The sequence below is a fragment of the Somniosus microcephalus genome, chromosome 9 (assembly GCF_052327205.1).
Source record: "Somniosus microcephalus isolate GS21.2 chromosome 9, FLI_Smic_1.0, whole genome shotgun sequence".
Classification (NCBI taxonomy): Eukaryota; Metazoa; Chordata; class Chondrichthyes; order Squaliformes; family Somniosidae; genus Somniosus; species Somniosus microcephalus.
Genome location: NC_140995.1, coordinates 99,068,141 through 99,212,319, shown reverse-complemented (window position 1 = coordinate 99,212,319; position 144,179 = coordinate 99,068,141).

Genomic DNA, 144,179 nt, shown 5'->3' with positions numbered 1-144,179 from the left:
CCATGTGATTGCTTGGTGCATCTATTGATGTCATATCTAAAAAGTCTTCTGTTTGTATCTTTTTACAACATGTAAATTAAAAACACTTCAACCGAGTACCTGATTGTTTTCCTAGCCATCTCAATTGGTTGTATTAAGAATTCTGTCTCCTGTATTTCATTTGATGTCATATTTATGAAGGCATATATTTCTGTTTCCCGACGTCTTGGTTTATAACACCTTAACATTATACCATTGTGCTCTTTCATGTGCCTGTTTACTAAGTGTTGATTAAAACAATTTAATTGGGTAAATTAGGGATAGCATAAGATCCAAGGAGAGGACATATAAATTGGCCAGAAAAAGCAGCAAACCTGAGGATTGGGAACAGTTTAAGATTCAGCAAAGGAGGACAAAGGGATTAATTAAGAGGGGGGAAATAGAGTATGAGAGTAAGCATGCAGGTAACATAAAAACTGACTGTAAAAGCTTCTATACATATGTGAAGAGAAAAAGATTGGTGAAGTCAAGCGTAGGTCCCTTGCAGTCAGAATCAGGGGAATTTATAATGGAGAACGAAGAAATGGCTGACCAATTAAATACATACTTTGGTTCTGTCTTCACAAAGGAGGACACAAATAACCTCCCAGAGATGTCGGGGAACATAGGGTCTAATGAGAGGGAGGAACTGAATGAAGTCAGCATTTGTAGGGAAATGTTGTTAGGGAAATTGACGGGATTGAAGGCCGATAAATCCCCAGGGCCTGATAATCTACATCCTAGGGTACTTAAGGAAGTGGCCCTAGAAATAATAGATGCATTGCTGGTCATCTTCCAAAATTCTATAGACTCTGGAACAGTTCCCATGGATTGGAGGGTAGCTAATGTAACCCCACTATTTAAAAAAGGTGGTAGAGTGAAAACGGGGAATTATAGACCAGTAAGCCTGACATCGGTAGTGGGGAAAATGCTGGAGTCCATTATAAAAGATGTAATAGCAGAGCACTTGGGAAACAGTGACAGGATCAGACAAAGTCAACATGGATTTACAAAAGGTAAATCATGCTTGACTAATCTACTGGAATTTTTTGAGGATGTAACTGGTAGAATAGATAAGGGAGAACCAGTGGATGTGGTGTATTTGGACTTTCAGAAGGCTTTCGATAAGGTCCCGCATAAGAGATTAGCATGCAAAGTTAAAGCACATGGGATTGGGGGTAAGGTGCTGACTTGGATAGAGAACTGGTTGGCAGACAGGAAGCAAAGAGTTGGAATAAACGGGTCTTTTTCCGAGTGGCAGGCAGTGACTGGTGGGGTACCGCAGGGATCGGTGCCAAGACCCCAGCTATTCACAATATTTATTAATGATCTAGGCGAGGGAACTAGATGTAATATCTCCAAGTTTGCAGATGACACAAAGCTGGGTGGGCGTGTGTGCTGTGAGGAGGATGCAGAGAAACTCCAGTATGATTTGGACAGGTTGGGTAATTGGGCAGATGCATGGCAGATGCAGTATAATGTGGATAAATGTGAGGTTATCCACTTCGGTGGCAAAAACAGGAAGGCAGATTATTATCTGAACGGCAATAGATTGGGAGAAGGGGAAGTGCAACGAGACCTGGGTGTCCTTGTGCACCAGTCGCTGAAGGTAAGCATGCAGGTACAGCAGGCGTTTAAGAAGGCAAATGGTATGTTGGCCTTCATAGCGAGAGGATTCGAGTACAGGAGCAAGGATGTCTTGCTGCAGTTGTACAGGGCCTTGGTGAGACCACACCTTGAGTATTTTGTGCAGTTTTATTCGCCTTATCTGAGGAAGGATGTTCTTGCCATGGAGGTAGTGCAGTGAAGACTGATACCTGGGATGGCAGGAATGACATATGAAGTGAGATTGGGTCAATTTGGCTTGTATTCGCTAGAGTTTAGAAGAATGAGGGGGATCTCATTGAAATTTATAAAATTCTAACAGGACTAGACAGACTAGATGCACGAAGGGGTCACATTCTAAGGATAAGGAGTAAGCTATTTAGGACTGAGATGAGGAGGAATTTCTTCACCCAGAGAGCGGTGAACCTGTGGAATTCTCCACCACAGAAGGCCGTTGAGGCCAATTCATTAAATATATTCAAGAAGGAATTGGATATATTTCTTGAGGCTAAAGGGATCAAGGGATATGGGGAGAAAGCAGGGATAGGGTACTGAATTTAGATGATCAGTCATGATTTCATTAAATGGCGGAACAGGCTCGAGGGGCCAAATGGCCTACTCCTGCTCCTATCTTCTATGTTTCTATGTAAATCTTATTATGTTCTTTCCAAAGCTCAGACTTTCTGGAAACTCCAGCCCTTCTCCAATAGGGCCGTTGTTTCAGTGTCAACAACCAATTCCCATTTCAAAAGCTTGTATTGTGTTTACAGCTTTGTGTTAACAACTTATCTTATCTCAAAAGCCTGTATTCTGTTTACAGCCTGTTTCATTGAGGCTTTTAAGATTTTTAAACCCAGTTTGTCATGTTTTAATAAAATCAGAATTCCGTTCATAGGATGGTGTATCTCTTGCAATATGGCTATTCCTTTACAACCTGGGCAAAAGATTCACAAGTTGCAGTGCAGGCAGACAACTTGGCACACATACATACAGCTCTGGGGTGCAGGAGCACAGATGGGGACTGTTTCTGCACACAACTTGGATCAGTATACAACAACAAAAGCTTGGTGTTGGCATTGAACATTATCAAATGAAGCTTTAATAAGAACAGGCACACTGTTACTGCACCAGACATTTGTGGTGTTCACTTGCCAGCAAAGACGGCGCAGGTGCACCAGATTGCATTGTTTTCTGTGCGGTACATAGATATTGTGGGTTCGGGTCTTCTCTTCACAGATTATGAACTCTGCATTGAGGAAAGGATATATCAGTATTGACTATGGGAGCTATGATATGCCGTATCCATCAGCAAATAACTGGGGAACTAATGCCTAAGCTGGTGGGAGAGATCATTGCAACCAATACTGTAAAAATAACGCTTGTAGCACAAATAGTTTTGTGCTTTTGTGCTCAGTGTAAAGGTTAGAGTTACTAATGACATGATGGAACCTATTGAAGAATTCTTTGGTAATATAATTTATGATTAAATCATTTATGCATTTCTAAAGTAAAAATAGGGAGGAACATGAATTCAGTCCATGAATGGAAAGCTTGAGACTCTTTAGAAGATTGTGATAGCAGGAGGAAGCAAACAACATTGGCAGATTCTAAAGCCATGGGATCATTTTTGCATCATTCAGCAAATCTTCCTGCACATGATTTAGCCACCATGGCTGAAGGTTTATGGTACCTGTGGTAAACCACTGTTTGTATTCCACTGTGTACATGCCTGGACATGCCTCGGCTGACTCCTCCCACAAGTCCTAGTATAAAGGTGACTGCTCCCCAGCCCTTTGTATTTCTGGACCGGTCGACCACTCGAGGCAGACCTTCATTCTTTTGTTAATAAAAGCCTTTAGTTACTCTCTTAACTCTCAGCCTTTTATGAGTAATTGATAGCGCATCAATTTTATTAACAAAATTTTTATAATGGAGAAGATCCTCACACCAGCATGCCTGGACTTAGATCATCGGGAGGCGGACTCATCCATCAAGTTTACTCACTGGCTTAAGTGTTTCGAAAAATTCCTGACCGCCTCCGCAGCAATCAAATCGGACGAGGACAAACTGGATGTCCTGACCTCCAAAGTGAACCACCGAGTGTACTCAGTCATCCAAGACGCGACCTCGTACGCGGACGCTATCAAGCTCCTCAAGGACCAGTACACGCGCCCAGTGAACGAAGTGTACGCCAGGCACCTTCTGGGGAGTCGTAAACAACAACCTGGGGAATCGACCGTGGAATACCTTCAGGCACTGTCTGTGCTTGGCCGGGCCTGTGGTTGTAAGGGTGTAAAGGCCGCCGTGTACACAGAGGAACTTATCCGGGACGCTTTTGTAGCGGGCCACAGATCCAATTATACCCGACAGCGACTGTTGGAGCAGAGTGACCTCGACCTCAACAAGGCCTCTGAACTTGCACTATCATTGGATGCAGCCTACCGGGGCATGGATGCCTACTCCTCTGCACCGTGGACGCCGCGGGGAATGACAGCCTGGGACACGGTAGGACCGCCTCATAGCGCCGTGCCACCCCAGCCACACCCCAGCAATGGCCCAACTACCGCAGCAGTGTCCCAAGGCCAGATAGCAGTGCCCCAAGGCCAGAAATGCTACTTCTGTGGCCAGGCAAAACACCCCAGAGCGCGCTGCCCGGCGAAAAACGCGATCTGCTCAGGCTGCGGGAAGAAGGGACACTACGCTAACGTCTGCAGGGCGAAAGCCACCCCGAACCCCAGCAGCGCCGCGTGTGGGCCATGCGGGCCGCCATCTTGGGCCTCCCCGGCCATGTGCGAACCACCGGTACAGCAGCCATTTTGGACGACTCCAGCCACATGGGGATCATGGACGCCGCCATCTTGGATGACAGCTGGAACGCAGCAGGCCCCCAACACCGCCTCATCTGATACCCGCAGCGACACACCGACCCCTACGCTGGCATCCGTTACACTGGACCAAGCGAGACCGCACTAGCTGGCCAGTTCCACAATGGACATTAAGGTAAATGGCCACGATACAATCTGCCTTTTTGACTCTGGGAGCACGGAGAGCTTCATCCACCCCGACACGGTGCGGCGTTGCTCTCTCCCAGTCCTGCCTGTGCACCAGCAGATTTCTATGGCCTCCGAGTCCCAGTCGGCGGACATCGGCGGCTACTGCGTAGTGACACTCGTAGTAGACGGGACCGTGTACGATCATTTTAAACTTCTGGTCCTGCCCGACCTCTGCGCTGCCGTCCTGCTGGGGTTAGATTTTCAGTGCCACCTTAAAAGTGTTACGATGGCGTACGGTGGACCCCTACCCCCACTCACAGTCCGCAGCCAGCAGCTCCCAAATTGCCCGCCGCGCACCAGGTGCAACCTCTCCACACTCAGAGTCACCCCCCCCCCACTGTTTGCTAACCTCACCCCCGACTGTAAGCCCATCGCCACAAAGAGCAGGCGATACAGTGCCGGGGACAGGGTTTTCATTAAAACCGAAGTGGAGCGGCTCCTGAAGGAAGGGATTATTGAGGGCAGCACCAGCCCCTGGCGAGCCCAGGTTGTGGTCGTTAAGACCAGTGAGAAGCAGCGCCTGGTCATCGACTACAGCCAGACAATAAATCGCTACACCCTGCTGGACGCCTACCCACTCCCCCGCATAGCTGATATGGTCAACCAGATCACGCAGTACCGCGTCTTCTCGACCATTGACCTGAAATCAGCGTACCACCAGCTCCCTATCCGCCCTGAGGACCGCCAGTATACTGCCTTTGAGGCAAACGGCCGCCTCTACCACTTCCTTAGGGTTCCCTTTGGCGTCACCAACGGGGTCTCCGTCTTCCAAAGGGAGATGGACCGGATGGTAGATCAAAATGCGTTGCAGGCCACTTTCCCATATCTGGACAATGTGACCATCTGCGGCCGTGACTTGCAGGACCATGACGCAAACCTCGAAAAATTCCTCCGCACCGCCCAACTCCTGATCCTGACATATAACAAGGAGAAGTGCATATTCCGCACAAACCGCCTCGCCATCCTTGGCTGTGTTGTGGAACACGGAGTCATCGGCCCCGACCCCGACCCCGACCGGATGCGTCCCCTTATGGAACTCCCACTGCCCCACTGCCTCAAGGCCCTGAAGAGGTGCCTAGGGTTTTTCTCCTATTATGCCCAGTGGGTCCCCTACTATGCGGACAAGGCCCATCTGCTGATCAAGTCCACCTCTTTTCCCTTGACGGCAGAGGCCCGCTTAGCCTTCCACCGTATCAAGGAAGACATTGCCAAAGCCACCATGCACGCAGTGGACGAATCCATCCCCTTCCAGGTGGAAAGCGACGCGTCCGACTTTGCCCTGGCCGCTACCCTCAATCAGGCGGGGAGACCCGTGGCCTTCTTTCCACGAACCCTCCAAGGCCCGGAGACCAGACACTCCGCTGTTGAGAAGGAGGCCCAGGCAATTGTGGAGGCTGTGTGTCATTGGAGGCACTACCTGGCCGGAAAACGATTTACCCTGCTCACTGACCAACGTTCAGTTGCTTTCGTGTTTAACAACAAGCAGAGGGGCAAAATCAAAAATGACAAGATCTTGAGGTGGAGAATCGAACTTTCCACCTACAATTACGAGATCTTGTACCGGCCCGGGAAGCTCAATGAACCCCCGGATGCGCTATCGCGTGGCACCTGCGCCAGCGCGCAGATTGATAGACTGCGGGCCCTCCACAATGACCTCTGCCACCCGGGGGTCACCAGGTTCTTCCACTTCATCAAGGCCCGCAACCTGCCTTACTCTATTGAGGAGGTCAGGACCATGACCAGGAACTGCCAAGTCTGCGCTGAGTGCAAACCGCACTTTTATAGACCAGACAGGGCCCACCTGATAAAAGCCACTCACCCCTTCGAGCGCCTGAGCGTTGATTTTAAAGGGCCTCTCCCCTCCTCCGACCGCAATGTGTACTTCCTCAATATTATTGATGAGTACTCCAGTTTCCCGTTCGCCATCCCCTGCCCGGACATGACCAGTGCCACGGTCATTAAATGTCTGAACGACCTCTTCACCCTGTTCGGTTTCCCCAGCTATATCCATAGCGACCGGGGCTCATCGTTTATGAGCGACGAACTCCGTCAGTACCTGCTAACTAGGGGTATTGCCACAAGCAGGACCACCAGTTACAACCCCCGGGGGAACGGACAGGTGGAAAGAGAAAATGCGACAGTTTGGAAGGCCGCCCTGCTAGCCTTAAAGTCTAGGGGCCTTCCAACCTCCCGCTGGCAGGATGTGCTCCCCGATGCGCTTCACTCTATTCGGTCGCTGCTCTGCACTGCCACTAACGCCACCCCTCATGAGAAAATGTTTGTCTTCCCAAGGAAGTCCACATCGGGGACATCGCTACCGCCATGGCTGACGTCCCCAGGGCCGGTCCTACTGAGAAGGCACGTGAGGACCCATAAAACGGACCCCCTGGTCGAGAGGGTCGACCTCCTCCACGCCAACCCCCAGTATGCTTACATTGCATACCCGGACGGGCGGGAGGACACAGTCTCCATAAGAGACCTTGCACCCTCGGGGGCCGCAGTAACCCACTACTCACTACCACCCCCCCCCCACGATCCGATATCCAGCCCCAGCAGACGGCAGGCCTGGGCCCCACGACCCGCTCGACATCTACGAGGACAACACGCCTGTGCCACAGCCCACGCAGGACTCGACGCCGGAAGCTCCACTACCCCTGCCGTCGCCACGCCGATCACCGCGGCAGACAAGACCTCCGGAGAGACTCCAATACACTAACTTTTAATACACCTCACCCCGCCGGACTCAATTTTAAACAAGGGGTGAATGTGGTAAACCACTGTTTGTATTCCACTGTGTACATGCCTGGACATGCCTCGGCTGACTCCTCCCACAAGTCCTAGTATAAAGGTGACTGCTCCCCAGCCCTTTGTATTTCTGGACCGGTCGACCACTCGAGGCAGACCTTCATTCTTTTGTTAATAAAAGCCTTTAGTTACTCTCTTAACTCTCAGTCTTTTATGAGTAATTGATAGCGCATCAGTACCGTTGGGATGTCTAATGAAGTTATGTAAGTCTGCATCATGGTAATGAATGCTGACAGATGGGTTGCTGTCTCTTGAATTAAGACCTCATTTTCATTAGCATAAAGTTAAATGGCTTTGTTTTCCATTCAGTGAGACAGCAGCCGCATGTGTTTTTTATTTACATTCATTATATCTTTGTTTAATGTACCTTTCAAATAATCCTTGCTGCTACATTGTTGCTTTTACAGCAAGCTTAATCCTGTCCTAATTGGCCCTTTTGTGAACCTTCATATAATATGTTAGTGTATGCTGTACAAAGTATGATGAAAGAATGAACAAATCAGTGGCAAAATCTACTGAGATTTGCTTCATTACAAGTAAAATTGTTCCCACATTTGAAATTACATACATACACTGCCTTCCAGGAACATGAGTATAAGAAACATTGTGAGGTCAGCCAAATCTATGTTCTCTTAAACTCAAAAATTTGTTTTCTTTCTGAACAATGTGTTTGTGGGATTAGGACTATAAAGGTTACTCCTCAAACACATTCTAATAGCTTTTGTTAAATATGTAGAGATGTGCAAATATTGAAATGCAGGGAATGCTTGTGGATCTAGTTAGAATTTGTTTTGCTGTATTCTACTTGGGTAGCTTACAACTTCTGATTTTTGGATTACTATTATCATTACATCTTTCTCTTACATAACATCTGCTCAGTCCAAGTTACTCTGTGCTGCCTTTCTCACTCTGTTGTACAATGTCATTTTCTGATTTTGACTCCGGTCCTTTGTTTGTCGAGTGTGACTGGAATCTAGATTAAGGGTGCTTGCGCCTTTGCCCTTTAATATTTAAAGCCCTGGGGGCTACCTGGTTATCACATGTCTAGTATGTGCAGTTGTTACGAAAGGGGAATGCACCAGCATGTTTGAAGCTCAGTAGCTCTATCATTAGACCAGACTGGCTACTAATGTAATTTTCTTGATTTCAAGCAAAAGAAATTGAAACAATAGGGGACACTTTCCTGGGTCTTTATCCGGGTGCACTGGATTGCAGTGAATATTGGAAAATTGGGCATTTCAGAGCACACTCCTGCAAAGAAGCCCTCTGGATTGTTCTCTATTTAAATAAATGGAGGAAAATCAGGCATGCGATTCAACCCACCAAATTTTCCCATATTTGCTGTGCCAAGGCAAAGTCCCAGGAAAATCTGCCCCAAGTGACGTCTGGCAATGTTAAAGTAACAAAACCTTTGCTTTGAGTCGCTGCCGTTTTTATGTGCCTTCTGATTGAATGGGCTTGATTTTAATTGCCGAGGCGGGTTGGAGTCGGGTTGCGTGGTGGGCAGGTTCGGGAGCCGCTATTGGCGGGAACAGCTGCAGAGTTGCGATTTTTATTCAAGTACCTTGTTAATTTCATGGAGGCGCGCTGGCCGGTCCAATGAGTGGGGTCGGGTCGGCTGGCTGCCTCTGATGACATCATTATAGCAGCTGCCTTTAATGCTGCCATCCAGCCTGAGCCTTTCCATTGTGGTTTCCTGTACTTCTTTTAAAATCTATGACTTCTTCCAGAGGCAAGGCAGCTCCTCGTTTTAATGATGAGTCCCTCCAAGTTCTTGTCGATGCTGTCAGAAGGTGCAGGGAGATTCTCTTCCCTCCTGATGGCCGGAGGAAGCCTCCTCAGCAGACCAAGGCAGCCTGGCTGCGCATTGCTCAGGAGGTGAGCGCAAGGTGCATTTATGCACGCTCATGGATCCAGTGCTGAAAAAGGTTTAATGATCTTGTGAGAACATCAAAAGTGTGTATCCCATCTCACTTGCCTTCACTCTGCTTTGGAAGCCTCCTCCTTTACATCCCACCTTATTCTTACTTCCCTTGCACTCTTTCCTATCCATCTCTGTCTCTGCACTGAATCACTTCAGCATCCTGCCTATGCACCCTTTAGACTCACTTTCATTGTCATGCAGTGACAACAACTAACAACGCACAGGGAGCTACCTTCCTCTTGTCACCTTACCCCATCTTGGTCTCACTCAAAGCTTCTATGGCAGGGATTAATCACACTCACTCCAACACTGTCGCTGAAACACCGCTTGTGTCCCTCCTTGCAGGAAAAGATAGCCCACAATAAGAGGGAGAGAGCAATGACTGGAGGAGGAACACCTACCCTAGCAACATTGACCAGTGCTGAAGAGGCAGCAAACGGGATTGTTGGAGGTGGCGAGGACCTGGAAGTGGGCGATGGAGAGGCAGGCACACTAAAGGAAGCTGGTGACATAATAGATTTTCATCCCTCTCATAAAGCAATGCAATATGATGTTCATAGAGAATCGCTTTGTATCATCTGTTCAAAAGGATGTGTCTGCTACATCAATATCAGATGTCCAATTCAAGCCTTTACTCTCCCACAGAACCATCGAGCGCCCCCTTCCCCACGATCCAGGATGAAGAGCCGGACGAATCCTCAGAGGAACCTGAAGCCTCTGAGGGAGCAGCGTCACCAGGACTCAGCGCATCCAGCACCAGCGCAGCAGCACACAGCTCGGTGCGACCCTCGTGAGTTAGAGTAGTGTTGCCACCTGGTCTATCACAGCGCGCAAGTGAGCATCAGCAGATGGTGGAGAAGGCGACAGCAGTGGAGAGTCCTTGGCGGAAGTCGCAGGACTCTCCTAGCTCTGCTGAGCTGCATGCAGACGTTGTGCCTCTGGGGCCATCCAGAAAAAGAGCAGTTCGTGAAATACAGTAACAAATGCAGGTGTCTCTGAAAGGGTTTGCCCCCAGGGTTAGTGCAAGCGTGGAGAGAATGGAGGAGTCCATCTGTAACATCAGCACTGCCGTGGTGGAGGCAATTGTGCATGAACGCACTACCATGGATAGGATGGCTACCTCAGTGGAAACGATGGCTACATCACTGGGGGGGGGGGTCTCGGACATCACTGGGGGGGTCGGACATAACTGGGTGTTGGACATCACTGGGGGGGTCAGACATCACCGGGGGGGTCGGACATCACTGGGGGGGTCGGACATCACTGGGGGGGTTGGACATCACGGGGGAGTCAGACATTACTGGGGGGCTCGGACATCACTGGGGGGTCAGACATCACCGGGGGGGTCGGACATCACAGGGGGGGTCGGACATCACGGGGGGGTCAGACATCACTGTGGGGGGTCGGACATCACCGGGGGGGTCGGACATCACTGTGGGGGGTCGGACATCACGGGGGGGTCAGACATCACTGTGGGGGGTCGGACATCACCGGGGGGGTCGGACATCACGGGGGAGTCAGACATTACTGGGGGGGTCGGACATCACTGTGGGGGGCGGACATCACTGGGGGGGTCAGACATCACTGGGGGGGTCAGACATCACTGGGGGGGTCAGACTTCACTGGGGGGGGTGTCAGACATCACTGGGGGGTCGGACATCACTGGGGGGCTCGGACATCACGGGGGGGGTGTCAGACATCACTGGGGGGGTCAGACATCACTGGGGGGGTCGGACATCACGGGGGGTGTGTCAGACATCACTGGGGGGCTCGGACATCACGGGGGGGGTGTCAGACATCACTGGGGGGGGTCAGACATCACTGGGGGGGTCAGACATCACTGGGGGGGTCGGACATCACTGGGGGGCTCGGACATCACGGGGGGGTGTCAGACATCACTGGGGGGGGTCAGACATCACTGGGGGGGTCGGACATCACGGGGGGTGTGTCAGACATCACTGGGGGGGGTCAGACATCACTGGGGGGGTCGGACATCACGGGGGGTGTGTCAGACATCACTGGGGGGCTCGGACATCACGGGGGGGGTGTCAGACATCACTGGGGGGGGTCAGACATCACTGGGGGGGTCGGACATCACGGGGGGTGTGTCAGACATCACTGGGGGGGGTCAGACATCACTGGGGGGGTCGGACATCACGGGGGGTGTGTCAGACATCACTGGGGGGGTCGGACATCACTGGGGGGGTCGGACATCACTGGGGGGTCGGACATCACTGGGGGGGGTCGGACATCACTGGGGGGGTCGGACATCACTGGGGGGGGTCAGACATCACTGGGGGGTCGGACATCACTGGGGGGGGTCGGACATCACTGGGGGGGTCGGACATCACTGGGGGGGTCGGACATCACTGGGGGGGTCGGACATCACTGGGGGGGTCGGACATCACTGGGGGGGTCGGACATCACTGGGGGGCTCGGACATCACTGGGGGGTCGGACATCACTGGGGGGGTCGGACATCACTGGGGGGTCGGACATCACTGGGGGGGTCAGACATCACTGGGGGGGTCAGACATCACTGGGGGGGTCAGACATCACTGGGGGGGTCGGACATTACTGGGGGGGTCAGACATCACTGGGGGGGTCAGACATCACTGGGGGGTCGGACATCACTGGGGGGGTCAGACATCACTGGGGGGGTCGGACATCACTGGGGGGGTCGGACATCACTGGGGGGTCGGACATCACTGGGGGGGTCAGACATCACTGGGGGGGTCAGACATCACTGGGGGGGTCAGACATCACTGGGGGGGTCGGACATTACTGGGGGGGTCAGACATCACTGGGGGGGTCAGACATCACTGGGGGGTCGGACATCACTGGGGGGGTCAGACATCACTGGGGGGGTCAGACATCACTGGGGGGGTCGGACATTACTGGGGGGGTCGGACATCACTGGGGGGGTCGGACATTACTGGGGGGGTCGGACATCACTGTGGGGGGTCGGACATCACTGGGGGGGTCAGACATCACTGGGGGGGTCGGACATTACTGGGGGGGTCGGACATCACTGTGGGGGGCGGACATCACTGGGGGGGTCAGACATCACTGGGGGGGCCAGACATCACTGGGGGGGTCGGACATTACTGGGGGGGTCGGACATCACTGTGGGGGGCGGACATCACTGGGGGGGTCAGACATCACTGGGGGGGTCAGACATCACTGGGGGGGTCGGACATCACGGGGGGGGTGTCAGACATCACTGGGGGGGGTCAGACATCACTGGGGGGGTCGGACATCACGGGGGGTGTGTCAGACATCACTGGGGGGGTCGGACATCACTGGGGGGTCGGACATCACTGGGGGGGGTCGGACATCACTGGGGGGGTCGGACATCACTGGGGGGGTCGGACATCACTGGGGGGGTCGGACATCACTGTGGGGGCTCGGACATCACTGGGGGGGTCAGACATCACTGGGGGGGTCGGACATCACGGGGGGTGTGTCAGACATCACAGGGGGGGGTCAGACATCACTGGGGGGGTCAGACATCACTGGGGGGGTCAGACATCACTGGGGGGGTCGGACATCACTGGGGGGGTCGGACATCACTGGGGGGGTCGGACATCACTGGGGGGGTCAGACATCACTGGGGGGGTCGGACATCACTCGGGGGGTCAGACATCACTGGGGGGGTCGGACATCACTGAGGGGTCGGACATCACTGGGGGGGTCAGACATCACTGGGGGGGTCAGACATCACTGGGGGGGTCAGACATCACGGGGGGGTCGGACATCACTGGGGGGGTCGGACATCACTGGGGGGGTCGGACATCACTGGGGGGGTCAGACATCACTGGGGGGGTCGGACTTCACGGGGGGGGTGTCAGACATCACTGGGGGGGGTCAGACATCACTGGGGGGGTCGGACATCACTGGGGGGGTCAGACATCACTGGGGGGGTCGGACATCACTCGGGGGGGTCAGACATCACTGGGGGGGTCGGACATCACTGGGGGGGTCGGACTTCACGGGGGGGGTGTCAGACATCACTGGGGGGGGTCAGACATCACTGGGGGGGTCGGACATCACTGGGGGGGTCAGACATCACTGGGGGGGTCGGACATCACTGGGGGGGTCAGACATCACTGGGGGGGTCGGACATCACTGGGGGGGTCAGACATCACTGGGGGGGTCGGACATCACTGGGGGGGTCAGACATCACTGGGGGGGTCGGACATCACTCGGGGGGTCAGACATCACTGGGGGGGTCGGACATCACTGAGGGGTCGGACATCACTGGGGGGGTCAGACATCACTGGGGGGGTCAGACATCACTGGGGGGGTCAGACATCACGGGGGGGTCGGACATCACTGGGGGGGTCGGACATCACTGGGGGGGTCGGACATCACTGGGGGGGTCAGACATCACTGGGGGGGTCGGACTTCACGGGGGGGGTGTCAGACATCACTGGGGGGGGTCAGACATCACTGGGGGAGTCGGACATCACTGGGGGGGGTCGGAAATCACTGGGGGGGTCGGACATCACTGGGGGGGTCGGACATCACTGTGGGGGTCAGACATCACTGGGGGGGTCAGACATCACTGGGGGGGGTCAGACATCACTGGGGGGTCGGACATCACTGGGGGGGTCGGACATCACGGGGGGGGTCGGACATCACTGGGGGGTCAGACATCACTGGGGGGGTCGGACATCACGGGGGGGGTCGGACATCACCGGGGGGGTCGCACATCACTGGGGGGGTCGGACATCACTGGGGGGTCAGACATCACAGGGGGGGTCGGACATCACGGGGGGGGTCGGACATCACTGGGGGGGTCGCACATCACTGGGGGGTCGGACATCACTGGGGGGGTCGGACATCACTGGGGGGGTCAGACATCACTGGGGGGGTCAGACATCACAGGGGGGGTCGGACATCACTGCGGGGGTCGGACATCACTGGGGGGGTCGGACATCACTGAGGGGTCGGACATCACTGGGGGGGTCGGACATCACTGAGGGGTCGGACATCACGGGGGGGTTCGGACATCACGGGGGGGTCGGACATCACGGGGGGGTCGGACATCACTGGGGGGTCGGACATCACTGGGGGAGTCGGACATCACTGGGGGAGTCGGACATCACTGGGGGAGTCGGACATCACTGGGGGGGTCGGACATCACTGAGGGGTCGGACATCACTGGGGGGGGTGTCAGACATCACTGAGGGGTCGGACATCACTGAGGGGTCAGACATCACGGGGGGGGTCGGACATCACTGGGGGGGTCGCACATCACTGGGGGGGTCGGACATCACTGGGGGGCTCGGACATCACGGGGGGGGTGTCAGACATCACTGCGGGGGTCGGACATCACAGGGGGGTCGGACATCACTGGGGGGGTCGGACATCACGGGGGGGTCGGACATCACGGGGGGGTCGGACATCACAGGGGGGTCGGACATCACTGCGGGGGTCGGACATCACTGGGGGGGGTCGGACATCATGGGGGGGTCGGACATCACGGGGGGGTCGGATATCACTGGGGGGTCGGGCGTCACGGGGGGGTCGCACATCACAGGGGGGTCGGACATCACGGGGGGGTCGGACATCACTGGGGGGGTCGGACATCACGGGGGGGTCGGACATCACTGGGGGGGTCGGACATCACTGGGGGGGGTCGGACATCACAGGGGGGTCGGACATCACTGGGGGGGTCGGGCATCACGGGGGGGGGTCGCACATCACGGGGGGTCGGACATCACGGGGTGGGTCGGACATCACGGGGGGGTCGGACATCACGGGGTGGATCGGACATCACGGGGGGGTCGGGCGTCACGGGGGGGCGGACATCACTGGGGGGGCGGACATCACAGGGGGGTCGGACATCACTGGGGGGGTCGGACATCACGGGGTGGTTCGGACATCACGGGGTGGTTCGGACATCACGGGGGGGTCGGACATCACGGGGTGGTTCGGACATCACGGGGGGGTCGGACGTCACGGGGGGGTCGGGCGTCACGGGGGGGCGGACATCACTGGGGGGGCGGACATCACGGGGTGGGTCGGACATCACGGGGTGGGTCGGACATCACTGGGGGGGTCGGACATCACGGGGGGGTCGGACATCACGGGGTGGGTCGGACATCACGGGGTGGGTCGGACATCACGGGGGGGTCGGGCGTCACGGGGGGGTCGGACATCACTGGGGGGGCGGACATCACGGGGTGGGTCGGACATCACGGGGTGGGTCGGACATCACGGGGTGGGTCGGACATCACGGGGTGGGTCGGACATCACTGGGGGGGTCGGACATCACGGGGGGGTCGGACATCACGGGGTGGGTCGGACATCACGGGGTGGGTCGGACATCACGGGGGGGTCGGGCGTCACGGGGGGGCGGACATCACTGGGGGGGCGGACATCACAGGGGGGTCGGACATCACTGGGGGGGTCGGACATCACGGGGTGGTTCGGACATCACGGGGGGGTCGGACGTCACGGGGGGGTCGGACATCACAGGGGGGTCGGACATCACTGGGGTGGTTCGGACATCACGGGGTGGTTCGGACATCACGGGGGGGTCGGACATCACGGGGTGGGTCGGACATCACAGGGGGGTCGGACATCACTGGGGTGGTTCGGACATCACGGGTGGTTCGGACATCACGGGGGGGTCGGACGTCACGGGGGGGTCGGGCGTCACGGGGGGGTCGGGCGTCACGGGGTGGTTCGGACATCACTGGGGGGGTCGGACATCACGGGGTGGTTCGGACATCACGGGGGGGTCGGACATCACGGGGTGGTTCGGACATCACGGGGGGGTCGGACGTCACGGGGGGGTCGGGCGTCACGGGGGGGCGGACATCACTGGGGGGGCGGGCATCACAGGGGGGTCGGACATCACGGGGGGGCGGACATCACGGGGGGGCGGACATCACGGGGGGGCGGACATCACGGGGGGGCGGACATCACGGGGGGGCGGACATCACGGGGGGGCGGACATCACTGGGGGGGTCGGACATCACGGGGGGGCGGACATCACTGGGGGGGCGGACATCACGGGGGGGCGGACATCACTGGGGGGGTCGGACATCACGGGGGGGCGGACATCACTGGGGGGGCGGACATCACGGGGGGGCGGACATCACTGGGGGGGCGGACATCACTGTGGGGGCTTGGACATCACTGCGGGGGGCGGGCATCACAGGGGGGTCGGACATCACTGGGGGGGTCGGACATCACGGGGGGGCGGACATCACTGGGGGGGCGGACATCACGGGGGGGCGGACATCACTGGGGGGGCGGACATCACTGTGGGGGCTTGGACATCACTGCAGGGGGCGGACATCACAGGGGGGTCGGACATCACGGGGGGGTCGGACATCATGGGGGTGCGGACATCACTGGGGGGGCGGACATCACTGTGGGGGCTCGGACATCACTGGGGGGGTCAGACATCACTGTGGGGGGCGGGCATCACAGGGGGGTCGGACATCACTGGGGGGGTCGGACATCACGGGGGGGTCGGACATCACGGGGTGGGTCGGACTTCACGGGGGGGCGGACATCACTGGGGGGGCGGACATCACTGGGGGGGTCGGACATCACTGGGGGGGTCAGACATCACTGTGGGGGGTCGGACATCACTGGGGGGGTCAGACATCACTGGGGGGGTCAGACATCACTGTGGGGGGTCGGACATCACTGGGGGGGTCAGACATCACTGGGGGGGTCAGACATCACTGTGGGGGGCGGACATCACTGGGGGGGTCAGACATCACTGTGGGGGGCGGACATCACTGGGGGGTTGGGCATCACTGGGGGGTTCGGACATCACGGTGGGGTCGGACATCACTGTGGGGGGCGGACATCACTGGGGGCGTCAGACATCACTGGGGGGGTCGCACATCACTGGGGGCATCAGACATCACGGGGGGGTCGGACATCACGGGGGGGCGGACATCACTGGGGGCGTCAGACATCACTGGGGGGGTCGCACATCACTGGGGGCATCAGACATCACGGGGGGGTCGGACATCACGGGGGGGCGGACATCACTGGGGGGGTCGGACATCACTGGGGGTGTCGGACATCACTGGGGGGTCGGACATCACTGTGGGGGGCGGACATCACTGGGGGGTTGGGCATCACTGGGGGGTCGGACATCACTGGGGGGGTCAGACATCACTGTGGGGGGCGGACATCACTGGGGGGTCAGACATCACAGGGGGGTCGGACATCACTGGGGGGGTCGGACATCACTGGGGGGGTCAGACATCACTGTGGGGGGCGGACATCACTGGGGGGTCAGACATCACAGGGGGGTCGGACATCACTGGGGGGGTCAGACATCACTGTGGGGGGTCGGACATCACTGGGGGGGTCAGACATCACAGGGGGGTCGGACATCACTGGGGGGGTCGGACATCACTGGGGGGGTCGGACATCACTGGGGGGTCGGACATCACTGCGGGGGTCGGACATCACTGGGGGGGTCGGACATCACTGGGGGGGTCGGACATCACTGGGGGGGTCAGACATCACTGTGGGGGGCGGACATCACTGGGGGGTCAGACATCACAGGGGGGTCAGACATCACAGGGGGGTCGGACATCACTGGGGGGGTCAGACATCACAGGGGGGTCGGACATCACTGGGGGGGTCAGACATCACTGGGGGGTCGGACATCACTGGGGGGGTCAGACATCACTGTGGGGGGTCGGACATCACTGGGGGGGTCAGACATCACAGGGGGGTCGGACATCACTGGGGGGGTCAGACATCACAGGGGGGTCGGACATCACTGGGGGGGTCAGACATCACTGGGGGGTCAGACATCACAGGGGGGGTCAGACATCACAGGGGGGTCGGACATCACTGGGGGGGTCAGACATCACTGGGGGGGTCAGACATCACAGGGGGGTCGGACATCACTGGGGGGGTCAGACATCACTGTGGGGGGCGGACATCACTGGGGGGTCGGGCATCACTGGGGGGTTCGGACATCACGGTGGGGTCGGACATCACTGTGGGGGGCGGACATCACTGGGGGGGGTCAGACATCACTGGGGGGGTCGCACATCACTGGGGGCGTCAGACATCACTGAGGGGGTCGGACATCACTGGGGGGGTCGGACATCACTGGGGGGGTCGCACATCACTGGGGGCGTCAGACATCACTGAGGGGGTCGGACATCACTGGGGGGGTCGGACATCACTGGGGGGGTCGGACATCACTGGGGGGGTCGGACATCACTGGGGGGTCGGACATCACTGGGGGGGTCGGACATCACTGGGGGGGTCGGACATCACTGGGGGGTCGGACATCACTGGGGGGGTCGGACATCACTGGGGGGGTCGGACATCACTGGGGGGGTCGGACATCACTGGGGGGGTCGGACATCACTGGGGGGGTCGGACATCACTGGGGGGTCGGACATCACTGGGGGGGTCGGACATCACTGGGGGGGTCGGACATCACTTGGGGGGGTCAGACATCACTGGGGGGGGTCAGACATCACTGGGGGGGGTCAGACATCACTGGGGGGGTCGGACATCACTGGGGGGGTCGGACATCACTGGGGGTGTCGGACATCACTGGGGGGGTCGGACATCACTGTGGGGGCTCGGACATCACTGGGGGGGTCAGACATCACAGGGGGGTCAGACATCACTGGGGGGGGTCAGACATCACTGGGGGGGTCGGACATCACTGGGGGGGTCAGACATCACTGGGGGTCAGACATCACTGGGGGGCTCGGACATCACTGGGGGGGTCGGACATCACTGGGGGCGTCGGACATCACTGGGGGTCAGACATCACTGGGGGGCTCGGACATCACTGGGGGGCTCGGACATCACTGGGGGGCTCGGACATCACTGGGGGGCTCGGACATCACAGGGGGGTCGGACATCACTGGGGGCGTCGGACATCACTGGGGGTGTCAGACATCACTGGGGGGGGTCAGACATCACAGGGGGGCTCGGACATCACAGGGGGGTCGGACATCACTGGGGGCGTCGGACATCACTGGGGGTGTCAGACATCACTGGGGGGGGTCAGACATCACAGGGGGGTCGGACATCACTGGGGGCGTCGGACATCACTGAGGGGTCGGACATCACGGGGGGGGTCGGACATCACTGGGGGGCTCGGACATCACAGGGGGGTCGGACATCACTGGGGGCGTCGGACATCACTGGGGGTGTCAGACATCACTGGGGGGGGTCAGACATCACAGGGGGGTCGGACATCACTGGGGGCGTCGGACATCACTGAGGGGTCGGACATCACGGGGGGGTCGGACATCACTGGGGGGGTCGCACATCACTGCGGGGGTCGGACATCACTGGGGGGTCAGACATCACAGGGGGGTCGGACATCACGGGGGGGTCGGACATCACGGGGGGGGTCGGACATCACGGGGGGGTCGGACATCACGGGGGGGTCGGACATCACGGGGGGGTCGCACATCACAGGGGGGGGTCGGACATCACTGGGGGGTCAGACATCACAGGGGGGTCGGACATCACGGGGGGGTCGGACATCACGGGGGGGTCGGACATCACGGGGGGGGTCGGACATCACGGGGGGGGTCGCACATCACAGGGGGGTCGGACATCACTGCGGGGGTCGGACATCACTGGGGGGGGTCGGACATCACGGGGGGGTCGGACATCACGGGGGGGTCGGACATCACTGGGGGGTCGGGCGTCACGGGGGGGTCGCACATCACAGGGGGTTCGGACATCACTGGGGGGGTCGGACATCACAGGGGGGTCGGACATCACTGGGGGGGTCGGACATCACAGGGGGGTCGGACATCACTGGGGGGGTCGGACATCACGGGGGGGTCGGACATCACGGGGGGGTCGGACATCACGGGGGGGTCGGACATCACGGGGGGGTCGGACATCACGGGGTGGTTCGGACATCACGGGGGGGTCGGACATCACTGCGGGGGTCGGACATCACTGCGGGGGTCGGACATCACTGGGGGGGGTCGGACATCACGGGGGGGTCGGACATCACTGGGGGGTCGGGCGTCACGGGGGGGCGGACATCACTGGGGGGGCGGACATCACAGGGGGGTCGGACATCACTGGGGGGGTCGGACATCACGGGGTGGTTCGGACATCACGGGGGGGTCGGACATCACGGGGTGGGTCGGACATCACGGGGTGGGTCGGACATCACTGGGGGGGTCGGACATCACGGGGGGGCGGACATCACTGGGGGGGCGGACATCACTGGGGGGGCGGACATCACAGGGGGGTCGGACATCACGGGGGGGTCAGACATCACTGTGGGGGGCGGACATCACTGGGGGGGTCGGACATCACGGTGGGGTCGGACATCACTGTGGGGGGCGGACATCACTGGGGGCGTCAGACATCACTGGGGGGGTCAGACATCACTGGGAGGGTCAGACATCACTGGGAGGGGGTGTCAGACATCACTGGGGGGGGGGTCAGACATCACTGAGAAGTACATCCTTCCCACCCGCCCTCAACCCACCTGTCCTTGGGGTTAAAATCTCCCCGCCATGAGTCTGAGAAAGAAAGAAAGACTTGCATTTATATAGCACTTTTACAACCTCAGGATGTCCCAAAGCGCTTTACAGCCAATGGAGTACTTTTTGAATGTGGTCACTGTTGTATTGTAGGAAGTGTGGCAGCCAATTTGTGCACAGCAATCTCCCACAAACAGCAATGTGATAATGACCAGATAATCTGCTTTTTAGTGATGTTGATAGCGATAACTCCCCTGCTCTTCTTTGAACAGCGTCCTGGGATCTTTTACGTCTACCTAAGAAGGCACACGGGGCCTCAGTTTAGCGTCACATCCAAAAGACATCACCTTCAACAGCGCAGCACTCCATCAGTACTGTACTGGGAGTGTCAGCATAGAATTTTGTGCTCAAGTCTCGAGCGTGAATTGAACCCACAACCTACCGACTCAGCCGAGAGTGCTACCAACTGAGCCACAACTGACACTCTTCTGATTACCACCTTCATTTATATGCAAATAGAAGGAGGGGCAGTGCTTAATTCTAAAGGTCAGTATCTCAAAGGGTAAAAGAAAAATCTTCGAACTTATACTATACATTATTATTCTGGTTTGGTTCTTTCCACAGTTCAAAACAAAGAACCTACTTCCATTAAACCACCAGGGACACCGACATATGTGCACATACCAGTCGATTGGCAATGCTCAGAAGTATAATGATTGGTAGACCACCAAGTGTTGGGCAACTTCGACTACTGGTAATTAAAATGAAACATTAAAAAAATGAAGAGAAAACAAATCTGATTAAGCACATATTTCACACGAGATCATCAGGAATCAAATGCCCCTAACTACAGTGCAGGCATGAAATGTTCAGAAGGAAATACAAATTCAAAGAAAGACTTGAATAATTGGAGCTGTTGTCATTAGAGTAAAGGAGGTGAAGGAGTAATTTGATATGAAGGCATATGATCGAGTAGAAACAAACTGTTTCCAGTGGTCTAGAATGAAGGACATAGTATAACATTAAATCTAAGAAATTTAGGACAAATAGCAGGAGAAATGTATTTAGACAGAGGGATGTGAGACTGGAATGCACTATTAGAGTTATGGAAGCAGAGACCATGTCAGCATTTAAGAATCCAATAGTTTAGATGAGTGGTTGAAGGAAAGGGGAATAAAGGGATATGAGAACAGGGCAGGTACATGGGATTAAGATTACTGCTTGTGTGGAAGATCAATATTAATATGGACTAGTTGGGTCTAGTGGCCTGTTTCCGTGTTGTAATTTCAAAGTAATTCAATGTAGCCACAAAATTAAATAACAAACACCCATCTTCTAGCTGCAGGCTCCAATTGCTTTACACTATTGGCAGGGAGCAAATACCAGGTGACAGAAGATGACGTTAATTGGCCCATAATTTGTGGCCCTTACAAGCTCGTAAACTTGCGAGAGACATAAAAACAGACTGTAAAAGCTTCTATAGGTATGTAAAAAAGAAAAGATTAGCGAAAGTAAATGTGGGTCCCTTACAGGCTGAGACAGGAGAAATTATAATGGGAAATAAGGAAATGGCAGAGAAAGTAAACAAATGTGTCTGTCTTCACGGAAGAAGATGCAAAAAACCTCCTGGAAATAATGGAGAACCAAGTTTCTAGTGAGAATGAGGAACTGAAAGAAATTAGTATTAGTAAAAAAATAGTACTGGAGAAATCAATGGGGCTGAAAGCTAATAAATCCCCTGGACCTGATGGGCTACATCCTAGGGTTTTAAAGAGGTGGCTATAGAGATAGTGGATGCTTTGGTTGTCATTTTCCAAAATTCCATAGATTTTAGAACTGTTCCCGCGGATTGGAAGGTAGCAAATGTAACCCCACTATTTAAGAAAGGAGGGAGAGAGAAAACGGGGAACTACAGACCAGTGAGCCTGACATCAATAGTAGGAAAAATGCTAGGCTCTATTGTTAAGGACGTGGTAACAGGGCACTTAGAAAATAATAATAGGATTGGGCAGAGTCAACACGGATTTATGAAAAGGAAATCATGTTTGATAAATCAGTTAGAGTTTTTTGAGGTTCTAACTAGCAGAATAGATTAGGGGGAACCAGTGGATGTTGTGTATTTGGATTTTCAGAATGCATTCGTTAAGGTGCCACACAAGAGGTTATTAAACAAAATAAGGGCTCATGGGATTGGGGGTAATATACTAGCATGGAGGATTGGTTAATGGACAGAAAACAGAGAGTGGGAATAAACGGGTCATTTTCAGGTTGGCAGGCTATAACTAATGGGGTACTTCAAGGACCAATGCTTGGGCCTCAGCTATTCACAATCTATATCAATGATTTGGATGAGGGGACCAAATGTAATATATCCAAGTTTACCGATGATACAAAGCTAGGTGGGAATGTAAATTGTGAGGAGGATGCAAAGAGGCTTCAAGGGGATATAGAGAGGTTAAGTGAGTGGGCAAGAACATGGCAAATGGAATATGATGTGGAGAAATGTGAAGTTATTCACTTTGGTAGGAAAAATAGGAAAGCAGAGTATTTTTTAAATGGTGAGAGATTGGGAAATGTTGGTGTTCAGAGGGACCTGGGTGTCCTTGTACACCAATCACTGAAAGTTAACATGCAGGTACAGCAAGCAATTAGGAAAACAAATGTTATGTTGGCCTTTATTACAAAAGGATTTGAGTATAAGAGTAAAGACATCTTACTGCAATTATATAGGGCCCTGGTGAGACCATACCTGGATATTGTGTACAGTTTTGGTCTCCTTACCTAAGGAAGGATATATTGGCCATAGAGGGAGTGCAACGAAGATTCACCAGACTGATTCCAGGGATGTGGGGCATTGTCCTATGAGAAGGGATTGAGTAGACTAGGCCTATATTCTCTAGAGTTTAGAAGAATGAGAGGTGATTGTAGTGTCCGAGTATAAATAATACACGGACTGCAGGAGAACAATAATAACAGGTATTTACTGAACAGAGGGTACTCTTTTATTTGGACCCAAAAAAAACCAATTCGACTGTAAATAAACAAAAGTTCAACTAAAGCTTAACAAATCAAATTAAAATTTGGTTTTCCGTGTTGATGATGCACTCCAGTCCCCGCGGCGCCCACCGGTCGCGGAAATACTCAAGCGCACTGGCGGACACCGCGTGCTCCATCTCCAGGGCCACCCGGGCGCGAACATGGCCGCGGAAGAGATGCAGGCAATCCGGCTGGACGACCCCCTCGACCGCCCGCTGCCTGGACCAATTGATGGCTCTTTTAGCCAGGCCCAGGAGCAGGCCCACAAGGAGGTCCTCCAACCTGTCCGCTCCCCTCCGCACCGGGTGACCGTAGATCAAGAGCGTGGGACTGAAGTGCAACCAAAAATCGAGGAGCAGCCCCTTCAAGTAGTGAAAGAGGGGCTGCAACCTCTCACAATCCATATAAACGTGAAACACGGACTCCTCCAGGCCGCAAAAAATGCAGGCGGCCTGGGAGTCCGTGAACCTACTTAAAACCTTATTGCACGGGACCGCGCCATGCAACACCCTCCAGGCCAAGTCCCCGATGGAACAAGGGAGGACTCCCGCATAGAGAGCCCTCCATTGGGGACCTCCGCTACCGCCGGTCGGCAAAACGCCACGCCAAGGCGTGTCCGGACGGTAGACGAAGATGGCAAAGTGGAGAGTGTGCAGGAGCAGCCCGTACAGGAAACCCCTCCGCGCGGAATGAAAAGGCACGGAGGGTATTTCCTCGAGACGGCTCAAGTTGTGAGGCGCCGGTTCCCGAGGGGAGTTTCGGGGCCGGGCGCCGATGAGGAATTCCGTCCGAACGGGGGTAAGCTCGGACGGGATCGCCCCACGTGCTTGAGCCGCCTCGATACACCTAGTGGAGTCGGGGCCCAGTGCCGCTTTTACCGATTCGATGGTTTCGACCGCGAGCTGGACGTTGGCCCAGGACAGGCGCCGCGCCAGCTCCTCCGGCGCCATCCAGCCCGCTCCTCCGCCATCGAGCAGGTCCCCGACTCTGGTCACCTTGCCAGCCACAGCCCTACCCTCCGCCAGCCGCCCGAACCCGTGTTCGTGGAGGTGCGGATTCCTGAGCAGCGGCTCCCGAAGGAGAGCCGCCGCTCCTGACGGGGGAGAGCTCCGCCTGGAAGCGACGTAGTTCCAAACCCATAGTAGTTCCTGGTAGAAGACAGGCAGCTCCCGCAGGCCGGCACGCCTGCTGCCCACTTTCGCAAACAGGAGCTGCGTGTCGTAATTGAGGCCATGCAGCTGGCGGAAGAAAAACGTCGCCAGCGCACACCATCTCGGAGGATTCTCGACGTACAGGTATCTCTGCAGCGTCTGAAGACGGAAAGTCGCAGCCTGGGTGCGAAGGCACACCAGCGCCTGACCGCCCTCCCTAAGCGGGAGACACAGAACCGCGGCAGAGACCCAGTGCTTCCTTTTGTCCCAGAAGAAGTCGATGAGCTTCTTCTGAATCTTGGCGACAAACGCAGGGGGAGGGATCAAAGTGACCAATCGGTACCACAACATGGCAGCCACCAGCTGGTTTATGACCAGCGCTCGACCCCTGTAGGACAACACTCGGAGCAGTCCTGTCCAGCGTCCTAGGCGAGCGGTGACTTTGGCCTCCAGCTCTTGCCAGTTCGCCGGCCAAGCGTCCTCGGCAGGGCTAAGGTAGACTCCCAAATAGAGGAGGTGCGTGGTGCTCCAGGCGAAAGGCCTGAACTCCTCCGGCAGGGAGTCCACCTGCCACTGACCCACCAGGAGTCCGGAACATTTCTCCCAGTTGATCTTGGCGGAGGATGCGTCCGAGTAAATCTGCTGGCATTCCCGCATCCTCCGCAAGTCAGCGGGATCCGTGACCGTGAGGAGCACGTCATCGGCGTAAGCCGAGAGGACCACCTCCACGCCCGGCCCTTGCAGAGCCAGTCCCGTCAACCTCTTCCGCAAGAGGCGCAGGAAAGGCTCCACGCAAATGGCATATAACTGACCGGACATGGGGCATCCCTGACGCACCCCCCTCCCGAAGCGAAGGGGCGCCGTCAAGGACCCGTTAACTTTAATCAGACACTCCGCGGCGGCGTACAGAAGTCGGATCCGGGCGACGAAATGCGTCCCGAACCCGAATGCGCGCAGAGTCCCGAAGAGATACTCGTGATCCACCCTGTCGAACGCCTTCTCCTGATCCAGGGAAAGGAAGGCGACCGACAGACCAGCCCTCTGGGAGTGGTGGACCAGGTCCCGGACCAGATGGATGTTATCGTGGATGGTCCGGCCCGGGACCGTGTAGGACTGGTCGGGGTGGATCATGTGGGCCAGCACGGTGCCAAGGCGAGCAGACATGGCCCTGGCAAAGATTTTATAGTCCGTGCTGAGGAGGGAGACCGGGCGCCAGTTCTTAAGGAGGCGGAGATCGCCCTTCTTAGGCAGCAGGACAATGACCGCCCTGCGCCAAGAGAGGGGCATCTCCCCGGTCGCCAAACTTTCCCCCAGGACCCGCGCGTAGTCGCCCCCCAAGACGTCCCAGAACGCCCTGTGGAACTCCACGGTCAGCCCGTCCAGCCCCGGGGACTTTCCCCTAGAGAGCTGGCGGAGGGCGCCGGTCAGCTCCGGCAGACTTAGCGGAGCGTCCAATTTTTCGGCGCCCTCCGGGCCAACCTTCGGCAGGTCCTCCCACAAAACTCTGCGCGCATCCTCGCTGGACGGATCCGGAGAGAACAGAGCCCCGTAATAGGCGCGGGTCTCCGCGCTGATTCCCTCCGGATCCGAGACCAGAGATCCGTCGTCGGCCAGCAGCCCCAAGAGCTGCTTACGGACCCCCCGTCTTTTTTCCAGCGAGTAGAAGAAGGGGGAGCCGCGGTCCAGGTCCCGCAGGAGCTGGATCCGCGACCTCACGTACGCGCCTCGGGACCCGACGAGCTGCAGGTCCTTCAGCGCGCCCTTCTTCTCTTCATACACCTTCCGCAGGGCCGGGTCCTCGACGACCTGACCGAGACGGGACTCCAGGTCGAGCACCTCCTTCTCCAACCGCCCGACCCGGGCCTCCCGCCTCTTGGTCGACCCCTTCGCGTACTCCTGACAGAAGAGACGGATGTGAGCCTTGCCCACATCCCACCATAGCCTCAAGGAGGGGAAGCCCCCCTGCTTCCTTCTCCAGTCGGCCCAGAATCGACGAAACGAATCCCGGAACCGTGCGTCCTCCAGCAGCAGGTTGTTAAAATGCCAGTACACGGACCCCCCCCGCGCGCGCAGCGGAGCGAGCTCCGCCCACACCAGGTGGTGGTCCGTGCACGGCACCGGCCGCATGGAAGCTGCCGGAACGCAGGAGACGAACGCCCGGGAAATGTAGAGGCGGTCGATTCTGGACCTTCCTCCCCCAGACCTCACGCTAGTGAAGGCGCTGGAGTCGGGGTGGAGATTTCGCCAGACGTCCACCAAGTCGAAGGACCCAACCAGGTCCCTCAACTTCTCCATCGCCGCCGGGCTTCGCGGGGGACCCGAACGGTCCCTCGCCTCGAGGGTGCAGTTAAAATCCCCCCCGAGGATGACGCACTCGCCCACGTCGATGGAGCCCAAGAGAGCGGACACTTCTTCGAAGAAGCGCACTTGCTGCGCACTGGTCTGAGGGGCGTACACATTCACTAGATGGAGCGGCACGCCCCCCAGGCGAACAGTGACATGGAGCAAGCGGCCCGGCACGTGCTCCTTGACCCCCAAGATCTCCGGCTGAAAATGCGGGGCCAGCAAGATAGCCACCCCGCTGGAATTGTTGGAGAGGTGACTCATGCTGACCCCTCCTTGCCACTCCAGGAGCCACGTGGCTTCGTCTCCCGGAACGGTGTGGGTTTCTTGCAGGAAGCACACCGCATACTTCCCGTCCCGAAGGACCGAGAAGTTATTGAATCTGCGGCGCGCCTCCCTGCTGCCGTTGATGTTGAGGCTGGCTATGGTTATCTTCATGTCAGAAGCATAGTGCAACCTCTACCTACACCTAACGGGGCGAGGAAGCGCAGCCGCTGGTCCGCCGCCACTTCCTCAGCAGCCCAGTGAGAAACGTTGTGAGCCGACGCAGCTCGAGCGGGTTCACACCCTCGTCCGCGCCCAAGATCTTAACGGCGGCGCGGACGGAATCGATGAGCAGCGCCAGCTCCGACCACCTGTCGAGGGCCAGCCGGACCTTATTGCGCTGACCCAGGCACGTGGCCATAAAATCCCGGAGTTCCCTTACGGAAATGAGGGGAGACTCGGCAAGGGGCACGAGGTCATCCATCGCCACGTCGGCGCTGGAGTCCGAATCGTCCTCCGTGCCCATCACCGAGTCCCCATCCTCCTCCAGGGGGTCGTCACCAGCGGCCGACCCGTCCGCCGCGCAGTGCGAAGCGAACGACTCGGCCGCGCCAGCCAGCCCCGCCTCCGCCCGGATCCCACCCCCAGGATCGGCGGCAGAGGATTTCTCCCTGGGCTCCTCTACGGGTGCCGGGCCAGAAGACGGCGGCGGTTCAGAGCTCCCCTCCGCCTCAGACGCCGGAACGACCGGAGAAACCGGGGAGAGAACAATTTCCAGCTCCTCCAGTACGTCCGGCACCAGAGACGCAACCAGGGGGCCATCCTCCTCCCCGCCACCAACCTCCGACCCAGCGGACGGGGGGTTTTGAATTAAAAGCTCTACCAGGACGAGCATCCCCTGGGAGACGTCCGGGTCGCATTGGGCGAGCTCATTATCCTCGAGCTCGCCCGACCCAACCCCCAGGCTGCCCGACCCGGCGAGGGGTAACGACACCGATAAAAGGTCAACTTCAATTACTGCCGCGGGTTGTTCCGCAACCCCCCCCACGGGCAGGGTCTCATCCCCATCCCCGGGAGGCACGTGCTGGACAGACACATCTGCCTCAGCCTCCCGAGGGACAGGCGACCCCTGCCGATCGCTGGTGATGACGACAGCGCTGGGGGGGCGGGGGGGCGCAGTACCCGCGGCGGGCGACGACTCCCCCTGCTCGGAGGGACCTTCCTCCTCCCGGTCCTCCTCCTCATCCAGGGGGTCGCGCCTTCTTTTTAGCACGGAGGGAGCGAGGGAGACCTCCATGTCTGCAAAGGCCTCCTCCTCGACTCCCTCCGGCGGAGCAGGTTTGTCGGGTACCTCGGGCCCGAGCCCGGCCGCAGGTATTGGCATTACCGCTGCGGCGGTTGCAGCCACAGGCTCGGGCACGGGGCCCCTCCCGCTCACATCTGCCCTGATCAACTCCGCGAGGAGCGCGGGTGTAAGGGGCTCAAGGGGCAAGGGCTCACCATCCACGGGGGGACCTGCCCTAAGGTGCTTCTTTTTTCCCCGCGCCTTCTTTCCGGCCGGACACGCTCCCTCCCCCCCGCTGGAGGCCTTGGTGGCATCGGCCCCCGACGTCAACCGCGCATCAGACGTACTTGACGCGTGGGCAGATCCGGGGGGAAGGGCGGCGGCGGCGGCGCCAGCCTCGGCCGCACGAGATGATCCGGCGGCCTTGGAGGCAGGGCAGTTCCTCCTGATGTGCCCCATCTCCCTGCAGGCATGGCACCTCACACCGTCCGACGTCCAAAAGGCGCGGTAGGCGGTCCCCTCGTGGAGGACGACGAACGCCCCTTCAGTGTCCTCCTCCCGCGCCAGCTGGATAAACAGCTGGCGCCGGAAGGAGAAGACGTGGCGAAGGCTGGCCTCCCGGAAGCCGAGCGGGATGGGCGTGATCCCCGACCTCACCTCCCCAAGTTGTCGCAAATGGGGAAGGAGGAGCTCACCAGGAACATAGGGCGGGACGTTGGAAATAATGATCCTCTGCGCGGTGGCCTCGAGAGGATCCACCGGCAGGAAGGTCCCGCCCACGGTGAGCCCCTTGGCGACAGCCAGGGACACCGCCCGCTCCGACCCCAGGAAGAACACAGCCTTCCCATACATTTTCGAGGCCGCGACGATGGCTGAGGGGCCGACAACCCCAGCCATGGCCTTGACGCAGGCCTCGATGGTCATAGTGGGGTGAGTGTAGCTCTTCACCCCAAGCTTTTTTGTTATTAATCGAAAAGGTGACGGGGCAGCAGGAACAGCGGGAGCAGCTGTGGCCGTGGCTACCACTCTCGCATAGGTCCCGGCTGGCCCCGCCACCGGCGAAGACGCAGTCGCCATTCTGGGGTGCTTTTTTTAAGGGCTACACTCACCCCAAGTCACAGGCCTGAAGGTGTTAATGGCCTCGGTGTATATATATTTTTTTTTTTTTTTTTTTTTTTTTTTTTTTTTTTTTTTTTTTTTTTGTCCTCTATTGAGCAGAGGGAGCTGATTAAAATGAGGACACACCTCTCTCCTTATTGATTTAAATTGGGAGAGTGGCCTCTCCCCTCTGCTCAATTGGCAATTAATAAAATAGATGAAACTAAGGTGCCTTAGAAAGACAGGCAGAGAGAGACAAAGAGAGAGAGAGAGAGAGAGGTGGTGGGGGGGGTGGGAAGGAGGGAGGCCGCAAAGGGCAGTGTTGCCACTCAGGATGGTGGGTGAGTGTTGGCAGGGTTGCACTCTCCGATGGAAAAAGTCTTTGGTGATGGTGGTCTTCTGGCAGGGGGAGAAGACGTCTTCACCTGGAAAAGCTGGAGAAGCCCAGGCTTAGTCCTGCAACAGGTCTTAACGATGTAATTAAATTAAATTAAGGACTTCACCTTGGGCAGCTCCAAGCTCTCCCAGGGCAGGCAATAGAAGGGATGCTAATTAGTGGTGTGTGTGGCCTAGCTTTTAACAAGAGCACACACACACACTACACCCCTTGATGATCCGGCCTTGCTTCTTCTTTTCTCCCCCCACCTAAAATACAAAGTCTTGGGAGAGTGCCCCAAATAACACCCACCTGTAGATGTTCCGGATGAAGTTTTCTTCCCTCCTTTCAAGCAGTTGGTTTCTCTCCCCTCTCTCCCTCTCCTGAAGTGGAGGCCAATTTGGGGAGGCAGTGATAGAAAGGCCTCTCCCCTGGTTGATGTTGATGTAGGCCTCCTTTCTCTTTCTCCTTCTCCTCCTCTGTCCTCTCTCTCCAGGCACCTCAGTTGATGTAATGATGGTGGAGTTGGTGGTGGTGGTCCAACGTTCTCCTCCTCTTCCTGGTCAGGGGACCACCACTTTAATCCACTCTCCAAAGTCTGGCTGCTCCCTCTGCTCGTGCTTGCAGCTGAACAGAGGGTAACTTAAGACTGAAGTACAGAAGCCTGCTATGGCTTTATATACAGGGGTGGTCACTGCCGGTACTGCAGTATAGAATCAGTTCTTCTCTTAAAGGTACATACACAACAATTCCTCCCCTTTTAGATAAACAGTACATAACACTCATTTAACAACTAAATAATAACTAATTACAATTACAATTTTCTCTGTACTATGTACATCAACTGAAATAATCATTTATAAGTTCAGTCTTTGAGGAGGCTCCCTGATCCTGACTGGATAGCGCCTTTCTCGAGTATCCTGTTCTTGTGGCGGAGTTGATTCTGGCTCATTGTCATTGGTTGGTTCGTCAGCTTCCAATACCACTGCTTCTGAGGTAGATGCAATCTGTACTTTGGGTTGATTACCAGGTACACATGCTCGTGGTATGGGTTTGGCTTGTTCCTGTGACTCTAGAATCTGGTCAGCATGGCATCTCACGATGCTCTCTCCAACGTCCACTGTGTACATTAGTGGTCCCTGCTGTGTGCATATCGTTCCTGGCTGCCATTTTTCTGTTCAGCAGTCGCGGGCCAAGACTGGTTGCCCTATCTTGAAGCTCCTGGTTGGCTTCTCATTTATGTGCTGGAATTGCTTATCCTCAACATCTCGTCTTATGTTTGGTTTGAGCAAATCCAGGCAACATCTTAGCCTTCGGTTGAAGAACATTACGGCTGGAGCTTGGTTGGTGACTGCATGTGTTGCATTCCGGTAAGCAAACAAGAAATTATCCACCTTGTGTTGCAGTGGTATGTCGTCATTATGCATTGCCTTTATTGCCTTTTTAAAGGTCTGAACAAACCTCTCAGCCAATCCATCTGTGGCTGGATGATATGGGGCAGACGTGTAATGTTTCACCCCATTATTCCTCAGAAACCTCCGGAAATCCTCGGACACAAACTGTGGCCCATTGTCGGAGCAAATCTGTTCTGGCAAGACATTCCTGGCGAAGATGGTCCGTAGGACTGCAATAGTTTTCTCCGTGGTGGTGGAGGACATTTTGATGACCTCTGGCCATTTCAAATGGGCGTCCACAGCGACTAGGAACATTGAGTCCATAAATAGACCAGCAAAATCAATGTGTACCCGTTGCCATGGAGAAGAGGGCCACTCCCATGGATGTAGTGGGGCCTGTGGTGGAGCGTTTTGGACCTTCTGGCATCCTGTGCATCTCTTGGTCATATCCTCGATTTCTTTATCGATTCCCGGCCACCACACAAACGCCCTGGCTAGGCTCTTCATTTTTACCCCTCCCAGATGACCCTCATGAAGCTCATTGAGCACTCTATCTCTCAACTTGGGTGGAATTACCACTCGGGATCCACACATCAAGGTCCCCCGGCACACTGACAGCTGTTCTCTCCTTGGCGAGAATGCTGGCAACAGTGAGTTGCCATGTGCTGGCCATCCCTTCACCGTCAAATCATAGACCCGAGAGAGTGTCGGGCCATTTCGGGTTTCCTTCTCTATACTTGAGTTTGTAACAGGTAGACATTCGACTATGGTCGCATGGAATATCTCAACAGGGTCCACTGCAGGTGCTTCCTCTACCATAGGCAACGGTAGGTGCGACAGCCCTTCAGCATTTCCATGCTGTTTCGTACCCTTGTACTCTATGTCGTACTGATGTGCCCCTAGAAAAAGTGACCATCTTTGCAGCCATTGCGCCGTCATCACCGGAACGCCCTTCTTTGGGTTAGAAATGGAGGCCAGGGGCTGATGATCAGTCAGTAGGGTGAATTTCTGCCCGTGCAGATAGTGATTGAACTTCTTCACCCCCACACCAGGCTGAGGGCCTCCCTGTCAATCTGGGCGTAGTTACTCTCGGCTGAGGTTAACGAGCGTGACGCAAAGGCTATTGGCCTCTCTGAACCATCAAGGAATTTGTGTGACAGCACCGCTCTGATGCCGTAGGGAGACGCATCACATGCTAACCGAATCGGTAGTGTTGGATTGTAGTGGGCCAATACTTCTTTTGAAGTGATTAGGCATTTACATTTCTGAAAGGCACGCTTACACTCATCACTCCATTTCCATGTTACTCCAGTTTGCAGTAGGGCGTTCAGTGGGTGCAGAATTGTAGATAAACTCGGCAAGAACTTATGGCAGTAGTTCACCAACCCGAGGAACGACCTCAGTTGCGACACATTTTCCAGTGCTGGAGCCTTGACTACAGCCTCAATCTTGTCTGGGGACTTATGCAACCCTTCCTCATCAATCATGTGGCCACAATACGAGATTTGTCTCCTGAAGAACTCGCATTTGGGGCGGTTGGCTCGTAGCCCATATTCCTGTAATCTCGTGAGCACCTGCTCCAGGTTGGCAAGGTGTTCACTGTCATTTTCGCCCGTAACCAGGATGTCGTCCAAATAACACTGGGTCCCCGGGATCCCTTGCAGGACTTGTTCCATCGCCCTCTGCCAAATAGCCGGGGCTGATGCTACCCCGAATACCAGTCGATTGTACTGGTAAAGGCCTTTGTGAGTGTTTATCGTGAGGTATTTCCTAGATGCTTCTTCCACCTCCATTTGTAGATACGCTTGGGCCAGATCAATCTTTGTAAAGCATTTCCCTCCAGATAGTGAGGCGAAAATATCTTCTATCCGTGGAAGTGGATATTGTACTGTGTGCAGGACTGGGTTCACAGTTACCTTGAAGTCCCCACAGATGCGAACCTTCTTCGGTTCCCCAGGCGTGCTGCTCAATGATTTCTTCATTACAGGAAAGATGGGTGTGGCCCACTCACTCCAGTCCACCTTGGACAGCACACCCGAACGCTCCAGACTCTCCAGCTCTGCTTCAACGGCTGGGCGGATCACGTAAGGTACCGGTCTGGCCTTAAAAAATTTTGGGTTTGCGTTATCTTCGATTTTTATCGTTGCCGTTACTCCTTTTAGAGTCCCAAGTCCTTGTTGGAACACCTCTTTCGCGTCAGTTAGAATTTTTGACAGTCGTCCAGGTGTGACGTCATCATCCTTTTTATCAGTCACAGTTAGCACCTGAATGGAATGCCAATCCAATTGTATTTTTCGGATCCATTCACGTCCCAATAATGGTGGTCCTCCATCTGGTAGTATATATAGGTACAGTTTCTGTGTTTCCTTGCCGTTGTATTCAACTGGCACCCTTATTTTTCCTCTGGGGTAGACATTTTGCCCCGTGTATGTCTTCAATACAATGGACGTGTCCTTCAAGGGTATGTGTGAGAATAGCCGCTCATAGTCTCGTCGATTCATGACAGTTAGGGCTGATCCTGTGTCCAATTCTATCTTTACTGGGGACCCTGCTATCATGAGGGTGACCCAAATGGTTCGGTGATCCTCCTTTGCGATCACGTTGTGTAACTTTAGACAACTTAGTCTCCTGCTCCCGGAGTCCTTATCACTCTCCTGATCTTCCGAACCACTGTCTGTCAATTTCTTTACTTTCTTGTACTTTTCCTTAGTAGTTCTTGTAGTGTTGGTTTTCTTTCCCGACCTGCAGACTCTTGCTATGTGTCCCATTTTCGCACATTGCCTGCATACTTTGTCCTTAAACCAGCAGTCCTTCTGATCATGGGTTGTTCTGCCGCAGCGATAGCACTTTTCTGCTCCATACGCCATTTCGTTAGCGCTGTATTCTTGTGGTTTCTGTTGTATTTCCGCAGCTGCCCGTGCTGCTGCTTCATAGGATACTGCCACGCTAAAAGCCTGTTCTAGCGTCAGGTCCTTTTCCGAATGTAGTCGTTTCTGGGTTCCTTCACTCTGGAGCCCGCAGACAAACTTATCCCATAAGGTGTCTGCCAGTCCTGCTCCGAACTGTCAGTGCTTCGATAACTTGCGTAGTTCCGTAAGATAGTCAGCATTGCTCTCATCTTTGTGCTGGTTTCTTTTATGGAACTTGAATCTTTCTACTATCAGCAGCGGTGTAGGGTTTAGGTGTTCCTGTAAGATATTAACAATCTCCTCAAAACTTTTCTCCATTGGTTTAGCTGGGGTAATTAAATTCCGCAATAGGCCGTACATTCTCACGCCCATCAAATTTAATAATACCGACGCCTTCTTTCCATCGGCCACCTCATTTGCCTCGCAGTACACTTCAATTCTTTCCACATACGTGGTCCAGTCTTCTACCTCGTTGTCGAAAGCAGTGACACTGCCACTTTTCGGCATCTTGGGTGATTTAAAATGGCGCCTCCCGCGCTTTTTCTTCTTCACCAATGGATTAAAATGGCGCCTCCCGCGCTTTTCCTTCTTCCCCAATGGGATAAAATGGCGCCTCCCACGCTTTTCCTTCTGCCCCTTGCTGCCACGCTGCTCGTAACGTTCTGCAGGGCAATGGCGGTGACCCGCGGCTTCGGCGCATCTCCCTTTTCCTTCCCCTTGTTTTATTTTCGCTACGCTGCCCGGTTCTTGAGCACCGACCGTGCCCTGTGCGCTCCACCCTCTCTCTCTCTCTTTTCCTCCCGACGACGCTGCACGGCCCCTTTGGAGAGCCGCTCGATCGAGCTCGAGCTCGCCGCAGTCCGGAAGGGTCAGCGCACTACCTGCTACCAGCACGATTTGCTGGAACACCTTGACTGGAGGGCCAAGCCCAGCTCTCCACTGCCTCTCCTGCAACTCTCCGAAATCCGATGGATCCTTGGGCAGTTGCCCGCGGTCGACGCCTGTTGTTCTGACTTCGACCTCCACGAAACTTCTTCTCCGGGAAAGATCCCCGTGAGGTGATGCAGTACTGCAGGTGAGTTCGAACCTGTTCGGCGCCAATGTAGTGTCCGAGTATAAATAATACACGGACTGCAGGAGAACAATAATAACAGGTATTTACTGAACAGAGGGTACTCTTTTATTTGGACCCAAAAATAACCAATTCAACTGTAAATAAACAAAAGTTCAACTAAAGCTTAACAAATCAAATAAAAATTTGGTTTACCGTGTTGATGATGCACTCCAGTCCCCGCGGCGCCCACCGGTCGCGGAAATACTCAAGCGCACCGGCAGACACCGCGTGCTCCATCTCCAGGGCCACCCGGGCGCGAACATGGCCGCGGAAGAGAGGCAGGCAATCCGGCTGGACGACCCCCTCGACCGCCCGCTGCCTGGACCAATTGATGGCTCTTTTAGCCAGGCCCAGGAGCATGCCCACAAGGAGGTCCTCCAACCTGTCCGCTCCCCTCCGCACCGGGTGACCGTAGATCAAGAGCGTGGGACTGAAGTGCAACCAAAAATCGAGGAGCAGCCCCTTCAAGTAGTGAAAGAGGGGCTGCAACCTCTCACAATCCATATAAACGTGAAACACGGACTCCTCCAGGCCGCAAAAAATGCAGGCGGCCTGGGAGTCCGTGAACCTACTTAAAACCTTATTGCACGGGACCGCTCCGTGCAACACCCTCCAGGCCAAGTCCCCGATTGAACAAGGGAGGACTCCCGCATAGAGAGCCCTCCATTGGGGACCTCCGCCACCGCCGGTCGGCAAGACGCCACGCCAAGGCGTGTCCGGATGGTAGACGAAGATGGCAAAGTGGAGAGTGTGCAGGAGCAGCCCATACAGGAAACCCCTCCGCGCGGAATGAAAAGGCAAGGAGGGTATTTCCTCGAGACGGCTCAAGTTGTGAGGCGCCGGTTCCCGAGGGGAGTTTCGGGGCTGGGCGCCGATGAGGAATTCCGTCCGAACAGGGGTAAGCTCGGACGGGATTGCCCCACGTGCTTGAGCCGCCTCGATACACCTAGTGGAGTCGGGGCCCAGTGCCGCTTTTACCGATTCGATGGTTTCGACCGCAAGCCGGACGTTGGCCCAGGACAGGCGCCGCGCCAGCTCCTCCGGCGCCATCCAGCCCGCTCCTCCGCCATCGAGCAGGTCCCCGACTCTGGTCACCTTGCCAGCCACAGCCCTACCCTCCGCCAGCCACCCGAACCCGTGTTCGTGGAGGTGCGGATTCCTGAGCAGCGGCTCCCGAAGGAGAGCCGCCGCTCCTGACGGGGGAGAGCTCCGCCTGGAAGCGACGTAGTTCCAAACCCATAGTAGTTCCTGGTAGAAGACAGGCAGCTCCCGCAGGCCGGCACGCCTGCTGCCCACTTTCGCAAACAGGAGCTGCGTGTCGTAATTGAGGCCGTGCAGCTGGCAGAAGAAAAACGTCGCCAGCGCACACCATCTCGGAGGATTCTCGACGTACAGGTATCTCTGCAGCGTCTGAAGACGGAAAGTCGCAGCCTGGGTGCGAAGGCACACCAGCGCCTGACCGCCCTCCCTAAGCGGGAGACACAGAACTGCGGCAGAGACCCAGTGCTTCCTTTTGTCCCAGAAGAAGTCGATGAGTTTCTTCTGAATCTTGGCGACAAACGCAGGGGGAGGGATCAAAGTGACCAACCGGTACCACAACATGGCGGCCACCAGCTGGTTTATGACCAGCGCTCGACCCCTGTAGGACAACACTCGGAGCAGTCCTATCCAGCGTCCTAGGCGAGCGGTGACTTTGGTCTCCAGCTCTTGCCAGTTCGCTGGCCAGGCGTCCTCGGCAGGGCTAAGGTAGACTCCCAAATAGAGGAGGTGCGTGGTGCTCCAGGCGAAAGGCCTGAACTCCTCCAGCAGGGAGTCCACCCGCCACTGACCCACAAGGAGTCCGGAACATTTCTCCCAGTTGATCTTGGCGGAGGATGCGTCCGAGTAAATCTGCTGGCATTCCCGCATCCTCCGCAAGTCAGCGGGATCCGTGACCGTGAGGAGCACGTCATCGGCGTAAGCCGAGAGGACCACCTCCACGCCCGGCCCTTGCAGAGCCAGTCCTGTCAACCTCTTCCGCAAGAGGCGCAGGAAAGGCTCCACGCAAATGGCATATAACTGACCGGACATGGGGCATCCCTGACGCACCGCCCTCCTGAAGCGAAGGGGCGCCGTCAAGGACCCGTTAACTTTAGTCAGACACTCCGCAGCGGCGTACAGAAGTCGGATCCGGGCGACGAAATGCGTCCCGAACCCGAATGCGTGCAGAGTCCCGAAGAGATACTCGTGATCCACCCTGTCGAACGCCTTCTCCTGATCCAGGGAAAGGAAGGCGACCGACAGACCAGCCCTCTGGGAGTGGTGGACCAGGTCCCGGACCAGATGGATGTTATCGTGGATGGTCCGGCCCGGGACCGTGTAGGACTGGTCGGGGTGGATCATGTGGGCCAGCACAGTGCCAAGGCGAGCAGACATGGCCCTGGCAAAGATTTTATAGTCCGTGCTGAGGAGGGAGACCGGGCGCCAGTTCTTAAGGAGGCGGAGATCGCCCTTCTTAGGCAGCAGGACAATGACCGCCCTGCGCCAAGAGAGGGGCATCTCCCCGGTCGCCAAACTTTCCCCCAGGAGTCGCCCCTCAAGAAATCCCAGAACGCCCTGTGGAACTCCACGGTCAGCCCGTCCAGCCCCGGGGACTTTCCCCTAGAGAGCTGGCGGAGGGCGCCGGTCAGCTCCGCCAGGCTTAGCGGAGCGTCCAATTTTTCGGCGCCCTCCGGGCCGACCTTCGGCAGGTCCTCCCACAAAACTCTGCGCGCATCCTCGCTGGACAGATCCGGAGAGAACAGAGCCCCATAATAGGCGTGGGTCTCGGCGCTGATTCCCTCCGGATCCGAGACCAGAGATCCGTCATCGGCCAGCAGCCCCAAGAGCTGCTTACGGACCCCCCGTCTTTTTTCCAGCGAGTAGAAGAAGGGGGAGCCGCGGTCCAGGTCCCGCAGGAGCTGGATCCGCGACCTCACGTACACGCCTCGGGACCCGACGAGCTGCAGGTCCTTCAGCGCGCCCTTCTTCTCTTCGTACACCTTCCGCAGGGCTGGGTCCTCGACGACCTGACCGAGACGGGACTCCAGGTCGAGCACCTCCTTCTCCAACCGCCCGACCCGGGCCTCCCGCCTCTTGGTCGACCCCTTCGCGTACTCCTGACAGAAGAGACGGATGTGAGCCTTGCCCACATCCCACCACAGCCTCAAGGAGGGGAAGCCCCCCTGCTTCCTTCTCCAGTCGGCCCAGAATCGACGAAACGAATCCCGGAACCATGCGTCCTCCAGCAGCAGGTTGTTAAAATTCCAGTACGCGGACCCACCCCCACGCGTGCAGCGGAGCGGGCTCCGCCCACACCAGGTGGTGGTCCGTGCACGGCACCGACCGCATGGAAGCTGCCGGAATGCAGGAGACGTACGCCCGGGAAATGTAGAGGCAGTCGATTCTGGACCTTCCTCCCCCAGACCTCACGCTAGTGAAGGCGCTGGAGTCGGGGTGGAGATTTCGCCAGACGTCCACCAAGTCGAAGGACCCAACCAGGTCCCTCAACTTCTCCATCACCGCCGGGCTTTGCGGGGGACCCGAACGGTCCCTCACCTCGAGGGTGCAGTTAAAATCCCCCCCGAGGATGACGCACTCGCCCACGTCGATGGAGCCCAAGAGAGCGGACACTTCTTTGAAGAAGCGCACTTGCTGCGCACTGGTCTGAGGGGCGTACACGTTCACTAGATGGAGTGGCACGCCCCCCAGGCGAACAGTGACCTGGAGCAAGTGGCCCGGCACGTGCTCCTTGACCCCCAAGATCTCCGGCTGAAAATGCGGGGCCAGCAAGATGGCCACCCCGCTGGAATTGTTGGAGAGGTGACTCATGCTGACCCCTCCTTGCCACTCCAGGAGCCACGTGGCTTTGTCTCCCGGAACGGTGTGGGTTTCTTGCAGGAAACACACCGCATACTACCCGTCCCGAAGGACCGAGAAGTTATTGAATCTGCGGCGCGCCTCCCTGCTGCCGTTGATGTTGAGGCTGGCTATGGTTATCTTCATGTCAGAAGCATAGTGCAACCTCTACCTACACCTAACGGGGGGAGGAAGCGCAGCCGCTGGTCAGCCGCCACTTCCTCAGCAGCCCAGTGAGAAACGTTGTGAGCCGACGCAGCTCGAGCGGGTTCACACCCTCGTCCGCGCCCATGATCTTAACGGCGGCGCGGACGGAATCGATGAGCAGCGCCAGCTCCGACCACCTGTCGAGGGCCAGCCGGACCTTATTGCGCCGACCCAGGCACGTGGCCATAAAATCCCAGAGTTCCCTTACGGGAATGAGGGGAGACTCGGCAAGGGGCACGAGGTCATCCATTGCCTCGTCGGCGCTGGAGTCCGAATCGTCCTCCGTGCCCATCACCGAGTCCCCATCCTCCTCCAGGGGGTCGTCACCAGCGGCCGACCCGTCCGCCGCGCAGTGCGAAGCGAACGGCTCGGCCGCGCCAGCCAGCCCCGCCTCCGCCCGGATCCCACCCCCAGGATCGGCGGCAGAGGATTTCTCCCTGGGCTCCTCTAGGGGTGCTGGGCCAGAAGACGGCGGCGGTTCAGAGCCCCCCTCCGCCTCAGACGCCGGAACGACCGGAGAAACCGGGGAGAGAACAATTCCCAGCTCCTCCAGTACGTCCGGCACCAGAGACGCAGCCAGGGGGCCATCCTCCTCCCCGCCACCAACCTCCGACCCAGCGGATGGGGGGTTTTGAATTAAAAGCTCTACCAGGACAAGCATCCCCTGGGAGATGTCCGGGTCGCAATGGGCGAGCTCATTATCCTCGAGCTCGCCCGACCCAGACCTCAGGCCGCCCGACCCGGCGAGGGGTAATGGCACCGATAGAAGGTCAATTTCAATTACCGCCGCGGGTGGTTCCGCGACCCCCCCACGGGCAGGGTCTCGTCCCCATCCCCGGGAGGCACGCGCTGGACAGACACACCTGCCTCAGCCTCCCGAGGGACAGGTGACCCCTGCCGATCGCTGGTGATGACGACAGCGGGGGGGGGGTGCGCAGCACCCGCGGCGGGCGACGACTCCCCCTGCTCGGAGGGACCTTCCTCCTCCCGGTCCTCCTCCTCTTCCAGGGGGTCGCGCCTTCTTTTTAGCACGGAGGGAGCGAGGGAGACCTCCATGTCTGCAAAGGCCTCCTCCTCAGCTCCCTCCAGCGGAGCAGGTTTGTCGGGCTCCTCGGGCCCAAGCCCGGCCACAGGTATCGGTGTTACCGCTGCGGCGGTTGCGGCCACAGGCTCGGGCACGAGGCCCCTCCCGCTCGTGTCTGCCTCGATTAACTCCGCGAGGAGCGCGGGTGTAAGGGGCTCAAGGAGCAAGGGCTGGCCATCCACGGGGGGACCCACCCTAAGGTGTTTATTTTTCCGCCGCGCCTTCTTTCCGGCCGGACACGCTCCCTCCCCCCCGCCGGAGGCCTTGGTGGCATCGGCCCCCGACGTCGACCGCGCATCAGACGTTCCCGACGCGCAGGCAGATCCGGTGGGAGGAGCGTCGGCGGCGCCAGCCTCGGCCGCACGAGATGATCCGGTGGCCTTGGAGGTGGGGCAGTTTTTCCGGATGTGCCCCACCTCCTTGCAGGCGTGGCACCGTACACCGTCCAACGTCCAGAAGACGCGATAGGCGGTCCCCTCGTGGTGGACGACGAATGCCCCGTCAGTGTCCTCCTCCCGCGCCAGCTGGATGAATAGCTGGCGCCGGAAGGAGAAGACGTGGCGAAGGCTGGCCTCCCGGAAGCCGAGCGGGATGGGTGTGATTCCCGACCTCACCTCCCCAAGTTGACGTAGATGGGGAAGGAGGAGCTCACCAGGAACATAGGGCGGGACGTTCGAAATAACCACCCTCTGCGCGGTGGCGTCGAGGGGTTCCACCAGCAGGAAGGTCCCGCCCATGGTGAGCCCCTTGGTGACAGCCAGGGACACCGCCCGCTCCGACCCCAGGAAGAACACAGCCTTCCCATACATTTTTGAGGCCGCTACAATGGCTGAGGGGCCGACAACCTGAGCCATGGCTTTAACGCAGGCCTCAATAGTCATAGTGGGGTGAGTGTAGCTCTTCACCCCAAGCTTTTTTGTCATCAGCCTAAAAGGTGACGGGGCAGCAGAAGCAGCGGGAGCAGCTGTGGCTGTGGCTGCCACTCCCGCATACGTCTTGGCTGGCCCCATCACCGGCGAAGATGCAGTCGCCATTCTGGGGCGGTATTATAAAGGGCTACACTCACCCCAAGTCACAGGCCTGAAGATGGAAATGGCCTCAGGTATTTTTTTGGTTCTCTACCGAGCAGAGGGAGCTGTTTAAAATGAAGGCACACCTCTCCCCTTATTGCCTGAGATTGGGAGAGGGGCCTTCTCCCCTCTGCTCAATAGGCAATTAATTAATAAAGTAAACTGAGGTGCCTTAGAAAAAGAGGCAGAGAGAGACAAAGAGAGAGAGAGAGGGGGGGTGGGAAGGAGGGAAGCCGCAAAGGCAGGGTCGCCACTCAGGATGGTGGGTGGGTGGGTGTTGGCAGGGGTGCACTCTCCTGATGGAAATTTAAAGTCTCTGACAGTGGTGTTCTTCTGGCAGGGGGAGAAGATGTCTTCACCTGGGAAGCTGGAGATGCCCAGGCTCAGTCCTGCACCAGGTCTTAATGATGTAATTAATGGAATTAACCACTTAACCTAGGCAGCTCCAGCTGGCCCAGGTCAGGCAATAGAAGGGCTGCTTAATTATTGGTGTGTGTGGCCTAGTTTTTAACAAGAACCACACACACACACACAGCCACCCCTTGATGTCCCGGCCTTGTTTCTTCTTTTCTCCCCCCACCTAAAATACAAAGTCTTTGGGAGAGTGCCCCAAATAACACCCACCTGTAGATATTTTGAAGATGATATTCCTCCCTCCTTCCGAACAGTTGGTGTTGGTTGATAGTGGTTTCTCTCCCCTCTCTCCTTCTCCTGAAGTGGAGGCCAATTTGGGGAGGCAGTGATAGGAAAGGCCTCTCCCCTGGTTGATGTTATTGCAGGCCTCCTTTCTCCTTCTCCTCCTCTGTCCTCTCTCTCCAGGCACCCCAGCTGCTTTGATGATGGTGGAGGTGGAGGTGGTGGTGGTGGTCCAGCGTTCTCCTCCTCTGCCTGGTCAGGGGACCACCACTTTAGTCCACTCTCCAAAGTCTGGCTGCTCCCTCTGCTCGTGCTTGCAGCTGCACAGCCAGCAATGCTGTGCAAACTGAACAGAGGGTAACTTAAGACTGAAGTACAGAAGCCTGCTATGGCTTTATATACAGGGGTGGTCACTGCTGGTACTGCAGTATAGAATCAGTTCTTCTCTTAAAGATACATACACAACAGTGATCTCATTGAAACATACAACATTCTTATAGGGTTTGACAGTGTAAATGCAGGGAGGATGATCCCCCAGGCTGGGGAATCAAGAACCAAGGGTCACAGGCTCAGGATAAGGTGTCGGCCATTTAGGACTGAGATGAGGAGAAATTTCTTCACTCAGAGGGTGGTGAATCTTTGGAATTCTCTACCCCAGAGGGCTGTGGAGTCTCAGTGGTTGAGTTTATTCAAGGCAGAGATCGATAGATATTTGGATGTTAAGGGAATCAAGGGATATGGGGATAGTGCAGGAAAGTAGAGTTGAGGTAAAAGATCAGCCACGATCTTATTTAATGGCAGAGCAGGCTCGAGGGGCCAAATGGCCTGCTCCTGCTCCTATTTCATAAGCATGAATGGGGATTCCCTTCTTTTATTGGTTGGGCTGGACCACGTGATCCCAGGGACATTCGCAAACCGTGTGCGCCCCTGAGATACATGGGCCTCTAACCGTGGGTACCTGGAGAGGACCAAGACTGCGAGTCTCCATACCTTCCGGACCACCAGGTACGCGGGCATTTTATTTGCGGATTGGAGGCATTTCCCCGCGGGAAGCCGCCGACCGCAAATTCAGGGCCATTATTTACAAATGGGCAGCATGTCTATACGCTAATGTATGTGCTGCTTTTTTTTTAAAAGGGAAAGCACATCAGAATCTAAAGTGAACCAAGTTGAGCTAAATTAAGGAATTCACAAATAAATTTGACTATCCAATTCATGTCACTGTTGGTGGTTAATTCCTAATATAAAGGGGGTATTAGTTAATCATCTTTAAAATGTTCACTTCCAGTGCAAGATTATTTTAATTGCTGTGCGCACACGTGTATAAGACAGCATCAAATAAATAGTGGTTGACAACATGGTGTTGAGTCTGCTAAATAAAGTTCCCTAGTTATTAATTCTTCCAACTTTTTCTTACTTTTTCAGCATGAAGTAGAAAAACAAAAACAGCACAAACCACAAAGCAAATTATTCATCCAGTTACCAGATGTGAAAATTATAAACTTAACACAAAATAAGTGAACATGTCCATCAAAATGTAGAAAAACTGCTGTTAAAGAATTACATTTTAATCGTTCAAAGCAAGGTTCCCAATACATTGTTAGATATACTGAAGTAATAATGCGATTGACTGCTTGAATATATTTGGCTCTATCCAAAGACGCCTCTGCCCTATTGCACTCAATTGTATATGTCAAGTGGAAGGCAAGCACTGAACCATGCCGCGACCTCCATTTTCCAAGGGGAGTATGGGAATGTGTGCAAACAAAGTGGCACAAATTCAATTACTGCCACAAGCTGCCTATTAAAAAGTTGACACTGAAATCTTGCTTCATGTTTGTTGTTCTTGCTATTCTTTTCCTATTAGCATACAGTGAGGGGTGATTCAACTTGAGTGTCTCCAGCCAAACCCAATTTACCATAAATTTACAAATTGGTAAAAAAAAATTCCTCTGACAGTATCTTGTGTAGTTTAGTCTTGATTAAGGTTGCTTATAAGTTTGAGGACACAACAGCTCTTCTCTCTGAAAGCTCTTCAGAACCACAAAAATGTAGTTTAACCAACTTCCTGATGAGAAAGGAGGATACATTCTATTGTGTTTGTGGTCAAAACATTCAAAAACACTAAGCGTGGGCGGAATTCCCCTCATTTGCACCTCTGGTGGGAGGCGCTAAAGGGGCGCAAATCTCCTTTCGCCCCCCCCCGAGGCGATAATCGCGTCTCCCATGAAATTCGGCGGGAGGTTAGCAGCGGTGCTACCGGGTATCGACCCGCTCTCCTGCGCCCGGAGATAATGATGTTATCTCTGGGCGCAGCGCCCCGGGAGAAAAATTCCCTCTCGCGCCCCGCAGCAGCGCCAGGCGATGCTACTGACTGCTGCAGGGGTTGCGAACAGTGAGGCCGGCCGCTCGCGGGGCACCATTTAAAGGCGCGGTGGGCTGATGGCCAAAAAAAAGGCAGATTTAAACAAAAATTATTTTTGGCCACCGGTTGCAGCGTCTGTGCCGCGATCGCTCAGCCCGGCACTCTGCTTGAATGCCAGGCTGATCGCGCCGCACTCCCGCTCCCCGGTAGCCCAGAAATCTACAATGAAACCTGCAGAGCATGCAGCGTGGGGCCCTTCCCTTTAATGTAGGGAAATGCCCCTGCAACGCAGCAGCACGACGCATAGCTACACGTGGCACTGCTGAGCAGATCGCCCCGGATCGGGACATTCCCCGCCTCTTGCGCTCCAAGGGGCAAGTGGAGCGCTTGATTTAATGCTCCACTTCCCTCTTGGAGCAAAAAGAGGGAATTTAACAAATGTTTGAAAAGGTTAACTTTCCAAACATTTTTCACTTAGTGCCCCAAATGGCCCTCTAGGGGAATTTCTCCCCCACTAACTCTAGAGCGAGGTAGTAATTTTTTTAAGATGGGAAAGTCATCAATTGCCCTGAATAGAAACAAATTGTTAGGCCCGCCATGACTTAGCGGAAATCTAGAACATGAAGGGCTAGATTTTGCCAAGCACGAGGAGGTGGGTTTGGAGGTGTGTGAGGTGGTAAAATCGCAAAAAACGGTAGGCAGGCCCAATCCCACCTCCATCCCACCTCCAAGCAATTTTCCCACATGCGTGTTTTCTGACTCCCTTTCCACCCCGCCGCCAAGAGGCGGGATAGGCCCTTAAGACCCTTAACAACCACTTAATTGCCTCTATTATCCCGTTTTGAGAGGCCTTTCCGATTTTTAGACATTTCCCCCATCCTTCATGCCTCCTCTGGAACATGCCAGGTAATCCTGGCGGCCTCACAATTGGATTGCTTACTAACAGTTGCAGCTCCACCATTACAAAGGAGTTTTCACCGATGATCATTTGCAGGTGGCAGAACTTTGTTGTCTCAGGTCTGGGGGAACTTTTAGCAGGCATACTCATTGTTGTGCAAGTTTGAAGCCTGACACCCATCTCCAGTGTGACCTCCTGGGAAACCCCTCTCCCCACCTTGACTGAGCGCTTCCTCAACTGAGGAATATACCAGAAGCATGGCAACCATTTAATTCCTTTCCTCCTGGACATCAGATTCAGGTGAAGACCAGCCGCGGCAGCAGCAGAACCATGAACAACAGCAGCATCAACAGTAGGAGCATCAATAGGAGCGCCAAGCTGCTGCTCACCCACCTGAAGCTGCACAGGCCAGAAGGCGCCAGCGCGTGACAGCATTGCTGCCCAGGATGCAAGGGACGTACTCATGTTGGCCAGATTTGGTGAGCCTGCACAATCAAACACTTTTGTCTCGCACCTTCTTACAGAGCATCGACAATGGACAAGAACCTGCGGATTCTTATCACTCTGACCACCATACTGACAATTGCAAGGCACCCTAAGCCCTCAATGTGAAAGCCCCATTTGCGAAATGACACAGGCCACAACTTCAACAGTTTGCCATCAAATCTGTTAATAATACAATGACAATGACGGCTGGTCCAAATACAAAACATCACAGCACCCAAGTGACTACCCGTCTGACTACTTGTGCATTATCTTCCTCTTACGCGTGCTTCTACGCGGTGCTTCCCCTGTGGCTTCAGCAGATGTGGAGGCCCCTTGCTCACTTTCTTGCTGCTCCTGTCTCGACGCCTTTGGCGAGCGTCCTCTGGGGTGGCGAACCTGTGCGGGCTCACCAACAGTCTGCTGCTCCTACGGCTGTGCAGGGGGTGAGACGCTCATCTCAGTTGGGTGAGGACTCTGGTGGGGCTCTGACTGAGGGCTCTGCAGTGGAATGGTCATATGAGTGCTTGGAGAGGAGCCCCCACTTCCTTCTTCTCTGCCACCAACATCCCTCTCATGGGTCAGCCCCACTTCAGAGCTAGCAAGTGGCTTGACAGCACCTTGTTGCACTTCAGGGGGGCCATGAGGACCTGTTTCTGCACTGGAAGTCCTACTCTAGAGGACTTCCATGAAGGTTTGGTTTGTATGCTCAATAGCTGACCATCGCTCCTCAAGAGATGTCATTCTATTCTGAACAATTACCATGTTTTCCATACCCTGGCGACTAAGCTCCTCCATGGCCGTAGCCATCCTCTCCTCTACGGTAGCCAGCCTTACCACAGAGTTAGTCATCCTTTCCACGGAGGTTGCTATCCTTTCCACGGTGATGTGTTTGTGTGCCAATGCCTCCACAAAGGCTCTGCTCATGTTCGCGATTGACTCCTCCATTCGCTCCACACTCGCAGCGAACCTGGAGACAAAACCTGCCAGAGACTCCTGCACCTGTTTCTGGAGTTCCAGCTCTCCTCTGGATGGACCCAGAGGCACAGGGTTGACATGCAGCTGAGCCGAGCTGGCAGAGTCCTGCACCCTCCGATGAGGACTCTCCACTGCCTACCCTGTTTCCACCATCTGCTGATGCCCACTTGTGAGCTGTGATACACTAGGTGCCAACATTACTCTATCTCGCGAAGGTCCCACCAAGGTGTGAGTGTCTGCGCTGATGCTGGGTGCACTGAATTCTGCTGACGCTGTGCCCTCTGAGGTTGCAGCTTCATCTGAGGAGTCTGGAAGTTCAGGCCCTTCCTCCTGGACAGTGGGGATGGGGGCTTTTGATGGTCCTGTGGGGGAGTAAAGGAAAGGGTTAGAGATGTGAGATCAAATGCACATTAAATAGTGCAGATGATCAGAAGTCAATCTGTTAGAGCATCAAATTCATTATCAGTGACTCATGCAATGTCAATGAGAGAGATGCCAAACTATTCTGTCACCAGCTTGCTGTGATGCGCCCGTCTGTCCGTCCCCCACTTGGGAATCATCCTCGATCCTGGCGATTTCCAGGGCCGCTTCCTCCCAGGCAGTGAGCTGGGCTACTGAGAGTTGCCCTCCTCCTGTCATGGCTCTTTCCCTCTTATTGTGGGCTCTCTTTTCCTGCAATGAGGGACACAAGTGTAGTTTGAGTGAGAATGAAGGGGTGAGTGTAGAGAATCCATAGCATAGATGCTTAGAAGGAGACAAAGGACCCTCCCTGTGCATTGTAAGTTGTTGTCATTGCCTCACAGTGGTAGAGAGTGTGAGGGCTGCATGGTCGAATAGTTAAGTGAATGTGAGCATAGAGAGAGAGGGAATGGGTAAGGGTGCAGGTATGTAAGTGTCAAGTGGGATGTGGAGGAAGAGGATGGCAAAGCAGAGTGATGGTGAGGAGAGGCGATGGGGATCAGATTGAGGGTGATGGGAAAGTCATACTCACTTTTCCTGTGCGGAGAAGGTCATGAAACCTCTTCCTGCATTGCAACCAGGTTCTGCAGCTCATTGATATGGAGTTGGCCTCCTCGGCCACTTGCAGCCACACAGCTTTAGTCTGCTGGGGTGGCTTTTTTCTCCCTGAGGAAGGGAAGAGCACCTCCTTATTTGCTCTTGCTCCCTCCACCAGAGCTTGGAGGGAGGGCTCATCAAAGCGAGGTGCACACTTTTGCTTGCTGGTGGACATGGTCGGTAAATGAAGTCCTTCATACAATTTCGAAAGCGTTTCCAGCCTCCAGAAGAAGCAAGGCTGCTTGCAGGCCTTAAATCCAACAGCATTGATGAAGACATCGAAGGCGACTTTCTTTATGAAAAGACTCATTGGGCCAGGGGTTCCCACACACTGGAAATCAATTGCCTAATTAGGGGAAAAATTGCAATTTTTCAACACTTCACTTCGGAGTCGGGGTCCTGACACAAATCCCACCTGACACGCTCCAGTCCCCCCACACTGGCAAAATCGAGCCCAAAATCTTTAACTGTATGGACTGGTATTTCTTTAATCTGCCCCTAAGGGTTGGGCCGGGACCTCTGCCTGCCATCCTGACCCTACCATGACCCTGGCCCAGTTTCCTGGATCGAAGGTTATTATCTAGTGGGATCTTCACCAGCAAGTAGGGGCCCACCAGTGGCCCCCAGGAAAATCCAGGCATTGTGCAACTGGACCACAGCTGTGGCACCAGAAGAGGTGGGAAGCCAGGTTAAAGGGACTACAGGGTCCTGAAAACTGTGGCAAATCATTTACTGATGGCCTTTTGCCAGGCTTCAGCAGCCAGTCTTGCTGGGTGGCAGTAAGAAGGGCAGACAGGTGGGAACCTGAATCCCACCTTACTGCCTCCTCACTGGCATTTACCTATGGCAGCCGGGCTTGTGGCAGGAATTGAATTTGTGCCACTTTGTTTGCACACATTCCTATACTCCCCTTGAAAAATGGAGGTCATGGCAAGGTTCGGAAAGGAGCAGCCAGCAGCAGTCCCGGTGGAGGTGGGGGAAGGGAATTTAAGGTCCGGTTAGGGAAGGAAAATTTAGGCCATTTTTTCCTAACTACAAACATAAAACTGGTTCTCAATCTAGAGATTATTGAGCCATAGGTTAACATGACCCTCCTACATTACAACAGTGACTACACTTCAACAGTACTTCCCTGGATATAAAACGCTTTGAGATATCCTGAGGTCATGGAAGGTCCTATATAAATGCAAGTTAGTTCGATAATTTCTTTCTTTTGTTCTTTCAACTGAAGTTACCTTTTAAAGGTGAATTCAATTAGAATCCAAACAATTCCTGTGATGTGGTGAGCAGTAACTTGTTACACAGTGCCCAATGCAATAGATGTCATCCACTGTACTGACTGGATTTTGTACAACAGCTTTTGCAAATACAGAATTGCTTGTGCAGTCTTAATTAGAGCCAAAGCAGCTAAGTAATCTAATAGGCAGGGTCAACTTTGGAGGTGAACAAATAATCACTTAAATACTGTTTTTAGCATGCTAAGTTGTTGTAAAATGAAGGTCCCAGTGGGGCCTATACTGGAAAATGTAAGCAAGGACCAGGAGAGCTAGGATCAGAAACTCTTTGATTAAGCAATCTTACAAGTAAGGGTAAGAAAGTTGACTAAATGGAAATGAGTTCACCCGAAACATCATAACTCGCCTTTACTCCTTGCAGATGTTGACTGATCTGTGGTGTATTTCCAGCGTTTTCTGATTTTATTTCAGATTTCCAACATTTTCAATTTTTCCTTTTTATTTTAATGTGCTAAAATTAGGAGATGTACCAAAATCAATGCCAACTGGCAGAATCCGTAATATCCCAGTCTCTACTGATATATGAGATCATCCTGAAGGATGTAGGCAACAGATAGCAGTTAGCCAGCCAACAAGGTTGAATACATTTCCAACCATTGTGAGGCTCAAATTATTTCCAGCAAAATCGAATTTTGTAGCATTCGTAACAAAATAGACGAGCTAATGGCACAAATAACTACATATGGGTATGATCTTGTGGCCATTACAGAAACATGGCTGCAGGGTGACAATGCCTGGGAATTAAACATACCAGGTTATTTAACGATCAGGAAGGACAGGCAGGAAGGAAGGGGAGGTGGGGTGGCTATGTTAATAAAGGAAGGAATCACTGTAATACAGAGAAATGATATTGGGTCAAAAGATCAGGATAATGAAACAGTTTGGGTGGAGGTAAGGAATAATAAGGGGAAAAAAACACTAGTGGGCGTAGTCTATAGGCCTCCGAACAGTGGCAACTCTGTTGGACAGAGTATCAATCAGGAAATAGTTGAGGCTTGTAATAAGGGAACATCTATAATTATGGGGGATTTTAACTATCATATTAATTGGACAAATCACATTGGGCAGGGCTGCCTTGAGGATGAGTTCATTGAGTGTATTAGGGATGGGTTTCTTGAGCAGTGTGTAACTGAACCGACCAGGGGGCAAGCAACCTTAGACCTGGTCCTGTGTAACGAGATGGGATTAATTAAAAATGTCCTAGTAAAGGATCCCCTTGGAATGAGTGACCATAACATGGTTGAATTCCATATTCAATTAGAGGGTGAGAAGGTTGGATCTCAAACAAGCGTGCTAAGCTTGAATAAAGGAGACTATGAAGGTATGAGAGCGGAATTGAGTAGAGTGGATTGGGAAAATAGATTAAAGGGTAAGAGGATACATGATCAGTGGTGTACATTTAAGGAGTTATTTTACAACTTCCAAAAAATATATATTCCACTGAGAAGAAAAGGGTGTAAAAGAAAAGACAGCCATCCGTGGCTAAGTAAAGAAATTAAGGATAGTATTCGACTAAAAACAAGGGCATATAAGGTAGCCAAATCTAGTGGGAGGATAGAGGATTGGGAAAACTTTAAAAGACAGCAAAAAATAACAAAAAGATTGATTAAGAAAGGGAAGATAGATTATGAAAGTGAATTAGCAAAAAATATAAAAACAGATAGTAAGAATTTTTACAGTTATATAAAAAGAAAAAGGGTGGCTAAAGTAAATGTTGGTCCCTTAGAGGATGAGACCGGGAAATTAATGGTGGGAAATATGGAGATGGCAAAAACACTGAATGAATATTTTACATCAGTCTTTACAGTAGAAGACACTAAGAATATCCCAACACTGGACAAACAGGGGGCTAAAGGGGGGGAGGAGCTAAACACGATCAAAATCACTAAGGACGTGGTACTCGGTAAAATAATGGGACTCAAGGCGGATAAGTCACCTGGACCTGATGGCTTACATCCTAGGGTCTTGAGGGAAGTGGCGGTAGGGATTGTGGATGCATTGGTAATAATTTTCCAAAACTCCCTGGACTCGGCAAAGGGCCCGGCAGACTGGAAAACTGCTAATGTAACACCCTTATTTAAAAAGGGCAGTAGACAGAAGGCTGGAAACTATAGACCGGTTAGCCTAACATCTGTGGTAGGTAAAATTTTGGAGTCCATTATTAAGGAGACAGTAACAGGACATTTGGATAATCATAATTTAATAGGACAAAGTCAGCATGGTTTTATGAAGGGGAAGTCATGTTTGACAAATTTGCTGGAGTTTTTTGAGGAAGTAACGTATAGGGTGGATAAAGGGGAACCAATGGACGTAGTGTATTTAGACTTCCAAAAGGCATTTGACAAGGTGCCACACAAAAGATTATTGCTTAAGATAAAAAATCACGGGATTGGGGGTAATATTCTGGCATGGATAGAGGATTGGCTATCTAACAGAAGGCAGAGAGTTGGGATAAATGGTTCATTCGCAGACTGGCAATCAGTAACTAGTGGTGTTCCGCAGGGGTCAGTGCTGGGTCCCCAACTCTTTACAATCTATATTAACGATTTGGAGGAGGGGGCCGAGTGTAACATATCAAAGTTTGCAGATGATACTAAGATGGGAGGGAAAGTAGTGAGTGAGGAGGACATAAAAAAACCTGCAAGGGGACATTGACAGGCTAAGTAAGTGGGCAGAGATTTGGCAGATGGAATACAATACTGGAAAGTGTGAGGTTATGCACTTTGGCACGAAAAATCGTAGAGCAAGTTATTATCTTAATGGCAAGAAACTGGAAAGTACTGAAGTACAAAGGGATCTGGGGGTCCTGGTGCACGAAACTCAAAAGGTTAGTATGCAGGTGCAGCAAGTGATTAAGAAGGCCAATGGAATGTTGGCTTTCATTGCTAGGGGGATAGGATATAAAAATAGGGAGGTATTGCTTCAGTTGTACAAGGTATTGGTGAGACCGCACCTGGAATACTGCATACAGTTTTGGTGTCCATACTTAAGAAAGGACATACTTGCTCTCGAGTCAGTACAAAGAAGGTTCACTCGGTTAATCCCGGGGATGAGGGGATGGACATATGAGGAGAGGTTGAGTAGATTGGGACTCTACTCATTGGAGTTCAGAAGAATGAGAGGCGATCTTATTGAAACATATAAGATTGTGAAGGGGTTGGATCGGGTGGATGCGGGGAAGATGTTCCCGATGATGGGTGAAACTAGAACTAGGGGGCATAGTCTTAGAATAAGGGGCTGCTCTTTCAAAACTGAGATGAGGAGGAACTACTTCACTCAGAGGGTGGTAGGTCCATGGAATATGCTGCCCCAAAAAGCTGTAGAAGCTACATCATTACATAAATTTAAAACAGAAATAGACAGTTTCCTAGAAGTAAAGGGAATTAAGGGTTACGGGGAGCGGGCAGGAATTTGGACATGAGTCTAGGTTCGGATCGGTCATGGCCCTGTGGGTAGCGGAGCGGGCCCAGGGGCCATGTAGCCTGATCCTGCTCCTATTTCGTGTGTCTAATTCTGTTAGATTCAGGAGATGCTTCTGTGATAGTGGATTGGCGGTTAGGATCAGATCAGCCATGATCTTACTGAATGGCGGAGCAGGCTCGAGGGGCCAATTGGCCTACTCCTGCTCCTATTTCTTATGTTCTTATGAAATAAAAATTAAGAAAAAACTGAAAATATTTGAAAATGCAGAAACACAAAGAGCAGAAAACAGCCATGTGGTTAATCCTGCCAGCGGCTCTACTGTTTGAACAGCAATCTCTTTTCACCTTGATGTATTTGTTGAGGCATAGGTCATTCCCCAAAGATTGAATTGGGACATTCTGGGAGACAAGACTTTCCACTGGCAGTGTGATCTCAGAAAATAGACCATCAGGTTACAATGGTCATCGCCACAATATCATGGGAAAGGTCCTTGACTTGAACCAAGAATATAACTTGGCTTGGAGACTGAAATGGGACTGTTGAGGCATAACTTTTAAAATGTCATCTAAAGTTCCATCTCATCCCACTATAGAAAACCCATTTCCTTGAGAGCTGCCAAAGTAACTAGTTTAGTAAACAGGACTGTAAGAAACCTCAGCCACTTGCAAAAGCTACAAACGATTATTGTTACCATAAACTAACCATCAGATAATTCAGCTACTGTTAGCCTTTACAGATCAATTCAGATAACAATCAGTTTGGCAGCAGTAATATTTTTAAAAACAAACGGTTTCTATTTCACTGCAAAATAGCATAAAAAATTTGGGGTAATCAGAACAGTTTGTGTTTGCCAATATTTTGTGCATGCTACTGTAAAATTAAAATTATCTAAATTATTTTATGGAATTTGAGATCAGAGAATGCTGACTTAAAATGTTTTTACACAGAATTAATGCCACTTATACTACAATATCACAAAAATAACCAACTAAGTATATCGGCAAAGTATGTTTGAGGCAGTATGTAGATTTTATTTCTGGACTTGATATAAATGTTCTGGATGACCGGTTAACTTCGATTTCCCTATATTTAATAGCGAAGGAAGTCCACGTGGGACTTGTGGTGGTTGAGAACACAGGACTGAGATACATCCGCATTGGGCCCATTTACGTCTATATTTGGGGCACAAAACAGAAGAAAAAGGGGTGGAGCCCCTTTACGCTTCACATGCACTTCCAGTCATGGGAAGGGCGTGGGACGTTTGACTGGACCATAATTTAAAATTAAGTGTGATGAAGGAGAAGCAATGTCATTGTGGCTTGGGTGTCGGCTTCTTCTATTTCTGCTGCTCACAGGTCAGGCACAGGCTGCTCCCATATCAACTGGCGCTCAGATCCTTTACACAGCATTTCAAATGCTGAAGAATTTAAAGAGACAGGCAGAAATTGAAATAGAAAGTGAAGAATGGATCTTTATCCACTGAGGTGAAAAAATGTGTAAAGTTTGGTGTTCTTAAAGTAAGGCTGCACTGTATGCAGGAGCTTCCAATACTATTTGAGGCTATCAGCGTTACCCTAAGCACAACAGAGGTCCCGTTCTTTATACATGTGCTGTTCAGAAGAAGTGTGTTTGAATGCCAAGAAAGTCAGGTGTCATTGTACAGAGAGAGCACCTACCTGTGATTAACTTGTTACCCAAATATCAGAGCCATAAGGAATTTCTTGGCCTCACAAAGCAACAATGCCTTTGTCGGCTTCAATTTCCCAGGGAGTTCATGAGAGAATTGTTTAGCATGTTGCAAGAGGACCTGTAGCCCAACTCTAAAGTAAGTACATCACTGACAGTGACATTCAAGGTGACAACCATCTTGAACTTTGGTGCTGAGCAGCTCTTTCCAAGGAGCAGTAGAGACATCAGCAACATCAGTAAGTCTGCAGTGTATCATTACATAAAACTGATGACAAATTCTTTGTTTGCCAGAGCAAATGACTACATAATTTCCACATGGACACCAGGGACTAACAGGCCCAAGCCCTGAGTTTCCACCAAATGGCAAGTTTCCCAAAGGTCCAGAGTGTCGTTGATGGTACTCATATGGTCCTGCATGCTCCATATATGAACCTTAACGGCTTCTACTCAATCAATGTTCACCAAGTGTGTGACTATCTCTACTGGATACTCACTGAAGTATTAGATCATTACAAGATTGCTGGGATTTAATATGCATTGGATTACTGAGAAATAACAATATTATAGAATGATACAACACAGAAGGAGGCCATTCTGCCCATCGTGCCTGTGCCAGCTCTTTGGTAGAGCTATCCAACTAATCCCAGTCCCCTACTCTTTCCACATAGCCCTGTAATTTTTTCCCCTTCAAGTATTTATCTAATTCACTTTTGAATGTTACCATTGAATCTGCTTCCACCACCCTTTAAGGCAGTGCATTCCAGATCACAACTCGCTGTGTAAGAAAATGTTTCCTCATGTCGCCTCTGGTTCTTTTGCCAATGACCTTAAATCTGTGTCCTCTGGTTACTGACCCTTCTGCCACTGGAAACAGTTTCTCCTTATTTACTCTATCAAACTACTCATAATTTTGAATACCTTTATCAAATCTCCTCTTAACCTTCTATGCTCTAAGAAGAATGACCCCAGCATCTCCAGTCTCTCCACATAACTGAAGTCCCTCATCCCTGGTACCACTCTAGTAAATCTCTTCTGCACCCTCTCCAAGACACTGACATCCTTCCGAAAGTGTGGTGCACAGAATTGAATACAATACTCCAGCTGGGGCCTAACCAGTGTTTTATAAAGGTTTAGCATAGCTTCCTTAATTTTGTACGCTGTGCCTCTATTAATAAGGCCAAGGATTCCATATGCAATTTTAACAGCCTTCTCAACTTGACCTGCCACTTTCAAAGATTTGTGTACCTACATCCACAGGTCTCGCTGTTCCTGCACCCCTTTAAAATTGTACCATTTAATTCATATTACCTCTCCTCATTCTTCCTACCAAAATGTATCACTTCACACTTCTCTGCATTAAATTTCATCCTCTATGTGTCTGCCCATTTCATCAGGCTATGGGCTGGGTTTTGCCAATGAGGAGCTTTTGGAGGTAGGACTCCCACTTGTCGGGTTTCAGTCCCGCCTCCATCAACTTCTGGCCAACTCACGCTATTTTCTCTTGATTGACCTTGTTAAGCCCGCCCAGTGAATTTAGCAGGCCAATTAAGGGAAAGCCGGTTACACAGAGCGTCAACGTATGACGTTTCATCTGTCAAAAAATTTTGACAGATGAATTGTCATCGTTTGACAACTCTGTGAAGCTGTCAAACAGTGACATTCTCTGTAGTTTGATGAGTTCTTGAATTCAAGACCTCATCAAACCTCTTTCTTTTGCAGAAATTAGATGGTTGTTGCATTGGAGAATGCAACAGGCATCCGTCATCTCTACCGCGGAGGTGCGAGACTCTCCGGATCTCCACCGATTGAAGCCTGCAGGAAGAAACAAAGGTAAGTACACTTTTTCTAACACTTTGCACTTACCTCAGATACTTACCTCTCCACACTTGCACCCATCACTCACCTCCACAGCTCACTTTTGGACCCCTCCGACTCCCACAGATGCATTACTTGCCTCGGTGAGCCTGGCGGGTTTCGGAACCTTCGGGAAGCCCGCACTTGTGTGGGCAAAATGGGGATAATCCTCTTATCTGCCTGTTAACTTCCTGTTAACAGGCAGTAAAGTGACTGTAATCCCTTCCCGCCTCCAAGGAGACGGAACCCGGTGCGCGATGGCTTCCTGCCTCCTGACAAGATGGCATGGAGGCGGTTGGGGGCAGGTTGGGCACCCGCCCCCAGATTCTGCCATTTTCCCGGGTGTCCCGCCTCCAAACCTGCCTCCCCAGGGCTGGCAAAATCCAGCCCAAGGTCCTCCTGAAGTCTATTACTATCCTTCTCATTGTTTACTACATTTCCAAGTTTTGTATCATCTGCAAACTTTGAAATTATGCCCTGTATACCCAAGTCCAGGTCATTAATATATATCAAAAAGAGCAGTTGTCCTAATACCAACACCTGGGGAACACCACTATATACTTCCCTCCAGTCTGGAAAACAACTGTTCATCACTACTCTCTGTTGCTATCCCTTAAGCAATTTTGTATCCATGCTGCCACTGTCATTTTAATCCCATGGGCTTTAATTTTGCTAACAAGTCTATTATGTGTTACTTTGTCAAACACCTTTTGAAAGTCCATACACACAACATCAACCACATTACTCTCATCAATCCTCTCCGTTACTTCATCAAAGGACTCAATCAAGTTCATCAAACATGATTTGCCTTTAACAAATCCACTGACTTTCATTTATTAGCCAATACTTTTCCAAATGCCAATTAACTTTGTCCCAGATTATTGTCTCTGAAAGTTCCCCCACCACTGACATTAGCCTGACTGGCCTGTAGTTGCCAAGTTTATCCCTCGCCCCTTTTTTGAACAGGGTGTAATATTTGGAATCCTTCAACCCTCTGTGACCACCCCCATGATCAAGGAGGATTGGAAGATTGTGGCCAGAGGCTCCACAATTCCACCCTTACTTCTCTCAGTAACCTAGGAGGCATCCCATCCGGACCAGGTGGCTTTTCTACTTTGAGGACTGCCAACCTTTTAAGTACATCCTCTTCATTTATTTTTATCCTATCACAATATCTTTACTGCCTCCCTCCTTTATTGCTATATTGGCAGCATCCTTTTCTTTAGTGAAGACAGATGCAAAGTAATCATTTAGTACCTCAGCCACGCCCTCTGCCTCCACAAGAAAATCTCCTTTTTGGTCCCTAAATGGCCTCATCCTTCCTTTGACTACTCTTTTACTATTTATGTGTTTGTAAAAGACTTTTGGGTTCCCTTTTATGTTGGGCCGCTAATCTATTCTCATACTCTCCCTTTGCTCCTCTTATTCCCTTTTTTAGATCTCCTCTGTACTTTCTATATTCAGCTTGGTTCTCTACTGTATTATGAACCTTACAATTGTCCTAGGCCTCCATTGTCTGTCTCATTTTAACCTCTATCTTTAGTCATCCAAGGAGTTCTAGCTTTGGATGCCCTTCCTTTCCCCCTCATAGGAGTATGTCTACTCTATACCCGAACAATCTCCTCTATGAAGGCTTCCCATTGTTCAATTACTGTTTTGCCTACCAATTTTTGACTACTATGTATATTATAGTATAAACCCATTTCTACTGTTTCAACCAAAAATAATTGATTCTGTTCCCCGCACCTATTTCTAGTTAATTTTCTTGTTTCCTTCTTTAGTTCAACCTTAATCTTGTAATGATCCCCAGTCCAAGAGGCCAGTCAGTTAAGCTAGTGATACGCCTCTGCCATTGTCGCACTTGAACCAACCCCCTAAGAGGTACAAAAGTTTTACCACACCCTCCTTTTCCTTTGAACAGTATAGCCTAGAGATTGGTTTGACCCTGAAAACAGGCATGGGGATCACAATGTATGATCAACCCACACCCGTTCAGAGAAATGCAGAAAGCATGCGAACTTCCATGATTGTGGTGTTCAGCCCAATGGTGAACGCACTGCTGAGTGGCTGAATGTTCAGCAGGAGGCCCAAGTTCGTGCAAGGCTAGCACCAATTAGAGCTAGCCTACACTGATTAAAGGCAGTCTGCACCTCTTAAAGAGGAGGTGCATTCTGCCTGCAGCAGCTCATTGAACTGGCTGAGGAAGACAGCAATAAACAATTAATGATAGCACAACAGGGGAGAGAGCATGCACCAAGTTTCTTGGATGCAGCACTGGAGGCCTTGGTGCAGGAGGTGGATAGGAAGAGAGAGGTCCTCTTTCCACAGGGGGCCAGGAGGCTCTCCAGGCAACAGTGTAAAGTGCAATGAGAGCTGCTGTGATGAATGCCAGTGTAGCGTTAAGGACGTGGACACAGTGCAGGAAGAAGTTTAATGACCTCGTACGAGTAGTCAAGGTCAGTGAATTTCATCTTCAAATGCCATATCCCACCATTTGCACTACTAGCCTCACACATTGCTCAATGCACCACACCCCATCACTCACCTACCAACAATCTCTACCAAACACCACTCATACCTCACATTCATAGCTTCATCTCACCCTCATACCTTTACCACTGCTACAAGCCTCACACCCACATTACACAGCTTGCACACACTGGCAGCTATTTAACCATGACAGGTACATCACCCAAACACATTGCACCACACTCACTGACACACTTCCCCTTTCTCTTGCAGGACAAGTTGGCTCATAATCAGAGCCAGCAGGGACTACCCCGAAGGGGCACAGGTGTGCCTACATAATCTCACCCCCCTGGAGGAGACGGTGCTCCAATTGCTGAGCCTGTAACCAGCGGCGGGTCGAAAAGAATACAAGATGCCGGTATCCTCATACATTATCCTCCTTCTCACATCCCACTTCCCCCTCATCCCAGAATCTCTTCTGATTTACAAACTGCACATGGTGTAAGCCTGCACCTCTTGCTTCCCTCCTCCCTCCCCTCCTCACAACCTTACTCTTGTGCCTTTCTCATTTCGGAGACCCAAGAAAATCCAACCTGCCTAGCCAGTGGTGCAAGAAAAGGGCAAGGAGAGTGATGATGAAGAAGAAACACCGTCACTCGATCTGACAACTCGCAGCCACCAGTTCAGATACTGGCACTTGCGCGGATTTTAGAGGGGATTTTCGAGATGGGATCTACACGTGGTGAGTCACCGGGCATGAGTGGGCTGCAACCAGGGCAGGGTGAAAGGGTAACGCAGAGGCCAGCTCCCCGGAGGGTGAGGTTGTACACAAGTTCTGCTGCAGAGGACTCAGATGAGGATTCAGGTGGGGTGGCCTACAGAAGAACGCTGATGGGTATGCACAATGAAATGCTTGGTGCATTGGCAGGCCTGTCAGAAAGCCTGAGTGTAATGTCAAGGAGTATGGAGGAGTCCAGCTCCAGCCTTGCACAAGGCTTTGGGCAGAGCTTGGAGCCCATCCTTTCCAACATGGAAGGGGTGGGAAGATCCATTAGCGCACTTTGTGGATCTAACCATGATGCAGCGTCTGAAGGCCGAAGTCTCAGCTTCCATTGGAGCAAAAGCAGAAGCCACCCAATGTCTGAGTGCTGCACTGGAAGCTCAGACTTCTGTCATGCAAGGTCAGAATGGAACTGAACACTGGGAAATCATCAGCGAACATCCCCACTTCTGACCTTATGATGGAGGGAAGGTCATTGATGAAGCAGCTGAAGATGGTTGGGCCTTGGACACTGCCCTGAGGAACTCTTGCATCGATGTCCTCTTCATAGGAGTACTAGGACAGGCAAAGGCACACGTAAGACAGGCACTAAGGGAATGCACAAGTGTGATTAATTGACTTTGTTATGTAATATTGGATGGATTGATGTATAAAGCTGGATTCGAATGTTTCTTTTATGGTGGCTTTTACTTCAGCATTGTGGCCAAGAGGACACTGTGATGGTCATTAACAGAGGGAAGGTAAATGTGGAACTATTGGTAACGGGGAATTTGGGGTTGCATTCACTGGTAGCGCAGTTGGATGAGTCGATCACGGACACCCTGCACCATGGAGAAGCCCGTTATCCTGGCAAAGCCATGTGCAAGCCCCGCCTGCTTCTCTCTAGTCAGACTGAAGACAATGAACTTCTCTCTCCTGGCATAAAGAGCTTCTGTCACCTCTCTTATGCCGCAGTGAACGGCGAATTGGGAGATGTTGCAGATGTCGCCTGCTCCTGCCTGGAAGGATCCCAACCAATGGTCCCCCTAAGGTGCACAGATTGGGAGGTCCCACACAGGCTGCTCACCAGCTGCTGCTGCTGGAAAAGATACCACGCATGCGTGGCTGCTGTGCAGCCGTGCAGCAAATTTAAAGGGACCACGCACGAACAAAAATGAGAGGGAACATTGATCCCGATACAAAGACATTCAGGGCCACGGTCACCTTCACAGCCACTGGCAGCACTGCCCCTTGCCCTGGTGAGAGGCTGCAGGTCTGGTTGCAAGAAATGGGAGAGTTTTGTGACCACCTCCTTCATAAAGCACAGATGGCCTCACACATTGCTCCTGGCTCAGGTTGAGGTAAGGGAATTGCTCTCGGAAGACCCTAGGTAGGTAAGGCCTCCTGCTCAGCATCCTTATACCCACCCACCACCCCTCCTCCCTCTGCGAGCAGCTTGTCCTCTTCTTCGCTGCCTCTGCTCCATCTCCCTGTCATGCTGCAGGCCAAGGGCCATAACTGGGAGCAAGCAGTCTGACCAGGGCCCTTGAAATCAAAAGCAAGGCCTTCTCCACTTGCTGCAGCACCACTCCCCATCATTTTACCAACTTTAAACAACTCTAGAAAGCTCCAAACACTTCCACAAACTTAGACAGAGCCAGTAGAAATTAATCAGCAGCTAACCTGAGAGTGGTTGCTGATCCCTTTAAATATCACTGATAGTGGGTCCTTCCTGCTGCTGAATGCATGTTCAGCTGTGCAAGGTTAAGACAGGGTGTTAGCTCCAGTGTTGAGGATGAAAATGACAGTGCTGGCGTCAAATCAGCGTCGCCCACTGATTGACATCATGATTTGCGCACTCTGCATACTTCTGGTGCATGATCCCAGCGCTGACGTTAACTCCCTCATCAAGATGGCGTCTGGCGCGGCACACACCAGAAGTATACGCGTGCACAGCGCGGATGCCATTTTCATCATAAAATGGCACCCGTAGCGCCGAAGAATCTGCCACTACAGAGCCGAATGTTTCGCTCTTCCAGTACAACAGCGACTCCCAGCCTTCCCTCCTTTTCATGACAACCCAGCTGAGGTCAGAGACGAACACGCTGGGAAACTGAGTGAAGAAAAGTTAAACCATTCAGGGCTATTCATTTTATACATGATTCAAAAATTGTTTAAAATGACAGGAACTGGCATCCTATAGCCTGGGTGCTTAAGGGGCCCCGAAATAATGGGCTTGCTCAGCATGGAGCCTTACAGTCCCATTATGTTGGCCTCATTTTTGCTGGCACTCTAAAACAGTATATAGTGCCAGCTCCAAACATCAGAAACATATACAAAAGAAAACATCCAGTGAACTTTCTATCAACTCAGCACTGTGCACAGGAAATGAAAATGATGGTATTTTGTTGCTGATGAGTTTTTGTATAACAAATTCTGAGAAAAATACATTTATTCATCTATATCTACCTGGATTTAACAAATAAAGGCATACACACACAGATTTTTAGAATTATATTTTCCTTCCAATTATTTTTTCCTTTCTTTTTTTACGAACTCCAGAGCCACAATCCATTTCTAATGTAGAGTGAACAGTGCTCTTAGACCTTGATCTTAGAACTTGCGTTTATACAGGCTGTCCTAAAGTGCTTCATGGCCAATTAAGTGATTTTTTTGAACGGCAGTCAATGTGAAACGTAGGGAAATGTGGCAGCCAATTTGCGCACAGCAAGGTCCCAGAAACAGTACTAAGATAAATGACCAAATAATGGCAGGGAAATTCCTCAGAGCTGTTCCAGCTCCGCCAGTGTTACTTCTCTGGAAGTGCAGTGGAAAACCTGGCTGCTCCTGCTCTGTATTTCTGGCAAAGTAACACTGGCGAAGCCGAAGCGCTTCCGAGGAATTTCCCAGCCAATCTTTTTCTTTAGTGGTGTTGTTGAGCAATAAATATTGGCCAGGACATCAGGAGAAATCCACTGTGATTTCCTTGAATAATGGCACGGGATCTTTCATATCAACCTCGGAGGGCCAATGTGGCCTCTGTTGAACATCTCATCCAAAAGACAGCACCTGTAACACTGCAGCACTGCTTCAAGAGTCAGCCTGAATCATGTGCTTAAGTCATGGATTAGGGCTTGAACCTACAACCTGCTAACTCGGAGACAAGAGTGCCACCACTCAGGCAAGGTTGGACCTCTGCAACCAAGATGCTAGGTGGTGTGAAAAATCAATCCATGGTGAATCACCGAGTTTTTCCTCCCTCCCTGGAGAGAAGTGCCTAATGACTTTCCCTAATAACGCAAACATGTCTGTAGTGAATGACAGGCACAAGCTTACATTCAGATTTTTAACAAGTTTCGTTTTTATGAAAACACCCAATTTGCATTCCGTTGGTCCTTAGTCCTTAATGTTTTAGACAAAGATGTTTGTTTCACCCTGTCATGCTGGAGTTTGTCATTTGATAAAACAACAACAACTTGTATTTATACAGCGCCTTTAATGTAGTAAAACATCCCAAGACATTCCACAGGAGTGTTATAAATCAAAATTTGACACCAAGCCACAGAAGGAGAAAATAAGGCAGATGACCAAAAGCTTGGTCAAACAGGTAGGTTTTAAGGAGTGTCTTAAAGGAGCAGAGAGAGGTAGAGAGGCGGAGAGGTTTAGGGAGGGAATTCCAGAGCTTGGGGCCTAGGCAGCTGAAGGCATGGCCACCAATGGTTGAGTGATTAAAATCAGGGATTATCAAGAGGCCAGAATTAGAGGAGCGCAGATATCTTAGGGGGTTGTGGTGCTGGAGGAGATTACAGAGAGAGGGAGGGGCTGTAGGGGGTGGTGTGTGTGGTCAGCTTTGTCTCTGACTCCTGAGCGGTTCGAATCGCTCCCACTCCCTTGGTTCTAGACTTTGGACTTATTTGGGGGTTGTAATGAAATTGCAACAGACAACTGAGTTGGTGAAAAAAAACTTGGATTTTATTTGAGACAAGAAAATATACACAACACAATAATCTTATCACTCTAAAAGGGGGAACACTTTGGAATATACGAGGGAGAATAACAATAGACAGAATACTTCACTCCTCCCAATCCCACTACACTGACTAAGTTGGACTCCAGAGGACCAGGGAAAATGCTCACCAAACGACTTTCTTGACCGTTGTAGAGGTTCGCGATTTCGGGGTTCTCTAGGTGTGATGGTTGAGGCCTGACGTACCCCAGACATGGTAGAAGACTTCACCTGCGTTGCTTTTTCAGTCTTCGCGTGTCCGCTGATGCGTTCGGGTACGTATTGGATCTATCGGGTAAGTGCCCAATTTCCTTTGGTCAGCAATAGGGTTCAGAGGCCTAGAAATTCAGTAGCGTTCGCCAGCCGTTAACGCCTTAAGAGGGGTAGATTTCCAGCGCTAGGCACTTAGCGCCCAGGCGCAGTCCGAACTGCGCCTACACCCAACTTCAGTTGACATTTAGCGCCGGTGCAAAGTGTTTGCGCCCGCTCAGCTGCGCGCGCAGCTTATTACGTCATTTCGTCGTGCAACGCTGTTTGTGCGCCCCAAACCGGAAATTCAGTGGCGCCCGCCCAATGTGGGCGTGGCGCTGTTAAGAACTGTGAACTGGAACGCAGCAGAGGCCCTGCGGGCCTCGGGGAGCGCTAATTAAAGGGCACTTAGACTGAACTATAAAGGCCAGCCATTTTGCTGCCATGACTTTAGTGCTTTGGATTTCTGGACAGAGACCAAGGAACAGACCTTACTGATTTGGGACAACATAGGAGAGGTATTTTTGGCTTCTGGCCAGAGCTTGGAAATTAGACTCATTGTGATTTCACTGTTTGCAAGTTTATTATGGGGGCTGCATGGGGTTCCAACCCTCAGTTCCAGCATTATGTGCGAAGGGCTCGCAGACGCTGTGTGAGAGGGCCAGCCATGCCTAGACGCAGAGGGGCCATCAGGCGTCGGCAACGTAGGCCTTACCCACTCAGGGAATACCGGCAGCAGGTGTCCTATCTCACCATGACTGCCGCGCATTGTGTTAAGAGGCTGCGCTTCAGAAGGGAGGTGGTTGCAGAGATCTGCCAGCTGCTTCACAGAGATCTGCGTCCACAGCTGATGTGCAGGACGTCTCTGTCGGTGGAAGTGAAGGTCACGGTGGCTCTGAACCTTTATGCAAGTGGCTCCTTCCAAGCCGCTGCTGGAGACATAGCGAACATCTCCCAGTTCGCCGTGCATCGCTGCATCCGGCAGGTCACCGATGCCCTTTTCGCAAGGAGACACCAATTCATCTCCTTCACCATGACCCTAGAGAGGCAGGAGCAGCGTGCAGTCGGATTTGCCAGGATCGCCGACTTCCCCATGGTGCAGGGCGCCATTGACTGCACGCATGTGGCTATACGGGCACCTATCGACAATGCCGAGGATTACCGCAACCGGAAGGGCTACCATTCCCTCAATGTACAGCTGGTGTGTGACCACAGGCAGCGCATCCTAGCTGTCAATGCCCGCTTTCCAGGAAGCAGCCACGATGCATTTATCCTGCGCCAGACTACTGTGGCTGACATGTTCCAGGCACAGCCTCCACCAAGGGGATGGCTTATTGGGGACAAGGGCTACCCTTTGTGTACATGGCTCATGGCCCCGCTCCGCGCGCCCAGGACCCCTGCGGAGGAGGCATACAACGAAAGCCATCAAGCCACAAGGAACATCATAGAGCAAACGATTGGCGTCCTCAAGCAACGGTTCCGCTGCCTGGATCGTTCCGGCGGATCTCTACAGTATTCGCCGGATAGAGTCTCCCAGTTCGTCGTCGTTTGCTGCATGCTGCACAACCTGGCTATCCGCAGGACTCAGGCACTGCCACCTCGCATTGGACCACCACCTCAGGAGGACGGGCAGGAGGACCATGAGGAGGAGGAGGAGGAGGAGGAGTACCAGCCCAGGAGGGAGCCACAAGGTCCAAGGGCCGTCCGCCGGCGGCTTATTGAACGACACTTCTAGGCCCCCTGTCAGGGAATGGCTTGTGGCAATGAACGCACCTGAATGCAGCCGCTCCGCAAGCCCTCAGCCGGTTAACGCAACAACCACTTGAAACATGACACCTGGACAAGCTGAATAAATAAAAAGCTTTATTTAACAAACTCAGGGCCCTTCCCACATGAAACAGAAAAACAGACAAGACCCCCAAAAAACAGTCGAAAACATATCTCACTCCCACAACCTGGGGAGGAATAACAAAAATTGCCCTTCCAATTGGCCTTCATCCTCGGCCTTACCAAAATAAGCCCCCCCCCTCCAGGACACAAACACCCCCATATAAAAAAACATTTGCCTTCATCTTCGGCCTTACCAAAATAAGCACCCCCCCTCCAGGACACAAACACCCCCATATAAAAAAAACAGTTGGCAACACACTCTACTTGGTGTGCCGAGAGGGCGAGTCCTTGTGCAGGCTTCTCCGGCCCCTGCCCGACCTGTTGCTCCGCCTCAACCTGGGCCCTGTGGGTGTTGCAAGGCTGGGAGAAGGCTCCTGAGGGGCACAATGCGTGACGGCAGATGCCCTTGGGGGTCGGCCTAGACGAGGTCCGGCCCTGGAGGGGCCGGCTGCTGACTGCTGCAGCTGTGGCTGGCCAGCATCAGTCTCTCCAGCAGCTCGTCGCACCTTGGCTGGGGGAGTGGCAGTGGCAGCTGCAGCAATGGGGGCAAGCTGGCTGATGCCAGGCGCTCGCTGGTCGCCAGAGACACTGGCACTCGGCCGGCCTGGCACTGCAGCAAGCGCAGCAATCTGGTGAAGGCCAGACCGCTGTGCTGCAGCAGGGCGGCGGGTGCCCTGGCGATGCTTCCGTGACACAGCGAGTGTGGCAGAAGTGAGTGCGCGAACTGCCCTGGTCTGTGCCCGCATCAGATCAGCCAGTGTCTGGACGGCACCACTCATGAACTCGCGACTCGCGTCCTGTGCTGCCGCGAGTTGGTCGACACCCCTGGCCTGTGCTGCCGCGAGTTGCTCGACACCCCTGGCCTGTGCTGCCGCGAGTTGCTCGACACCCCTGGCCTGTGAGTCCCTGAAATTGGCCACACTATGAGCCAGGGACTCAATGGCCTGAGGCAACTGTCCCACAACCCCCATGAACTCGTTGTGGCGCCGCTCCGAGGCCGCGGACATTTCATCAAGGAGGCGCACCTCCTGGGCGAGGACCGTCTCCGGACTGGAGGGCGGACTCTCCCTCTGGGGAGAAGGCCGCCGAGCTGCCCGACCCTTCCCGCGTGCCTGGACGCCACTGGGCCCAGCAACTGCCCTCCCCTGCAACACTTCCCCCCTCTGGGGAGAAGGCAGCCGTGCTGCCCGACCCTTCCCGCATGCCTGGACGCCACTGGGCCCAGGAGCTACACCCCCCTGCAACACTTCCCCCTGGCTCTCCTCCAGGCATGACGTGTCCCCTCCATTGCCATCCCCTGGTGCGGATGAGGGTTCCCCCGATGAGCCGCCTTCCTCTTGGCCCTCGTCGTCCTCCTCTTCCGAGGGACTGGCACTCTCAGCTTCAGGGACCTCCTCCTCACCAGCTGAAAGCAGGAAGGCACAAGAGTAGCTTTAGAGTGAGGACAGGGCGTCAGCGAGGGAGGCATGAGTAGTGCCATTATGCGCATTGGTGGGACAGTGGCAAAGGATGTAGATCTGAAGCGCAAGGGGAACCAGAGAGGTCCAAACGGTCATGTCCTTACCATTGGGTCCCAGCACAGGGTCGGCATCTCCAATAGCAACGGGGCCAGTCACCCGGCCACGCACGAGTCGAGCCACGCTCTCCTCCAGCTGACTGAGCTGCTGGAACTGGGGACGGCCTCCCCCGGTGACAGTCTGGCTCTTCAAATTCCGCGCCAGCTTGGCCTGCAAGAGAAAGGACGGCCTCTAAGTACAGTGTGGTGCCCTGTTGTTGTGTGCACTGCCTCCCATGGTCGAATAGCTTGGCCAGTGTGTTAAGTGCAGAGAGTGCTATTGATGATCATGCCAGTGCCATAGCTGCGGGAGGAGGGCTGGCCATTCGGCCTTTGAGGTCCCTTTGCCCATAATGTGAGGTGCACATGCAAGGATGAGGAGGACACTGGAAAGGGTACTCACCCTGACCAACCGACTGAGGTCGTTGAACTTCTTGCGGCATTGGTCAGCAGTCCTGGGGACATCGCTGTTGGCTGACACCCTCAGGGCGATTTCCCTCCAGGCTCTCCTGTACTGCCTCCTGGGAGCCTTCTTGCCACTGTCCGGGCACAAGACCTCTCTGTTCTTTTCCAACCCCCTAAGCAGCACCCTCAAAGCATGCTCTGAGAAGCGCTGCGCTCGTTCACGGGCCTTCTGCATGGCTTCAGGCGCTATTTGGGTCCACCAGCAGTGTTCAGGCCTAGCTGCAGGGCTCCACTATCCAGGGCGTGGCTGCAGACAAAGTCGACCCTTCCCCCTTTAAGAGCTGGCCGGCGTCAGGGTGTCTGCTGTCAATCAAAACATGACCGCACCTGCGCTGCGCCCGGCCTCGGCGTTATCAGTCCGCACCGCCGGCTTAGCGCCTAAAGATAGGAGTGCAACGCCAGTTTCGGCGCTCGCCCAAACTCCTTGGCCAAAGCTACTGAATTTCGGCGAAGTGGCCTCCACTTTCCGGCGGGCGCTAACTTTAGCGCCCGCCCGACTTTACCGCCCCAAAAGTGGCTATACTGAATTTCTAGGCCAGAGTCTTTTCATCAAATCTTACCCAGGGGTAAGTCAGGATAGTTTGTAGAGTGGAAACAAACTTGCAAATCTTCGGTTTCTTCCAGGTTGGTTTCTTGTTGGTCGCGGTGGCCCAATATTACCTAGTTGCTGGTAATATTTTTGGTTGTTTGTTTCTTGGGTCCTTTGGTTGCCGTGAGGCATTCGATGGGACACTTTTGTGATTTGACTTGGATTTTGAAGTCCGTTTCTTCTTCTCCTCTACACGAGTCGTGCTGTATCGAACGGGCCGAAACCAAACTGCTCTCTTCTTTCTTTCTCCGTGTGGCTGTGTCTGCCTTTTACTGAAAAAGCAGGCCCCAATTATACCGTTTGAGGCCTTGCTTATCTACCCGCCAAATCTTCTCTGGCCCATTGTCAATTTTGGCGGGCTCGTTAACTTTAATAGTTTTGAATTCTTTAACGGGTTTTGAGCTGGTCCCATCTATTTTTAATTGATTAGGTTCGGGATGATCCGTCGAAACCTAAATTGACTTTAAATGACTGTTTAATCTCTGGTCCGATTAGTAAGTTTTGTCTTCTTCTGCTGGGGCCAGGGTCCCTTTTGTTGGTCAGTGGCATGTACTGCATTATGCATACTCTTGATGGCTCTGTAATTTTGGCAGGAACTGCTCTTCTGTAGGCCTTTTGTCATTTATGTGAAATGACTGAGACAGCCCAGAACATTCTCAGACAGTTTGGCCTATGTCAATACCCAAACTGCTTGTTTTACAGAGGCCCATCCCAACCCCTTTGTTGCAGCCTTCCACAGGCCTGGACATGCCCTTTTAAAATAACCAAAATCCTGGGGTTTTAACTTTAAGCCCCTTTTTGGCCCAACATTCTTTTAAACAGTCCAACAATCACTTCTTTGGGGTAATCTTCTTGTTATGAGGGAATCTGCAGAATTTTGCGAACCTTACAGGGCGAGACCATGGAGGGATTTGAAAACAAGGATGAAAGTTTTAAAATCGAGGCATTGCTTAACCGGGAGCCAATGTAAGTCAGCGAACACAGGGGTGATGGGTGACTGGGACTTGGTGCGAGTTAGGACATGGACAGCCGAGTTTTGGATGACCTCAAGTTTACGTAGGGTAGAACATGGGAGGCCGGCCAGGAGTGCGTTGGAATAGTCAAGTCTAGAGGTAACAAAGGCATGGATGAGGGTTTCAGCAACAGATGAGCTGAGGCAAGTGCGGAGACGGGCGATGTTATGGAGGTTGAAATAGGCGGTCTTAGTTATGGCGCGGATATAATGCCGGAATCTCATTTCAGGGTCAGATATGACACCAAGGTTGTCAACCGTCTGGTTCAGCTTCAGACAGTTGCTGGAGTTTCTTCATAGTGTGCAACGGTAAAATCTGCTGAAGTTCACCTTGTCATGCCAGGCTGGATGGTTCCGTATTTTGAAATTGGTAAGGCATTCGTGAGAAGATTACATCTAGAATAAATCAATGACACTGAACTATTACTAAGCAATAGATGTATCATGATAGAGATTCATACTGTCCCTCTTACTTACCAGCCTTAAAATAGACCAGGGATACTTTAGTTCATCATTCCGCCCAGTTACTTAATCTACCTGTGGAATTTTGCAATTTTCTGCTTTTTAATTCACAATACTGTACCTTCCAGTGTATTGTTATCAGCAAACTTGGATATGCGCCTTCCTACTCTCAAATCCAGGGGATTTATATTTAAAATGAGTTACCATTTGTTAGTGCCCATCAATCTGAGCATGTCCGTTATATCCCATCTCTTTGCCTCCTACCTCTTAACTAACGGGCTATTAAGCATTTTACAGGAATAATCAAAGAGTGTAAGTTCAAGATATATAAACACCAGCTTGACTCAGTTTGTAGAATCTTGCCTCTCTCTCAGAAAAGTCTAGGTTCAAGCCCCACTTCTAAACACTAGGGGCTAGATTTTCAGTTGCTTGCGCCAGCAGTTAGCGCCTTAAGAGAAGTGATTTCCGGGCGCTATGCGTGTAGCGCCCGGGCGCAGCGCAGTTTGCGCCCCGCCCCAAATTAAGTTGCCCGTTAGCGCCGGCGCAAAGTTTAGCGCCCGCCCGGATGCGCGCGCAGAAAATGACGTCACGTCCTCGTGCAACGCCCTTTGGCCGCCCCGATTGCAAACTTCAGTCGGACCGCCCCATTGTGCGGCGGGCGGCCGGAGCGTTTGGAAAAAGGAACGCAACACAACCAGCGCGGGCCCCGGGGGGCGCTAATTAAAGGGAACGTCCTCTCCAGTATAAAGGCCATCCATTATTTCAGAAAACAGTCTTGTGCAACGCATTTCTGGAGACACAACAAGGAGGATAGCTAACTGGTTTCAAGCAGCAAGAGCCAGGTATTTTTGGACTCAGGCAACAGCGCTGCAAGTGGCCATTTGGAAATTAGAGTGTTTGCCAGGATTTGATGGGGGTTGCATGGGGTGCCAACGCGGAGCTGCAGCTCCATGTCCGTAGGGCTCGCAGACGTATTGTGAGAGGGGCAGCCCTGGCTAGAGGCAGAGGGGGCTACAGGTGTCGGCCACGTAGGCCTTACCCAGTCAGGCTATACCGCCAGCAGCGCTCCTACCTAAACATGAGTGCCACGCGATGTGTTAAAAGGCTCCGATTCCGGAAGGGGGTGATTGCAGAGATCTGCCACCTGCTTCGCCGAGATCTGCGGCCAAAGCTCAGGTGCAGGACGTCTCTGTCGGTGGAAGTGAAGGTGACAGTGGCATTGAACTTCTATGCCACCGGCTCCTTCCAATACGCTGCTGGGGACATAGCAAACATCTCCCAGTACGGCGCGCATCGCTGCATCCGCCAGGTGACCGAAGCACTGTTCAGAAGGAGAAGCCAATTCATCTCCTTCCCCATGGCCCTGGAGAGCCAGCATCAGCGCGCATTGGGATTTTCCAGACTCGGGGAATTCCCCTTGGTGCAGGGCGCCATTGACTGTATGCATGTGGCTTTGCGGGCCCCTCTGGAGCATGGCGAGCAGTATCGCAACAGGAAGGGCTACCATTCTCTGAATGTGCAGCTGGTCTGTGACCACAAGCAGCGCATCATGGCAGTCAATGCCAGCTTCCCAGGCAGCAGCCACGATGCCTTTATCCTGCGGCAGAGTACTGTGCATGACATGTTCCAGGCACAGCCTCCCCCAAGAGGATGGCTACTCGGGGACAAAGGCTATCCTTTGTGCACCTGGCTCATGACCCCGCTCCGCGCGCACAGGACCGCTGCTGAAGAGGCCTACAACGAGAGCCATCAAACCACCCGCAACATCATCGAGCTAACTATTGGGGTCCTCAAGCAGCGGTTCCGCTGCCTTGATCGCTCCGGAGGAGCTCTCCAGTATTCGCCGGACCGGGTCTCCCAATTTGTGGTGGTTTGCTGCATGCTACACAACCTGGCTATCCGCAGGACTCAGGCACTGCCACCTGACGTTGGACCAGCACCTCAGGAGGAGGAGCAGGAGGAGCATGAGGAGGAGGAGGAGGAGGAGGAGGAGGAGCAGGAGTACGTTCCCAGGAGGGAGCGACCAGGGCCAAGGGCCGCACGACGCCACCTTATTACACGGTACTTCTAAGCCCCCTGTCAGGGAATGGCCAGGGGCCATGAGGGAAGATGAATGCAGCCGCTCCGCAAGCCCTCAGCCGGCGAAGCCAACAAACACTAAGAAGAACAACCATGGAGACTGCATGAATAAAGATAATTTTTTATTAAACAAAAATGAAAAGCCCTTCCCACATGAATCCCCAAAAACAATAAACGGGCCCCACAAAAAGCCCAACAAACGACTCACTCCCACAAACTGGGGAGGAGCCACTCCACCTTTATTGAAACCGGGCCTCAACGTCGGCCTAACGCAAAAAAAAAGCCCTCCAAAAGCACAACCATGGGCAAAATAAAGATGGCCACCGCCATATTAAAGGAAAGCTGGCCACACCCTCTACTGAGTGGCCCGCGAGGGCGAGACCTTGGCCAGCATTTTGCCTCCCCTGCCCTGCCTGCTGCTCCTTCGCAAGCTCTGCCCAGTGGCTGCTGCGAGGCTGGGGGAAGGCGCCTGAGGCTCAGATGCCCTTCCGCCAGATGCCGCTGGGGGGCGGCCTACACGGCGTTTGGGCCTCGAGGGGCCGTCTCCTGAGTGGCGCGCCTGAGCCTGGCCACCATCAGCTGCAGCCGCTTGCCCTTGACGCCCCAGAGGGGAAATGGCGGCGACGGATGGTGCAATGTGGGCCAGCTGGTGTCTGGGATGCGCTGGCTGGTGCTGTGGCGCGGTGGCACTCGGCCGGGCCCGCACTGCAGGATCCGCAGCAATCAGCCGACGGCCGGCTTGCTGGGATGGTCCAGCGCGGCGCCTGCCCTGGCGATGCCTGCCTGAGACAGCGCGTGTGGCAGCAGTGAGTGGCCCTGTGGTCCTGGTGTGCGCGTGCATCACATCCGCCAGGGTCTTGACGGCATCAGTTAGCATGCGGCCAGTCGCGGCAGTTGCTGCCCCGAACTCGCGCACACTGGTCGCCAGCGACTCGATGGCCTCAGGCATGCGCCCCACCACGCTCATGAGCTCCGTGTGGCGCCGGTCCGAGTCGTCGGCCATCTGATCGAGCTTCCGCACCTCCTCCGAAGTGAAGGTGTCCGGACTGGAGTCGCGACTCTCCCGCTGGGGAGGAGGGGGCCGAACTAGGGGAACCTTGCCGCGTTGGTGACGGCGAGTGTGCCGAGCAGCAGCACTCCCCTCTGATCCTTCCCCCCTTTGGGGGGAAGGCCGCGGGCCACGCGCACGGCTGCTGGGTGGCTGGACGCCACTGGTCCCAGAAGCTGCATTGCCCTGCGACAGTTCCTCCAGGCACTCGTCCAGTGAGGAGGTGTCGAGCATTTCCTCCTCTCCTGCGGGACGTGACTGTTCCCCCGAAGGTCCGGCTTGCTCCTCCTCCTCCTCCTGGTTGGAGGTGCTGTCACTGGCAGCCTCAGGGTCCTGGTCGTCACCAGCTGAAAGCAGGAATGCACAAGAGTAGCTTCAGAGTGAGGAGACGGCGTCAGCGAGGGAGTTAGGACTGGTGGGATTCAGCGCATTGGTGGGACAGTGGCAAAGGAGGTAGCTCGGATGGGCCAGTGCGACGCGAGAGGGCCAAAAGGCGAGGTCCTTACCATTGCCGGGCAGTGGAGGGTCGGATACACCGCACGCTGTGGGGACAATCACACGTGCTCCCATGAGCACACACACGCGCTCCTCCAGCCGAGTGAGCTTCTGCAGCTTGGCGCGGCCACCCCTGGCACGGGCCTGGCGATTAAACGCTACTTTAGCCTGCAAGAGAAAGGACGGGCTGTAAGTGCGCAGTGAAGCCCTGATGTAGTGTGCACTGCCTCCCATGGTGGAATAGCTTGGACAGAGTGAAGCCCTGATGTAGTGTGCACTGCCTCCCATGGTGGAATAGCTTGGACAGAGTGAAGCCCTGATGTAGTGTGCACTGCCTCCCATGGTGGAATAGCTTGGCCAAAGTGTAGAGTGCCGAATGGCCATTTGATGCTCATGACTGTCCCAATGCTGCTGGCTGAGGGCTGGCCAAAAGGACTTTCAGGTCCCTTTGCCCATCATGTCAGGTGTACATGCAAGAATGAGGAGGAGACTGGAAAGGCTACTCACCCTCACAATCCTGGTCAGATCGTTGTACTTCTTACGGCATTGTGTGTGGGTCCTGGGGGCCTCGCCGGTGAACGTCACCCTCTGGGCGATCTGCTTCCAGGCTTTGGTGTAGTCGTGGTGGGTTGGATTCCTCCCACTGTCTGGAAACAAGATCTTGCGCCTCACCTCCAGAGCTGTGAGCATGATGTCCAGATCACCCTCTGAGAAGCGCAGGGCACGCTGACGGGCCTTCTCTGGCGTTGCCATGACTCCCTGGGGCTGAGCAGTAGTGTTGAGGCCTCTTTGCAAGGCTGCAGTGTGCAGGGCGTGGCAGCAGACCAATTCGTCCCTTCCCCCTTTAAGAGCTGGTCGGCACCACGGGGTCTGCTGTCAGTGCAAAAATGACCGCACCCGTGCTGCGCCCCGCCTGGGCGCTATCCCTCTGGACCGCCGGCTTAGCGCCTAAAGAGAGTAGTGGAACGCCTCTTTTAGCGCTCCACCAACCTCTTAGGGCGAAGCCACTGAATTCCCGGCAACGGGGCGCTACTTTGGGGCGGGCGCTAACTTCGGGCGGGCGCTAAGGTTAGCGCCCCAAAACTGCCTATACTGAAAATCTAGCCCTAGGGGTAAATTTTCACCTTAACTGCCTGGGTAGTAATACGGTATCTGCCCTTTGTAGAAATTGCCCGATTTTTTACAACGTATGGGTGATCCACTCCATTAGATCACCGCCCAAGTAATGAAAGTGAAAATTATCCCCATAATTTAGTCTTATAGTGCAGTAGTGAAGGAATACTTTATTGTCAGAGGTGCTTTTCTCCTTTAAACATTAAACGGAGAGCCTGTCTGCCTTTTTCAGTAGCTCAGGTGGATCTTAAAACTTCCACTGCACGATTTGAAGAAATGCAGAGCATTTTGTTGCTGTCATGGCCAATATTCGTCCTTTACCAACACCACTGAAAACAGATTAACAGACCATTCATCTCACTGCTTTTTCTAGAATCTTACTGTGTGCAAAATGGTTGCCATATTTGCCTATGAAACAAGTCACTCTAATTCATTGCAAGCAAGAGAAGTGCTTCAGTATGTTTCTGAGAAATGAGATGAGGCCCTTTAGAAATATACATCCTTTATTAACAATCTTTCCAAGATACTTATGATACTTTCAAAGCACCCATAAACAAGGAGAGTCTGTAAATGCAGTGGACTAGAAATCTGATATGTCCGGAAATAGGTGAGTACGGGAGGGGAGCACACTGCACACGCCAGTTAAGTTGCATGCAGGCAGCATGCAATATTTGTGCTGCCTGCTGAGTTTAATGATCCAGGTGTGCAGCCCGCGCTACCCACGCTACTCATTGGCTGCATGCCTATGGTGGGGGAGGCGGGGGTGGCGGTGGGTGTGGCTATTGGGTGTCCATGACGCTGCTTAAAGGCAGCCAGCACCTCTTAAAGGGGAGGTGCATTCTGTCTGCAGACACCCAGGAAGAAGTTGATGAAAAAATGGCTGAAGGAGGGAGTGAGCTGGCACAAAGGTTCTCCGATGCTGCACTGGAGGTCTTGGTGCAGGCAATGGAGAGAAAGAGAGACATCCTCTTTCCCTCAGGGGGCAGGAAGCCCTCGAGGCATCTTCTTCATAGACAGTGGGAACAAAACACATATGTCAATGCCAGGAGCATTGCACCAAGGACATGGCTGCAATGCCATAAAACAATGTAATGATCTAATTAGAATTGTTAAGGTAAGAAGACCGCTCTCATACTTTATGCTCACAGCTGCACCACTTACAGCCTCATTAATTACAACACAGACAGTGCTCACAACACTGCCCTTCACTCTACTACAATCACTGCACCAAGCTTCACTACACTACCCTCTCCTCATGCTCACACACTCACCACTATTACAACATGCACTTACCCACAACTCACATCTTACACACAGACCATCTGCTATTCCACCATGACAGCCATAGGGGGAAAAATTTGGTTGCTTTGCGCCTCCTGTTAGCGCCCTAAGAGGGTCAACGCCGTGCGCAGTGCCCCGCTCGTGCCCCGGCCACGATCTTCAGTAGTGCCTCCAGACTTACCACTGGACGCTATGTCCGACAGGGTCAGGGGGGCCTACCTGCAGCCGGGGCAGCGCTAATTAAAGGGGAGGTGCCGGGCGGCCATGCTTGTTGCCAGCACCTGCGCCCTCTACCGTCTTCTGCCTCCTCTTCAGCACCCCACCGCCGCCCCCCCCCACGGAGTGCCGGCTGCGCTCCGTGAGCCTGGCACTTCTCTTGAGTGCCGGGCTCTTTTGCTGGTACTCCGATCCCAGCTGGGCCCTGGGTCGCGCTGCGCAAGGCCCGTCCCCTTTAAGAAGGGGAGGAAGGCCTGCAGTACCGCAGCGCGACGTGCCGCAGAGCATGGCGCTGCGGCGCATAGCACTGCGATATTCCCTTGCAGTGCCCCAAGAGGGAGAGAGGGAGACGGAACGCTTCCAGTAGTGTCCTGCTTCCCTCTTGGGGCGTTACCAATGAATTTTGGCCATGGGGGCGCTAATTTTTTCGGGGCGCTAAAATTTTCCACCCATAGTCTCCAAGCACCTCACAAGACTCTCACTAACACACTCCCCTCCTTCTTGCAGGAGAATGTCGAACACAAGACAAGGTAACAGGCTACCACCGGAGGAGGAAGAACCCATCTGCTTACCCTCTCCCATCGTGAAGAGAGCATACTAGCCATCATGGGAAGGGTCAGAGTGCAGGCCGTAGCAACTGGCAATGCTTGGGGAGATGCTGAGCAGGGTTTCTTCATACCCAATCCTCTTTTTCTCTTCTGACGACTTTCTCACCCCACACACTCTGCATGATAAGCTGCAGATGCTTTCAACACCCACTTATTTCTCTCTGCTCCACACCTCACACCACAAGCTAACCAGTGTTGCTCTCTTTCATTTTAGCTGCTGAGAAAGTTGATGCCCCTCAGCCAGTCTAAGAGGAGGAGCCCAGTCTTCCTGAAAGTGCACCATCACTTAATCTGACACACACAAGCACCAGCTCGGATACTGACACCATGTGAACGTTCGAGGCTAGGTTAGAGGAGGTATTTGCACTTGATGATTCACCAGGCTCAAGTACGCAGGAACACGGTAGGATGCCACAGGTACCAGTTCACCAGGGGGTGAGGTCACACACTAGCTCTGCTGCAGAGGACTCAGATGTTGACTTTGAGGGCCCAGGCTACCAAAGAATGGTTTGGGCATACACCGGGAAATGCTTGGTGCACTGAGCAGCCTGACAGAGAGCTTGCACAAAATGGCTCAGAGAATGGATAAGTCCAGCTACAAAAAAGCGTTGTGCCTAGCATGGAGATCATTCTATCCAACATGAACTGAGTGGTCAGATCCATCAACACCTTCTTCTCTTCTTAGGCAGTCCCTCGGAAACGAGGATGACTTGCTTCCACATTAAAAATGAGTTTGCAGGTGACTGATGAGTCCAATGCGGGACCTACAGTCTCTCTCACAGGTGGGGCAGACGGTGGTTGAAGGGGCGGGTGGATGGGGTGCTTGGGTTGACGTGCCCTCCTTGCGCTGCCTGCACTTGGCTTCCGCTTGCTCCCGGCGAAGAGACTCGAGGGGCTGGATTTTCCTTAAGCTGTCGGGAAGGAGGCGGGACGACAACGTTCGGGTTTTAGTCCCGCCTCCATCGATGTCCGGCCTATCAACGCGATTTTCCCTTGATTGACCTTATTGAGCCTGCCCAGCGGGCTCAGCAGGCCAATTAAGGGCCACCCGGCAACAGGTGACGTCACAGACTGAAATTTCATCTGTCAAGAGTTTTTGACAGATGAAATATCAGTGTTTCACAGCTATTTGAAGCTGTCAAACACTGACAGTCTGACTTCTAACCTGAGTCCTTCTACGCAGACTCAGTTAGAACTGTCACCGGCACTGAAAGCTGAAGGCTGTCACTTTTGACAGATCGCAGCCATTCAGCTTTCAGTTCCGGCTGAGTGATGGACTTCCTGGAGGAAGAAAGGCTGTTAAGATAAGTACAGGTAAGTAAAACTTCTTTACACACTTTAGACACACCAAACACACTTACCTTTGCACTCATGCACCCATCACTCACCTGAACACCGACATCGCGACCCCTCCAAGTCCTTCAATCCGACGGCCCGCCTGCTCTAACCTGGCGTGGTTTGGAGCCGTCGGGAATCCCATACGACGCCCCTCAAAATAGGGATTAGGCTAAAAACTGCCTGTTAACTACCTGTTAACAGGCAGTTAATTGGCACTAATCCTTTCCCACCTCGGGTCGGTGGGTCCCAGTGCAGGGCGGGTACCCGCCTCCCTTGAAACTTATGCGGAGGCGAGTTTTGGGCAGGATGGTGTCGGGACCCTCGAATTTGGGATTTTTGCCCCCCGCACACCTGAAAGCCCGCCTCACGGCACACTGAAAATCTGGCCCGAGGTGTTCGGCGCCTTCCCGAATGCTTCTCCTCCACTTTGTGTGGTCTTGGGTCACCTGTCCCCTCCAGCTGAGACCATCCATTCAGCTGCCTCCTCTGCTTCCCACCACCCCCCCCGCTTTCTCCTTGCCCACCAAGCCAAATCTCCCACCAGGCTCCCCCCATCTTAGCCCTAAACCCACATCTTTCTCCAGTTTCTGTCCTATTTCCATTCTTGCCCCCTCCAAGCGCAGCTTGTCCATGAGACTCACCTCCTACTCCCTTGACCCCATTCCCACTAAACTGCTGACCACCCAATATTGATATTGTGACTACTTTGTTCTCTCAGGTATGGTCCCCCTTTCAAAACTGCTATCATCTTCAACCCTTCATCCTTGCAAATTATCCCCCGATCGCCAACCTCCCTTTCCTCTCCAAAGTCCTTAAATGTGTTGTTTTCCCCCCAAATCTGTATCCATCTTTCCTGCAACTCCATGTTTGAGCCTCTCCAATCAGGAGTTCAAATACCGAAATGGGTCTAACCAATATCACAAATGACATAATCTATGACTGTGATCATGGTGTATTATCCCTCCTCTTCCTCCTTGATCCTTCTTTAGCCTTTGAAATAGTTGACCTTCTCCTCCGATACCTTTCTTTCAATGTCCAGCCCTGTGTCGAGCCAGACCATCTCAAGAAATGGCTTTGCTTTCTGTACCACATCATTACATCTGGGGCTCCCTAAGGATCTGTCCTTGGCTCCCTCCACTTCCTCATCTACATGATGCCCCTTGTAGACGTCATCTGCAGACATGGGGCCAATTCCACCAGTACATTGACGACATCAGGTTTTACCTGTCCAACATCTGTCTTGACCCCTCCACTGCCTGTGTTGTCATACTGCTTGTCCAACATTCGTTCTTAGCTGTAGAGTCTTCCAGTTCAACATTGGGAAGACCAAAGCCATCATGTTCAGCTCACACCACAAACTCCATAGCCTTGCCACCAATTCCATTCCCTTCCCCGGCCATTGTCTCAGGCTCAACCAGACTACCCATCTTATTTGACCAGGAGATGAGCTCCTGACCCCATATCCTCTCCATCACATAGACCACCTAATTACACCTCCATAACAATCGCACACCTCCGACTCTGCCTCAGCCCATTTGCTGCTGTAACATTCATCCATGCCTTTGTCATCTCCAGACTCAACTATTACAATATTTTCCTGGCCGGTTTCCAATCCTCCACCCTCCATAAATTTCAGCTCGTCCTACCTGTATCTTATCCCGCACAAAATCCCGCTCACTCATCGCACTGTCCTTGCTGACCGGCATAGGCTCCCAAGCCTCCAATTAAAAACTCTCACCCTCATGTTTAAATCTCTTCACGACTTCGCCCCTTTGTGTTATTCTCTCTTAAATGTTTGTTTCTGGCAGTCTGTTGCATTTTGCACTGCTGTAGTAAAACATGGTCGAGTTGATGTATGGTGCAGTTAATTCAAATAGTGAAATCCACTTGCTGACATGGAATAGAATTGATATTTAGTCCTGTGACACTCTGAACTGCTCGTTATCAATTGAACAGGTAATGAAAATTACAAGAATAAAATTGCATTTCATGTTAGAATTTCCCTTTAGCCTTAAAAGGGACAGGAAACCTATGGCGTACTTGCTGTTTAAAGCACTCCCCCAATGTCCAGGCATAAAAATATAGCCAGAATGTATTTGCTGTGTGCTTAATATAAATCTCTGCATCTGCTGCCTGTCAGAAACCTGCCAATTGGGATACAAGTTCCTCCAGAACTGCTTGAACGGTGTCACTGATGGGGATGAGCTGTCTGCCCTGGAGTAGCTACACTTATTTTAATAGAGGTCTCAGTTTGGAAACAGCCTGGGCTCCAACGTGGTGCCATCCAACCCTTGGAAAACATCCTAGCAGCTGGGCACTTTGGCCTAGAAATTCAGCATAGCCATTTTTGGGGTGGTAAAGTCGGGCGGCCGCTAAAGTTTGCGCCCGGCGCAAAGTCGCGCCCCCTTCGCCGATATTCAGTCGCATCGCCCCAAGAGGTTGCTGCTGCGCTAAAACAGGCGATGCACGACTATCTTTAGGCGCTAAGCCGGCGATGCTGAGCGATACCCCCGAGGCCGGGCGCAGCGCAGGTGCGGCGAGTTGTTGATTGACGGCAGACACTCTGGCGCCGGTCATCTCTTAAAGGGGGAGGGTGGATTTGTTTGCCTGCCACGCCCTGCACACTGCAGCCCTCAACCTAGGCCTGACCACTTCAGATTCACCTGTACAACACCCAGGACTGTGGAGAAGGCCAGGGAGAGAGCGCAGTGCTTTAGCGACGGAGACCTGAGGGTGCTGGTTGGCGGAGTGGAGCGCAGGCGCCATGTTTTGTTCCCAGAAGGTGGCAAGAGGCCGCTGCCCAGTGCCTACCGGAAAGCCTAGAGGGAGGTGTCCAACAGGGTGTCTTCCAACAGCGTGGTTGCCAGGACTCCTGTGCAATGCCGGAAGAAGTTCAACGACCTCACTCGGGTTGTCAGGGTGAGTACCCTTTCCAGTGTCCTCCTCATCCTTGCATGTGCACCTCACATTATGGGCAAAGGGACCTGAAAGCCCTAATGGCCAGCCCTCATCCAGCAGCTATGGGACTGGCATGAAAATCAATTGCACATTCAGCACTTTACACACTGTCCAAGCTATTCGACCATGGGAGGCATTGCAGACAAGATCAGGGCTACACACTGTCCAAGCTATTTGACCATGGGAGGCATTGCAGACAAGATCAGGGCTACACACTGTCCAAGCTATTCGACCATGGGAGGCATTGCAGACAAGATCAGGGCTACACACTGTCCAAGCTATTCGACCATGGGAGGCAGTGCAGACAAGATCAGGGCTACACACTGTACTTAGAGGCCGTCCTTTCTCTTGCAGGCCAACGTTGCGCACAACCGGCGCAACCGAACTGACACCGGCGGAGGCCGTCCTGACCTCAAAGAGCTCTCCGGCCTCGACCAGCATGTGGAGCGCATTATGGGAGGCCGGCTGATTGGCCCCGTCACCAGTGGAGATGCCGACCCTGTTCTGGGCACCAATGGTAAGGGCATCACCTTTTGGACCTCTCTCATTCCACTTGCGCATCAGATCAGCATCCTTTGCCACTGTCCGACCAATGCGGTGAATGGCACCACTCATGCCTCCCTCGCTGCCGCCCTGTCCTCACTCTAAAGCTACTCTTGTGCCTTCCTGCTTTCAGATGGTGAATCGCCAGGTGATGAGGCGGGCCCTCAAGCTGCCACTGTCAGCCCTTCGGAAGACGAGGAGGAGGAAGAGGAAGCCAGCCCATCAGTGCCACCCTCAGCCGCGCCAGCCCATGGCGATGTAGGGGACACGTCTTCCCTGGAGGGGAGCCGGGGGGAAGGGTCGGAGGAGAGTGAAGCTCCGGGGCCCAGCGGCCTGCAGCAACGCAGGAGGGGTGGGGAAGCTCGGCGGACTTCTCCCCAGAGGGTGAGTGCGGCCTCCAGTCCTGCGACGGTGAGCGCAGAGGAGGTGCGCCTCCTGGAGGAAATGGCCGTCCAGGCTGAGCGCAGGCACACTGAGCTCATGGCTGCAGTGGCAAGGATGCCTGACTCCATAGAGTCACTGGTAAGCAGTGTGCAGAAATTCAGGGCAGCACAGGCCAGGAGTCTGCAACAATTCAGTGCAGCACAGGCCAGGAGTCTGGAACTATTCAGTGCAGCACAGGCCAGGAGTCTGCAACAATTCAGTGCAGCACAGGCCAGGAGTCTGGAACAATTCAGTGCAGCACAGGCCAGGAGTCTGCAGGACTTCGCGGCAGCACAGTCGGCTTCGAGCCAAGTGCTCAGTCGTGCCGTCCATTCACTGGCTGGTGTCATGCGGACACAGACCAGGGCCACACGGGCACTAACTGCTGCCACCCTCGCTGGATCAGCCAGGCATCGCCAGGGCACTCGCCGCGCAGCAGCAGCCCAGCAGTCTGTCCTTCAGCTGTTTGCTGCGCATGCTGCAGTGCTGGCCCGTGCGAGTGCCAATGTGTCAGGCGACCAGCGAGCACCTGCAGGGCAAAAAGTAGAGGCATGCACAAATGCCTGGTGCTTGTTGTAAGGCCGACACTGGTGCAGTTGTTTTTGTGTAAGGCCGAGACTGGTGTCTTTATTTCTTTATGTAAGGCCGAGACTGGTGTCTTTGGGCCAGAAATTCCAGAACGGGGCTTGCAGCGCGTGCAAGCCCCGTATTTGCACTTACCCCGCGCTCCTGCCGATCAGCTTCTGGGACGCCTGAACTTGGAGAAATAGAAAGCACATTCCCGGGCAGCGTATGACGTCACGCCGCCCAGGAGTGCAGCCAGCGCGGACCCAGGAGCGTGCAGTGTAAGTGAGACACGCCCCTTGAGGTCTCAGTTTCACTGGACACGCCCCCAATGTTTCTGTCAAGCTGCTTTGCTTTTTTACATGCAAAGCAGCAGTTTAAATAGGTTTTTGGAAGTTTTTTGAAGATTTTGGTAACTTTTATAAACTTTTTAAAAAGTTTACATTATTTTGAGTAATCTGAAGTAGTTTTAAAGAGAATTAAAGCAATTTAAAGACTTTTAAAAGCCCTAAAAGAATTTTTTTAATTCCATTTATTTATTTAGCAATGTCGTCGTCATACGTGTCTTCACACTGTTCCCTTTGGGGAACTGTATGAAGTGGTGGAAGGATTTATGGCCGTGATTAACGCTCATTCCGTGACCGTAACCATCTTTGAACCAGCCATTAGGGCGGTTAGTCCTATGGCGGGAGGGTTTTACGGGCTCCCACAAGCTATACAAGGAGGGGGGGCCACCCACACCCACGGACGCAAATATCCCACTGGATGTCAACCCAGAATTTAGAGCCGGAGCTCCGACTCCACTTGCCGGGACTGTCTGGAGCGGGGTTCGAAACCCTACCCTGATCTGGCCCAGCGGCGGGGATCCTACCACTATGACAAATGCCCAATCCGATTAGCAACGTGAAATGGCGGCATAGGGCTCCAGTCACGGGGAGGGAAAAGGCGCAGGAAACGTATGGGTGTCACCTTTTGTGCGGAGTGGGCCTTTTGCGTAGCAGTAAGCATCCCCGCCGCTGGGTCAGAAGGAGTAGGGTTTTGAACCCCACTCCAGACAGTCCCGGCAAGTGGAGTCGGAGCTCCAACTTTAAATTCTGGGTGGACATCCAGCGGGATACTTGCGTCCGTGGGTGTTGGTGGCCCCCCCCCCTCAGATGGGTTGTGGGAGCCCGTAAAACCCTCCCGCCATAGGACTAACCACCCTAATGGCTGGTTCAAAGATGGTTACGGTCACGGAATGAGCGTTAATCACGGCCATAAATCCTTCCACCACTTCATACAGTTCCCCAAAGGGAACAGTGTGAGGATACGTGCGATGATGACCTCTTGCGCAATGCACCTCCTTGGACCCTCAGTCGCAGATGCGAGGGGGCAAGTCGTGCAAGTGTTAAATTTTTTATTTTATTGACATGTAAAATGTTGGCCCAATAATTCCCTTCCAAATGCGCTAGTACGGTCGGGGTACTTACGCATCTGGCCGGATGAAATGCCGGTTTTCAGCATGCACAGTGCATGTGGGGAAAACCGGCATTTCCTGTCCTCTGAACGAAGGGGTTCAGAGGCAGAACGCGTGCGACTGCACAGGCAGCGCGTGCGCAGTATAATTCGCCGCTTTCATTAATGCTTTCAGTGAGGTCCAGTCATTACAACTTACACATGAAAAAAGCATGGGTACAGTTGCTACAGAGGCTGCGGAGGAAGATATTTCTTATCGTGGAGCTTCTGAAAGTATGTATGTCTGTATATATTCCTTTGCGTGTTATGTATATATTCCTTTACTTATGTCATAGAGTCATAGTCATAGAGTTTTACAGCACAGAAAGAGGCCCTTCGGCCCATCGTGTCTGCGCCGCCCATCCATCCCTGTCCAGTCTAATCCCATTTTCCAGCATTTGGTCCATAGCCTTGTATGCAATGGCATTTCAAGTGCTCATCCAAATGCTTCTTGAATGTTGTGAGGGTTCCTGCCTCTACCACCCTTTCAGGCATTGAGTTCCACATTCCAACCACCCTCTGGGTGAAAAAGTTCCTCCTCAAATCCCCTCTAAATCTCCTGCCCCTTACCCTGAATCTATGCCCCCTTGTTATTGACCCCCCTACTAAGGGGAAAAGTTCCTCTTTGTCTACCCTATCTATGCCCCTCATCATTTTGTACACCTCAATCAGGTCCCCCCTCAGCCTTCTTTGCTCCAAGGAAAACAACCCCAGCCTGTCCAGCCTCTCTTCATAGCTGAGGTGCTCCATCCCAGGTAACATCCTGGTGAATCTTCTCTGCACCCTCTCCAAAGCAATCACATCCTTCCTATAGTGAGGCGACCAGAACTGCACACAGTACTCCAGCTGTGGCCTCACCAGCGTTTTGTACAGCTCCATCATAACCTCCCTGCTCTTATATTCTATGCCTCGGCTAATGAAGGCAAGTATCCCATATGCCTTTTTAACCACCTTATCTACCTGTTCCGCTGCCTTCAGGGATCTATGTACATGTACACCAAGGTCCCTCTGACCCTCTGTACTTCCTAGGGTCCTACCACTCATTGTGTATTCCCTTGCCTTATTTGTCCGTCCAAAATGCATCACCTCGCACTTTTCAGGGTTAAATTCCATTTGCCACTTTTCCGCCCATCTGACCAACCCATCTATATCGTCCTGTAGCCTGAGGCTTTCCTCCTCACAATTTACCACCCCACCAATTTTCGTGTCATCTGCGAACTTACTGATCATACCTTTTACATTCTCATCCAAATCATTTATGTAGATCACAAACAACAAGGGACCCAGCACCGATCCCTGAGGTACCCCACTGGACACAGGCTTCCAGTCACAAAAGCAACCTTCGACCATCACCCTCTGCCTCCTGCCACTCAGCCAGTTTATGATCCAACGCGCCAAGGCACCCTGGATCCCATGGGCTCTTACCTTCTTGACCAGTCTCCTATGCGGGACTTTGTCAAAAGCTTTACTGAAGTCCATGTAAACCACATCCACAGCATTTCCCTCATCCACCCCCCTAGTCACCCCCTCGAAAAATTCAATCAGATTTGTCAGACATGATTTACCCTTGACAAAGCCATGCTGACTATCCCCGATTAATCCTTGCCTCTCCAAGTGGAGACTAATTTTGTCCCTCAGAATGTGTATGAATGTATTATTTAATTATGACTTTCAGAGAAAGTAACTTATTGGAAAATCATAATTAAAAACATACATTCATAGTAAAGGAATATAAAACATACATACATATACGTAAAGGAATATATGTGGACATACATACATAACTCATTCTCACATTCCATTCACACAGCCACAATTGCTCCTTCTACCTACCGTTCTGAAAACCCTTTAAAAAAAAAAAAATTTTTACTTTAAAACTTACTTAAAATTTCTTAAAATAACTTCCCTCCCTTTCCCAAACAAAAATATTGCATTTCAAAAGCTCCACAGTAAAATATATCTTCCTCCGCAGCCAATGAACCACTTTACACTTGCTTTTTTTCAGTGTAACTTCTAAGGACTTAACCTCACGGATTTCATGAATGAAATCCACGAAGTTCACTGCGCAAGCGCTGCCTGTGCAGTCGCACGCGCTCGAGGTCTGGAAATGCCAGCGTTCCCCGCATGCGCTGTTCATGCTGAACGCCGGCATTTCCAACGGCCAGAAGCGTGAGTAAGCCGACCGCACTCACGCTTCTGGCCTGGAATTTCTGGCCCAATATTTCTTTATGTAAGGCCGAGACTGGTGTCTTTATTTCTTTATGTAAGGCCGAGACTGGTGTCTTTCTTTCTTTTTGTAAGGCCGAGACTGGTAGTTTTGTGTTTTTGGAGGGGGCTTCTCCACATGAGCATGTAATGTGGGAAGGGCAGAGGTTTTCAATAAATTATTGTTGTTAAATTGCAGTGTGCATGTTTTTTTGGTTAAGTCCTGGTTGCCCTGCTCGGCTGAGGGCTTGTGGAGCGGCTACATTCATCTGCTGACATTGGCACAAGCCAGTCCCTGAGAGGGGGCCTAGAACCGACGTTCAATAAGCCGGCGACGGGCGGCCCTTGTACTTTGTGCCTCCCTCCTGTGCTGGTCCTCCTCCTCCTCCTCCTCCTCCTCCTCCTCAGGTGGTCCTCCAATCTGTGGTGGCAGTGGCTGAGTCCTGCGGATAGCCAGGTTGTGCAGCATTCAGCAAACGACCACGAAATGGGAGACTCGCTCCGGTGAATACTGTAGGGCTCCACCGGAACGATCCAGACAGCGGAACCGTTGCTTCAGGACGCCGATTGTTTGTTCGATGATGTTCCTGGTCGCTTGATGGCTCTCGTTGTATCTCTCTTCAGCAGGGGTGCTGGGCGCACGGAGCGGGGTCATCAGCCAGGTACACAAAGGATAGCCTTTGTCCCCGATAAGCCATCCGCGTGGGTGAGGCTGGGCCTGGAACATGTCTGCCACAGAAGTCTGTCGCAGGATGAAGGCATCGTGGCTGCTGCCTGGAAAGCGGGCATTGACAGCTAGGATGAGCTGCCTGTGGTCACACACCAGCTGGACGTTCAGCGAATGGTAGCCCTCCCGGTTGCGGTAATCCTCGGCATTCTCCAGAGGTACCCGCAAAGCCACATGCGTGCAGTCAATGGTGCCCTGCACCATGGGGAAGCCCGCGAATGCTGCAAAGCCCATTGCACGCTGTTGCTGCTTGGCAAGGGCCATGGAGAAGGAGATGAACTGACGTCTCCTTTTGAAAAGGGCATTGGTGACCTGGCGGATGCAGCAATGCACGGCGAACTGGGAGATGTTGGCAATGTCCCCAGTAGCGGATTGGAAGGAGCCGGTGGCATAGAAGTTGAGAGCCACCGTCACCTTCACTGCCACCGACAGAGACGTCCTGCTCCTCAGCTGTGGCTGCAGATCACCGCCAAGCAGCTGGCAGATCTCTGTGACCACCTCCCTTCTGAATCGCAGCCTCCGAACACACTGCTCCTCAGGCATGTTGAGATAGGAGAACTGCTGGCGGTATACCCTGGGTGGGTAAGGCCTCCTTTGCCGACGCCTGTTGCCCCCTCTCCGTCTAGCCAGGGCTGCCACTCTCTCACGGCGTCTGTGAGCCCTTTGGATGTAATTGAGAAAGCCTGCGTTGACACCCATTGCAGCCCCCATAATATGCTGGCAAACAATGCGATGTCAATGAAGGCAAAGACTACTGGAAATCTGTGGCCTGAAGCCAGAAGTACCTGTCCGAGTGTTGGGCCAAAGCAGAAAGCTATCTACCTTGGTCTCTCTCCAAAGATCCGTTTCGCAAGAGGGAGTGCTGCGAAATGGCAGCCTTTTATATTGCAGGAGGAGTGCCCTTTAATTTGCGCCCCCCGCGCCCCGCATCGGCTGAGCACCGTTCCACTCTAACAGTCGCTAGGGGCGCCAGGCGCACAATGGGGCGTTGCCACTGAAGTTCCGGTTGGGGGCGCACAAAGGGCGTTGCACGAGGAAATGACGTCATGATCTGCGCGCGCAGCTGAGCGCGCGCAAAGACTTTGCGCCGCCGCTAAATCTCTAGTGAAGTTGGGGCGAGGCGCAGTTCTCGCTGCGCCCGGGCGCTACCCGCCTAGCGCCCGACATCTACTCCTCCTAAGGCGCTAATGGCTGGCGCAACCAACTGAATTTCTAGGCCTTTGTCTTTCATTGAAGAAAGTACAGGAGGTTGAATGACAGTGTTAATTCTAGGATTGCAGGTAAACAAACACCTCTTCAGTAACCACAGTGAAACCTGTAAATTACGGACACCTAAGGGACCTGGCATCAGCTGTTTTTTTTTGCAGGTATCTTTATTTATAAAATGGTCATTGTTTGTACTGTAAAAATACTCCCAAAAATTTTGAAGAACCAGCTGAGATTATGATCAGCAACTAATCAGCTGCAACAATGCTAAGAACTTCAGTTTGGAAGCAGATATAACAACAAAACTGATGTACCAAGTACAGTACCTGTACAGTGGAACCTGTTCCTAATGACACTTTTAGACAATGGACAATGGGGTCAGGTGTGTGCACATCTTGCAGTGTGCATTGTCAACAAAGCTTCTTTTGGAAGCAGGGACAGCGACTGCAGGGGAGATTCAAACCCCGGGGACCGACAGGGACAGGGGCTGCAGGGGGGATTAAAACCCCAGGGACCGGCAGGGACAGGGGCTGCAGGGGGAATGCAAACCCTGGGGACCGGCAGGGACAGGGGCTGCAGGGGGGGATTCAAACCCTGGGGACCGGCAGGGACAGGGGCTGTAGGGGGGATTAAAACCCCAGGGACCGGCAGGGACAGGGGCTGCAAGGGGGATTCAAACCCTGGGGACCGGCAGCGACTGTGACTACAGGGGGGATTAAAACCCTGGGGACCGGCAGGGACTGCGACTACAGGGGGGATTCAAACCCCAGGGACCGGCAGGGACAGGGGCTGCAGGGGGGGGGATTCAAACGCTGGGGACCGGTGTTGAATCCGTGATTCTTAAAGTATGATGTTTTCCAATAACTAGACGGAGGCTGTAAATTAACAATCAACAGGTGTTTACTGGAGGAGGGTAGTCTAAAGACTAACAGTACAGAGGCATGCTCAAGGCTTATATACAGGTGTGGTCACTGTAAAGTCCGCGCCTCAATAATACACGGACTTCGGGAGAACAGTTTAACAGGTACTTTACTGAACAAGAGGCAGCTTGAAACTGAAACTACAGAAGCCTGCTAGGGCCTTTTATACAGGGGTGGTCACTGCCGGTACTGCAGTCTAAGACCATTTGGATGAGCACTTGAAATGCCTTGGCATACAAGGCTATGGACCAAATGCTGGAAAATGGGATTAGACAGGACAGGGATGGATGGGCGGCGCGGACACGATGGGCCGAATGGCCTCTTTCTGTGCTGTAAAACTCTATGACTCTATGACTCTATGACCAGTTATTCCCTTAAAGGTACATACACAACAGTCACTGCTGGTACTACAGTATACAGGAGCTGTAAAAGTAGTTCTCTCTTAAAGGTACATAAACTACAATTCCTCCCCTTTTAGATTAACAGTACTCATAACATTCAAATAACAGTTAACACTTTAACATGCACATTAAACTGAAATAGTCCATTTATAGATTCAGTCTTGGGGCGGCTTCCTGATCCTTTCTGGATAGCGCCTTTCCTGAGGTTCTTGTTCTTGGTGTGGAGGCGATTCTGGCCCCCTGTCGTCGGTTAGTTTATCAGTTTCCGGTGCTACTGTTTCTGAGGTAGATGCTACCGGTATGTCGGGTTCATCCCCAGGTACGCGAGACATGGGGTTGACTCGTTCCTGTGACACTGGGATCTGGTCGACGTGGCGTCTCACAATGTTCTCCCCAACATCCACTGTGTACATTAGTGGCCCCTGCCGTGCGCATATCGTTCCGGGTTGCCATTTCTCTGTTCGGTAGTCGCAGGCCAAGACTGGTTGTCCTACATTGAAGCTCCTTGTCGGCTTCTCATTGATGTGCTGGAATTGCTTATCCTCAACATTCCTTCGCACATTTGGTCTGAGCAAATCCAGACGAGATCTCAACCTTCGGTTAAAGAACATCATGGCTGGGGTCTTGTTGGTAACTGCATGTGTCGCATTTCTGTAGGCTAACAGGAAATTGTCCACCTTATGCTGTAGTGGAGTGTCATCGTCGCACATGGCCCTTACTGCCTTTTTAAAGGTTTGTACGAACCTCTCAGCCAATCCATTTGTGGCTGGATGATACAGGGCGGATGTATAATGCCTTACCCAATTCCTTCTCATAAATTTCCGAAACTCTTCGGAAACAAACTGTGGTCCGTTATCAGAGCAAATCTGCTCTGGCAAGCCGTTCCTGGCAAATATGGTCCGTAGGACTGCAATCGTTTTCTCTGTAGTGGTGGAGGACATTGTGATCACCTCAGGTCATTTCGAGTGCGCATCCACTGCTATTAAGAACATTGAGTCCATGAATGGACCAGCAAAATCAATATGCACCCATTGCCATGGCGAGGAGTGCCACTCCCATGGGTGTAGGGGGGCATGTGGTGGTGCATTTTGGACCTTCTGGCATTCTGAGCAGCTCTTTGTTAGGTCCTCGATTTGTTGATCGATCCCCGGCCACCACACATAAGCCCTAGCAAGGCTTTTCATTTTCACCACTCCCAGATGACCTTCGTGAAGCTCATTGAGCACTCTCTCCCTTAACTTGGGTGGAATTACCACTCGGGATCCACACACCACTGTCCCCTGGCATACTGACAGCTGTTCTCTTCTGGATGGGAATGCTGGCAACAGTGAGTCGCCATGTGTTGGCCATCCCTTCACCGTCAAATCATATACCCGAGACAGTGTCGGATCATTTCGGGTCTCCTTCTCTATATCTGCGTTAGTTATTGGCAAGCGTTCAATTATCGACGAATAAAATATTTCGATAGGGTCCACTGCTGGTGCTTCCTCCGCAGTAGGCAGTGGCAGGCGTGATAGCCCATCAGCGTTTCCATGCTGTTTCGTGCCCTTATACTCTATTTCATATTGGTTCGCCCCTAGAAAAAGGGACCATCTTTGTAGCCGTTGTGCAGTCATCACCGGAACGCCCTTCTTTGGATTAAAGATGGAGACAAGTGGTTGGTGGTCAGTCAGCAAGGTGAACTTCTGCCCATGCAGATAGTGGTTGAATTTTTTTACTCCCCATACTAGGCTGAGGGCCTCCCTGTCAATCTGGGCGTAGTTGCGCTCGGCCGAGGTTAGTGACCGAGATGCAAAGGCTACTGGCCTCTCCAACCCGTCTGGGAATTTGTGCGATAGCACCGCTCCAATACCATAGGGTGATGCATCACACGCCAACCGAATTGGTAGTGCTGGGTTGAAATGGGCCATCACCTCTTTTGATGTGATCAATTCTTTGCACTTCTGGAAAGCTCGTTTACATTCGTCATTCCACTTCCATGGTACCCCCGTTTGCAGTAGGGTGTTCAGTGGGTGTAATACTTTAGACAAATTTGGTAAGAACTTATGGTAGTAGTTCACCAGCCCGAGGAACGACCTCAGTTGTGACACATTTTCCGGTGCTGGAGCCTTGACTACTGCCTCAATCTTTTCAGAGGACTTATGTAACCCCTCTTCATCAATAACGTGGCCACAATACGAGATCTGCTTCTGAAAAAACTTGCACTTGTGGCGATTAGCTCGTAGCCCATATTCCTTTAATCTAGTGAGCACCTTCTTCATGTTGGCGAGGTGATCACTTTCATTTTCGCCCGTGACCAGGATGTCGTCCAAATAATACTGGGTCCCTGGAATCCCTTGCAGGACTTGATCGATTGCCCTTTGCCAAATAGCCGGAGCCGATGCTACCCTGAACACCAGCCAGTTGTATTGGTAGAGACCTTTATGAGTGTTGATCATGAGGTATTGTTTCGAGGCTTCTTCTACCTCCATTTGCAGGTACGCCTGGGCCAGATCTATCTTAGTGAAGCGTTTACCTCCAGATAGCGAGGCGAAAATATCTTCAATCCGTGGAAGCGTATATTGTACCGTGTGAAGGATTGGGTTCACTGTCACCTTAAAATCCCCACAGATGCGGACCTTCTTTGGTTCCCCAGGCGTATTACTCAACGACCTCTTCATTACAGGAACGATGGGTGTAACCCACTCGCTCCAGTCCACTTTGGACAGTACTCCTGAACGTTCCAAACCTTCCAGCTCTGCTTCGACAGCTGGTCGGATCGCATAAGGCACCGGTCTGGCTGTAAAAAACTTTGGGCTTGCATTTTCCTCTATTTTAATCATCGCTGTTATGCCTTTTAGTGTTCCGAGTCCCTCCTGGAACACTTCTTGTGCGTCAGTTAGCATTTCTGACAGTCGTCCAGGTGTGACGTCATCATCCTTTTTGGCCTCAACCTTCAGTGCCTGTATGGAATGCCAATCTAATTGTATCTTCCGGATCCATTCACGTCATAGTAGTGGTGGTCCTCCATCTGGCAATACATATAGGTCCATTTTTGGTATTTCCTGGCCTTTGTATATCATGTTCACCCTAATTTTTCCTTTGGGGTAGACTTTTTGCCCCGTGTACGTCTTCAAGACAATCTCTGTAGCTTTCAAGGGTATATGTGAGAATAGCCGCTTGTAGTCCCTTTTGTTTATGCCTGTTAGGGCTGATCCTGTGTCCAATTCCATTTTCACTTGGACTCCGTCTATCTTGAGCGTGACCCAGATAGTCTGGTGATCCTCCATTTTGATTACCTTATGTAGTATCAGACAACCCAGCTCCTTGCTTCCGGAGTCTGTATCACTTTTCTGTTCGTCTGAACTACTGTCCATCACCTTATGTACCTTTTTGTACTTCTCCTGTGGAGATTTCTTGCTGCTGGTTTTCTTCCCTGACCTGCAGACTCTTGCTATGTGTCCTGCTTTTCCACATTGTCTGCACACTTGGTCCTTGAACCAACAATCCTTCTGGTCGTGTGTTGTTCTGCCGCAGCGATAACACTTCCCTGCTCCATATGACATTTCATTGGTGCCACATTCTTGCGGTCTCCGTTGTATCTCTGCAGCGCCCCGTGCGGCTGCTTCGTGTGATACTGCCATGCTGAAAGCCTTGTCCAGCGTAAGATCCTTTTCTGATAGAAGCTGTTTCTGGGTTCCTTCACTTTGAAGCCCACACATAAACTTATCCCTTAACGTATCTGCTAGTCCCAATCCAAACTGGCAGTGTTTCGATAGCTTGCGCAGTTCCGTTAAGTACTCAGCATTACTTTTGTCTTTATGCTGGTTCCTTTTGTGGAACTTAAATCTTTCTGCTATCAGCAGTGGTGTAGAGTTTAAGTGGTCCTGTAGGATTTCCACTATGCTTTCGAAATCCTTATCCACTGGCTTCTCTGGGGTTATTAGGTTTCGCAGTAAGCCATAAGCTTTTGCACCCATGGAATTAAAAAAAAACAGTGCTTTCCTAGCATCTGGCACTTCATTCGCCTTGCAGTACACCTCAATGCATTCCACATATGTCGCCCAATCTTCGACTTCATTGTCGAACGCAGTGACACTGCCACTCTTCGGCATCCCTGGGTTTGGTTAAACTGTCTAAAATGGCATCTCCCGCGCTCGCCCTTCTTCGCCGCTGGCTCAAAATGGCATTTCCCGCGCTTTCCTTTCTTCCCGCGCTCGCCCTTCTTCTCCGCTGCGGCTTCTAAAATGGCGTATCCCGCGCTTTCCCTTCTTCTCCGTGGCTCAATGGCGTCTCCCACACTTCCTTTCTTTCCCCGTGGACGCCGCTCAGCCCTTGAGCCCTGGCTGCGCTCTGCGCGTTCTCCTGTGCGCCTCTCTCATTGCCGCCGCTCGGTCCTGAACCCCGGCTGTGCTTTACCCTCTCTCTCTTTTGTTTTCCGCCGACGCCGCTCGGTCTTCAACCCCCAGCTATGCCCTGTGCGCTTCACCCTCTCTCTTACCCCGTCGACACTGCTTGGCCTTTTCTGTGCTGTCGGTCGGCCCCAGCCGCCGCTGTCCGGGAAGGGTCTGCGCTGTACCTGTTGCCAGTCTGTTGCTGGATCGTCGTGGCTGGAGATCCAAGCCCAGCTCTCAACAGCCTCCCCTGCGATGTTCACTCTCTGCCGGATGACTGGGCGGTTGCTCGTGGTCGACGCCCGTGCTTCTGGCCTCGACGTTCGTCCACCATCCTCCTGAAGCGAATCCTTGAAAGGAAATGCAGAGTTGCAGGTAGATTCGAATTGACCTCGTCGCCACTGTTGAATCCGTGATTCTTGAAGTATGATGTTTTCCAATAACTAGATGGAGGCTGTAAATTAACAATCAACAGGTGTTTACTGGAGGAGGGTAGCCTAAAGACTAACAGTACAGAGGCATGCTCAAGGCTTATATACAGGTGTGGTCACTGCCAGTACTACAGTATACAGGAGCTGTAAAAGTAGTTCTCTCTTAAAGGCACATACACTACAACCGGCAGGGACTGCGACTACAGGGGGGATTAAAACCCCAGGGACCGGCAGGGACTGCAACTACAGGGGAGATTCAAACCCCAGGAACCGGCGGGGACAGGGGCTGCAGGGGGGATTCAAACCCCGGGGACCAGCAGGGACAGGAGCTGCAGTGGGGATTCAAACCCCAGGGACCGGCAGGGACAGCGACTGCAGGGGGGTTTCAAACCCTGGGGACCAGCAGGGACTGCGACTGCAGGGGGGATTCAAACCCTGGGGACCGGCAGGGACTGCGACTACAGGGGGGATTCAAACCCCAGGAACCGGCGGGGACAGGGGCTGCAGGGGGATTCAAACCCCAGGGACCGGCAGGGACTGCGGCTGCAGGGGGGATTGAAACCCTGGGGACCAGCAGGGACTGCGGCTGCAGGGGGGATTCAAACCCTGGGGACTAGCAGGGACTGCGACTGCAGGGGGGATTCAAACCCTAGGGACCGGCAGGGACTGCGACTGCAGGGGGGATTCAAACCCTGGGGACCGGCAGGGGCAGGGGCTGCAGGGGGGATTCAAACCCTGGGGACCGGCAGGGACTGCGACTGTCACGGGGCTGTGCATTCATGGGGCCGTTTTGCTAGGGTTTTGATAGTGGACCCAAGCGCAGGAAACCTATCCAAGGACTCGAGACCGGGTAAAACTCGAAAGATGCTTAACTTGATATTCGAAAACACAGAGACATGGTAACACTCGAGAGATGATTCACTTGAGACTCGAAAACACAGAGACATAGTAACACTCGAAAGGAGATTCCTTGAAACTCAAAAACACAGAGAGACTCGAAAGAGCTGCTACCTGCAGGCAGGCGAACCCAGGACTGAGCCAAGAGGACAGGAAACAGGAAGCTTAAATACAGGCCAGAGTGGTCACGTGACATAATTATTCAAATGAGACAGGAGACAAATACTTTAACAACGCACAGGTGAGGCCAGAGGCACAGAGGACAAGACAAGGACAAACCCGAACAACTTTATTCTTTCTCTGCCTTGCTCTCTGTGCTGCTGGTTGGAGCTGAAGGAGAGTGGAAAGTGGTGGTCTCCTTGACCAGGGAGTGGAGGAGAAGGAGAAATGTCAGACCACCACTACCACCTACAACAACTACAACTGAGGTGCCTGGAGAGAGAGGACAGAGGGGAGGAGAGGGAAAGAGGAGGCCATCACCTACCAGAGGAGAGGCCTTTCCACCACTGCCTCCCCAAATTGGCCTCCATTCCAGGAGAGGGAGAGAGGGGAGAGAGGCAGCAATCAACACCCACCATCAACTGCTTGGAAGGAGGGAAGGATAACATCTTCTGCTGAACATCTGCAGGTGAGTGTCATTTGGTGCATTCTCCAAAAGACTTTGTATTGTAGGTGGGGGGAGGAAAGAAGACTGGCCGGAACACCAAGGGGTGTCTGTGTGTGTGTGTGGCTCTTGTAGAATACTAGGCCACACACACCACTAGCAAACAGCCCCTTCTATTGCCTGGCCTGGGACAGCTGGAGCTGCCTAGGTGAAGTCTTTAAATCAATTAATACATCATTAAGACCTGGTGTAGGACTGAGCCTGGGCATTCTCCAGCTTTCCCAGGCGAAGACATCTTCTCCCCCTGCCAGTAGAACACCTTCAGAGACTTTATTTTTCCATCGGAGAGCGCACCCCTGCCGACACCCACCTACCCACCATCCTGAGTGGCAACCCTGCCCTTGCTGCCTCCCTCCTTCCCACCCCCCTCTCTCTCTCTCTTTGTCTCTCTCTTTACCTCTCTCTCAAGAGGCACCTCCTTTCTATATATATTAATTAATTGCCACTTGAGCAGAGGGGAGAAGGCCCCTCTCCCAATTCCATTCAATAAGGGGAGAGGTGTGCCTTTAATTTATCAGCTCCCTCTGCTCAAGGGAGGACTTTAAAAAAAAACAGAGGCCATTAACACCTTAAGGCCTGTGACTTGGGGTGGGTGTAGCTCTTTTAAAAAAAAACCCACCCCATAATGGCGTCTACTTCTTCGCCGGTGGCGGGGCCGGCTAGGTCAAATGCGGTGGTGGCAGCCACAGCCACGGCTGCTCCCGCTGCTTCTGCCACCCCGTCACCTTTCTCTTTAATAACTAAAAAGCTTGGGGTGAAGAGCTACACCCACCCCACAATAACAATTGAGGCGTGTGTAAAGGCCATGGCTGGGGTTGTCAGCCCTTCAGCCATCCTCGCCGCCTCAAAAATATACGGGATGGCTGTGTTCTTCCTGAGGTCGGAGCGGGCGGTGTCCCTGGCCGTCACCAAGGGGCACAGCGTGGGCGGGACCTTTCTGCCGGTGGACCCCCTCGAGGCCACCGCGCAGAGGGTGGTTATTTCCAACCTCCCGTCCTTTGTTGCTGGTGAGCTCCTCCTCCCCCACTTACGCCAACTTGGGGAGGTGAGGTCGGGGAGTACACCCATCCCGCTCGGCTTCCGGGAGGCCAGCCTTCGCCACGTTTTCTCCTTCCGGCGCCAGCTTTTTATCCAGCTGGCACGGGTGGAGGACACGGACGGGGCGTTCGTCGTCCTCCATGAGGGGACCGCCTATCGCGTATTTTGGACATCGGACGGTGTGCGGTGCCACACCTGTAAGGAGGTGGGGCACATTAGGAAAAACTGCCCCGCCTCCAAGGCCGCCAGGTCATCTAGTGCGGCCGAGGCTGGCGCCGCCGCCGCTCCCCCCCCTCTGGATCTGTCCGCGCGTCGGGAGCCACTGATGCGCGGTCGACGTCGGAGGCCGATGCCACCAAGGCCTCCGGCGGGGGGGAGGGAGCACGTCCGGGCGGAAGGAAGGCGTGGCAAAAGACAAAACACCTCAGGGTGGGTCCCCCCACGGAGGGCCGGCCCTTAAACTTAGAGCCCCTGACACCCGTGCTCCTCGCAGAGTTGGTCGGGGCAGACGAGGGCGGGAGGGGCCTTGTGCCCGAGCCTGTGGCCGCAACCGCTGTAGCGGAAACACCGATACCTGCGGCCGGGCTCGGGCCCGAGGAACCCGACCAACCTGCTCCACCGGAGGGAGCAGAGGAGGAGGCCCCTGCAGACATGGAGGTCTCCCTCGCTCCCTCCACGCTAAACAGAAGGCGCGACCCCCTGGAAGAGGAGGAGGACCGGGAGGAGGAATGTCCCTCCGAGCAGGGGGAGTCGTCGCCCGCTGCGGGTACTGCACCCCTGCCCCCCACTGTCACCATCACCAGCGATCGGCAGGGGTCACCTGTCCCTCGGGAGGCTGAGGCAGATGCGTCTGTCCAGCATGTGCCTCCCGGGGATGGGGACGAGACCCTGCCCGTGAGGGGGGTCGCAGAACAACCCATGGCGGAAATAGATATACTTTCTGTGCCGTTACCCCTCGCCGGTTCGGGCGGCCTGGGATCTGGGTCGGGCGAGTTCGGGGAAAATGAGCTCGCCCAATACGACCTGGACATTTCCCAGGGGCTGCTCGACCTGGTTGAGGTTTTAGTTGAAAACACCCCATCTGCTGGGTCAGAGGCCAGTGGCGGGGAAGGGGGAAGCCCTCTGATTGTGTCTCCAGCGCCGGACGACCTGGAGGAATTCAGATTTGTTTTCTCTCCGATTTCTCCGGTCGTTCTGGCGTCTGGGGCGGAGGGGGACTCCGGACCGCCACTGTCTCCTGGCCCGGCGCCCCCGGAGGAGCCTAGGGAGGAATCCTCTGCCGCCGATCCTGGGGGTGGGATCCGGGCAGAGGCAGGGCCGGCCGGTGCGGCCGAGCCGTTCGCTGCGCACTGCGCGACGGACGGGTCGGCCGCTAGTGGCGACCCCCCGGAGGAGGACGGGGACTCGGTGATGGGCGCGGAGGATGATTCGGACTCCATCGCCGATGAGGCGATGGATGACCTCGTGCCCCTCGTCGAGTCTCCCCTCATCCCCGTCAGGGAAATCCGGGATTTTGTGGCTGCGTGTCAGGGTCGTCAAAATAAGACCCGGCTGGCCCTCAACAGGTGGTCGGAGCTGGCGCTGCTCATCGGGTCGGTCCGCGCCACCGTCAAAATCATGGGCGCGGACCAGGACATGAGCCCGCTCGAGCTGCGTCGGCTCAGGTCGTTCCTCACTGGGCTGCTGAGGGGGTGGCGGTCAACTAGCGGCTGCGCTCCCTCCCCCCGTTAGGTATAGGTAGAGGTTGCACTATGCTTCTGATATGAAGCTAACCATAGCCAGCCTCAACATCAACGGCAGCAGGGAGGCTCGCCGCAGATTTAATAACCTTTCGGTCCTTCGGGACGGAAAGTATGCGGTGTGCTTCCTGCAAGAAACCCACACTGTTCCAGGAGACGAGGCCACATGGCTCCTGGAGTGGCAAGGAGGGGTCAGCATGAGTCACCTCTCCAACATTTCCAGCGGGGTGGCTATCTTGCTGGCCCCTCATTTTCAGCCGGAGATCTTGGGGGTGAAGGAGCATGTGCCGGGCCGCTTGCTCCAGGCCACTGTTCGCCTGGGGGGCCTGCCGCTCCATCTAGTGAACGTGTACACCCCTCAGGCCGGTGCGCAGCAAGTGCGCTTCTTTGAAGAAGTGTCCGCTCTTCTGGGCTCCATCGATGCGGGCGAGTGCGTCATCCTCGGGGGGGATTTTAACTACACCCTCGAGGCGAGGGACCGTTCGGCCCCCCAGCGATGCCCGGCGGCAATGGAGAAGTTGAGGGACCTGGTCGGGTCCTTCGACTTGGTGGACGTCTGGCGACATCTCCACCCCGACTCCAGCGCCTTCACTAGCGTGAGGTCTGGAGGAGGATGGTCCAGAATTGACCGCCTTTATATTTCCCGGGCATACGTCTCCTGCGTTCCGGCTGCTTCCATGCGGCCGGTGCCGTGCATGGACCACCACCTGGTGTGGGTGGAGCTCGTTCCGCTGCGCGCGCGGGGGGGGTCCGCGTACTGGCATTTTAACAACCTGCTGCTGGAGGACGCGCAGTTCCAGGATTCGTTTTGTCGGTTCTGGGACAACTGGAGAAGGAAGCGGGGGGGCTTCCCCTCCTTGAGGCTATGGTGGGACGTGGGCAAGGCTCACGTCCGTCTCTTCTGTCAGGAGTACGCGAAGGGGTCGACCAAGAGGCGGGAGGCCCGGGTCGGGCGGTTGGAGAAGGAGGTGCTCGACCTGGAGTCCCGTCTCGGTCAAGTCGTCGAGGGCCCGGCCCTGCAGAAGGTGTACGAAGAGAAGAAGGGCGCGCTGAAGGACCTGCAGCTCGTCGGCTCCCGAGGAGCATACGTGAGGTCACGGATCCAGTTCCTGCGGGACCTGGACCGCGTCTCCCCCTTCATCTACTCGCTGGAAAAAAGACGGGGGGTCCGTAAGCAGCTCTTGGGGCTGCTGGCCGATGACGGATCTCTGGTCTCGGATCCGGAGGGAATCAGCGCGGAGGCCCGCGCCTATTACGGGGCTCTGTTCTCTCCGGAGCCGTCCAGCGAGGATGCACGCAGAGTTTTGTGGGAGGACCTGCCGAAGGTCAGCCTGGAGGGCGCCGAAAAATTGGACGCTCCTCTGAGACTGGAGGAGCTGACCGGCGCCCTCCGCCAGCTCTCCAGGGGAAAGTCCCCGGGGCTGGACGGGCTGACCGTGGAGTTCCACAGGGTGTTCTGGGACGTCTTGGGGGGTGACTACGCGCGGGTCCTGGGGGAAAGTTTGGCGACCGGGGAGATGCCCCTCTCTTGGTGCAGGGCGGTTATTGTCCTGCTGCCTAAGAAGGGCGCTCCCCGCCTCCTTAAGAACTGGCACCCGTCTCCCTCCTCAGCACGAACTACAAAATTTTTGCCAGGGCCATGTCTGCTCGCCTTGGCACCGTGCTGGCCCACATGATCCACCCCGACCAGTCCTACATGGTCCCGGGCCGGACCATCCACGATAACATCCATCTGGTCCGGGACTTGGTCCACCATTCCCAGAGGGCTGGTCTGTCGGTTGCCTTCCTTTCCCTGGATCAGGAGAAGGCGTTTGACAGGGTAGATCACGAGTATCTCTTCGGGACGCTGCACGCATTCGGGTTCGGGACGCATTTTGTCGCCCGGATCCGACTTCTGTACGCTGCCGCAGAGTGTCTGATTAAAGTTAACGGGTCCTTGACGGCGCCCCTTCGCTTCGGGAGTGGGGTGCGTCAGGGATGCCCCATGTCCGGCCAGTTATACGCCGTTTGCGCAGAGCCTTTCCTGCGCCTCTTGCGGAAGAGGTTGACGGGACTGGCTCTGCAAGGACCGGGCATGGAGGCGGTCCTCTCGGCTTACGCCGATGACGTGCTCCTCACGGTCACGGATCCCGCTGACTTGCGGAGGATGCGGGAATGCCAGCAGATTTACTCGGACGCATCCTCCGCCAAGATCAACTGGGAGAAATGTTCAGGACTCCTGGTGGGTCAGTGGTGGGTGGACTCCCTGCCGGAGGAGTTCAGGCCCTTCGCCTGGAGCACCACGCACCTCCTCTACTTGGGAGTCTACCTTAGCCCTGCCGAGGACGCCTGGCCGGCGAACTGGCAAGAGTTGGAGGCCAAAGTCAACACTCGCTTAGGACGCTGGACAGGACTGCTCCGAGTGTTGTCCTACAGGGGTCGAGCGATGGTCATAAACCAACTGGTGGCCGCCATGTTGTGGTACCGGTTTGTCACTTTGATCCCTCCCCCTGCGTTTGTCGCCAAGATACAGAAGAAGCTTGTCGACTTCTTCTGGGACAAAAGGAAGCACTGGGTCTCTGCCGCGGTTCTGAGTCTCCCGCTTAGGGAGGGCAGTCAGGCGCTGGTGTGCCTGCGCACCCAGGCTGCGACTTTCCGTCTTCAGACGCTGCAGAGATACCTGTACGTCGAGAATCCTCCAAGATGGTGTGCGCTGGTGACGTATTTTTTCCGCCAGCTGCACGGCCTCAATTACGACACGCAGCTCCTGTTTTTGGAAGTGGGCGGCACGCGTGCCAGCCTGCGGGAGCTGCCTGTCTTCTACCGGGAACTGTTATGGGTTTGGAACTACGTCGCTTCCAGGCAGACCTCTCCCCTGTCAGGAATGGCGGCTGTCCTTCGGGAGCCGCTGTTCAGGAATCCGCACCTCCACGCCCACGGGTTCGGGTGGCTGGCGGAGCGCAGGGCTGTGCCTGGCAAGGTGACTAGAGTCGGGGACCTGCTCGATGGTGGAGGAGCGGGCTGGATGGCGCCGGAGGAGTTGGCGCGGCGCATGTCTTGGGTCAACGTCCAGCTCGCGGTCAATGCCATCGAGTCGATGAAAGCGACTCTGCGCCCCGGCGCCACAAGGTGTATCAAGGCGGTTCAAGCGCATGGGGCGATCCCGTCCGAGCTTTCCCCCGTTCAGACGGAATTCCTTATCGGCGCCCAGCCCCGAAACTCCCCTCGGGAACCGGCGCCTCACAACTTGAGCCGTCTCTCGGAAATACCCTCCGTGCCTTTTCATTCCGCACGGAGGGGTTTCCTGTACGGGCTGCTCCTGCACACTCTCCACTTTGCCATCTTCGCCTGCCGTCCGGACCCCGTCTTGCCTTCCGGCGGAGGCGGAGGTCCCCAATGGAGGGCTCTCTATGCGGGAGTCCTCCCCTGTTCTATTGGGAACTTGGCCTGGAGGGTGTTGCACGGGGCAGTCCCGTGCAATATATTTTTAAGTAGGTTCACGGACTCCCAGGCCGCCTGTTTTTTCTGCGGCCTGGAGGCGTCCGTTTTTCATATATATACAGAATGTGAGAGGTTGCAGCCCCTCTTCCATTATTTGAAGGGGCTGCTCCTTGATTTTTGGTTGCACTTCAGTCCCACGCTCTTGATCTACGGTCACCCGGTGCGGAGGGGAGCGGGCAGGTTGGAGGGCCTCCTCGTGGGTCTGCTCCTGGGCCTAGCTAAAAAAGCCATCAATTGGTCCAGGCAGCGGGCGGTCGAGGGGGTCGTCCAGCCAGATTGCCTCCCTCTCTTCCGCGGCCATGTTCGCGCCTGGGTGGCCCTGGAGATGGAGCACGCGGTGCCCGCCGGCACGCTCGAGTACTTCCGTGACCGGTGGGTGCCGCGGGGACTGGAGTGCATAATTGATTTGGACAACCAAATTTTAATTTGATTTGCTAAGGTTTATTTAAAGTTTTACAGATTTAATTACAGTCTATTTGTTTAATTTACTTGGTCCAATTAAAAGAGGACAAAACCAAACAACTTTATTAACTAGCCTAATTACTCTGATGAGGTCAATTACTCGAGAAACAGGTGAGGAGAGGGGCCCAAAGGTACGGCAGCAGCGCACCAAAGCCTCAAAAACCGCCCTCAGAGGGAGGTGCCGCTGGAACTGTTACAGTGACTGCAGGGGGGATTCAAACCCTGGGGACCGGCAGGGACTGCGACTGCAGGGAGGGTTCAAACCCTGGGGACCGGCAGGGACTGCGACTACAGGGGGGGTTCAAACCCTGGGGACCGGCAGGGACTGCGACTGCAGGGGGGATTCAAACCCCAGGGACCGGCAGGGACTGCGACTGCAAGGGGGATTCAAACCCCAGGGACCGGCAGGGACTGCGACTGCAGGGGGGATTCAAACCCTGGGGACCAGCAGGGACAGGGGCTGCAGGGGGGATTCAAACCCTGGGGACCGGCAGGGAGAGGGGCTGCAGGGGGGATTCAAACCCCGGGGACCGGCAGGGAGAGGGGCTGCAGTGGGTATACAAACCCTGGGGACTGGCAGGGACAGGGGCTGCAGGGGGGATTCAAACCCCGGGGACCGGCAGGGAGAGGGGCTGCAGGGGAGATTCAAACCCCGGGGACCGGCAGGGAGAGGGGCTGCAGGGGAGATTCAAACCCCAAGGACCGGCAGGGAGAGGAGCTGCAGGGGGGATTCAAACCCCGGGGACCGGCAGGGACAGGGGCTGCAGGGGGGATTCAAACCCCGGGGACCGGCAGGGACAGGGGCTGCAGGGGGGATTCAAACCCCGGGGACCGGCAGGGACAGGGGCTGCAGGGGGGATTCAAACCCCGGGGACCGGCAGGGACAGGGGCTGCAGGGGGGATTCAAACCCTGGGGACCGGCAGGGACAGGGGCTGCAGGGGAGGGGGTGGTGTGGGATTCAAACTCCGGAGACTGGCAGGGACAAAAAGGAATCCAGTAACAATCCATCGGTCATTATGATCTTCAGATATCATGCGCAGTTTGAACATTTTAAAGTGTGATGTCAGGCTGCGTTCCGTGTTTCAAGGTGTAAAAGGGCTTGGTACTTTGAAGGCTGTCCGTAGTTCGTATTTGTGAGTGTCCGTGGTTTCAGAGTGCCTCTTGTACCTTTTACAATGCAAGTTATTTGGGTCTGTCAATAAGTGTACATTTTTTGCAAGTGTCCATTTTTACAGGTTTTACTATACTGTCTGAAAGATACACATCTCTGCACAATACTCATCCTGAAGCTTACTGTGATTTATTACAACACATTTATTTTACTCATTGCTTCCTATAGATGAAGCATGGATTGTGGCAGACTCCATCTTGGCAGCATGTCGCATTTTGCACACCACTTGTAACCTCAGTTCGATGCCCAGCTATGACTGCATTACTAATATCTTTACAATGTATTGAGCTTGCCAGGCAATGGCAACCATCCCAACATGTTGCTTTCATTTCCCTCTGCCATCTTTATTTATAAAGAAAACTATTGCTTCTATATGCACCTATACATGTGTCCAGAACACGTCTGCTAAAATCATAAGTACATGATATGAGTTCCAGCTGATTTAAAATCAATTCTTTAAAGACGTCATTCCATGATGACACACATCTGGTTTGGACTTGGATGGAACTTTTGCTGCTCAAGCTCATGCCAACAATGTTCTATGCACTTTAAAATGTAGCACAATGTGCAAAAATCAGTGATACTCATAAAGATATTATTTAGGAGTCAGTACAAAAATAACAAACCCAGAGAACTGCTGAATGCAGCATTTGTGTGTAATGTGTGATTGTATATCTAAAAGCTGAACTCTTGGCCAATGCTGTCCTAATAGAAGAAATTGTATGACATTTTTACAGTACATATGCTTCACAAATGGAAATTATAATTATATTTTTCTACGCTTCAGGAATGTCACGATGTTGTTTGAAAATTAAATTGCAGGAAGGTGTATGTAACATGCCAGGGAGACATTGGCATATATTTCTCTTGGAAGGGTCTAATCGGCCTTCTGGTGGAAATTAAAGATGCGGCAATTTGTAGTTGATTAAACGTGACTAGTATGCTATAACTAATTCGCTGGTCAGAAAACAATTGGGGATGGGCTGGAACAGGAACATTGGACTTGCACCAGGCAGTTACAAGTAGTAATGGCAGGGAAGCAGTGCTGTGCTATGGTGCTACATTTATGTTTGGTGCATTAATGCGGAACAGTTACTTAGGCAACTTAAATGGAAACCCTTCCCATCAAGTTCTCCATATCGACTCATTAATCACAAAATGCTGTTCAGCATGTCAAATTAGAAAGAACAGAACTACAGTAAAAACAACAAAAATATCTTATTTGTTGAGATTGTTTTAATTTTTGTTCAGTGAAGGAAAGTGAGCTGCGAGCATGAACGGAGCAGAAATAATGGTTGTCATCGATACCATATTGAGAGGGAGCAAACACATTAAGTAATTATTATTGAATATACTGCCAGAGTAAAGGTCAAGGCATGAAACATGTAACAGTGATGATGTCTACAAAAACAATTTGGACCACCAACACATTTTTTCTTAACAAATGTTATCGAAAAGATGAATATGGTTGAAAGCATGCGTTGAGATGTTGTGCACAGTCATTACTACCTCATGACGGAAACAAATTTGTTGCACGCATCTGCTGGAATCTTTACTGATTCTTCCTTCTGACTTGCCACCTTCTCGCTGTCCTTTGTACCTTATCTCAGGTAAGGTTATAGTGATGCAGCCTGGGAACATTTTACAGTTCACTTTACACAAGTTGCAATTGTACTGCAGCTGGTGTGGAACCATAGTGATGGGAGGCCACTTCCTTGAGGTGTTTACACATTGTTTGAACATAGGAACATAGGGCAGGAGTAGGCCATTCAGCCCCTTAAGCTTATTCCGCCATTTAATGAGATCATGGCTGATCTGCGACCTAACTCCATATACCTGCCTTTGGCCCATATCCCTTAATAAATGTAATCTTGACAACTTTAGTCCCAAGTCATATTAAGCAGTGTTAATGCAAAGCTGAAAGTGCAAACTAGGAAACTAGCATATACATTGCAAGAAGATTATACACATGTACTGTACAGCAATCTGCACCTGCAAAAAGGTGTTTCAATTTCTGAGCTGTATGAGAAATGGCTAAGAAAAATCTAATTTATTTGACAATTTTGGAGACTGAAGATACCACAGCATTAATAAACTTTTAGACAACGGGTATTTTTAGATTAATGAGGCAAAGAAAACGGGTTACTCATTAGCTTTTGCATGTTTTGAACAAGTAGTTATGACTCCTCCAGCAGATGGCATTGCAGCATTCTCCGTAACTTCCTCAACAGGTTTCAAATATGGTGATCTGAACACACATTTGACAGCAAACCCAGGAACAGGCAACAGTAACTCAGTTTCCCTTCAAAACATGAGATTTAGATATGGGAGTCATGTTCCTTGCACAGTTTGGATACAATAACAGAATCGGTAATGTCCGAGACACCTTTGCAACAATTTGGCAAGTGCTTTTTTTAAACTCTTGTCACCTCTGTTGGGATGCAATTACTCTGGAATGCTATCAGAAAAAATAATCACTGGCCATAACATTTGGTCAACTGAAATTGTTTCCTCTGTTTTGGCTTGTTTTTCTAGATGTTTTTGACATAATATCATAGGATTTTTACTGCATGCATGACATATGTAACACTTGGATTGCAGCCATTTCTATGACATGTGTATGTATTTTCAAAGATTCTTATGTTTTTAATCGCAAGTTGTGCCTGAAAAATAATTAACTGAATAAAAAGGCGTTGTCGCCAAATTAGACAGCTTGCTGTTATTGACAAGAAATTCAGCTTGAAGTTGACAATGCTGGTCTGTAGGCAAGTCCATGTTGCTGCAGAGGCAGTGTCTGCTTCACTCACTGACAAACCTTAGTTTCTTAACTTCAATTTTTAATGAAAGTTTCCTGAATTTATAAACATTATTGTGCTTGTTATACAATGGTCCAATCATACCAATAATTATGCTGTTATTCATTCATTCTGGTGACACAGTTATGGTAGCGTGATTCTGCGATGATTATAGGCTTATGCGCAAACAGGTGCAGAGCCAAAATAACGTCTTGCATCTTCTGAAGTGATATCATTGAAAACAAAATTTGATTGGTGAGGGCAGAGTAACGAAAGAGCCTGGTAGACATCACGAGCCAGGTCAGTTAAAAGGAAATCTTCAAATATTGTGGAGAATGGTCGCAGTCTCAGATTCCAGTCACATGAAGTGTACTGAACGTTAGAGAGGTGACAACGTTTCCCTATTGCCCAGTGAGATGTGGGCTCAGATGGAGGTGGCTATGACCATTGAGAGTTTTTTCTGCACATGAATGAAAAAGTTGGCATGGAATTTTTATGGTGATGCCTCACATGATATGAGGAATTCTTTCCAATATTGTTGGCTGTAACTCTGAATATTCTATGGTGAGGTATAGTTCCACTCATATCAGAAACCTTTTGGTACCATAACAAAGTTGCTATTATTTATGTGTGAGCCGAGACAGTGAGTGTCAGCAGGTTATTCAATGGTCAGCGGTGGGAAGGGACCATCACAGCTGAGTCCAAACCTGCCCTCACCCTATGCTCATACTTTCCAACAGGGGTCACTGCATAGTAATCATATACCTTGTAAGTCTCCTAATCTATCTGACAGGGTTCCAGATCACTTATGGTGGTTGTGCCAACACCTGACTCCCAGTTCTGCCGGCAAAGCTCCCAACTAGACTGCTTCATGTATTCAGGAAGTTTATCGCCAATATCAGGTATTAAGAACCAGCGCAGGTGGTTCTCCCAGATGACTTTGATTCAATAAGAGTTTGAACCCTGCTGATTCAGTTACTCTCTGCTCAGGAACACTGATTGCAACACCCCATTGCCATCCTGCCTCAAATCAGCTAACTCAGCCACAGGCCAGGAAAGAAGCTGTAATCTTGCTCATCTCGTTGGTTCACTACTACAACGCAAATTCCCAGAAGTCCATTTTATGTAGACTTTTAGGAGCAGCTATATGTAAAACAGTGTTAGTGGGCATCCTGACGAACTGTATCACAGTATGGTATGGCAGCTGTAGCTACTATGACCGGAAAGCCCTGCAGCGGGTAGTCAAAACTGCCTAACGCATTACCGGCACCCGGCTACCGACCATAGAGCACATAGAAATATAGAAACATAGAAGATAGGCGCAGGAGTAGGCCATTTGGCCCTTCGAGCCTGCTCCGCCATTCAGTGAGATCATGGCTGATCATCCAAATTCAGTACCCTGTCCCTGCCTTCTCCCCATATCCCTTGATCCCTTTAGCCTTAAGAAATATATCCAACTCTTTTTTGAATATATTTAATGAACTGGTCTCCACCGCCCTCTGTGGCAGAGAATTCCACAGGTTCACCACTCTCTGGGTGAAGAAATTCCTCCTCATTTCAGTCCTAAATGGCTTACCCCTTATTCTTAGACTATGACCCCTGGTTCTGGACTCCCCGGCCATCATAAACACCCTTCCTGCATCTAGTCTGTCCAGGCCTGACAGAATTTTATAAGTTTCGATGAGATCCCCTCTCAATCTTCTAAACTCCAGTGAGTATAAGCCCAATCGACACAATCTCTCCTCATACGTCATTCCTGCCATCCCAGGTATCAGCCTGGTGAATCTTCGCTGCACTCCTTCCATGGCAAGAACGTCCTTCCTCAGGTAAGGCGACGAAAACTGCACACAGTACTCAAGGTGCGGTCTCACCAAGGCCCTGTACAACTGTAGCAAGACATCCTTGTTCCTGTACTCGAACCCTCTTGCTACGAAGGCCAACATACCATTTGCTTTCTTAACCGCCTGCTGCACCTGCATACTTACCTTCAGCGACTGGTGCACAAGAACACCCAGGTCTCTTTGCACTTCCCCTTCTCCCAATCTATTGCCATTCAAATAATAATCTGCCTTCCTGTTTTTGCCACCAAAGTGGATAACCTCACATTTATCCACATTATAGTGCATTTGCCATGTTTCTGCCCAATCACCCAATCTGTCCAAATCATACTGGAGTTTCACGACATCCTCCTCACAGCTTACCCTCCCACCCAGCTTTGTGTCGTCTGCAAATTTGGAGATATTGCATCCAATTCCCTCGTCCAGATCATTAATATATATTGTGAACAGCTGGGGTCCTAGGACCGATCCTTGCGGTACCCCACTAGTCACTACCTGCCACTCGGAAAACGACCCATTTATTCCAACTCTTTGCTTTCTGTCCGCCAACCAGTTCTCTATCCAAGTCAATACCTTGCCCCCAATCCCATGTGCCTTAATTTTGCACGCTAATCTCTTATGTGGGACATTATCGAAAGCCTTCTGAAAGTCCAAATACACCACATCCACTGGTACTCCCTTATCTATTTTACCAGTTACATCCTCAAAAAATTCCAGTACATTAGTCAAGCATGATTTACCTTTTGTAAATCCATGTTGACTTTGTCTGATCCTGTCACTGCTTACCAAGTGCTCTGCTATTACATCTTTTATAATAGATTCTAGCATTTTCCCCACAACCGATGTCAGGCTTACCGGTCTATAATTCCCCGCTGTGATAAAAATGATAACTTCCGGGAAGTTATGTCATCACTTCCTGTGAACTATGAACTATGAACTGTGTACATACCTCACTTCCTGTCATATGTCACTTCCTGTTGGACTGGTATAAATACTGGTCTGTTCAGTATTGTAAGAGGCTTCTACCAGAGGCATGGTAAAGACCTCTCTTGTGTATATAGTGTGTTTATAAGTTACTTAAAGCTTACTTTAAAGTTACTTGATGGTAAGTCTCCTTTTCTTACATCAATTTAAGTAACTTAATATTTACACTGACAAATACTAGACCTTCAGACAAACTCGGAAGTTAAGGATCCAGGGAACCACCCATCATGGAGAAAATCCTTAGACCTATTCGTCTGGACTTGGACCCGAATACACCAGCAGCTGGCAGGGTATGGAAGCATTGGTATCGTACTTTTGAGAATTTTCTGGATGAATGTAAAGCGGATGCTCCTGCTAAATTGAAGATACTTGTCAATTATGTGACCCCAAAAGTGTTCGAATATGTTGATGACTGGGATAATTACGAAGAGGTGATTCGGGCACTTAAGAAACTGTATGCGAAGACCCCAAATGAGGTCTATGCTAGACATCTACTGGCCACAGCCCGACAAGGGCCAGGGGAATCAATTGACGAATTCCTGCAAGAACTTCGCAGGCTCAGCGTAGATTGTAACTTTCAGGCAGCCTCAGCTGAGCTGTACCGCCAAGAAATGATTCGTGATGCTTTCATCTGCGGGATTGCCTCTCCATTTATACGCCAGCATCTACTAGAAAGTAAAACACTTGAGCTACAAAAAGCTTTTGACCTAGCTTGTTCACTGGATTTGGCAAAGAGAAATGCAGACCTCTATCAGCTGCCCAGATCTCGATCTGCTGCTGTCGCTGCAACCAGACAATTCAAGCGGTCTCAGGTGAACCCTATCATGGGGGAATCTAATTCTGATAATTCTGATGAAGAAGAGGAGGACGACCCCACTTTAGCAGCCTCTTGGCAATCTAGGAAGGAATGCTTCTTTTGTGGAGATGCTTTTCACCCTAGGAAAACCTGCCCTGCTCGCAATGCAATCTGCAGTTATTGTGGGAAAAAAGGACACTTTGCTAAAGTTTGCCTATCAAGGGCCTCTACGAGGGCCAATCCAGCTAAGGCCTACCGAACTGCCCCAATTAGGGCCTATCAAGATGCTCCAGCTAGGACCTATCAAGCTTCCTCTCGAGCTCTCTCCCGAAGAAGCACACCGAGAGTTTTAGCCACTCTCGGTGCAACAACACCAATTACAGCTGCTTGCCCACAGAACCTGTCTCATGCAGCCACAAAAATTTCAATTAAAGGGCATACCTTAGATGCCTTAATTGACTCAGGAAGTACTGATAGTTTCATTAAGGAACAGATTGTTGCGAAATTGAAACTACATGTCTTCCCATCGGACCAGGCAATTGCGATGGCCCAGTCATCACTTAATACCAGAATCTCCGGCTTTTGTGTTGTTGATATGACACTTCATGGTCGTATGTATCCCTCCACCCGACTTTCGGTGCTCAAGGACTTATGTAGTGATCTCCTCTTAGGGCTGAACTTCCAAAAACAGCATAAGAAACTCACCATTGAGTTTGGTGGATCCAAACCCGGACTTACTATTTCTAATATACCGTCTAAATTACCATTCTGTGCATTATCAGCAGCTTCACTTGATGAACCCTCATTATTTGCCAGTATTCCGCCTCAATGCCAACCGATAATAACGAAATCGCGGCGCTTTAATCAGGAAGACCAATCTTTTATTGCGGCTGAAATCTCTCGACTTCTAGCAGAGGATATCATTGAACCATGTTCGTCGCCCTGGCGGGCTCAAGTCGTCATTGTCAAGAACCCTCTAAAACCTCACAAACAGCGACTATGCATCGATTATTCGCAAACCATCAATCAATATACCGACTTGGACGCCTACCCATTGCCACGCATTGATGATATGGTTAATAAACTGGCCGAATACAAAGTGTTCTCAACTTACGATTTAAAAAGTGCCTATCATCAGTTACCCTTGAAGGTCTCAGATAAGCAGTACACAGCCTTTGAGGCTAATGGACGGCTGTACCAATTTCGTCGCCTCCCATTCGGGGTTACTAATGGAGTGGCTGTCTTTCAACGGGCAATGGATGGCCTGGTTAAGCAGGAAAACCTAAGGGACACTTTTCCCTATCTTGATAACATTACCATTGCAGGTCACGATCAACAGGAACACGACTCCAACCTCCAAAAATTTCGGGATGCCCTCCATCGCCGTAATTTGACCCTGAATGAATCCAAATCTGTTGAGTCGCAACCGACCATCAACATCCTTGGCTACTGCGTAGGCAATGGTATCATTAAGCCAGACCCAGAAAGACTTCGCCCGCTCCAAGAGCTCCCGTCACCTAAGAATCCGGCTTCTTTACGTCGGGCTCTCGGTCTGTTTGCATACTACGCTAAATGGATTCCTCATTTTTCGGACAAAATCCAACCCTTGCTGCATGCTAGATCATTTCCACTGGGAACAGCGGCTGTTGCAGCCTTTAACCTTCTCAAAAAACAGTTGGAGAAAGCGGCTCTTCACTCCATTGATGAGAATCTCCCTTTCGTGGTTGAATGTGATGCCTCGGAGGTGGCGATCTCGGCTACTCTGAATCAGGAAGGTCGTCCTGTAGCATTTATGTCCAGGACCTTACAAGGTGCCGAGCTACATTATCCTCCGGTTGAGAAAGAAGCCACAGCCATCATAGAGGCAGTACGGAAGTGGAACCATTTTCTAGCTCGCCAGCACTTTACATTGATCACGGACCAACGATCAGTCGCCTTCATGCTCGATAATCGAAAACGAACCAAAATTAAGAATAATAAAATACAACTTTGGAGGATGGAACTGGCCTCTTTTGGTTATACCATTCTCTATCGGCCTGGCAAGGAGAATGTGGCCCCGGACACCCTCACACGGGCATTCTGCTCCACTATGTCATCCTCCACTCTCATGGATGTCCACAATGGTTTGTGTCATCCTGGCGTTACGCGCATGCTACATTTCGTACGATCACGGAATCTCCCTTTTTCCACTGGAGATGTAAAGAAAATATGCTCAGAATGCCGGCTTTGTGCGGAATTAAAACCTCAGTTCTTCCGCCCCTCAGATGGTATACTCATACATGCAACCCAACCGATGCAACGACTTAGCATCGATTTTAAGGGCCCAGTGCCCTCTTCAACTCGGAACACATATTTGCTCACCATGATCGACGAACATTCACGTTTTCCGTTTGCCTTCCCCTGCTCCAATATGCTGGCGTCCACAGTAATCTGCTGCCTTGAGCAGGTATTTTCTCTCTGTGGCATGCCGGCTTATATTCACTCAGATCGGGGTCCATCCTTTATGTCAAGGGAACTCAAGGACTACCTCTCAGAACGGGGAATTGCTACAAGCAAAACAACACCATACCATCCCATCGGAAATGGGCAGGTAGAGAGGTATAACGGTATCATCTGGAATTCCGTACGTCTCGCTTTAAGATCTCGGGGCCTCCCAGACCAGCAATGGGAAACAGTGCTTCCGGATGCATTGCACTCTATACGGTCCCTGCTTTCTACAGCCACAAATACTACACCTCATGAGCGGTTCTTTGGATTCCAGCGTCGCTCATCTCATGGGACATCACTCCCGTCATGGCTAACTACTCCTGGACCTGTATTACTCCGAAGATACGTTCGGACGTCTTAAAATGACCCTCTTGTAAATGAGGTCGAACTAACCGATGCCAACCCCACCTATGCAAACATACGATATTCCGACGGCCGAGAATCTACCGTATCATTACGGGATCTGGCTCCCTGCCCACCAGGACCTAGTGGGACATCGGGTGATGGCATTTCACCAGGAAACTCTTGGGACCTATCGGGTACCCCTCTCCAGGATCCTGATCGGACACCAACTAGCTTGGTGCCGGTAGAGCCCCGTGCTCAAGGTTGTGACCCTCCCAGTACCGCGCATGAAAGTACTGATCCACCACAGACCAGCTCTGCACCTCCCTCTGAACAGAGGCAGTCCGACTTTGAACCTATTGGGGCTCGTACTCGAAGCCATGATCTCCCCGACCCTTCACAGGGCAATCCAGGCCACACAGACTCTGACCAATGGCCAACCGCATGTAAGCGGACCAGTGACCCTCTACGACGGGAATCCAAACGGGTGCGACTCTTCCTTGTTCGGCGGCTGCGGACCAAAAGGTAGACCACAGCCTCCTAATCCTGCAGGAGGGAAGAATGTGATAAAAATGATAACTTCCGGGAAGTTATGTCATCACTTCCTGTGAACTATGAACTGTGAACTATGAACTGTGTACATACCTCACTTCCTGTCATATGTCACTTCCTGTTGGACTGGTATAAATACTGGTCTGTTCAGTATTGTAAGAGGCTTCTACCAGAGGCATGGTAAAGACCTCTCTTGTGTATATAGTGTGTTTATAAGTTACTTAAAGCTTACTTTAAAGTTACTTGATGGTAAGTCTCCTTTTTCTTACATCACCCGCTTTTTCTCGACCACCTTTTTTGAATAGTGGGGTAACATTAGCTACCCTCCAATCCATGAGTACTGTTCCAGAGTCTATCGAGTTCTGGAAGATGACCAGCAATGCATCTACTATTTCCAGGGCCACTTCCTTAAGTACCCTGGGATGTAGATTATCAGGCCCTGGGGATTTATCGGCCTTTAGTCCCATCAATTTTCCTAACACCATTTCCCTACAAATACTGATTTCTTTCAGTTCCACCCTTTCATCAGGCCCTATGTTCCCCGGCATCTCTAGGAGGTTATTTGTGTCCTCCTTTGTGAAGACAGAACCAAAGTATGAATTTAGTTGGTCTGCCATTTCTTTGTTTCCCATTATAAATTCCCCTGATTCTGACTGTAAGGGACCTACGCTTGACTTCACCAATCTTTTTCTCTTCACATATCTATAAAAGCTTTTGCAGTCAGTTTTTATGTTCCCTGCTAGCTTACTCTCATATTCTATTTTCCCTTTCTTAATTAATCCCTTTGTCCTCCTTTGTTGAATCCTAAACTGCTCCCAATCCTCAGGATTATTGCTTTTTCTGGCCAATTTATATGTCGTCTCCTTGGATCTTATGCTATCCCTAATTTCCCTTGTTAGCCACGGTTGAGTCACCTTTTTTGTTTTATTTTTATGCCAAACTGGGATGAACAAATTCTGTAGCTCATCCATTCGGTCTTTGAATGTTTGCCATTGCCTATCCACCGTCAACCTTTTGAGTGCCATTCCCCAATCAATCCTACCCAACTCGCTCCTCAGACCATCGTAGTTTCCTTTATTTAAATTGAGGACCCTCGTCTCTGATTCAACTACTTCATTCTCCATCTTAATGAAGAATTCGATCATATTACGATCGCTCAGACCCAAGGGGCCTCGTACAACAAGATTGCTAATTAATCCTTTGTCGTTACATAATACCCAGTCTAAGATGGCCTGATCTCTGGTTGGTTCCTCGACATATTGGTCCAGGAAACCACCCCGTAAACACTCCAGGAATTCCTCCTCCACAGTTACTGATTTGGTTGGCCCAATCTATATGTAGATTAAAGTCACCCATGATGACTGCTGTGCCCTTATTGCACGCTTCTTTAATTTCCCTTTTAATGCCATCCCCAACCTCCGCCTTACTGTTGGGAGGCCTATATACCACTCCCACTAATGTTTTTTTCCCCTTAGTATTTCTCAATTCTACCCATACAGATTCCACATCATCAGAGCTAATATCCTTCATTACAATTGTATTAATCCCTTCTTTAACCAGTAATGCTACCCCACCTCCCTTTCCTTTTTGCCTATCTTTCCTGAATATCGAATACCCCTGGATGTTGAGTTCCCAGTCTTGGCCATCCTTGAGCCACGTTTCTGTAATCCCAACCAAATCATATTCATTTACCTCTATTTGCGCAGCCAATTCGTCCACCTTATTACAAATGCTCCTCGCATTAAGACACAAAGCCTTCAGGCTTGTTTTTTTAACGCTCTTAGACCTATTAGAGTTATTATTTACTGTGGCCACGTTTGATTTAAACTGTTGATTTCTCTGACTGCCACTTTTGTTTTTCTCCTTCCTATCTTTTGCTTTTATCCCTGTTTCCCTTTCCTCTGTCTCCCTGCTCAGGTTCCCAACCCCCTGCCATTTTAGTTTAAACCCCCCCGAACAGTGCTAGCAAACCTCCCCGCAAGGATATTTGTCCTGCTCTGGTTCAGGTGCAACCCGTCCGACTTGTACAAGTCCCACCTTTCCCAGAAGCAGGCCCAGTGATCCAGGAAACTAAAGCCCTCCCTCCTGCACTAACTCTTTAGCCACGCATTCATCTGCTCTATCCTCCTATTCCTATACTCACTAGCACGTGGCACCGGGAGTAATCCAGAGATTACAACCTTTGAGGTCCTGCTCTTTAATCTGCTACCTAGCTCCCTAAATTCTTGCTGCAGGACCTCATCCCTCTTCCTACCCATGTCATTGGTCCCAATGTGAACCACGACCTCTGACTGTTCACCCTCCCCCTTCAGAATGCCCTGCAGCCGTTCAGTGACATCCTTGACCCTGGCACATATACCAGAAACGCTGTTTACGGAGGTCACGGTCCATCATCAAAGACCCTACCCACCCCAGCCACAGTCTGTTCGCCCTCCTGCCATCTGGGAGATGCTACAGATGCATTCGCACCCGTACGACCAGATTTAGGAACAGCTTCTTTCCCAGGGCTGTCATCCTACTGAACTCCACAAATAAACTCTAAAGCCTGCACATCTGCCAATGCACTTTATTATGGTTATGTTTATGTTAATGTATTACAAGCCAAATGTATGTTGAATGTTTAAATGTCTTAATCTAAATGTACACTCTTGGGAGCCGCAAGCTTACATTTTGTTGTACTGCACTTGTGCACTAACAATGACAATAAAAGTTGATTTGATTTGATTTTGATTTGATTTGATTTGATTTGATTTGATTTGATTTGATTTGATTTGATTTGATTTGATTTTGATTTGTATGTTAGACAACCGCAAGATTCTGAGCACCTCTTTACAATTCCTCTGGGCCTTTTGCCCACTAGTAAAAATGGTTATTTGTGTTGCTGCCTACTGTGCCCTGTTGTTATGCCACCCATTATACTCCAACTTCCCAAGGCACTTGAGTGACGTAGGAACATAGGAACAGGAGGAGGTATTGCACATCTTTAAGCCTGTTCTGCCATTCTATTAGATCATATCACTGATCTGTACCTCAACTCCATTTACCTGGCTTTGTTCCATATCTCTTAATATCCTTACCTAATAAAAAAATATAACCACCTCAGTCTTGAAAATTTACCTGGTATTCATAGCCTTTTGGGGAGAGAGTTCCAGATTTCCACTACACTTTGTGTGAAAAATTGCTTCCTGATTTCATTCCTGAACGGCCTAGCTCTAATTTTAAGATTGTGCTTCCTTGTTCTGGATTCTCCCACCAGAGGAAATAGCTTCTCTCTATCTACCCTATTGAATCCCTTTATCATTTTAAGTATTTCAATGAAGACAACTCTCAATGGCTCCAGTGTGCCTACAAATCTGAATTTCTCTTTTGTGAATGAAAAATTTGGAATTCACGCAGGCTTTAGAAGCTGTGTTTATTCTGTGGAGATCCATTATGCAATTCTCTGAACAGTTCATTGAATTCCTCCATATAATTCCCTCCACAGACCATCTGTACTTAGTGAACACAACAAGATCATCAGGGTGGCTAAAAGTGCCTCTGTGAGAATGACAGCTAACACCCAGGAGTACTTTAAATGGAAAAAAGTCCACAGTTGCTGGATGGACTCCCTAAGGTAAGTGTTTAAACATACGTACATGTGTTGAAGACGAGTTCAGCTTTATTACAAAAACAGCACATTTTATATTACTCATGACTGCAATTCCTTCCAAGTTTTGTAAACTCTTTATTGCTGTGTTTTGAGAAGAATCCAGCTTGTAACAGGGCACCTGGACAGTCCTATTCCAGCTCCTCCCTGTACTGCATTCTGGGTAGAGTGATATCACAGTGGTTTGACTGCAGTTTTGTTGCTTAACTTCTGACAGGAAAAAAGTTGCTTACAAAGTAAGCATTTTTTCCAACTTAAGTAAAGACTAACACAGCACATATTAAATATTTAGGGTGGAACATAAAATCTGTCCCAAACTGAAAAAAATATCAAATCTCACATTTCTAGCGAGTTAAAATAAGGAACTTAACTTTGCTGATTTGCTGAAATTTAGATCAGAAAATCAACCAATGCAAAGAAAAGCATTTGCACAAATCACATTCCTCAATTCAATTCTTTTTCAAATTGGTTCCAACTGCCAACTTGTATTTCTGACCCTGTTGGAATGTATAAATGGTCAAATAAATAATATTTATAACATAAAAATTTAGAACAATTTGCCCTAAATTCTTTAAACATATCCGCAAAATTAATCAATTTGTGGTAGAAGTCATGTAAGAATTTCCCTGTGCAGAAGTCTGCCTTCCCTCTCTCTGTGCTTCAGAGCTTGAGTTCTGCTTAATCCCCAGCAATGGAAATCTACTCTGAGGTTTGAATGCTGGAGATATTCAGCCCATGTGGACAGATTTTGTGTGTGTGTGAGTGAGAGAGATACATTATGGGAGCTGTAGTTTTCACCCTACTTCCATGGAACTACAATATCCAGAATACACCATGATAGCCCATGTCACATGACAACCAGGTAGAAAAAGATCCTTCAGCTGTGCCAACATTCCTGCTGATAAATTGTGTGTGTGAGAAAGAGAGATGCACCTCTACCCCAGGGAAGAACAGCAATGTCATGGGAACACCATCACCTCTAAGTTCCCTTCCTAGTCACATGCCATCCTGACGTGTGTTATGTTCATTAATAAATAGACATTCTTATTACGAACACAGCTAGCTTTTGCTAGCTACTTTTATTGAGCACATGTGGACTTGTACAGCATCTTGTAGAGGCTTCCATCTTGACTGCTGCCTTGTGGGTAGCCTAGCCTCATGGGTAATGTAGTCTTAATATAATATATAGCTGGGTAGTGTAGTCTTATACATACAGCTATATACAGCTCTACAGCTCCACCTAGTGTCCACTATAGAATGACATGCTATTGATCACTACATCCCCCTTTCTTTGAGGTTTAACAAAATCAATATCAATCAACTTTCAAGAAAACAATAAAGATAATATCAGTAACACTTTTGTTAGTGCTCTATAAACATAAACATTTTCAAAACAGTCAACACATTTTCAAAGCTTTACATTGTACTCAAAGATTAAGTCTATCAGGCTCTTTTACTGTTTCTTCTGCTATTTGCTTTGATTTTGTGTCTGACATGGGCAGTGCAGCAGTGACCATACTCACATGAACATCCACGTCTTCTTCAGTAGAGCTCCCATGACTCATTGTGGGTGCTCGGGATAGTGCATCTGCTAACACTATGTATTTGCCTGGTGTGTAGATCAGTTCAAAGTCATACCTTTGCAGCTTCATCATGAGTCGTTGAATCCTTGGAGACATCTCATTCAGGTTTTTTTTTATGATGGCAACCAGAGGGCTGTGGTCTGTCTCAACTGTGAAGGTGGGAAGTCCATATATGTAGCCATGAAACTTTTCTAGTCCAACTACCAAGCCTAGACATTCCTTTTCAATCTGGGCGTATCGACACTCAGTATCAGTCATAGACCTGGAGGCATAGGCAACAGGCTTCCAATCTTCACCCTCTGCTTGTAGCAAGACCGCACCTAGGCCATCTTTTGATGCATCCGTTGACACTTTGATTCTTTTGGTTGGGTCAAAGAAGGTGAGTACAGGTGTGGTTGTCAGCACTGTTTTGAGGTTTATCCACTCTTGTTCATGTCTTTCTGTCCATGCAAACTCATTTGTTTAATGTAGCAGGTCTCGCAGACAGGCTGTCTTGGCTGACAAGTTAGGAATGAACTTTCCAATGAAGTTTATCATCCCCATGATGCGTAGCGCTCCTTTTTTGTCAGTGGGTCGGGGCATTTTGAGTATGGCATTTACTTTTTCCATATCTGGCTCTATTCCTTTACCAGATAGATTATCTCCTAGGAAAGTGACTTCCTGGACGCCAAACTGACACTTGGCTTTGTTGAGCTTCAGTCCATTCCGGTGTATGCTCTGTAGCACTTTAGTCAGTCTCTCATTGTGTTCTTTCAGTGTGGAGCCCCAGATGATGATGTCATCAACATAGACCCGAACTCCTTCCAGACCTCAATTATGTGTTCCATCGCTCTATGAAAGATTTCAGATGCAGATATTATCCCGAAAGGCATTCTGAGGAAACAATACCTGCCAAATGGTGTGTTGAAGGTACAGTATTTGGTGCTCTCTTCATCCAGTTTTAGTTGCCAAAATCCTTGTGAGGCATCGAGCTTTGTAAAATATCTGGCACCTGACATTTCACTGGTGATTTCTTCTCGCTTGGGAATCTGGTAGTGTTCACGTTTTATGTTTGCATTTAAGTTCTTTGGGTCCATGCATATTCTTAGATCATTGTTCTTTTTCTTTACACATACCATGGAGTTAACCCAGTCTGTTGGCTCTTCGACTTTCCTGATGACTCCTAGTGTGGTCATTCTGTCCAGTTCATTCTTGAGCCGGTCACGCAGGGGTGCTGGAACTCTTCGTGGAGCATGTACCACTGGCTGAGCATCCTGCTTTAGCTGGATCTTGTAAGTGAATGGTAGAATTCCAAATCCTTTGAACACATCCTGGAAATTATTCACTACAGAATCCACCGAGTCACCTGGTCTGCTTATGGCACAGTTTATACGGTAGACTCTTTTGACCAGTTCTAAGTCCTCACAAGCTTTGTCACCCAGTAGTGAATCAAGCATTTCAGCCACAACAGAAAACATGAGATGATGCACTTTGTCTTTGACTGTCACTTTAAGTCTGCATACACCTAAGCTATCTATTTTCTCTCCATTATAGTCCTTCAGTAGTACTGACTTTTTCTGTATTTTGGGCTTTTCTTTCATATTGTTAATATCACTCATACTGAATAAGTTTGCTTTTGCCCCAGTGTTTAGTTTCAAGGTAACTAATGCTCCATTTACCTGCAGTGGGATCATCCATTTGTCCTCTTTTACTGCATTAACTTTATGTTCAGCATTGTCCATTTCTGAGGGCTGCACATTTTCTGTATCCTTTTTGATATTGTCACATGACACCATTCCTACAAAAAATGTCTCACTTAAATCAGTATCCTCAATTACATTAACTCGTTGCCCTTTCTTAGTTTGTACTTTTGAAAAGCATTGTTTGGCAAAGTGATTCTTTCCATTACACTTTGTGCACATTTTTCCAAACGCTGTGCATTGTCTTAACTGGTGTTTGTAACTACAGCGTTTACAATTAAAAATTTCATCCTCCGATTGCTTTTCATTATTGATTTCACTGAAAGTCTGCGCGTGCTTTCGAGCTAGCTCGCTGGCTTGGCATATTTTCACCGCATTTTCCAAATTTAGTTCGGTTTCTCTCAACAGACGTTCCCTGACTTTTTTATCATGAATACCAAACACAATCTGGTCATGAATCATGGATGCTTTGAGCTCAGAGAAATTACATGTCTGTGCTTTCAGTTTCAGATCAGTTATAAAGCTATCAAAAGTCTCATTTTGTTGCTGTGTCCGAGAACGGAAGATGTAACTTTCATACATCTCATTCTTTTTGGGAGAACAATGTGCATCAAATTGCTGTAGCACATCGTCTAATTTGTCTCTGTTCTCCGCTGGATTAAATACAAATGTATTAAATACCTCTATCACCTGTGGGCCTGCAACCGTAAGCAGCAACGCTATCTTCCTTGGGCCTGGCTTCGTACCGAATCCGATGGCTGCAATGTAGAGTTTGAATTGCTGTTTAAAAGTCTGCCAATTGTAGTCGATTTTATCTGTGAGTTTCAAACGCTCTGGTGGCTTCAAATTCTCCATGTCGCTTTTCACAATTTTCAGCAGATCTTCACCACCCTGGTACCATGTTATGTTCATTAATAAATAGACATTCTTATTATGAACACAGCTAGCTTTTGCTAGCTACTTTTATTGAGCACATGTGGACTTGTACAGCATCTTGTAGAGGCTTCCATCTTGACTGCTGCCTTGTGGGTAGCCTAGCCTCATGGGTAATGTAGTCTTAATATAATATATAGCTGGGTAGTGTAGTCTTATACATACAGCTATATACAGCTCTACGGCTCCACCTAGTGTCCACTATAGAATGACATGCTATTGATCATTACAACGTGGATATAAATTGCTGTTTCTTCATCATTGCTCGGTCAATATCCTGGAATTCCCTACAGTATGACCTTCTCTGACAACTAGGGATGGGCAATAAATGCAGCCTTGCCAGCATTGCCCACACCCTGAGAATAAATTAAAAAAATTATGGGAGTTGTAGTTGTCAACTATTTCCAATGGAACTGCAGTATCCGGAGTGCACTATGACAACTGTGTTACATGAATCTGGAGGAGAACAAGAAATTCAGTCCGAGCCAGTTGCAATTTTACTGACATCTGATGGCCATTTGGCTTTATCCAGGAGTTGTGTCTTCAGGGGATGTCTGAAGTGACCTGCCTTCACCATTTACACTTTACAAGGGAGGTTGCCACTGAGTTGTGCCATATTTTTTAGCCTAAACTCAAGACAAGATCTATCAGCACAACAGCCCTGCCCATGGAAATGACGGTGCCCACAACATTACATTTGTACATGACTAGATCCTTCTTAATTACTAAATGAAGGCTGCTACCAAGGTATTGTATGTCCACCTGCATTATTATATTCCTGTGGTCTGACTCCACCTGCACACCAATGGAATGAATGCCTTTTCTATTCATATTTGCCCCTGGAGTTATCTCTAGGCATGGACTTGCCCATCAGGGCCCTGTCGATGAGGCCCCATTTGCCACATTAGTCAGTCTTTAATCCATCGATGTATAAAACAAGTGAAAGAAACCTTGTGAGCCAGGGTAATCACTTTCCCCATGGAAAAGAAGCAACAGCACGAGAGGGTGCAGCCTTTTTATAAGGTGGCTCCCACAATTCTGGGACCCAAGTCTTTTAGCTGCTTTCTGTTTCTTTATCCTGCTCAAACTCAGTTTTTCCCTTTACTAATGGACTGATTAATAGTGCAAGCACAGCTTTCAGCATATTTACATATCACGAAAAAGGGTTCCAGGTGGAACATATTAACCAAAGTACTTTGATGCTAAATATCAGAAAATGAAATGTTGCTGCTAACTACTCTACTTTGCTAATATCTCCCACCTGAAAACTGATAGTCAGGTTCATCTGCCAGTATAGGAATTGATAACTCATCCACATTACATTGGTAAGAAGTCCAAAACAAGCACAGTAAGATTTTCCACAATTTGCTTGATGACTTCTCACACAGCCACCATGATGAGCCTCCCACCTGCTATCTGCTGGTAAACATTCCCCACAAGCATCTAAGCCTGCAGGCTGATTGCTAGCTTCTGCACACTGAGCAAAATTCAGTGAAGCCCACTGAATCCACCACAGCCATGCAGCTCCGTCCCCAACACTCACCTTTTCACAGTGCTGCTCTAAGCATAAAACTAGTTATAGCTAGGATCCAAAACTACAATTCAAAACACACGCACTGCTAACAGAAAACACTGTAAATATGCCACCTGACCTGCTGCACATTTCCGGCCTTTTCTGCTTTCATTTCAGCTCTCCAGCATTTATGGTTTTGTTTTTCTGCATGTTGCAAACTACCCAGGCAGGCTCACATTGCGTCAGTGCACTTATCAAAACAATCATGACAAAAATTAAAAACAGTTCTGACTTGTTTTAGCTTTGTAGAGATTCCTTTAGTTCAGTCACTCTTCGTAATGGGACAGAAAATCTGTGGCCCTTCCAGAGCTGTAATTTCAGTGCACTGGAAGGGCTAAAAATTAGGCTGAGACTCGGTGCTGGGCTTATTTTGGGATTCCAGGATGGCCTCTACCAGCTCCGAGCAAGACTGTCGGTGTAAGAGAGGGTGGGGCCGGAGGTAGCCCGATTTACACCCTGGACAATTTTGTTTCCATTGGAAAAGAAAATCAGGTGGAGTTACTGGAGTGCAAAACGGGCTCCCAATTTGCTGTTGCCCATTTTGTGCTACCACCAAAGTGGAATTTCACACAGAATGAGCAATAAAAAAACTAACTACAAGCTGAACCAAATACAAATTTCATTGGTTGCAACTCTTGGGGGAGAAGCCAAGTTACTGTGGTTTGTCTTTATTTTTGAAGTTGTTTAAATTTAGGAAGTCCCAGTATGTGGTGGAGACCACATAGGGACAATAACACAATTCACTATGTATAGCCAATGTTGTTATATGTATGTACTTGGTTGGGTTATCGGGGCAGGGTCCCTTTAAGAGCGCCGGTAGCGTTATGACGTCATAGCCCTGCAACGAGGCTGAGAACCTCAGTCCTCATGGAGAGTGAATAAAGTAACACGCGTTTTGCCTTTGCTGCAACAAAAGTCTCAGAGCCTGTTGATTTCTAACGACTCCAACATTGGTGACCCCGTTGCTCTTTTGGGCGATTCCAAAGACCGCATCCAAAGTGGCGACGAACGCCGTTTCCATCAAATTACCCGAGTTTTGGGAACGACAGGCTGTCGCTTGGTTCGCCCAAGCCGAGGCTCAATTTGCACTCCGGGACATCACCGCGGACGACACGAGGTACTACTACGTTGTCTCTGCTCTCGGCAGCTCCACCGCGGCCAGAGTCATGATCCTGCTCGAGAACCCCTCGGAGCTCAACAAATTCGAAACGCTGAAAACGCACCTCTTAGAAACTTTTGGACTCACCGAAGCTGAGCGCGCATGCCGGCTTCTCTCTCTACCCGGGCTTGGCGACTCCAAGCCCTCGGAGCTGATGGACCACATGCTGGCCCTCCTGGGCACACACAGGCCGTGCTTCCTCTTCAAGGAACTGTTCCTTCAACAGCTGCCAGGTCAGGTACGGTCGGCTTTAGCCAACTCTTCCATTACCAATTTCCGCGACCTGGCCAAGGAAGCTGACAAATTTTTCTCCGCTGGGCAACAGTACTGCACGGCCACGCGGAGCCCTGCCCCCACTGATACAGCCCAACGGCGGCAGCCCCCAAGCCTCTGCTTCAACCACGCGCAGTTCGGCCACAAAGCCAGGAAGTGCCGGCCCCTGTGCAGTTTACCCGCATCGAAACAAACGAAAGACCACTCATCAGCTGCTATGGCTGTCGGCCGTTCAGGCAGTTTGTTATTTATTACGGACACCGACTCCGGACGTCGTTTTCTTTGCGAAACAGGTGCCCAGGTGAACGTCCTGCCCGCGTCAACCATAGACATGCAAGGGGGGAACCACGGCCCCATCCTCGAAGCCGCCAACGGCAGTTCCATCCGCACCTTCGGGAAACGGAGCATGGCGCTTTGTTTTGGCGGGCAGCGGTCCACCTGGGACTTTGTCACGGCAAAAGTGTCCACCTCCCTTCTTGGCGCTGACTTCCTCTGCGCCAATGGCCTTTTGGTGGATGTCAAGAACCGACGTCTCATCAACGCTGAGACTTTCAGCTCGCTCTCGTGTTCCCTCAGCGGGTCCAGCACGACAAAGTTGTCCAGCGCACTCTCGGCCTCTGACGAGTTTTCCCGCCTCCTCGCCAAGTTCCCGGACCTCATGAAGCCCACGTTCTCGTCCGCCGCCACCAAACACGGGTAGAACACCACATCTCAACCACCGGACCGCCTGTCTATGCCCGCGCTCGGCGCCTCGACCCGGGGAAACTCGCCATCGCTAAAGCTGAGTTCGACACCATGGAGCGCCTCGGCATCATCCGCCGGTCAAACAGTCCATGGCCCTCGCCCCTCCACATCACTCCAAAACCAGGTGGCCGGTGGCGCCCGTGCGGCGATTACCGGCGCCTCAACGACACTACGACCCCTGACCGCTACCCGATTCCACACATCCAGGACTTTTCCGCCCGCCTGGCCGGGAAAGTGGTATTCTTGAAAGTGGACCTCGTCCGGGGTCCCTGTCCAGCTGCAGGACGTCCCGAAAACCGTGGTGATCACCCCATTCGGGCTGTTCAAATTCCTCCGCATGCCATTCGGCCTCAAAAACGCCGCCCAGGCTTTTCAACGCCTACTGGACACCGTGTTACGGGACCTGACATTCCTGTTCGTATACCTGGACAACATCCTCATCACCAGCGCCTCCAGGACGGTGCATGTGTCGCACCTTCGGACTCTGTTCCAACGCCTCAGCCAACACGGCCTAATCGTCAACCCGGCCAAGTGCCAGTTCGGGCTGTCCTCGATCGACTTTCTCATGCACCGCATCACGAAGGACGGGGCGGTGCCACTGCCATCGAAAGTGGAGGCCGTGATGGACTTCCCGCTACCCCTCACCGTGAAGGCCCTGCAGGAGTTTTTGGGCATGGTGAACTTTTACCGTTGCTTCGTCCTCCGAGCAGCCCAGCTTATGCGGCCCCTTTACGAGGCCCTCAAAGGCAAGCCCGACAAGCTCGCCGTCGACTGGTCCGAGGAGATGGCCAATTCTTTCACGGACACGAAAAGGGCCCTGGCTAACGCGACCATGCTGGCGCATCCATTACCTGATGCGCCGATCGCTCTCACCACCGACGCCTCGGACTATGCGGTCGGCGCCGTCCACAAACAGTGGGTCAACGGCACCTGGCAGCCGCTCGCCTTCTTCAGCCGGCAGCTCCGCCCCAACGAGCGGAAGTACAGCACCTTCGATCGCGAGCTTCTCGGTCTCTACCTCGCCGTCCGACACTTCCGTTTCCTACTGGAGGCTCGCCCGTTCACAGCGTTCGTGGACCACAAACCATTGACCTTTGCCATGGCCAAAGCTTCCGAGCCGTGGTCGGCCCGTCAGCAACACCAGCTGGCCTTCATCTCAGAGTTTACAATGGACATCCAGCATGTGGCTGGGAAAGACAACCCCATCGCCGACTGTCTCTCCCGAGCCGTCGCCAGCGCCGTACACCTCGGCATCGACTACACCCGCATGGCGGCCGACCAGGCCTCTGACCCGGACGTCCAGGCCTACAGGACGGCAGTCACGGGCCTTCAACTAGCGGATGTTGTGTTCGACGATGCCGGCACCACATTCCTGTGCGACGTCTCCGTTGGGCAGCCACGTCCTGTCGTGCCCGACGGGTGGCGATGGCAAGTTTTCGACGCCGTCCATAATCTTTCCCACCCGGGCAGGAAGCCATCACAGAAGCTGCTGGCGGCTAAGTTCGTCTGGCACGGGCTCAGGAAGGACGTTCACGACTGGGCCAGCACCTGCATGGTATGCCAACGCTCAAAAGTGCATCGCCATACTAAGGCCCCGTTGGCGCCTTTCGCGGTGCCCGAGAGGCGGTTCGACCATGTTAACGTGGACCTGGTGGGGCCCCTGCCGCCCTCCCGCGGGTTCACCCACCTCCTCACAATGGTCGACAGAACCACCCGATGGCCGGAAGCCATCCCGCTGTCTTCAACGACGTCCGCCGATGTGGCTCGGGCCTTCATCAGCACTTGGGTCACCCGGTTCGGCGCCCCATCTGACATTTCCTCCGACCAGGGGTCCCAGTTCACGTCGGAGCTCTGGAACGCTGTCGCCCGAGGCCTCGGGTTGAGACTCCAGCGCACCACAGCATACCACCCTCAGGCTAACGGACTGTGCGAACGGTTTCATTGCTCCATGAAGGCCGCGCTCCGGGCCAGCCTCCGGGATGACAGTTGGATCGACAGACTCCCGTGGGTCATGCTGGGACTCAGGACCGCCCCCAAGGAGGACCTCCAGTCCTCGTCTGCCGAGCTCGTCTACAGATAGCCGCTGCGGGTTCCCGGGGATTTTGTCCCCAACGCAACGGAACCTTGGTCCGCAGCCCGTCAGCGGTCCGACCTTCTGGACAACGCCAAGGTTTTCACACCGGAGCCCACGTCGCAGCACGGCCTCCCGCAGTCCCACATTCTGCTCGACATTCGTGTGGCGGAGTACATTTTCGTCCGCCACGACGCCCACCGGGGACCTCTTCAGCCATCCTACGATGGACCATTCCGCGTCCTGGAAACCGGGGACAAGACCTTCGTAGTGGATGTCGGCGGTAAGCCGGACTGCATTTCCGTGGACCGTCTTAAGCCGGCCCACCTGGATCTGGACCAACCCGTTGAGTTGGCACAGCCCCCGAGGTGGGGCCGACCTCCGATTTCTGCACCCTCAGTCCACCACCGAGCGCCCGAGGTCCCTCCGATGAACCCCCCGGTCCCCGCCCCGGAATTGAGGAGCCGTTCCGACCGTGTGATCTGGCCCCCCCAACGACTGACATTGCCAGTGCTAGTGAATTCTGGGGGGACTTATGTGGCGGAGACCACATAGGGACAATAACACAATTCACTATGTATAGCCAATGTTGTTAAACGTATGTACTTGGTTGGGTTATCGGGGCAGGGTCCCTTTAAGAGCGTCGGTAGCGTGATGACGCCATGCGTCGGTAGCGTGATGACGTCATAGCCTTGCAATGAGGCTGAGACCCTCAGTCCTCATGGAGAGTGAATAAAGTAACACGCGTTTTGCCTTTGCTGCAACAAAAGTCTCAGAGCCTGGTGATTTCTAGCGACTCCAACAAGTAAGTGTTTTTGGAGTTAATGTGCTGTAGCTGTTTGAACCTGGGAAAGGTTTTCAAACTTCCTCAGCCTCAGCCAAAAATCTTCTTTTCCTCTTCAGGGCACATCTACCCTCTTTAAATGTTTATCCACCTCTTTGGGTGTTGTAATGGTCCCATTGCTGCACCACCAGAATTTTGTGGCCTTGCAATGACAGGCTCCCTCTAGGTGGCAGGGATTCCGCTGGGATCCGTCCCTCATAACAATGATCCCTGACCCAGGAAAATGGTTTGGAGTTATGGTGGGGTCACAGCGGTGGGCAGAAGTCCTGCCCCACTGCTACCCCACCAAGAAGAGGAGAATCAAGCTCAAGCTGTCTTTTTGAGAGCAAGCAGGCTGTTTGATGCAAATCTGCCTGGATACAGTAGCTTTGTTCTGGGAAGATAATTTAATTAGTGGACCCAATAAGGGCAATGATATTTTATTTGTAGACTCGAATCAAACAATAAGAACAGTTTCTGTTGTGGTCCAGTGCCAAAAGCAAACAAATCATCAGATGACCAAAAGACTACTGTTCACACTTGGTCTACATAAATATCTTAATTTGAGAAAAATCTGTTCAAATCAGTCTGTTTCAATATCAAAGACAAACATATAATAGAACATCAGCAATGGACTCCTCAGTTCCCTACTTTGCAATGTCCATTCCATAGAACTGTAAATGTTTACAACACGGGGAGAGGCCATTTGATCAATTGTGTGAATTTTGAGGCCTCCCATCTGGCAGAAATGGGGTGGTAGTGCCCTGAAAATGGTGTGGAGAAATTTACCTCCCAGTTCTCACTGTTGCTCTGGCTATCACCATTTTGCCAGGGTCCTCTGAAAAGGTGCCTGCAGAAAGTGCACAGCTGATTTAGATATTAAAATTAGGGTCCGATCACATCAATAGGATCCAAAGCTATTTTAAGGCTGAACTGGATGGAGCTTGCACTATGCACAATATCAACTGGTGAAGAGAAGCCAACAAATAAGTTTCATTTTATTTTTGTGGGGCCGGGAGGAGCAGAGTACTCCCCCAAGCTGCTCAAAGCCAGCCTAGGCTCCTGCTGCTCTGGATAACTCACCCTTTCCCACACCCTCACCCCCAGGACTAGAGCACCTGCATGGACTCACTCTCTTAAAGTCTGGGGGTTGGCTAAAAGGTTGCCCCAGGGCACTAAATTTCTGTCTGCAGCCTGATGGCCCAGCCCTCAAAGTGCACTGGAACATAGGAACATAGGAACAGGAGTAGGCCATTCAGCCCCTCGAGCCTTACTCACCATTCGATGAAATCATAGCTGATCTGCGATATAACTCCAGAGACCTGCCTTTGGCCCATATCCCTTAATACCTTTGGTTAACAAAAAGCTATCAATCTCAGACTTAAAATTAACAATTGATCTAGCATCAGTTGCCGTTTGCGGAAGAGAGTTCCAAACTTCTACCACCAGACCTCCCGGTGGGACTATTCCACTGGCCAGCTGCCCGCCCATAGGGTGAAAAGCTATCCCATTTTGTTTGTGTCAACTCTTTTTTAAAGCAGTACAAACTAATCCCACTACCCCACTCTCCCACCATAGGACTGTATCTTACTTTGCTTCAATAGTTTATCCAGTGTTCTCTTAAAAGACACAATGGTCTCTGCCTCAACCATTCCCCCTGTCAAAGCAGTTCATCTTCCAACACTCCTCTACTTAAAGAAATTTCTCCTAAGCTCTCTCTTAGGCCTGGATTTTAATGGGGAAGGCAGGTTGGGAGTGTGGGGGGGTGTGGCAGGGGGCGGGGGGCTCCGAGGCGGTCGGGAAACCCAGGAGAATGGGTTTCCCACAGGCCCTGCGAATTTAATGGCAGGGCCTGATTTGCATGAGAAATCTCTACCTCCTTCCCACAGCCAGCCAGATTGAGAGGCTGACTGGCAGGCCTGTGGCACTCGGCGCGGAAAGGAGGGAGGGATGGATCGCATGGGGGCCTGGGGTTGGTTGGAGGTGCATGGGGAGGGCCAGAGGAGCGGGGAGGGGGGCAGGGGAGCAGCCCGGGGGACAGGGGGTGGTCAGAGGAGGATCGGGTGCCGGGAACAGTGTTCCCTCTTATTTTTTTTTGGGTGCGTGGCCCCTTTAAGGCGCTGCGCAGTCCATTCATGGTTTCGGGCATGCACAAAACTTTACATTGAAAACGCTGGTCCCGGGCTGCAATTATACAATTACATAGACCTCAATGCATACAATTACATAGAATTTACAGCACAGAAACAGGCCATTTGGCCCAACTGCTCTATGCTTGTGTTTATGCTCCACACAAGCCTCCACCCACCCTGCTTCATTTAACCCTATAAGCATATCCTTCTATTCCTTTCTCCCTCATTTATCTATCAACTTCCCTGTTAAATGCATCTGTGTTATTCACCTCAACCACTCCCTGTGGTAGCGAGTTCCATATTCCAACTGCTCTCTGGGTAAAGAAGTTTCTCCTGAATTCCTTATTGGATTTATTGGTGACCATCTTCTATTGATGGCCTCTAGTTTTGGACTCTCCACAAAATAAACATCTTCTCTATGTCTACCCTACAAACCCCTTCATAATTTTAAATGCCTCTGTTGGTTCACTCCTCAGCCTTATCTTTTCGAGAGGAAAGAGCTCCAGCCTGTTCAATCTGTCCCCCATAACAAGCCTGGAAATCCTCAACGGCAGCAGACTTCAATAGAAAGGAAAATCGGGCAGGGTATATAATGGGTGGCCAATGCTCTCTCGCGAGTTTACCGCCTGATGAGGAATATTAAAATCTACCCCTTAGTCTGTTTACATGAGCTGCATGTGTAGGGGGTTTTGCTACTTGCTTTGGCCAGTCGGTTATGTCTCTGGCTGCCTTATCTCTGAGCGGTTCGGATCGCTCACCCCTTAGTTCTGATCCCCGTACTTATTAGCAGATAGTGATATAGACAAACGAGCAGACCAGTGGTTTGGTACAAAGAAAACCAAAATTTATTAACAGAGAAAATAAGATAACAATACTATACAAAAGATGATATGAATGCAGTACACTTACACTTAACAGGGGAGGAGAAACGGCACATCGAGGGAAAATGGCTAAAATGACAATTCAGCAATCCCCTTAACTCCCACCCTCTACACCTAGCTAGATTGTCTTGCGATGGGTCAGAAGTATAATACTCACCGGTCTGAGATGTTGAAAGAAAAGCCTTGCCCCTTTGCCCTGTTGCCTGCCGATGTCACGTGGTCCCGCTGTTGCACAGACTTCACCGTCCAGGTAGAGATACCCCAGTAATTAAAAGGTCTCTGACAGGGTATCCTACCTCTCTGGATGGGCTCTCCTTCGATGGTCTTCTTCCTTGGTTGATGGCGAGGCAGGGCACAGGAGGCGAGGCGAAAGAGAGCGAATGGCTTCTCGAGAGGCGAGTTATACCCCCCTCGGTAGCCCTTATCTCTACGCTCAATCAGCTCATTCTTTTGTCTGATTTGAGCGGGCTGGAATTAAACAAAAGGTATCGATCTTGGCCCATCGACTTGGGTGGCCGGTAATCGGTTCCTGCCGGTTCTGCAACTGCTCTCCTTTGTCCAACAGGTTCTTTGATGGGGGCCAGCCCAGCCTCGATGGCCCCGCTGATTATTTTGATTGTTTGAGCAAACACCTTGATGGCCTTTATAGTAATCTGGGATGTAATGTGTAAGTTATCCACCAGATGGGGCCAAATATTAAGGGTTCACATTCACCAGTATTTAAGGTAATGGGTCATTTATTCAATGTCCTGGTACACCAGTTTATACAGTAATGTGGCATTGCATTATGGGTATGACTCAGAGGTGCATCCTCCATCTTGGCTCGTGCAGTAAGAATTATGTGCCTGGCTTCCAGCTTGTAAGAGCTATGTCTCTCTGCTACACCGTGTAAATAAACAGTTGGGTTTTGTTCCTAATATCTCGCTTCTCTCAGTTTCTGACCTTACCACTCGGATATCACAGCCTTTATGCGTAGGTCTGATTGTAATTGGGTTTGTCCCCAATGCATAGGCAAAAGTCTTGTCTGGTTTCGTGATCTCCTTGCTGCAGACATTGAAATGCACAAGCTGTTAGCTTGCCAGGGTCCGAATTGAAAATGACAGGCTTTCGGTCACGAGGTCTGACCGCAGCCATTTTGTTGTGCCCTGGATTTTAAAACTCTGTCTGACCAGGGTTTCTTTTAAAAACCAAATAAATCTTCGGGGGGGGGGGGGGAGGGGGAGAGATGTATGAAATTTTCGAATCCTTCACATGTCAGCTTGGTTCCGAGTCAGAAGGTTGCAACTTCAAGCCCCACTTCAGGACTTGGGCATAATTTAAGTTGGCATTTCAATGCAGCAATGAGGGAGTGCTGGACTGTTGGTGGTGTCATTTTCAGATGAGTCCCTATACTGATGCCCTGTTTTCAGGTGGATGTAAAGGATCACATAGCAATTTTTTGAAGAAGAGCAGGGAGTTCTCTCCTGATGAGCCAGCTAATATTCATCCCTCCATCAACATCACAAAGATACTGATTGACTGGTCATTCATTTTATTGCTCCTTGTGAGCCCTTGATGTGTGTAAACTGGCTGGCAAGTTTGCTTACAAAACAGTAACTACAATTCAAAAGTAATTAATTGGTTGTTAGGCACTTTGGGACATCCTGAGGACATAAAATGCACTACATAAATGCAACTTGTTCTGTTCTATGAACACAGATTAAAATTGTTGGGGAGAATTCAGAATTGCAGCAAAGCCTTCTTGAGGGTAAATGCTTTTATGATATCTGTAGTGTCCGTGTGTAGATAAAGACACTGAAGACAGGAGTTGGTTCATAGGTATTTACTAAGCAAGTCTGGGGGGGGGTTTCTAAAGGATATACACAATACACAGGCTTATATAGCCCAAGTGGCAATTACCGGCATTACGCACACCTGGGGCTCTTAAAGGCACATACACCATAATTGCTCTTAAAGGCACATACACCACAATTCCTCCCCTTCTAGCTAACTAGTACATCATATTTTAAGTAATTATTAATTACATGTTATATGCAAAATAATATACATTGCTGTATTAATTAATTATAAGTTAGTCTCTCAGGAGGCTTCCTGACTCGGTCCGGATAACGCCTCGGGGGTGTAGTAGTTTCTGGTGGTGTAGTAGGTTCTTCTGGCAAGGCTGATTCGGCTTGAAGGCCAGTGGCGGGTTCATCGGGCTCCAGTATCACCGGATCGGAGGTAGATATGGGTATCTCTACTTCATCGTTAGATGTATAGAGTGGTGGTGTAGGTTGTCCCTTTTCGGATGACTTGATGATTTGGTCAGCATGGCGCCTTATTATGCTGTCTCCGATGTCCACGGTATACATCAGTGGTCCTAATCGTGTGCAGATAGTTCCAGGCTGCCATTTCTCGGTACGGTAGTCCCGGGCCAAAACCGGTTGGCCTATCTGGAAGGCCCTAGTTGGCCTTTCATTCATGCCCTGAAACTGCCGGTTCTCCACGTCCCTTCGGATGTTGGGCTTGACCAAATCCAGCCGGCATCTTAGGTTTCTATTGTAGAACATCATGGCGGGAGTTTGGTTAGTAACCATATGCGTTGCATTCCTATATGCAAATAAGAAGTTATCCACCTTGTGCTGAAGTTTTATGTCTTCATTACCCATGGCCTTGATGGCCTTCTAGAAGGTCTGGACAAACCTTTCAGCCAATCCATTGGTGGCGGGAAGGTATGGGGCGGACGTGTAGTGCTTTACCCCATTGTTCTTTAAGAACTTTCTGAATTCTTCGGACACAATTTGCGGTCCATTATCAGAACATATCTGCTCCGGCAGCCCATTCCTGGCAAATATGGTCCTTAATACTGTGATGGTTTTTTCCGTGGTGGTGGAGGACATCTTTATTACCTCCGGCCACTTGGAGTGTGCATCAACTGCGATTAAGAACATTGAGTCCATAAATGGACCAGCAAAGTCGATGTGCACCCTTTGCCAGGGAGATGAGGGCCACTCCCATGGATGTGGATGTAGAGGGGCCTGTGGCGGAGCATTTTGGACCTTCTGGCATCCTAGGCAGCTCTTGGTCATGTCTTCGATGTCTCCATCGATACCTGGCCACCATACAAACGCCCTAGTTAGGTTCTTCATTTTCACTCCACCCAGATGCCCCTCGTGAAGCTCCTTTAGCACTTTATCCTGGAGTTTGGGTGGAATCACCACTCTGGATCCACACATCAAGGTTCCTCGGCACACTGACAGCTGTTCTCTTCTTTGCGAGAATGCTGGCAACAGTGGTTCGCCATGTGCTGGCCATCCCTTCACTGTTAAATCGTAGACCCGTGAGAGAGTAGGGTCATTTCTTGTCTCCCTTTCAATGGCAGAATTTGTCACCGGTAGACATTCCACTATGGTAGAGTGGAATATCTCTACTGGGTCTACTGTAGGTGCCTCTTCTATCGTTGGCAACGGTAGGCGTGATAAACCGTCAGCATTCCCATGCTGTTTTGACCCTTTGTATTCAATGTTGTATTGGTGTGCCCCTAGAAAAAGGGACCACCTCTGTAGTCTTTGTGCCGTCATAATGGGGACACCTTTTTTAGGGTTGAATATGGAGATGAGGGGTTGATGGTCAGTCAGCAAGGTAAATTTTTGTCCGTGTAGGTGATGGTTGAATTTCTTCACTCCCCATACCAGGCTGAGTGCTTCCCTGTCTATCTGGGCATAGTTACGCTCAGCTGAGTTCAATGAGCGTGACGCAAAAGCTATCGGCCGTTCCGAGCCATCAGGGAATCTATGGGACAATACCGCTCCTATGCCGTAAGGGGATGCATCGCACGCCAGTCTGATTGGTAGTGATGGGTTGTAATGAGCCAAAATTTTCTCGGATGTGATTAAGTCTTTACATTTATGGAAGGCACGTTTACAGTCTTCGTTCCATTTCCAAATCACTCCTGTCTGTAGAAGATCATTAAGAGGGTGTAGAATAGTTGATAAGTTCGGTAAAAATTTATGATAGTAATTTATTAATCCCAGGAATGACCTTAATTGTGAAACATTTTCAGGTGCTGGGGCTTTTATAACTGCTTCAATTTTTTCAGGTGACTTATGCAACCCTTCCTATTAATTATGTGGCCACAATATGATATCTGATTTTGGAAAAATTTGCACTTGGGGCGATTTGCTCGTAGGCCTCGTTCTTTCAGCCTAGTGAGCACCTGCTCCAAATTGGCAAGGTGCTCGTTGTCGTTTTCTCCTGTTATAAGGATGTCGTCTAGGTAGCATTGAGTCCCCGGAATCCCTTGCAGGACTTGCTCCATAGCTCTTTGCCAGATAGCTGGAGCTGATGCTATTCCAAAAACCAGTCGATTGTACTGGTACAGGCCTTTGTGTGTGTTTATTGTGAGATACTTTTTAGAGGTCTCCTCAACCTCCATCTGTAGATATGCCTGTGCCAAGTCAACTTTTGTGAAACGTTTCCCTCCGGATAGTGAGGCGAAAATATCTTCTATCCTCAGAAGAGGTTACTGTACCGTGTGAAGGACCAGGTTTACAGTCACCTTAAAGTCCCCACAGATGCGAATTTCTTTCTGTTCCTCAGAGTTATTTTTCAATGTTTTTTTCATGACTGGAACGATGGGTGTTGCCCATTCGCTCCAATCTATTTTGGATAATACGCCTGCCTTTTCCAAATTCTTCAGCTCTGCCTCGACTGCCGGACGTATTGCGTATGGCACCGGTCTTGCCTTAAAAATTTTTGGAATTGCTGTATCTTCCACTTTTATTGAGGCGGTGATGCCTTTCAAGGTTCCTAGTTTCTCTTGAAACACTTCTTTGGCGTTGGCCAAGATGTCTTTTAATCGTTCAGGTATGATGTCATCATTGTTTTTTTCCTTACTGGTCACCGTCAGTGCCTGAATGGAGTGCCAGTCTAAACGTATCTTCCTTATCCATTCACGTCCCAACAACGGTGGACCACCATCTTGTAGAATGTATAAATACAACTTTTGTATTTCTTTGCCGTTGTATACCACAGGCACCCTTATTTTTCCTTTGGGGTAGACTTTCTGCCCCGTATATGTTTTTAAGATAATGGATGTGTCTTTTAGAGGTATATGCGAAAATAGCCTCTCGTAATCTCGTCGATTTATTACGGTTAGAGCTGATCCTGTATCTAGCTCCGTTTTAACTGGGGACCCTGCTATTGTGAGGGTAACCCAAATGGTTTGGTAATCCTCTTTGGCAAGTACATTATGTAATTTGAGACAGCTTAGTCTCTTGTTTCCAGAGTCGCTATCGCTATTCTGGTCTTCGGAGCTATTGTCCGTCATCATTTGTACCTTCCTGTACTTTTCTTTATTGATTTTTTGTTTTCTGTCAGTGGATTTATTTTGTCCAGATTGGCATACCCGTGCAATGTGTCCAATCTTACCACATTGCCTGCATGCTTTGCTCTTGTACCAGCAGTCCCTCTGGTTATGGGTGGATCTGCCGCAGCGATAACATCTTCCGAACTCCTGTGTCATTTTATGGGTGCCGAAGTCCTGTGTCTCTTGTTGTATCTCTGCAGCTCCTTTTGCTGCTGCTTCGTATGATACAGCCATACTGAAAGCTTTGTCCAATGTTAAATCTTTTCCAGAAAGCAGTCTTTTTTGTGTTCCTTCACTTAAGAGACCGCAAACAAATTTGTCTCGAAGATAATCCGATAGTCCTGCTCCGAATTGGCAGTACTTTGATAGCTTTCTTAATTCGGTTAGGTAATCAGCGTTACTTTCATTCTTGTGTTGATTTCTCTTGAAGAACTTGAATCGTTCCGCTATCAGCAGCGGTGTTGGGTTTAAATGCTCCTGCAGGGTATCAACAATTTCTTTAAAAGTCTTGTCCTTTGGTTTGGCTGGAGTGATTAAATTTCGTAACAGCCCGTATGTCTTCGCGCCCATTAAGTTCAGAAGTACTGAAGCTTTTTTTTCATCTGTTATTCCATTTGCAGTGCAATAAACCTCTACTCTTTCCACGTATGCGGTCCAATCTTCTATTTCGCCATCAAAAGCCTCAATATTACCAGATTTAGGCATTTCAGAAAAGATATGGCGCTTCCCGCGCTTTTTCTTTTTTTCTTTTTTTTTTCTCTCTCTGTAGCTATGATATGGCGCTTCCCGCACTTTCCCGCCGCTGCTACCGATAACAACGCTGTTTTACTGTGGTTTCCGTTTATTCACTGTTGGAGACTCGTTCCCGACAGAGGTCTAAACGCTGACCTGCTTGCCGCGCCGGCCGTCTCTCGAGTGCACCCTCCCAGTCCGTTATTGCTTGCCTCCGACTTCGCTGCCTGTCTCAGCTGTAGAGCTCACCGCTGGAGCTCCAGCCTGACGCCCAGGAAGGATTAGCGCAGTACCTGTCACCAGCTTGGCCAGCTGGTGAAACCACAGTTTCTCTTACTTCCTTGAGTCTTCTGGACACTGGAGGAATCGATGTCCTTGAGGTGCTGCTGAATTGCAGGTAAGTCCGTTTCCACTTCGTCGCCACTGTAGTGTCCGTGTGTAGATAAAGACACTGAAGACAGGAGTTGGTTCATAGGTATTTACTAAGCAAGTCTGGGGGGGGGTTTCTAAAGGATATACACAATACACAGGCTTATATAGCCCAAGTGGCAATTACCGGCATTACGCACACCTGGGGCTCTTAAAGGCACATACACCATAATTGCTCTTAAAGGCACATACACCACAATATCCCTATTTCTGTGTATAACTAAATACTGGGAAATTCCTACTCCAGTATTTTTGCAAGTGGCTTGATGCTGATGTTGCAGCTCATGCTTTTCCCAACACCTTTCTCGTGCTCATGGTTGCATAACTTTTTCCCATAAACAGACAAAAGGGGCTAAATTTGATAAGGCCGGAAAACAGGTGTGGGGACCACGATGCCGATCTGCCTGCACCCATTGAAAGTAACGTAGGCAGCAGGTGAAATTTGTGCTGCCTGCTAATTAACATGATTCAAGCGCTGAGCCCAGCGCTGAACTCGCTGCTGGTTGGCTCAGTGCTCAGCAGGGGGCCCAATTTTGTGGGAAGTGTAATCCCTATTTAAAGGTTGCCTCCTGTGTGAAACGCTGTCTGCACTTCTTAAAGAGGGAGGTGTTTTCTGAAAGAAGCACCTCATTCTTAGTGGAGCTAAGGAAAGGGGAAGGTACCAATGGCGCAACAGGACAGAGAAAGGGCACCTCGGTTCCCGGACACAGCACTGTCGGCCTTAGTGCAGGGGGTCGGTAGGAGGAGACAGGTCCTCTACCCTCATGGGGGCCAGGAGGCCCTCCAGACAGACTTACGAAGGAAGTGGGAGCAGATTGCTGAAGTGGTCAGCGCCACCTGCCTTTCCCCCAGGAACTGAATCCAGTGCGGGAAGAAGTTTAATGACCTCACATGAGTGCTCAAGGCCAGTAAATGCATCTTCAAATGCCATATCCCACCAACTGCCTACTATACTCACACACTGCTCAATGCACCTCACCCCATCACTCACCTATAAAAAATTATACCTCACAATCATAGCTTCACTACACCTGCACACAGACTTACCAATGTTGCAAGCCTCACACCCACATCTCACACCTTGCACACAATGTCAGCTATTCAGCCATGACAGGCACATCACCCAAACACATTGCACCACACTCACTGACACACTTTCCCTTCTCTTGCAGGCCAAGGTGGTGCGTAACTGGCATCAGCAGGTGTTAACAGGCAGGGGGGCAGGCACTGTTGCAGAACCTAACCCAGCTGGAGGAGACAGTTCTTGATATAATTGGAGGGGCCGTCACTGAGGCCGTGGTGATCAGTGAGGCTGAAAACATTGATGATGACGGTATGCTCATACCTAATCCTTCTTCTCACATCGCACTTCCTCCTCATCCCACAATCTCTTCTCACTTACAAGCTGCTGATGGTGTAAGCATGCAAATCTTGCTTTCCCCCCTTCCCTCACCATAACCCTACCCTTATGCCTTTCTCCTTTCAGATATCCAACCAGCCCAGTCTGTGCATCAAGAATAAGAAGTGGAGAGTGATAGAGAAGAGGAGACACATTCACACGACCTGACATTCCCAAGCACCAGCTCATAAAATGGCTCTGCGTGAAATAGAGTATAGTATAGAGGCATGATCTGTACATGGTGAGTCAGCGGGCATGAGTGGCCTGCAGCCAGGGCAGGGTGAAAGGGTAGCGCAGGTGCCAGCTCTCCAGAGGGTGAGAGCGCACACGAGTTCTGCTGCAGAGGACTCAGATAAGGACTTTGATGGGGCGGGCTACAGAAGAAGGGTGATGGGAAAGCACACAGAAATGCTTGGTGCATTGACAGGCCTGCCAGAGAGCCTGCTTTCACTGTCAAGGAGCATGGAAGAGTCCAGCTCCAACCTTGTGCAGTGCTTTGCGCAGAGCTTGGAGCCCATGATTTCCAGGGTGGAAGTAATGAGCAACTCCATTAGAGCACTTGTGGACCCAACCATGCTGCAGGGTCTGATGGGCGATGTCTCAGCTACCATTGCAGCACAAGTAGAAGCCACCCAACATCTGACTGCTGCACTGCAAGCTCACACTGCTCTCATGCAGGCTCAGCTTGCTGCCACGCAGGCTCAGACTGCTGCTATCATGACTGCGTTTACCAGTGTGGAAAGGGGCTTTTAGGGTGTCACAGCAGTCCAGCAATCTGTCCTCCAGCAGATTACTAGGATTGTTGAGGTGCTGCCCCGGGGGAGTGGCAGTGGCTCCATGGAGCATGAACCTGCTGTCCTCTCCCAGGATGACAGCATTCATACTTCAATCACTGGCACTCCACCAGTGCCCTTGCTTCTTTTAAATTCATTTGTGGGATCTGGATTCTGTGATTCTGTGATTCTGTGATCTGGGTGTCACTGGCAAGGACAGCATTTATTGCCATCCCTAATTGACCTTGAGAAGGTGGTGGTGAGCCGCCTTCTTGAACTGCTGCAGTCCGTGTGGTGAAGGTACTCCCACAGTGCTGTTAGGTAGGGAGTTCCAGGATTTTGATCCAGCGATGATGAAGGGTCAGCGATATACTTCTAAGATGGTGTGTGACTTGGAGGGGAACTTAGAGGTGGTGGTGTTCCCATGTGCCTGCTGCCCTTGTCTTTCTAGGTGGAAGAGGTCACGGGTTTGGGAGGTGCTGCCGAAGAAGCCTTGGTGAGTTGCTGCAATGCATCTTGTAGATGGTACACACTGCAGCCATGGTACGCCAGTCGTGGAGGAAGTGAATGTTTAAGGTGGTGGATGGGGTGCCAATCAAGCGGACTGCTTTGTCCTGGACGGCGCCTGCAAAGCCATGTGTGTGCAGTCGATGGTGCCCTGCACCATGGGGAAGCCCGATATCCTGGCAAAGCCATGTGCACCCTCCTCCTGCTTCTCTCGGTTTAGAGAGAAGACAATGAAGTCCCTTCTCCTAGAGTACAGAGTCTCTGTGAGCTCCTGGATGCAGCGATGGAAGGCGAATTGTGAGACGTTTGGTATGTCACCTGTTCCAGCCTGGAAGGATCTGCTGGCGAAAATATTCAGGGCCATGGACACCTTGAGGGCCAGTGGCAGGGCCATCGTCTCCCTGCTCTGAGGCTGCAGGTCAGGTTGCAGGAGGTGGCAGAGTTCTGAGACCACCTCCTTGGTGAAGCGGAGCCACTGAACACACTGTTCCTGACTTAGGTGCAGGTAGGAGAAGTGCTCCCTGAAGACCCTAGGTGGGTGAGGCCTCCTGCTGAGAACCCTCCTACCTCTCCTCCTTCTCCCAGTGCGAGCAGCTGGTCTTCTTTGCTGCCTCTGCTCTATCTCCCTCTCATGCTGCAGCATGGGGGGTACTGCAAGTAAAGCCCCCATGACTGGGAGTAAGTGGTGTACTCAGCGGCCTTCCAGTAGCAGCTTCCCAACATCCAGCAGCACTCCCAGCAGATTTTAACAACTTTTGAAATGTCTTCCAGCAAGCCAATGTTCATATAAACTCTGCAAGAGCCAGTACAAGTGAAATAATTAACTTACCTGCAAGATGGATGTATCCCTTTAAATAGCGCTGGTGGGGGGTCCTTAGAATCATAGAATGGTTACAGCACAGAAGGAGGCCATTCGGCCCATTGAGCCCGTGCCAGCTCTCTGCAAGAGCACTTCAGCTAGTCCCACTCCCCCGCCCTTTCCCGTAGCCCTGCAATTTTCTTTCCTTCAGGTACTTATCCAATTCCTTTTTGAAAGCCACAATTGAGTCTGCGTTTACCACCTTTTCAGGCAGTACATTCCAGATCCTAACCACTCGCTACATAAAAAAGTTTTTCCTCATGTCGCCTTTGGTTCTTCTGCCAATCTGTGCCCTCTGGTTCTCGATCCTTCCGCCAATGGGAACAGTTTCTCTCTATCTACTCTGTCTAGACCCCTGATGATTTTGAACACCTCTATCAAATCTCCTCTCAACCTTTTCTGCTCTAAGGAGAACAACCCCAGCTTCTTCAGTCTATCCATGTAATTGAAGTCCCTCATCCCTGGAACCATTCCTGCACCCTCTTGAAGGCCGTCACATCCTTTCTAAAGTACGGTGCCCAAAATTGGACACAATACTCCAGTTGCGGTCGAACCAGTGTTTTGTAAAGGTTCATCATAACTTCCTTGCTTTTGTACTCTATGCCCCAATTTATGAAGCCCAGGATCCCGTATGCTTTTTTAACTGCTTTTGCAGCTGTGTGTGTTTAGGAGAGGGTGTTGATTGGAATGGCAACTTCCAAAATGGCAGGTCATGCGTCAAATTAGCGTTACATGTTGACTGATGTCAAGATCTGCCTACTGCGCATACTACTGGCGCACGCACATCCCGCCCATGGTATCGCCCTCACCAAGGTGGCGAACCATGTGGGTCACTCCGGTAGTGGGCGGAAGGGAGGCGGCTGCCATTATTCTCTCCAAACCGGCCTTAACTGTCTTGCTAAGGTGCCGAATTTCACGGCCCAAGTCTTTTATGAACCAAAACCTGAAACTGATAGGTAGATACACAGCAATAATCAAACTTGCATTACCTGCAGTTGACTGTTTAAAAAGAACACCATCTGAAATTCCTACAGCTCCTCGCTGCAAATTCTCTGAAAGACAGTTATTGATGGAATGATGGATAAGATTATTCGCAAGGAGCCTTTATCACGTCTTCTCATACAGAGGTGTAGTGAATAGAACCTGAACTTCAGAAGAAAGTCTCTGGATTATAAGGATATTTTTTGAAGTTCAAGTACATTTCTTGAAATTGATATCCCATGCCAGTTTTGATTGCAGTCGGCATCAAAGCAACAGTGGTGTCTTATTCTGTGACAATGATATCCATCATAAATCACATTTCCAATTGCTTATTAATCTTAGATACAGTGCTTCTGCATCCAAGAGTTAATTCATAATCACCAAAGTGTCACAGAAATTAACATCACCATCTGTTAAGCTGTATACATTCACACTTTTAAACCTCTTGCTGTGGTTATTAAAGTATCTTTATCTTAATTTATTACTGAACAAAAGGCATCTGTACTATACTCAAAGGCAGACCTTTACCCTTCTTCAATTTTAAAACTTAAACAGAACGCTGTATCCATTTTAATCTTAGCCTTTTAAAATCACCTGTGTATTATTGAAAATCTTGTGCAGGTCACACACTTCCTCTCCACAAACCATACTCCATATTGCCAGGATTTTTGGTCAAACCTTTCTGTCAATATTTACTGTTTTAAATTGTTATGTCAACATTTTCCATTCAATGTTACTGTGTAAAGTACAGACTCTGACCATTAGGTGGTTTTGTGGAGTGAGTTTCTGAAGTCTCTCTCCCAACTCTATCACCATCAACACCGTGGGCAGTTTACTAGCATAAAATAAAGGCAGAGGACTAGAATTTCCATTTTATTCATGCCGGTTTCAGGAAAGGTCGGAAAATGAGGTAGGGAGCTGTTACGCCATATCCCTGCCCCTAACAATACGATGAGCGATTTTCCACCAGCAGTGATGTCAGTGGCCATAAATGTTTGACCAAATACTGGTACTCATAGGTAAACAAGATAAAAATGTTGCTCTAAGTCACCTTGTGAAAGGTTGGTCATGCCTGACAAACCTGATTGAATTTTTTGAAGAGGTGACGTAAGAAGTGGACAGGGGGTTGTCTATGGATGTTATTTATATGGACTTCCAGAAGGCATTTGATAAAGTCCCACATAAGAGATTGTTATCGAAGGTAGAAGCCCACAGAATTGAGGGCAAATTATTGACCTGGTTAGGAAATTGGCTGAGCGGCAGGAGACAGGATGTTGGGATAATGGGCAGGTACTCAAATTGGCAGGAGGTGACTAGTGGTGTCCTGCAGGGATCTGTGTTGGGGCCTCAACTATTCACAGAATTTATTAATTGGATGATGGCATTGAAAGTCATATATCCAAATTTGCCAATGGCACAAAGGTAGGCAGTGTAGATGGAAGCATAACATTACAAAGAGTTATCAACAGATTAAGTGAGTGGGCAAAACTGTGGCAAATGGATTTCAATGTAGGCAAATGGGAGGTCATCCACTTTGGACTTAAAAAGGATAGAACAGGGTAATTTCTAATTGGTGAAAGGCTAAAAACAGTGGAGGTCCAAAGAGACTTGGGGGTCCAGGTACCTAGATCATTAAAATGTCATGAACAGGTACAGAAAATAAACAAAAAGGCTAATGGGATGCTGGCCTTTATATCTAGAGGACTAGAATACAAGGGGGTAGAAGTTTTGCTACAGCTGTACAGAACCCTGGTTAGACCA